This window comes from Diuraphis noxia, unplaced genomic scaffold (assembly GCF_037042655.1).
Source record: "Diuraphis noxia isolate RWA-SAM2 unplaced genomic scaffold, SU_Dnox_SAM2 contig0005, whole genome shotgun sequence".
Lineage (NCBI taxonomy): Eukaryota > Metazoa > Arthropoda > Insecta > Hemiptera > Aphididae > Diuraphis > Diuraphis noxia.
In genome coordinates, this window is record NW_028301715.1 from 29,284,565 (window position 1) to 29,392,297 (window position 107,733).

General features: G+C 30.9%; 4 protein-coding genes across 12 annotated transcripts; 3 read left to right on the plus strand and 1 right to left on the minus strand.

Moving 5' to 3' along the window:
• The first annotated feature begins 16,366 nt into the window (after positions 1-16,366).
• PsGEF (Protostome-specific GEF) lies at positions 16,367-71,354 on the plus strand. 6 transcript variants are annotated; one of them, XM_089229931.1, is made up of 28 exons: positions 16,367-16,759; positions 32,877-33,054; positions 33,985-34,151; positions 35,640-36,616; positions 37,011-37,067; positions 37,168-37,226; positions 37,300-37,457; positions 40,295-40,349; positions 40,856-40,937; positions 41,040-41,132; positions 41,224-41,283; positions 41,627-41,789; positions 41,882-42,007; positions 46,437-46,644; positions 52,873-53,049; positions 53,813-54,073; positions 54,555-54,656; positions 55,274-55,387; positions 55,522-55,732; positions 56,743-56,947; positions 58,252-58,393; positions 65,046-65,396; positions 66,065-66,525; positions 66,881-67,013; positions 67,896-68,036; positions 68,202-68,302; positions 68,377-68,505; positions 69,042-71,354. In XM_089229931.1, exons 2-28 carry the CDS (start codon positions 32,893-32,895, stop codon positions 69,088-69,090), a joined length of 4,944 nt encoding a protein of 1,647 aa, XP_089086057.1. In that variant the 5' UTR covers positions 16,367-16,759; positions 32,877-32,892; the 3' UTR covers positions 69,091-71,354. The 6 variants fall into 6 exon arrangements, 5 of the variants coding, with proteins under 5 accessions (XP_089086057.1, XP_089086058.1, XP_089086056.1 ...); XM_089229932.1 differs by having other exon boundaries at positions 68,380-68,505; XM_089229930.1 differs by having other exon boundaries at positions 68,409-68,505.
• Positions 71,355-72,626: 1,272 nt separating this feature from the next.
• Positions 72,627-74,424, plus strand: mRpL30 (mitochondrial ribosomal protein L30). The gene is made up of 3 exons (XM_015518090.2): positions 72,627-73,006; positions 73,081-73,204; positions 74,057-74,424. The coding sequence occupies exons 1-3, from the start codon at positions 72,876-72,878 to the stop codon at positions 74,354-74,356; spliced, it is 555 nt and encodes a 184-aa protein (XP_015373576.2). The 5' UTR covers positions 72,627-72,875; the 3' UTR covers positions 74,357-74,424.
• Positions 74,425-78,933: 4,509 nt separating this feature from the next.
• On the plus strand, positions 78,934-82,922 carry RfC3 (replication factor C subunit RfC3). Its single transcript, XM_015518089.2, has 9 exons — positions 78,934-79,160; positions 79,339-79,372; positions 79,455-79,519; positions 79,586-79,713; positions 81,196-81,358; positions 81,433-81,592; positions 81,678-81,889; positions 81,955-82,032; positions 82,141-82,922. The coding sequence occupies exons 2-9, from the start codon at positions 79,344-79,346 to the stop codon at positions 82,293-82,295; spliced, it is 990 nt and encodes a 329-aa protein (XP_015373575.1). The 5' UTR covers positions 78,934-79,160; positions 79,339-79,343; the 3' UTR covers positions 82,296-82,922.
• LOC107168618 (carboxypeptidase D-like) lies at positions 82,405-107,140 on the minus strand. Of its 4 annotated transcripts, XM_089228386.1 has the most exons (11): positions 103,718-103,876; positions 93,079-93,846; positions 92,158-92,291; positions 89,919-90,243; positions 89,345-89,374; positions 88,475-88,651; positions 86,931-87,049; positions 86,642-86,818; positions 85,713-85,805; positions 83,115-83,252; positions 82,405-82,922 (listed from the first exon to the last, which is right to left on the minus strand). In XM_089228386.1, exons 2-10 carry the CDS (start codon positions 93,830-93,832, stop codon positions 83,148-83,150), a joined length of 1,914 nt encoding a protein of 637 aa, XP_089084512.1. In that variant the 5' UTR covers positions 93,833-93,846; positions 103,718-103,876; the 3' UTR covers positions 82,405-82,922; positions 83,115-83,147. The 4 variants fall into 4 exon arrangements, with proteins under 4 accessions (XP_089084512.1, XP_089084510.1, XP_089084509.1 ...); XM_089228384.1 differs by lacking the exons at positions 83,115-83,252; positions 103,718-103,876 and adding an exon at positions 107,123-107,140; XM_089228383.1 differs by lacking the exon at positions 83,115-83,252.
• Between the last annotated feature and the right edge of the window lie 593 nt (positions 107,141-107,733).

The window sequence follows — 107,733 nt, forward strand, 5'->3', positions numbered from 1 at the left end:
ACGTTAATTTTTAACCTATTTGATCTGTTCAGCATAAATATTGTTAAATTAATATTGATCCATATACGAAAATCATTAAAATATAAATTATTTTTCATACAATTTATTAACTTTTAAGATCCACGCCTATGTTGTTATTTTGTTCAATTGTGCCTAAAACTATTCCAGAAAATAAGTATGTACTATGTATCCGTTATTGATACTTATGTCTTAAATTAAATGAACATTAATAAGCGTTGAATTCAATTGTGAAAATTGAATATATAGGTACCACCGATATAATTTTCGTTCCACCCAAAACGATTTTGATCTCTCTGGTGGCTTGTCGCTGTTCTTTCCTTTAATAAAACTTCTACTGACAATTTCAGTTCAAATACAAATATTTCGTAACGCTTTTGCAATTTTGTATTTTTTTTTTTAACGAGTAGCTGAATAAACCCTCCCTTAGGCATAATTTTGGTGACCACCCTTGAAATTATGACCCCATGTATATAGCATTTATCGCAGAATGTTTCGTAAAGCGTTTTCCCATTAACTTGCACTTGGGGTTGGACCTTTTTAAAATTACATAAACTGTTATACGTTTTATACTCCATCATTAGGTATAATATCCATTACTGTATATATAATTATAATATACTTAGATGTAGTCTACAAAAAAAAAATACAATATTGATTTTCGTATAAAAATTATAGGTGCATTATAACCATAACATGTTAGCGTGTACCGATTTATTAAAAAAAAAAAATAAGACAAATTAAAATACAATAATTTAATTAGGCATATCTATATTCTGTCAGCTGATTTATTCTGAAGGTCTAATATTGTGTGTTCACCTGGTAAAGCAATACTCGCAGTTCAACTAAAAATGTATTCATACATCGTTGAAATTATTTTATGTTTGTACGGGGTGTAAAAACTGGAATTATATTAAAAAGAAATAATTACTGTTTTGAATATAAATAGCAATATTAAATATGTTTCAATAATTATTTAATATTTAACGTAAGTATACCTATATTTATAACTATTCTGTAATTTTTAGAGAAAGTATAAAAGAAAGACACAAAAACAATGGGATTTTACTAAGAAATGTCAAGTTCGATCTATAAGGAACACATGTTATAAATATAGAACAAGCTCCATTTTGAAGTTAAAAAGCCTTCCATAATTGTAGCAAATGGATCGCATTTAATCGTATTTAATCATAGGTACATAAATCGAATAAAATAATAAATGATTTACAACTCTCAAAAACAATTATTTATTACGGTCTGCCGCATGTGCTCAAACTTCTTTTAATATTATATGCAGACTGTAAATAACATAAGTAAACGGTCATCATTAATTTTGCATTAGTTATATCGTTTTTATTATTATTTTATACTTCGAGTGTATGTTTTCTAATGAAAAATTTACATACATCGCACAAAAATTCGTTAGATATACATAATTTATAATTAATAGTCAGCATTATGCATGTGATAATATACTGCATAATATCTAAAACGTATATAACATGAATCTCATTTCATCAAAGATTTCATTTTATGATCACTTAGCATTTTTATTGAACTATACATAAGTTCTAACGAACTATTTCTATAGAATCCTCGTTTCAAATAGAATAAGATAAACTCGTTATAACACAATATTATTCATTTGTGTATCGTCTCCGTTTCGTCAAAACAATCGATCGTTGTTAAAATACATCATCATTGTCAAACGATATTGCTTTAATCCATATTTTGAACAAATTTCATATACCTAATATAGATTTTGTATATATCATCATAAAAATGTTATGAGACAATAAAACTTTTTTTTTCTAACGGACACCACCCTTTTTTTTTAATTATCAAGCAGATGATTTCTATAATTTTTATACTTCAAAATTAAAACTCTCACACTGGTAGTTTTTAGGGTAAATATATCCTAAATACACCAAGTTTATAATAACTTAAATACTACTCGTTTGAGATTCAACTTGGTGTATTAAGAGGATGTGGTACCTATGTATGTATTGTCTACGTCTTACAGTCTACAGATTTACAACATATCAAAAACTATTTTTGCGCGGAACAACTTTACTCCCTCTGTATTCGTGGTAGAATTACCAAAATTCCACAACGCATGGAAAGAACTTTAAATTGTGATGTTTTTATTATTTGTATACCATAAATACAATTAAAGTTTTCAATTCTCTGAGAACGAGAACAATGAGAACATAAGATTTATTTTGTTTATTTTCTCATTTAATTATTTAAAAAGATTTATAATATATTAGTGTGCTATACAAAAAAAAGCTAAATCACAGATAAAATTTTTCCTTATGCGTTGTGGAATTTTGGTAATTCTACTATAAATACAGAGTGATTAAACATGTTCCACGCAAAAACAGTTTTTGCTATACATATTGTACATATTTTTTAAGACAGAGACAACCCATACGGGCATAGTGGGAACCTCATAATTTTAAGGATAATAGATTTATTGATTATTTTGAAATATAACATATTATTATAGATGAAATTATTAATATAATATAATATTAGTCTGAGATTTATTTTTCACGAATAGTAAAAAAAAAATTATGAAATGTTATCAAAGATTAAAAATTAATTACTAGTAATTTATTAATTATCACAATTACGTATATACCTCAACATAAAAAAAAAAACCATTCACCGAACATTTTATAATAAAATAACGTACCTAAATAGAGTTTTAATTTGAAAGAGAAGTTAGTGTCACCACAGGACATTCGTTAAATAAAAAATACAAGTGGCTTTTCGAAATATGACTTTGAAGTAGGTAAAGGTATACTCAAAAGTTAAAAAAATCAGAATTTGAATAATTGAATAGTAGAAGAAAAAAACGAGGGGTAAGCAACGAATCGCCCTATATACCTAATAATATCATCTATATATTATAATATACCATGGCCACGCAGGGACGGATGACGAATTGCATACAAATCCCCCGAGTCACGCTACAGTCCTGCACAGCGACCTGCTGGAGCGGATACAAAGTATACGCCGCCGCGTCGGTATTATAACATATTATACAGTATACAATATTATTATACTTATTATACTTGTTGAATTCAGTTTTGTCATCGGGAAAAGCACTAGAAGGTAAAGAAAAAAACCGGTAAGTCGAGAGGACTTGTGTGATGGGGGTGACCCACGCCGCCCTACACATGTAAGTATAATATGTATGTATATATATAGGCACCAAACAATAATAATAATATAATAGTCGGCTGCAGTGGACAGAAACAATATAATGTCAACCGGCCTCTTTGCGACGTGTAGGAGCATAATGTTCACAATATAATGCGTATGGCAGCATAGGTACCCATATAAGTAGAGCAAAAGTCACCGCCGAGTCATCGATCAATATATATTGCGGGACGGTGCTCAACGTGCCTCGAGTGGGGTCTGTATATAGTTATATACGTCCTATGCGTATTTATTATACAACCATTCAAGTCTAATTTAGGTATATTATACAATATATACGCGTACATAACATATATATATATATTATATACTCTATATATATATATATATATATATATATTACATAAATCCAGCCGTCGTGTGGCGAAAATAACGGGCGTCGGGGGCACGCGTCTTTAGCCCGTCAGATTTATGGGAAGAAAAAGATGTTTGAAAAAAAAAGAACGTCCGGGATTTTTCTAGATCTTTTGTTGTGTATAGAATTTTTTTTTCGATACAAGACGAAATCGCCCCTAAGCCAATCTCAACATCTGCCTCCTCGCGCACGATGTATATGTATGTATGTATGTATGCATGCCTACCAACAAGCTACCACCTGCGACACCGTTGCGCCACACTCCTCGTCGTCACATCATTGTTTACTGATAAACAATGCTGAGCGATGGAAAATATATAATATATTACGACGAGTGAAGCCGCGAAACGTGTACGAACGGGCAAAGACTTATTTTTTTTCATTTTTCGGTTGTGGTTTTCGAATATAATATAATAATATTTTAAAATCTATTATATTATTATTGCTATCGGCGTCGAACCCGCTCGTGGTGACATAAAAAAAGAGGTAAAACGCGCTCGAGTATTCCCGACAAGACGGGGAAAAAACGGACGATCGCCAAACGGTTTTACGAAATAATATTTTACAATATTATTAGGTATTATTGTAATAATTATATCCCTACCGTTTCCGCGCGAATCGTAGTCATTCAAGCGCACATACCTACCTAATATTGTTGAGGCCTGTTTGTCTGAATGCGGGCCAGTACAATCGTCGCTAATCCTTGTTGCGAATTCGTGTTCGTCGTGACCGTCTTGTGTTAGTTTGCGTTATATTGTCGTGCCCGCCTGTAAAATAGTAATAATAATAATAACAATAATAGTATAAAGCGCACCATACGTATATATGATACGACGAACCGAACGTAATGTTTGTGCGGGGTCTTAGACCAATAGAGAGGGATCTGTGTGTGCCGAGTGTATTGGATTTTAGGATCAAAAATAATGCATGTCAGCTTTACCAGTTCGCCAGTTTGCCACAATACAATATTATCCTCATCCCACGTTTCCACCAGCTATATAACGAATTGTATTATATTTGACATAGTATGTGTAACCATTGTGTGTATAGCCTATATCGGCTATATCGTAGGTATATATAGGATAGGATGGTATATAAGGCCGTGTAGGTACTCATCAGTACAAATTTTGAATAGGGGTGAATGGTTCTGAATGTTATAGTATAAATAAATGATTATAAATTTATAAGTTAACGTAAATCGAGAAAATGCGGGAAAACAAACGGCATTTGTAGAATATAACTATATTACTGTTATTTAAGTTATAACTCTTTCACTTCGGTCCATTTTATACCCTTTATAAAATATTAATCTCTATTTCAGCCGGTTACGCGTATATCCGTCTTTTCCACTTTCTAGTCTTGATTTTTTTGTCGTTATAAGTGAAGCCGTCTTATTATATACCTACTGTATAAAATATATTGATTTGAATGAAATAGCTCCGATTTAAATAAAACTTTGTGAGAGTAATATATATAATATATAAAATTGATCGATAAAAAATTCATTTAAAAAATAGTGCAAAAATGTTGTCACTGGCTGAGGATCGAACCACGTCAAATTATTACCTGTTGATTAAAAGTGACTAGTTTCACGTGGAACGGATTAAATAGACTTTTTTTGAAAACTTACTAAACTATAAAATGTGTAAAAGAGAAGTGGACCTAATCTAACTCTCCAGCGGCACTTAAACCACCAACAACAGTTAGCTTTAGAAGGTTTAGGCTTTCGAAGCTATCTAGTTTTAACACTCTTTAGTCGACGACGTCATCAGACATACAAGTGTTTAAGCTATTTTCTCTAGTATTTAAATGCACGATTTGTTTATTCCCGTAACAAACAAATTGAAGAAAAAAAATTACTTGTAATATGTGTTTATTCGGGATCTCACAGTAAACTCTCGGTTGTCCGCGAAATAGGGTGGCATGGCAACCACATGGATAAGTGAATATCACGGTTAATCGGTGAAATAAAAATTTCTGAAACAAAAATGTTGTTTTTATGTTATTCAATAATTATAATATGTATAAAATAGTATTTAAATGAAATAAATACACGTACTTATTTTTATTCAAGCATTTATATAATATTATCATTGAGTAGTTTCTTCTTTCGTTTCATTAGGTAACTTGTATTGATTTATTTATACGTTTTATACTGTATTTATTCAAGTGAATATTTGAATATTTTTAAGAGCATAGTTGTTTTATTATACTATAATAATACTTATAAGTTATTATTATATTATATTCAATGGTTTTTAGTGTATGTACAAACAAGCTCCGAATTATTATTCTTTAGTGGCATTGCTTAACTAAAAATTCGGTAGGTCACTGAAATTTAGTGTAAACCATTCACCTATATAAACAAATAGGTATTCGAGGGTATATTTTATTAGTTGTTCTAATAAACATTATTATTCAATATAGAAGGATAGAGAAGTTTTTATTACATTATTATAGAATTAACCAACAGTTTATTTATTATTTTAATACAATATATCTTTAATTTTGAAATGAGTTTAAAATATCTGCACGAGTGAATTCGAAGGTTCTAGTTATTTTAACAAATATATTAGTACCTACTTACTAAAATACTCCATTTTTAAAAACGTTGTGTAAGACAACAAGCATATTTCACCCAAACAAATATTTAAGTGAAATATGTGTAACACATTACCTATTATATGAATTTATTTTATAAATCGGCCGTGTAGTTATAAAGAACTAAAATATAATAAAAATTGAAAACATCGCGATGGCTCATGTATAGTGAGTCTGTACAAAACATAATAATAAATAATAATATATCTTATGCGAATGTTGTCATCAGAAACGGCTTTAAACCATTTCGTTCACGCGTGTTATGATTAATAAATTATTTCTTTTTTCTATCTGCGGTCTGTCATCGTGCACATAAAGGATAGGTACCAACATTTTTTTCAGAAAGGGCATTTCTTGTTATTGTTTATCATTTTTAATGGTTGATAGTTTTTTATGTTTCTTTTACGATCGACATAGAGCAAGAGCATTACAATATGATTCTGAGTTTAAGATTCGAGAACCCTTTGTATAATAATAATATATGGTTTAATTGAAAATGCATGCAACAGTTGTAGAATAAAAACCGTAACAACTGTATGATTTATACGAATGAAAAAAAGTATCAATTTCATAAAGGTCACCCTTTAGTTGACAAATTCACTCGGCGAAATTATATGTATTATGTGATACATATATATATCGTGTGTGTGTGTGTGTGTGTGTGTACGCACCATACGTAAATACGTAAACCATAAAACCATACGCACAATATATAATATAATATTATTTTTTGTGAAAGAGTTAAACCGCGACCTGACCCTAGGGGTATACGTTTTTCAACACGAATCACAAACGAGACCATGAGAAACGATGACATTTGGATAACCGTACGTGTGAGAAAAAAAATTAGAGCACCCGAGGGGTGACAGCGAAATTGAATGCTAAAAAAAACCACGGCATTTTGACACATCGAGAGCAAATATTTGTTCAATGGGATGAGAAAAAATAATTTGTGTGGGTTTAAATGTTGGAGGATTATTATTGTAGCAGCGTGCGCAGTGTATACATACACAATATCACCGAGTTTTCAATACGATCATTATATATATAATGTGGGTATAAATATGATATATTTTTCATATTTCAAATAAATCATTGGATTGGAAAGAAATGTATAAAAAGAATAACAACATAATAGCGAATACTATAAAGTATAAGTGCAGCTGCAATTTTGAAAAATAATTGATATCGACAATAATAATAATTAATCTGTCAAAACTGGTTGGTTCCTACACTATAACACCACTCTTAGTATAAATGTATAATGCTTCAATAATTTTCATAACTTAAGACTTTTAAGGTATTTCGACGCATATTATGTCAAATGCGTGGGTATCTAGCTATAGATTGATGATAATACGTATTGTCTAGTTCAATGCTACAATGGTATATTGGGACTGATTATACCTAATATCGAATTGGTTCACGAAATTATATTCCACTTTTCAAATCGGTTCCCATATTGCATCTTCTTTCATATTTTATCCGAGTTCGTTTTCATCTGATTTTAAGTAATTATTCATAATACAAAATATATTAAAATACATATTTAGCTATAATAATGATTATAATCATTATTTTTTTCAATTATAAACCGAAAATTATATTAACACTTACCTTACTTTTTATTTAATTTAAAAGTCTTCCGAAAAAATATACCAATAACTATTTTCCGTTTTTATCATCATAGCCTATTATTTGTATTGTCGGTTCCGGTCTGTCTTTAGGCGGTGGAGTACGATTGCGCGCGTTTTACCTTTTTGGGCATACGATTGCGCGCGGTGCCGGAATAACAAAGAACATGCTTTTGACTATTCAAAAGTGTACGATTGCGCGTGAAATTGGATGCGACGTTGCCGATTTATTATTAAAATTTAAAATAATTATCATTATTAAAAAATTATAAAATAATTTGTTATTTGTCGTATATGTTGTTATTGTATTTATTTCTAATAACATTATAAACGTGGCATCACGTGTCAATTAATCAGTCAAAAATAGTACAAAAAGTTAAAAATAGTACAAATAGTTACAAAAAATAACAGATACTTTATATTCACACTTAATCTACCTAAAAAGTTCGGATATTTACCATGCACCTACAATCTGTATATTTGGCAATAAGCAAAAATAATTTAGCAAGCGCAATCGTACACCTAAAAAGGTACCGTTGATAAGGACCGCGCGCAATCGTATTACAGCCGTCTTTAGGCTACTCCAGAACAAAAGCAGGCCAAATAAAACGCGTCCTTCCTATTATTAAAGTCACTAAATATGTAATGGTTGACATAATGTTTGTTAACTTTGAAACAGCTTAACAAATACAAGTCTCAATTTATGTCAATTATGGTGTAAACATGTCCAACAATTTGGTATCTTCATATAATTCAAAGAAAACAATTCAGATATCGGACACACGATATAGCTATTTTTTGGATAATTGAATCAAGGTGCATCTCGAGGTATATCTTAAAATTAAACATGGATCATTTTAGTTTACCTTTTAAGGCATTTAATTCCTAAATTCTTGTGGTAACCAATTTAGAAACTACCATATTTCTGTAATGGTGAAACGGCCATCAGGATAATATACCTACACGGAAGTATTAGAGTTTGCGACATTATATTTTATTATTGATTTGCAGCGACAAAGTTTAGTAATACATATCCTGTGATTCAAAGTCTAAGTATCAATGCACACAAATATTTCATTCAAGTGGTCCGATATGTATAAAATAAAAATATAAAAATATAAAAATATAAAACTGCAAGTTTGAATATATAACGTTGCAACGTATGAAACGTGGTTTATTCCTTATAATAAATCTATAGTAGGTATATTATATATATAATGTTCATTATATTATTGACGAGGCTTCTCCACTAGAAGTGATAGTTCAAACACTTGTAACATGTTTTGTTTGTATCTATCAAAAATATCTATGTATACCAGTAATACCTTTAAAATATATTTTTATAGATCATTGATTGTCATAATGAAAAATCAGTTGGTCGGGGAGTAGCGCGCTAATTGTAGCGACGCTACTTTATTTGTAGCGATTGACGAAGCATCGCTAAATTACATATTGTACAGCGAAATACTATAGCATCCTAAAAGTGGACGGTTAGCGAATCAAAAATTATAGATGTACTGTATTCGGATCATTGCACGGGAAGCGCGTGCAGTTTTCAACTCGTTACACGGTAGTTGTCAGTTTGTCACGTCGCCCTTCGTCTCGTAAAATCGCGCTATTGCTAGGCTAGACATTGATAGAGAAATCACGCGATGTACTCGAACCGAGTCATCGCGCCAAAGATACACAAAAACACGCGATGTTCAGTACCACACCGAGCGAAGTTGCAGGCGCGCACCTCTCTAAACGGCGCGCGGCGTGCTGTATTCGGATTATTCCGTGTGCGAGTGCTGCGCGCAGTTTTCGACTCGTTACTCGGTAACGTGCCATATACTTAATCTCAACAAATTACTGCATAGCTGCAGGTCGAACATGGATCGAGAAATCATGCGATACAACCGAGCCTGCGAACCGTGCAAACGCGCCAAAGTACACAAACATACGATGTCCAGCATCACACCGAGTGACGCTTCGGTCACATTCACCTTGACTTGATTGGGCCGCTACCACCGTCTAACGGATCAATAGTATCTATACTAACCGTCTTCGATCGATTTACGCACTGGGCAGAGCCGTGACCAATCGAGAATATGTCTGCCCACGTGGTCACGCAGTTCTTAACAACGAACTGGATAGCACGGTTCGGCGTGCCCGACGTCATCACCAAGGCCGTTGGTTCGATTAGGATCTGTTCAAATCACTTTTGATCTGCACCTTCGGCATTCAGCGCATTCGAACATCGCCGTATTCGCCTCAGATCAACGGGATGGTAGAACGTTTTCACCACTCGCGTACAAATCGCCGCAGTGGTCAACCAAAAGCTGCTTATCGTACTACTCGCACTCAAGGCGGCGGTCATCGAACAAGCTTCGGCCAATTTGGTATACGGTACCACGCTCAAACTCCCTAGGCGAGTACTTTTACCTCGCTCGAGTACGAACCGCGATACTCAACGCACCACGTAGTTAAACGCAATACGACTTACGGAAAAGACGTTCAAGGTGCAACGCGACCTGTCTACGGCGTGGATTTCCGTCGATCAACTCGAACTAGCATTCATCGCACGCGGAAGGATCCACTTGTCAACCATTCGTATACGCTGCAGTAGTCCAATGTCCAATCCGTCAACGTCCATCTGAATTTCGCCCCGTCCTCTTTGTTGTTGTGTTTTCGTTGCCGACCGACGACTTACCTGTTCGCGCCAACAGTCGCGCACGGCTTTTATTCTCTTTCGCTACCGACCTCGCGCTGCACGCCTTTTTCGCGCCGCACGCCGTAGCCTTTTCGTGCATAGATTTTGTATTCGCATTTTTGTCAACTAACTCGTTTAGATTTTTATTCTCGAAACGTTCGATCGTCCGAGCAACTTTTGTTAATCCGCTCAAGCACACCTGACAAGCGGCGGCGTTCTCAATCTTTACACACAACATCGAATGTTTTCGTTTGTATAATACAAATTGTTTCTGTCAACACACACGTGCCGATACCCGTAGATTAGCGTAATTGCTTTCATTTTTTTTTTTTTTTTTTTGTAAGTTTTCCCGCCAGCTAGTCCACTACGTGCTGTTATCCTTTTGTTCGGACGTTCGGAGTCGAACGATAAGTCGTGTATAGCAATTGTGTATTAAATCATTTGAATTGCTCATAGTAGCCCCTGCCTTCTACATTTACTAAAGAATTTACGATAATGATCGACGAATGTTATCATCTGATAATTGGAATATAATATAATAATAATACTAATAATATAAATAATTTTAATAATTATTAATAATTATTTTCTTAAAAATCCAAATATTAAAAATTTAAAATAGCGTCTTATAAATTATAATAAACATGTAATATTATCCTTTATAATTGTTACAATAGGTTACAAAAATAAATGATACCTTAACGTAAATAATAATGTGGATGATCTCATTGAGGGAAATGCGGAGATATATTTTAATTATATTATAGATATGCGTAAGACAGAAAAAATTGTTTATGTTAAATTTGCATTTGTTATAACTTATAACCAAAACAATACCTAACTGCAGACGTAACATATAAATAAATAAATACAATATTATCAGAAAAAAACGGACGGGGTGAAAGTTACACCCTATCAGGATAGATTGGTTATACTTGCACACTGAATCATGATCACGATTTAATATATATATATTATATTATTATGCATATTATATACGATAATAATGAAATATAATATATTATTGGTTATTATAAATACTATAATATTACACAACAAATGAAACTGGCTTGATGCCCAGTATGAAAATCATTGTCTAAATATCAAATGAAGTGCAATATAAAAATAACAATAATCCTACTATTGTTATTATTCTCTTTTGTGCAATTGAACATAGGTCAATTTGTCAGATGTTTTGTCATTGTATTCTATTATAATATAATGCGGGATCCGTAATTGAGCCATCAAAAATAATCTAGACTACATTTTATTATTATTGCAATAAGCGGAATGATTAATACATACATTATTTAAGTGCGTTACGTTTATCTATAACAATGTATTATTATATTATAACGCGTATTGTTATTTATTATAATATTATTGGTCAACAATATTATAATAGTTGATCTATTTATTCACTGCATTTTTTTAATGCTATCCTATTCATGACAAATACAAATCGATGTTTAAATGGGCGATATGCGTACATAATAGCATATACATATTGTAGGGTTGTAATACATAACGTATGATATGATTATAAATTGATGTAAATTCTTTCTAATTGAATTGTGCGTGCTTAATAATATAAAATTGCATTATAATTATTAATTATATTATAATGTAGCCCATGGGTAGATAATTTTATACAAATATATAACAGTAATCTAAAATACAAATAATCAACAAGCCGCCTCGCCTTGCCCGCTTTATTTCCAACCATTCGTCCGCAATACAGGCAGGTCGTAATACGTACCTAGGCAGGTCGTATATAGTACTTGTGCTTTTTATCTTTAAACAAATATACAACCGCATACACATTACACATAAGTACATACATATTATTATGCAGTCATGCAGGTTCATGCAATGATTGTCACTTATTTTATTTTTTTATTAATACAATATGCAAACACAAACAATAATATAATGTTATGACAATTTGCTCGCTATGGAAACATATTATGTGCATAAAACGATTACTTTTCATGTTCACTGTTCACTGCAACTATTACTGCACCGGTAATAGCAATAATGACATTTAATTTATACGTATATTACCTATTATTATTATTATCATCTTTATTATTATATGCACACAGTAAACGGGGCCAGAACCGCACCCTCGGTCGCAAATGGGCTACCTACTGGTGGCGGCGGGGTTGACGGGCATTAAAGTCACTGCGAATGACACCAAACTGCGATTCATGGGCCGTTAAACGCCCATCACGTGACCGCTTTCGTGTCCCCCTGCTGTCCGGAGTACGAATCGCCGTTGCATTCACTGCTAAATTTTTACGCTTACATAAAATGTCTTTTTAATTAATTCATAAAATGAATTATTATCTATTGTCTCGATCGTGAGTATACACATTAGTGTTTCGAGTACGTTATAATTAACCGCGTCCCAAGTAATGTATAATAATGTCATTTAAATCGCACGTTGATAGATAGATAGGTACTTCCGAGTTTTTAGTCTAATGCTCGAGTTTGTGCATTGTTTAAACCTGATGTTTTGTTTTACAACGGTGGTAAAGCAAACGAAAAGTTATAATGTTAGCCGCAAATATAAAACCGGTACAAACAAATCGTACTCGTAAGTATCTACAGTTTTTGCCTGTTTCTGTTTATCTTTCATTATATAATAATATTATATCGACATCAGATATAAGCTCAATATAGAAGACAACCCGGAAGAAGCTCTAAGTCCACAACTAATCAACATAGAAAAATTAATTAATTATTTAAAATTAACTAAACTATACCAACTATAATATAATCTAGATATATTTCAATCTCATCATTTTATACTATTATTATTATGTTATATATATATTAATGCTTCATACTTGTGTTAAAAAATATTAATGTTTGTAGCCAATAACCTTTGTTGTGGAGGCTTATTAAATAATAATAATAATAATAATAATATTATAATTTATAAACATATTATATTGTTTATAAAATTGATAGGTTTGTGAACTTATGTTAATAATAATAAGTAGGTAGCTACCTATAAATATACATATGTTTTGTTGTATAAGCATTGTGTTCAACTATTAATTATTATTTATTATTACACGTAAATATACAGTGAGAACAGTATGGTTAAAAAGTTAACGGGCCAGTGGTTATAGATAGTATATGCCCTGCAGTATGGCATTAAAGGGGTTTTATTCTAATATTGTTTCTGCATGATGAAACATTGCAAGCTAACTTATGATTTTGATATTTGATCACCTTTATTAAATAAAACACCGGATGGCTGATTCAAAACATTAATCAATATGTTCATGACTAATACATGCTATATACTAGTATACACGTCTATATGGTTAATTTAGAAAATATGAAAACATATATGTATAATTACTATCACAATATATTTTTTTAACTGAAATTCTGCAGTATCATGTTAAAATAATTTAAAACACATTTATAAATTTAAATTATTCGAAAATACGACTTTCGTTAAAAGACTCAAAGCTAAAGTCATAAAAATTTTATATATACTAGCACTAGCTAATCCAGTGATTTCATGCACTTCATTGGCCATTGCCCATTTAAAATTAAAACTATATATGATTCTAACCTAGTTCAGTTTATTATTTTATACGTATTCGATTTAATGGTGTTCAAAACTTGACAATTTTCATCCCTCATTTTGGTGTTACTCAGTTCAGATTATAATAAGCCAGGATGTAATATCCAAAAAAATCTTTTATTCACTTTAAAATATGACCGATATTAATTTCAATCACAATTTTAGGAAAATGTATAATAAATATTTATATTTCATTATTTGTTTTAATACAGTTATTTATAATAATACTGTAAACTGTAATCAAAATCAACCATTTATAAACCAAAAATTTCAATTTTCCAACCACACACATTAATCATAATCTTATGAAAAATCGATTGATTAGTCATATCGTGGACACGCCCGTCAAACATCGATTTCACATAATACGGTGATACTCGTTTGCGCTCAGTCCACAATTTATTACCTAGAAACTGACAACTCATTGCGTATACATACGAAAATTTGAACACCTAGCTAATACAAATTTTGACCCAAAAATGACGACTCGTTTGCGTAAAATTATTAAATTTGACTTATATTGTAACTTGCAGTGCAAATTTCGATAAGATACACGTAATCTCAAAAGTTTTTATTCAAAACTGTTTCAGACAATTATGTTGTAACAAATCTATAAATTGATTGGAATATTTAAAACAAATAGTCACAAAATATTATAGCGATTAATTAATTTGATTAACGGCAAAGAAGCATTACATTAAAATTAATAAAATAGTAAATACAAACATAGCATTGAAATAATGTGACAAATAAATTTAAATTTAACTTAATTAACAAAAAAATATTGTATAACGCCTGTTGTATACAGACATACTGTCTGTATGACAGCCCTAAACCTGTAAAAGTGAGAAATATAATCTTATACATTATTTTTTTTAGTTCTTTTAGGATTCAGTAGATTTTCGGTTAATCTTCATTAGTCAAAATTGTGAATCATATAAGATAACAATAACTTTAATTTATTCGTTGCTTAAGACAAACATGATAAAAATATCAAAAGCTTATACAAATTGGCCATATTCAAATCTATATAATCTGGTTTAGAATATAATTTTCAAAACTTAAATCCAATGCACCCAGTAAGAAATGTTTCTCTTTCCAAAAATAAAAAAAACAATGGCTATGGAAATCGGATCACTCTACGTATAGTGTAAGAGTTTTTCCTGTAAGCATGTTTTAAGCAAAAAAGATAGGCTTCTTTAAAATGTCGAACTTTAAATCTATGTTCGTTTATTCCGAAACCAAAACTAAACAACAAGTTCATATTCTAGGAGTGTTGATCAAGTCCCATTGCTCTGATCTGTAAAAAACTGCTAGAGCTGAACGCACGTTTGTTCATAATAAGACCATTGTTTATCTTTTGTAATACATTTTAAGTCGCTGTCGTCGTCTCAGTGGTATACAATATAATATATTACATGTATATATATTATATATAATATATATATATATATATATATATATATATATATATATATATAATTGGAGTCGTTGTCTTGGTGTGAAATGATCCTTTTTTAAACAAAACACTGTTAATTAAATGCAATACAATAATAACCTAACCCCACCAATCTGGCCTACACGAGTATCATAATTCATGATATACATAATAATATATGCATATATAATGTAATAACGCATTGCTACATATATAATAATATACTATACCTAGCTACGACGAGCATGCCCCGAAAAAACTATCCGGTGCAGCTTTATATACATATAATGTATATATAAACGCGTGTACGCGAAAAGTAGGCACCTATTGGATCACCGCAAACGATTCTAAATAAAATGCCGTGCGGGGTGGTTTCATATACCTATGTGAGCTGGCGCGCGCACGCTTGCAGGTAATACCGAAAAGGCACAGGTATTACAATGCTATATAAAAAAAAAAAGGAAGAAAAGAAAAGAAAAAAAGGAACGAAATAGTACACAAAAGGTGGCGCGGCGCTGATGTATATATATACATATTATGTACACCATATACATAATAATATATATAACGTGTGTATAATGGGGCAGGGCAAGCAGCTGTAAATCGTCGAAATGGCAATGGAAATAACACGTCGTCGTCGTATGTATATTATGTATATATAATATGTACATATGTATATGTATATAGGTGTATATAGGTGTATATGTTATATAGTTGTACCTCGCTCTACCAACAGCAACTATATATTTACGAAGCGCGCGCTCGAACCAGTCGTCGCCGTTCGACTATACCGGCACTCGGCAGTGTTCAGTTCTCGTTTGACTCTTGGCGGTGCACGTCAGACCCACGCGCGCGCGCACACCGAACACGACATGAAAATAATATTTTTATAATATAAAATTTAAAAGTAACGTCGCTAAGCACCAGCTGTACCTGCATATTACAATTTTTTTTCGTTTAATTACAACTTTATTACAGTATCCGTACACTCGATAGTTTTTCACACGTTTTGCGCTTATTTATATTGCATTTGATATATTTTTTAACATTTATTTTTTTGATTTATCTCTCTCTCACACACACTCACTTGTACAACTATATTATTTTTCGATGTGATGACACCGACTTTTTGGATACGAGACCATCGACCATCAGTGGATCTGACTAATGTACGAGAATATCAAACGTAAGTAATATAATAATGCACAGTATTATAATCTTACAATTAACATGTTTCTTGGCTAACTTGAGATCCTTCCAAAATGTAATGTCTCGGTTGTCGCCGTTGTCGGTTATGCAAACTATCTGTACACAAATCGAACATCAGACATAACGTGCTGTAGTATTTCATGTCATCAGTTTTCCGCTTATCTATTTCGTTTACATCTTGAAGATTTTATTAATTATATCATATTAGTTTACATTGTACCGGTCACCGGACCAATTAAATGTTCATCTAAGCTGATAAATAAAATAAAATAGTCCTTAAACAAATTGACAAAAGTTATCGGTAAACAATTTATTAATTCTTGTATTGACAATTTACAGTTTTTACAGTTTTACAGTACGTTTATATAGATAGTTTATATAGTATTAAGATGGTGGGCTATCACGTGGGTGAAACCTAACCTAACCCAATCAACTGATAAAACCAGACAGCATAATATAGTATATTTAACTAATTTTATTAAATTATAATATTTAAGTGATATTTTAAATTTTGTCCCTGAGTCACTTATATTGCCTTAAGATATTACCGGGAATATTTTCATTTGATTTTCTTATTTCTTGCTATTTTACTGGTGGATTTGGGTGGTATTAAGTTTGTAGGTCATGCGTTTATAATACACTAATAATTGATATTGCATAAGAAATCAGAAGGATGTTGAGGTCGTAATGTATAGGGTAAGGTTAGATATATTGAAGAGAGATTTTATTATTTTTACGACAGTTTTAGACTGAAATAACTTATTAAATGTTAATATTCTATTGTTTTTTCTATGTCCCAATGTAGTGATATATTTATAGTGTAGATCCATCAATGGTTCCAGGAAAAGTCTGTCAAGTGTCATTCTTAAGTAACAAGTAGATACTTTTATGTAGTGGGAGAGGTTGGTTGGTAAATTAAAAAGAGAGGCCATTAGGTATCCGAGTTGTACAATGAAACTACAGTGTATTGACTTGCTTTTGTTTAACTGAATTCAATGTATTGTACCAAAGATAAATTCACTAAGTTAATAAACAATTATATAATTACACACGTCTGTCGACTAACTGTGGTGACTACTTCAAATTATAATCATTTTATAAATGACATTTTACCATATGGTCGGGGAAGCATGTCGCGATGTAGCGATGGTGATATTTATGAACTGCAGGGTAACTTTTTTTTATTCGTATTTTTACTATTATTATTATTATTGTAACTAATAAGACGGTTTCTTGGCGCGTGCTCTGGCAAAGAATGCCATGTACACATTGAATTTGAAATACGTACGATCATCAGATAAGGACGTTTGTGTGTTCCCGCACGTTTAGTCTATTGTATTGTGTATCGTCCCGGCTGACGAAGGGCGGAATAAATTAGCACACGTTGAAAACACACAGCCAAATTACTGTGGTAGCGGTAGTGGCGACCAGTGTACATTGCAGGGAAAATCATCGCAGTCATTTCATTACGACGACGTAGTTATACCGCAACTACCCATACGGAAATGCAATTTGTCAATGCGTATTATCTTATCAAACAGTCATTTCAATATTAAAATATTTATATAAAAGAATAAAAATGCTCATAATATGCAATTTTACCCCAAATTACTTAGATTCAATGTTAAATTAATTTTCTTTATCTTAACGTAAAAAATAGCCGTAAAGGTAAGAGTGGCTCAGGTTAAGGCCTAGGTACATACAAAATCATAACGCCGTTAATTATTTAAATTAAGAGGTCGCTACACCCGCATGTGTTGTCTCCGTCTTTCAAGTACGTAACATTGCAAAAATTGTTTCGCGCGGGAAAGAACCGAGAAGGCTACAGTCATAACTAAGAAACGAAATTCTCACCACAGATAAAAGGGAATTTCGACTGTGCAACGTTGTTTTATTTTTTTGATATTAGAACTGAAAAAAAGTTATTCGATTTTGAAAAACGCAAAAATAATGAATATTGAAACAATAAGAACTTTTTTTCTATTTGTGGTATCGAAAAATTGAAAACAACGTTGCACAGTAAATGTTCTCCTTATTATGTGGTGAAAATTTCGTTTCTTAGTTATAACTGAAACGTTATAACTAACGTTATGACCCGCGCGAAACAGTTCTTGTAATGTTACGCACTTGTAAGACGGGAGACAACACATGCGGGTGTAGCGTCCTATTAACGTGATAAACATTATTGTTTGATAACGATTATTTTCAAATATATACCCACAGTTTATTTACAAGTATATAAATCGTTTTATATGTCGATCTGTGTTCGTAAGTATCTACATTGACGATTTTTGAGAGAAATTTATTTCATTTGAATTTGATAAGCATTTCAAAATTCTTTAATCTTACGCGTATATATATGTATAACTAATGAATTATTATTATATAAACATAATATAGTAATGGCGTATACCTACTCGATATTATTTTTCAAATGACACCGATTGTTTGAATCACATTGATTGTCACGTGGTTTTCGCGAAAAATCGGTATATCACATGAATTGCCATTCGCAAAGATAACAATAATGATTAGATGAACAGCTGGACGTGCACTTATGGAAACGTCGTTTGTTATTATATAGGTACGCAATATTATGTATTTAAGTTGGCATAAAATGGCTAGTAAATAGGTGACCTATATATTCGAAATACTCCTAATAATAATATAATATCATGTATGTTATTATTGTTATTGTAATCAATACCTATGTTTAGGAGTATTATTATACCCGCAGAGTTGGTGTATAATTATTAGGTGTATAATATATATTTATGTATATATTATTATTATGTTATCGGAAACCGATTTAATGACACGAACCGCGGTCGAAATGGATCGTATGCATTTACCTATACGGAAATTTAACCCGCGTTCCGGTTTTTGGTCTTAACCACTCGGTCAACCACCGCTGATTTCCGACTGCAATAATAATAATTACGCACAGCGCCGTGGCTCCATTGTGCTCTGAAAGCTGGACCGCGGCAAGACCCCGTCGTCTGGGCTTCGAAAACCCCATACAACAATGCCGGACTGGTTTCCTCTCTGCCGCTCACCCGCGTTATACGTCTAGACTCCACGTCTCGTGACGCGTATATTATTGCACACGGATCTGGTGACACCGGAGGCAGTGGTGGCGGTAGTGGCGACGGGCTCCGGAACTGCCGTGCCCGGTGTATAATGCAAATGTACTTGTCAATCACGTCTCTCTCCGCGGACGCACAATGAGCGCGGGGGGGCGCTGTCGGGTGAAAAATACGCGTCGTTCTCTCCCCCAAACGCGATTACGGGTCTCTCGCTGGTGTATACTTATATATATACGTTTCTACACACTTTAATGTAATATAAGTCATACGCTTCGTCGTCGTTGTTTGGTAGTTCTAAAAAAGAAAAAAACTGCTCTCGGGCGAGGGACCGACATTAATAAATATTAAATTATATTTTACTCTCATTTTTTCAAATGTATATACCTATCGGTGGGAATTATTCTGTTTATTTTCTTAATATTCATGTTCTCCCCCTTCGATCTCCATTTAATTATGTACTTTTTTCTCGTGACTATAATTCAAAGCGATTCGATAATAAATTGTAAATGTATTCGGACATTCCTATATAAATTATTAATTCTGGTATTATTAGTTATTACCTATGAATCTCAGACATTAACGGTTGTTGTGGGGTTTTAAAATCATTCGCAAGCACACGCGCCAACTATACACGATTACATCATTTTAAAATTGGTGTTATTATACATGTAATATTACATCAAGATTGTTATCAAAATCGTTTCTGACTTTAAAAGTTCGTTGACAGTCGTGATAATCATCGTAGTCCGTACCACGTTATGTTCAAAGTAGACAATTTTTCTTCGCGATGTTGTCGCTAATATTCATTGAATATTGGGTATAGAAAACACCTTTAAAAAAATTCGCGATACCCACATCGTTAGACGACGCTATATATTATATTCTTGACGATTTTTGCACCGCAGGATTTGGATTTCGATAGAAGATTTACGACGCGCAGTATTGTAACGAATAAATGGGCGTCGTCGTCATAACAAACACGACTGCGGCACACTGCACACGTGTGCGTCTTTTGATAAGGTTTATATAAATTATTATTATTTTTTTAAGGTCGCGTGGTGTGCGTGTTTGCGTAAGGAAGATTCGCTCGCGCGCGCGCACCCCGAGACAATCGCCGCCCGACCGGGGCAACAGTTAGTATTATATACGGAACACAATGTCACAATGTGCACGATATTATTATAATATAATACGATGTGTCGCACTGCACAGCTGGACATTCCGCGTGTTGCGATTATTACTATTATTATTATTATTATTATTATTATTATCATCATATTATTCACGCGGCCCGGCCCATGAGAAATTCGGTTTTACGTGACCGGTGTACGAGTATACCTATACAATGCACACATTGTTGCGCGACTCCTCGGACTGCAGAAGATGCACGGCGGTCGCCCAGTCGCGGACAACCGGTTTGCACTTTGTCGGTGCGGTATACGGACCGACTCGGTGGTTCTTCGAGACCGGTCGTCGGTTTGGGTATAGGTAGGTACAATAAAAAAAATTAAATCAAAAACAACAAATCGAGTTAGACGACTGTATAATGTATATATGTGTACCTATTACCCAATATTTAAGAATATAAAGAGATGGGAGTACATAATATACGAATCGAAAAACCGAAATGGAAGGTGAATTCCGCCAAACGGTTGCTGCTGCTGCAGCCTCAGTCTGTATATTATATTCGAAGACATTTTCTAACGCATTACCTATCCCATGAATCGCGATGATTAACGTGATTTTAGATTAGAACAAAATGTTTTATACGCGTAACATAATCATTAACGATTGTTTTGAAATATATTGTGATTATTTTGATGCTGCAGTTTGTGACAAACGATAAAAACAACAAGCTACATCTGCGACTTTGGACGAGACGTAGAAACGACTGTTTAACTGTATATTTTGTTAACATAAGCTACGATGATAAGACATAGTACGAATAATAAGATTAGTAAGATATAATACGAATTAAAAAAAAAAATCATTTCGTACCTTCTGCGCATAACACGATTATTTCATAATATCAGCCCCGATACATAATTCAATTGTTGCGATACAAGAACTCGTAGTTGATTATATTATAATATGCCTATATCGTTGTCAATCGAACAGACTTTTGTCGACATTGATCTAATCAGTTGATAAGAAAGGGTTAAGCCGATTACTGATTATGCAGTTTCGCAGACGTAAACTAAAAGTATAACATTCATCTCGACGACCCTTCCCGATACCAACCAATTACCACGACGTATCAATATTATTATTTAAAATAGATTCGTATCTCGGCGCATATCGGGCACGATTCAAGCAAAAGACCAGACAAAAAAAAAACGAGCGCCGATCAAGCGAGAGTACGAGAGAGATAGAAAAAAGAATGAGTGAGAAGGAGGTAGAAACAAGGAGAACCGGTCCGTTACGATTTTTAAAACGTTATAAATAACGTTTTATGGGAATAAGAAAATCCTTGGGCCAATCGGGGCCAAACAACATAGGTAGTGTGGCGAAAACTGGATCTCTCCCCCCGGGGGCACCCCATCACGGTTGCGCATTAAACACGCAGTCTTTTTTTGTCTTTTCTTCGACCCTCCGTACACGACATATATATATATATATATATATATATATATATATATATGTAAAAGACCTATGTACACATATACGTCATATAGTATATACTGTATAATAATGTTAACCTGCCGCCGCGACGTCGACTGCGAGGGGATGCGACCCCCGAACGTTAGTCGAAGTGAGCGAGGCGCAAAAAAAGGTCAAGTGAAGCGCCTTTCGGCCAGACAGAGGGGCACCACAAAAGATCAGACGTCTGGTTTTTTCGTCTCTTTTGTCCGGGATTTCCGAAATTTTTCCCATCAACCATCCCCCCCTTCCCGCTCTCCAACACTGCACTCGCCGTTGCCGCCGATTTAAATTTATGTATTTCGTTCTATACCGCTGCGACCACTTTCGGTGTATTATTCTACTTATATATATAGGTACCTACTACCTATATACCTATTATTATTTTAATTTAATATTATCGGAAGCGTACCCATAAACCTATATAATATTATACCATACACGCGGGATTCGATCTGGTCGTAAATTTCGAAAGTCCGACTGCGACGACGACGACGACGTCGACGACGAGTCAGGTGACACTACGAATAATAGGTGCATACAGAGATATACATTAAGTGTCACTTCTCATTGAGCGGGGTAGTAGCGGGGTGGTGACCAACAGTCGTAAAACCCAGACAGTTATTGCGGATTAAAACACTTCGCGGTGCGTAACATAATGTATATAATATGTCTGTGTGTGTGTGTGTGCGTACTTGCGTATGGCTGGAGGGATGGAGCGCACCGGCGTCTTTGGGGCTTACGCACCCTTTGGGAAACTAGTCCCGGGCCGACCATGCGCACATATATAGGTATATAGGTTTGGCGATATATTGTGGCTCCTCTGCCTCTGAATTACAATAATATATTCATTCCGATTATATTTTTACATAATAATAATAATAATAATAATAATACTATGCGGATAGGGTTATATACCTACTGCAGTATATATATTGTATATGTATATTGTTGTTGCGTACATTATGTATAGGTAGAGGTACCTATGCGGCGGCGGCAAATTAGTACGATCATTGTATGTTTGCATTATAATATTATTTAGATTTAGCCCTCCCAGATTGCTGTTGTTTTTTTTCTCACATGTAACGTCTATACCGCACAACCGTAAAGTCCACGCGGTCGTTATCAAAAAATACCGACAGATTAATTTATTGTATTTTATATCTATAGCCACAGAGATGCTAATAATATAATTCCGAAGTTTTTTTCCCGTTGGATGGGTCGTCTCGGGGCATTGCACAAGTTAGGGGTTACGTGGCAACGAAGAATAAATCGTCTTAAATTTTAATTTTAACATATATGTCAACTTACACAAACTTTAAGTAGGTATAGGTACCTAACGAATAATTTCGAAGATGTAACAACATATTATTATGACAAAAGTACATGCAGTCTGACTATGACTTTTAAAAAAATAAAATAATATAGGTACACTATATTTGAATAATTTATAACACTGACATAAATCTTCTGATATTGAAACTATGATAACCGATTATTTAGAAACCGATAACCGATTTTTAAGAATAATTTATAATCTTTAAAATAAGTATTTTCATGATCTAAATAAATAAAAACTATATAGTATATTATACATCTTTTCAATATAATATATAGGTATATTTAAATATGATCATCATGATCATTAATAAATTGAATACTAAAAACAATGTTCATACATCGATTGGAAGAAAGTTAATTACTCAAATACTCAGTTGATTACATATGCCAGTTTTCTCTGATACAACCTGCAGTGTAGGTACATATATATATATATAATACCGCCATAATTCTGTATACAATGAATTATACTTTTTTACAACAACTAACAAAATATATGAAAAAACAGAAGCATCATTATAAACATATATCCGTATAGTACATTTATAAAGCTAAATATGTATTGTCTTATGTATAGGTAGTTGAAGCAATTTTTTTTTCATAGCATATGATTTCGTAGAATCTAAGTTATGTAGTTGGCGATAAAATTCCTGAGTCGAAAAAAAAACAATAATTTCAGTTTCTTTAAAATTCGGTTAGACTCTTCGAATGACAAAATTTTCAGCTGCTATGGCGTATTATAATACGAGTCGCATAATAATATACATGGGGTGTTTTTTCCTTAAAAATACGTTCATATATATAATATATACTATATATAGGTACATAATATAGACATATACAGTATATTATATATATATATATATAATAACGTTCATAATTCACGAGATTTCTAGAACATAATGTCGCGCAACGGACGGGCACGCTTCTTCGTTCTTATTTATATATAATATATTGTTGTTACCGCACCGTGCAGCAGATGGTCTATACTTGGATGGATGTGCCAGGTGGTATTTCGCTATCCTCAGATTTGTCCTTTAACCCCGTTCCTCGCGATTTGGCCATCGGCATTCCGCCGAAATGGTTCCGGCAGTATAGGTAAGGTACTTACCTATGTACATTATTGTTATACACGAGCGGGGCGTAATGCGATCCGAAACGGAAACGTACAAATTACATTGCGCGTGATTTATCGTGGCATTGCATTCGTATGTATTATATTATTATAATACGTCTATATGGGCACGTGGGCCGGAAATAAATACGGGATTTTCGGCCACGGCGCATAATATGAGAAATAAAAAAACGGTTATTGACGTTTCTATGGGCTAATTCGGACACCTTCGGCCGCGGAGGTATAAACTACGCGCACTCTCTTGGCGTAACGGATACGTAATTATATTATTAAACGTGTGCAGACCGCGAATTCGGCATTTATATGTGTGCATAACAATATATTATTATGATTGCGAGCGGATACGGTTTGACCTTAGACGATCTCACCCATTTCTTATGGTCGTAATATTTATTATTATTATTATTGTTGTTGTTATTATTATTTGAAAGTGTAAGTAATATTATATACTCAGTTACCCCGTAACCGAAACCACGTGTATGTATCCTGAGCAGGAAAAGGAGAAGGTGGTGGTCGAAATATACGACGAACAATGCGCTAGTATGGCGTTTTATATTATACTATAATGTTTATGTTCGCAAAAAAACAATTCATTCATCGTTTTCAAACCGAGGAAATGAAAATGTGATACGCGTAATCGATACTCACTTAAAGCAAACAATCATATAACGATTATAACTAAGTATAATATAATACACAACATAACATTTGTAGGAGGTCCAAGATATGTTATAGGTACAAATTAATGTATGCCTTCAACACAATACATAATATAATATCGCATAATATCAAAACGTTTTGTTAGTAATTTTTCCTGTATAACACTTTTACTAATGCCTAATAGGCAATAGCAGTAGGTACTTAAACGAACTGTTTGTTTTATAAAATAGGTATAAGTTCGTGAATATTATACAGGGTGTATGTTATATCGTTCAAAATAAAAACAAACAATGCAAAAATACTTGTTTTTTATTCGAACTGTTTGTTTTATAAAATATAATAGGTAGGTATGCTTAAATTATACGATATCTTGTGTCGTTCTTAAATAAAAACAAAAAATACTTGTTTCTTTGTTCGCATATTATACGAAACAATTTAAAATCTTTTAAACGCGCAGTTGCACCAACGAAAGATTCGACAATTTTTCTTACTGAATAAAACTCTGGTATAGAAGTAATTTTTTGAAATTTTTTATTTTCATAGATTACACTTAAAATTGTATGAACTACGACTTTCATAACATTGCTAAAATCATGAATAGTTTTAACTGAATGATTATAATACCAGAATGTATTCAAGGCAATACAGAGCCAAATGTTTTTTTGTTTTATACAGTTTTGTCTTTTTATGAACTCAAATATAATTAAGCACAAAATAAACATTTTATTTATTTTTAGAATAAACGATTTAAGACAAAAATGCAACTTAGATTTTTGTGATTTTTAATAATTTTTTACAAACAATAATATACTAATATTGTATAAGTTATTTATGAAATTTTTTTGAAGTTTTATTATATATTTCCTTCAAGTGTTCAAATACCAAGTAGCTGTTATATACGTTTTAAAGTGAACACAGTGAGAATAGACGAGTTTATTTTGTTGTCGAATCGGCGAATACGTAACCTATAAGTGAATAAGACCCTGCAATGTTATACGCGTTTTGAAAAATTACAACTATATAAAAAAACTACTGAATACATTTACGCTAATACCATTCATGTTCGATTCGAACACAAAATGACTAAAAACGTTTTATATACGCTGAAATGTCGAAATTTGTACACATTCCCCGTAAACTGCGTATCGAAAATCAAACATTTGTAGGAGTAATGACATTTGACATATTGACAACCGTACAAAATTTGTTATTTAAAAATCCATTTCTATTTCTGATAAATACATAACACAAGGGCTCTACGGGCCATAACGGTATGTTGTTATATAAAATATACCTAATAATAAATACAAATGTTTTTATATAAGCACATGTGATGTGTAGTGATCATCTATACATGTGATGCGTCCTTTAGAAATCATTTCGATCGGCATTGTCATCGACCAGTGGGCAAAAACCATTTACAATAAATAATAAAAGCACCAGGATTTTACGTTAACACTTATACATATTATATAGCGATTTTATAAAAGACCAATAAAGTGTAAACATTTGAAAATAAATCCAGAACAGTTTATAAAGACATTTCTTCGTATTGCAGGATACCGTTGTGCGTAGACGTCCCAACACAGTTTCGACAATATTGGCGTCGTTTAAGACAGTCTTTAGAAAAATAATGTTATATGGCTTCTTACAGTATAATAATGTATCTTAAATACGTTTAAACGTCTGCTGCTTTGTACAAGCGAGTTTTACAACTGGACCAAAAACGTCTGCGCCGTATACTGTATACAATTGTCACTATTACATACTCTCCCACCTCACCCCCGAAAACTTTATTTAACCTATCTTCTCTCTGAATTTAAAAAAAAAACAATTATAATAAATAATAATACATTGTCGAAATAAATATTACTGGCCATAATAATACCTATTACCTACAATAAATGACATAACTGCAATGATTATTCATATAACTAATTTTTTATTTAACATTTATATGTAAATTAAATTTTAATAATTAAATGTTTAGGTTGGTAAATCATAGTGAGAAGCTCAGAACGTTTACACGTATAAGATAGGCGATTACGTCTTTTTTCAATTGATCATAATTATGAGTAGAAACCTAAAACCTATACCATTATTTTTAGAAATTAATATTCTTTCAAAAAAACAACTTATTTTTTTCGTTGTAGGCTCCTTTAACTTATTATACTTACCATGATATATTCTATGCGTATATAAGGGATGTTGCAACTTTTATTTTTTGAATCATTTTTTTTTCCAAAATTAAGAACTATTATATCAATATTATTATTACATACTATGTATTATTTGTAAATAAGTATTAAAAGAGCGTCCTTTACGCGCGTTCAATTTATATTCTGTAACTACCCTCAATGTCATTAAAAAAAACATATTTCATTATTCAACTTAACGAGTCGATCATTTTTACGAATATAATTTAAAAATATTGTATACATTTCTAAAGCATGCACTACAATGTGTAGTTTAATTTTTGCATTTTTTCGTTTTCCAAAACGGAAATATGAATTTATTCAACCACAAACCTACACGGGTAGTTATTTTATTTAATAATAATAATATAAAACCATGTACGAAAATATGCGGGACCCCCATATGATTTATAAATTCAAAGCTATTCATGTCTGAGCTAACGATCATTTCAATATTTGAATACAAAACTATTAATACGTTTAATATATTTGCAAGCATTATTGCCTATCATAATATTGTATGCAAGTATAATAAATAATAATATAACATAAATCTAAAACCAAATATCGATAATCGGCTTAAAAAAAAATTGTTACTACTTAAAAATATATTGTTATAAAATAGTTTTTATAGAAATATTACTTCATACATTGTTTGAGTATTTTTTTCGCACGATACGTATATACGTAATATTATAATGACGCATAATTACTATAATTTTGTCGGTGGATGATAGATAGGAAGAATAAAAAAGTACTTTTTAATTTGTCGGCAGACGCGTATTACTACTGCACGAATATACGACGGACCTCCGGTGGTGTGGGGCACTTCCTGGGTGTTTTCTCTGTTGCCGCTCTATATTATATCAATTATTAATAATATATATCGTGTGACAAGTGTCCTAAAAAGACAAAAACCGTCGTCGCCCGGACGTAAGACACCGCGTGGCGTCATCTACTGCGACGGATAACATCTCGGATACGCTGTTCGTTATGTCTCGTTGATGTTTTAATTGAGTTTTCTCACAGTAATTATTTAAAAACTCCCAAGTGGAGGAAAAATAATAACACATAAGCTAAGCCTATTTGAGGGTAGCAAATTATTATTATTTACTAAGCCGTTATCTGTTTCTTTCTTTATCTTATTTTATTCATCGTCATATTTTTATTTATTTAACATGTAAGCTGATATACCTACTATATACTTTTCCTATGTATATATTTATGTACGTATATACTCTTTGAAGTACTATTATGTATTTATTCGCAAAAATATATATTATCATATTATTGTATACTTGACGTTTGCCTCGCGCGTATTACCCCGTTTGTTCAATTAATCATATAACGGCAACGTATACGATGATTATCTGCATTTATAGACTTCCCGTCGAGCGCCTGTTCCTATACGGACAACGAACACAAACAATTGCAAATCCGCAAAACAAGTACGCGAACATCGTCGGGGTGGCATGTGTGTTTATATCATTATGACTATTACTATTATTATATTTACCTCTATACCTCCACTCTTCCACTCGCTGCACGTTCGTAGTGCATGACTGGTAATTTTTCGGATAAATCCCATCGATTGTGAAGCCGATCTCCGATGCACATTGCACTCTATCCCTCTCGAAACAACGTATATTATGATGGGCGCCGCTACCTAATATATTGATACGTTATTCGATATTCGGAAATATTATAACCGTAATACGGGAGTACTACGGTCTATACCAACGTGCGGGGGTATATCTGCAGGCTAAGGGGTGGAAAACGGTAAAATTACCATAGGGGTGTCTATATTGTACCGTCCGCTGCAAGTCTGATGTGGCTTAAATACGTGTCGGTGAGCTTTAATAATATGGCGTTTCCTACCCTGCACATACACAAACCTACGTATATACATTATCGAACAGCCACGGAGTTTCCGGTCCATGTACGCACGCGGCGTGTGTATGATGGATATGCAACGCATTTATATATTATATTATAATATTATAAACGCATACGCGCGATAACGGCCAGCTCGAGCCTGTAGTGTAGTATATACCTTTACTGATGGTGGCATTCAAATTCACAGTGACGGATCTGATGTAAAAAAAAAAAAACATAAAATAAATAAAACCGAAAAAACACGCCCGTAAACCACCTGCGCCCGCGATCGCACACCTGTTTCGGACGTCCGAGACTCAATTTAACACGATGATTTCCAGCGCTATTGTTATATCGGTTTTCACCATTGCCGCCGCCGTCGTCGCCCGTTTTGCTATTAACCAACAACGCCGTCGTATCCGTCCGCGGCCGACGGGGGGCCTCGACTGATGGGACATACGGCGAATGGCCATATATACATAAAAAGCAAAAGTCTTTAACGATAAATAAAACACACACACACGAACCTGTATACATATTATAAATGGTATATGTGTGTCGAAAGCAATTTATCCGGTCTTTATAAGACGCTATATGTGTTCATTGAGCAATTATTATTATTATTATCATGATTGTATATGACCTACACCTAGGTCGCTATAATTTTTAAATTGGTCGTAATAACTTCCGACGACGGTTATATACTAATTTATACACCACTCCCCCCACCCCCCCCCCCCATAAACGCGAGCACCGACAGCTCCACCGGAAAAAACGGATTTCACGATCGTAATTAGTAATTACCGTCGAAACCGTTTTCCATCCCTATCGATTTGGACATTATTTTTTATACATTTAATGTTTTAATAATATTATTAAATAATATATATAATGTATATTACCTATATGCCTAACTAAGTTAAGGAACAAATTTGTTTCATTATTATTACTCGACTGGCGTTTTGTCGAAACGTTTTTTACGATTACGATCCAAATATGTTCGTACTATAGCTCTACTCGACGCAGTATAATGTTATATAATGTTATAATAATGTAAAGTCCTACATTCGAGTACAATAATTTTTTATTACGGTTATTAAGATTATGTATAAAAGTTGAAATTCGTAATCTTTTTATGTATTATTTATTTCGTATAAAATAACCACAGGAATTATTATAAAATATAATTATGGTAATATAAATCATGTTACTAATTTGCTTTATATCTTATATTTTTATAATTGTTATCTACATAAATTCTACATAGTACGACGACAAGGTTTTCAAAAATAAACACACAAATTTGAATATAATAACATGTTATCGATCTTTCAATATTAGGTACATACGTATCATTTTCGTGTAAATGAAGTGATAATTAGCGTCGTAAAAATAACCATGTACACGCATATATACGCATAGGCACATTATCTTAATCTGAATTTTATATTTTATAGGTACAAATGACTAATGAATAATGATATGCATACAATCATTTTAAATGCATTATAATATATGGTTTACGTACGAAAATTATTTATATATCTTAACGTTTTTTTTTTTTTTTTTACTTATTATTGAATTTATTCACCCGTCAATTGTTGTTCTGGTCACTGAGTTCAATGCAATCATATATTTATATTACCACCAATGTATCTACATTTTTAATACGGGTACAGAACGCACTGGAAACAATCCTGGCCCTAATAGATTTATTTAAAACAACTATTGTTGTACATAGGTTCAATTTTTATTATTTGTTAGGTAACATATGATATATTATTATAGTCATGAGTCATTAGATCTATCAAATGACAAATTCTAGATTTCACCCGAGTAAGCTCGGTCAGTTGAGTGCGGATGAGCGATGAACACTATCAAAACATGAACATTATTATCGAATATAACTGGTGTTAGGTTATGTATCGTTTACGTATTTACGATCTTATAATTTAAATATAATACAAAAACGAAATAATAAAATTAATATATATTATACAATGTCGTTTGTGTGACAATGTCTACTGTGAGTTTGTCACGTATCGCGAATATTGTTCTACAGATTGTAATTAGATGCGTCGGGACTAAGCGAGCCGTGAAAATGTCGTATTCAAAGGGTATCTTTTTTCGCTTTTTTTGTATCAGTTTTTATTTCCGCACGAACTGATCGCTGATTTACGACGGTTGATTGCTCACAAAAGACACGGTGATCGCTCACAAAAGAATACGTCTAAGTGGCCCGGTTAGGAATCCATGGGAGAATATGTATCGGTATTATTTTGCGCCGAGGATGGTCGTATACCTGGAAATTTATGAGCTCGACGCAAAGGGGTTGGTGCGACTTTGAAAGGGAGAATCGAAAAAACACCTACTTGTTACCGAGTAAAATGTATATATGCGCGTGATGTACCACGCCGAGGAGATATGTATGATGAAAAACTGCGACAAAGAAATAGAGTGGTGTGTACGGCACCACCTATTGTTCTAGGGTGAAAAAAAAATGGACGAAAGAGTACCTATTTTTTTATTCACATATGTACCTATATAAATGCATTTTATATGTACCTACCCTTGAAATAGAGCGGTTTTTATTCCACCTCTCCCCGCCACCGTCGCCGTCGTTCAGTGGCAGATAATATGCTAATAAGTCACTCATACATGTATATACCGCACGGTTGTCACGACAACGGACTGTGGTATAGATCATTTCTCGTTTCCAAACGACTAAATCGGTTATGGGTCGATACGTCGCTTACATGTACTCATATGCTAAGTAGGCGATAAACAATGCAATTCAATTTCCGGAACCGCCTGTAATAAATAAATAAATAATGACGTTAACCGGAAACCTGGTGCTGTACCTAACTGACGTCGTCAGTTTATTATCTCACCGTATATTTTTTTTAAATTCTTCCAACTATTGCTATTATTATGGTTAATTGTGTGACCGAGAGTTTGCCTAATTGAGTGATTCGTATAGGTATTATAATATAATATTATGCAAGATTGATTGACGTCCGAAAAAAACGAAATAATCTACACCGCGACAACGTGTGAATTGAATACTCGACACGATCCACAATAATCCACAATACCCATAGGCCATAATTCTTTCAGCAGTTTTTATATTCATGCAATTTATTTTGTTTTTCGCACCTACAGATAACCACCATTGGCAATGTTAAAGTGGACCGTAGCCGGACAGAGGGGTGGGGGAACGGCGACGTGGAGACAGACAGCGACGGCCGACGAATCACCGCCGTGTTTTTCAGAAAAGCCACGGCGAAGACGACCGTCCAGGATGTCGGGAAAGCATGACAAGGAAAACGCTGAATGTGTGGTAAGTTAAACAGTTGATAATTTTCTGTATAACAGTTTAGCAGATAGTACCAACATAAAATATAAGAGATATTATATGATGCGCATATATAATAAAATATATATTTATGTCTAAACAGTTTAAGGTTTTGGAATTAAAAGAATTTAATAGGTACTTTTACATTAAATGAAACAATAAAACATGAAGAGATTTTATATTATTTTCGTGAAGTGATATTTTCACGCAGAGATATGGTGAATATGCGTAATAGATAGTAACAAAAAGTTCATTATAATATATAATGTATATAAGTATAACATGGTTGTGTGCAAAACATAAAAAATGTACCTACCTATATACCTATTTATAACTTTAATATTATAAGTGGCATATTTATTCGGATGTCCATCACGCTCTTTCAGCTCATACTGTTCTAAATCCCAAAGGAAATTTCGTTAAGCATTTTAACTATCATCGTTAAATTTATTCTCTGAATATTATACGCAAAATGCGCATAAACATCGTTTAGGACTATATTATACAATCGATAGACCGGATGAAGCTGCACAGTTAATTTATTATAATGTGCGTTAGAGAATTATATAATTTAGTATTGTGCACAATTTATTCGTCCCATAAAACTCATAAGTATTCTGGTGTATATTTTATTAAAATTTTTTACGCTAGTTTCTTTTTTTTTTATAACATGACTTTATACAGCAAAAATTAAATTGTAATTTGTACATAATATATATAAATAGTACCTATGCAGCGTATTTGCGTTTGTATATCATACTATAAAATGCAAATAAACAACTAGATAACTCTAACGATTCAATTGCGCACATTGTTTGGCAAAAAAAATCTTGTACAGTATTTTGTTTTGCGTATACCAACTTGTAACTCCTTTAACATTTGGCGTTATAACCATTTTATTTTTTTCGTACATAGGACGTGATGACACCAACAACGAAGACTTGTCGTCGACGTCGCCGGGAAAGCTTGAGAGACGTGAGCAACCACAACAGTCCGGTGGTGCCGGCGTTGCAGATGTCACCAGGCAGCAGACGAACGAAAAGTCCGTGCACGGAAGTCCATTGGATGCCTGTGCAAAAGAGGTGAGAGACATCGTAACTTTTACGAGGATTGCACGAGTTGGGAATCGATAAATCCTCAAAAATATGTCAAATGTTATGATTTTGTGACTTTTGTGCGAACGGTTATTCGCCAAGTCAATAAATTAATACCTGTCACGCGTATGTAGTCCGGATTTTTAGCATACCAACGTCTATAATCGTTATAAACTTCATTAGACAAATTATTAGTTATTGTAGACAGTAGACTGTACACTTAAAGGAAATTTCACACTTCTCTGTGAACGGTGCGAACCATGTTTTCCGGAAAAAAAATTATCAGTGATATCACAAAGCTATGAAAATTATGGTATATGATGGTAACTGGTTTCTTGTTATCACATTGACACAATCACCAGCTGTCAATTCAATTTTTGATTTGATAATTATATTCTTAATCAGTGACCACATAATTGTAAACATTAATTTGAATAGAATTCGATTCTGAAATATAACATGGTTTAAACTTAAAAACATTGTGGTTAACCGCTATAATAGGTAACCACAAGATTCAACCGATCACAGCGCTGAATTTTTTTTCCGGAAATACCGTACACGAATAAGTGTGAATTAGTTACTTTAACAGTTCCAAATGTGCGTGCATCTAACTGTACGTATCACAGTTTTCAACCATTCGCTATTTCATTATGATCATTTAACACGATAAACGGAATAACATGAACAACATTAGTAAATGGTTTGCCAATTATTAGCCATACAATATTTTTGGCTCCAGGCACCTTATACATAGATTAAAACCGACTTTTCACGTATGTATAATAATATGTATTATTATCTCATTAACTGCTCTAAGGCATAATCACAGAACAATAATAATAATAAAAAATAAAATAATAATTGGCATAATACAATAACGATGATAATTTTATTATATTCTACTTGTGTTAAAGCCAAATCCCGGTAAATGTATCGCAAATAATCGAGCTCGAATAAACCGCACGATTGCCGGAAACACGCGATATTGTTTTGTCATAATAACTTTATTAATTGTATATATAATACCTATATATATATACCTATGACCGCACGCAATTACATAAACCGCGACACGGTAGATTTACCAGTGTAATGAATAATGATATTCGTATACTCGATAAACACGTTATTGTTTGTTTTTTTTTTTTTATAACATCTCCGGGATTATCATTTTTGGATTTAATATATAGCTATGATTTTCATATCGTAAAAAATTAAAATCTTCGCTTTATTGTCATCCTCTAATTCCTATGACCAATTATTATGCATGCATGACAGACTAATCGATAGTTCGTTTAATACACATAAATAACGTTTAATTTTACGTGGTAAACCAGTTGTAAGGACCTTTATTACCAAACAAAAACAATTTTTTTTCTCAGAAAAGTTCTGAACAGAAGTCCTTACGCTGTTCTAAGATTATCATCGTGTATTAAAGTAAATTTTAACCTAATAATATATATTATTCTTCCACAGGCGATCCGGTAACGATATATGTTGGACGGACGACAAGGTGAAGCGGAAAAAGCCGTGTACGGCCGACCACGTGATTTCTACGGCGTACGAGGCTGTCGCGACGTTAGCCTCCACACCAACAGTAGAATTTACCTCCACCGTCACCGTCACCTCCATAGCCGACGAGCAGCTATGCGTGTCCATGTCCCCTGCCGAAGAACCAGTTCAGCTGTCACACAAACAATTGCCCGCGCTACTTATGGGTCAGCCTCGCACTCAGGCTGATCTGCGGGCATCCAGGCTGATCGATCGGTACGTGGATCAGATCAACATGGACGACGTTACGTTCGTCCGTGGAAACAGCGATCGGCTCAGCATCGTTTCGCCCCTGGCCAAACGACTGGCGGAGATCCGGTTACGGCGAACTCCCGGGACAACGACGGCGACGGCGACGACGACGGAGACCTGCAAACGAAAACGATCTTCGACCGACTGCGAAGACGAATGGCCGGAGACGCCGATCGCCGGCAAAAAACGGCCCATCGCCTCGTGGTGGTGGCAGTGTTCGGGCGTCGGTGGCGGTGGTCTCACTCTGCCGGAGGACTTGCCTAGTCCGTTCCACTCAACGCTCAACCGTCACCGCGTCGGCGGCCCACTTCACCAGCGGCGAATCGGGACGCCCAGCCCCATAACACCGCTTCACCGGCAGTCGGCCGCCGACGATTCTGACGACTATTGGAAAACGCCCGTCGGACCCTCATTGGCCACCGGCGTCCGCGCCGACCGGCTGCTGTCCACCACGTCGTCCACAACCGTCGATGACGAGATCATTTGCTGCAGTGATCCTCGCAGTCCGGCCGTAATGGACGAAACTTTCACGCTCAAGTCTCGTAGATGTTTGTCTTTCGTTTCGCCGCCACCGTCTGCGTCTGATTCGTCAGCCAAAAAGCGAAACCGGAAGTCACTAAAAAAACCATCCTCTGCCACCGCCGACAAAGGTACGTCGTACGTATTGTATATAAACACGGCAAATAAATGGCAATTTGCAGTTTCGCATCGAGCCATTTTATGTTTTATTACAAGTGCATAATATAAGCTTTTTATTATATATTATTATAATATATACTAATATTATCCCTATACTATTTATAATAGGTATATCTAACACAAAGATTTGAATACGTAGAAGTAATTTTAATTTACCAATAATAATTAGTGATTTCTAATAGTAGGTGACCTTTTGCATTTTATGACGAAAATCAATTCAAAATATATATTCAATGTGATTTTGAGTGATGATTATTGCAATTATTGCCGGATTCATGTTTCTGACCAGAATATTTGGCTGCGATTGCATATATTAGAGTTTAATCTTAATAATTTTTTGTTTAGCTTCCGGCCTAGAAGTATGTATTGAATTGAAAGACTCGACACATTTAACCGTATTACGTAAGTATATATATATATTCAGCATATTTACTTTTAAACTGTTTTGCCTTTTACCTGCATTGTTTAACAAACAAACTTTTGATTGCTTTTGGTTCTGTAGTCAAAAGAGGCAGAAATCTGGTGTGTGCAGATGGTGAACCGCCAAACACTTATATAAAGGTAAGTTTACTGCCGTGGTGCTATTGTTTGCTTAAATTGAATATTATATTAACTTGAGATTATTATTATACAGGTTTACTTGGTACCCGGCAAAGGAACTTGCCACAAAACCCGAGTGCGTCACAATTCTACCAACCCTCGTTTCGAAGAATCCTTCTCCGTACCACTTTCTGAGGAAGATCTGGACAAGAGAATATTGATATCCGCTTGGCACCGAGACAGATCCAAAAGGTAATACTATATATCAACATACGATATATATTATAATGCCTAATAATATACTGTTTTGAATTTAAATGTTTGAGAAATTTGCCCACGATATTTTACAAAATCCATTGTTTTACTTTATCGTAACATTATTTCAAATAAGCCCTTTTCAATTTTTAATTTATTCCGAAATTCACGATTTTAATAATTAATAATAAATATAGATATACCTACTATTACATTAACTCGAATAATTTACGCGGTCCAACGTTGAGATTACGCACACACATACGTGTTTATATTATTCACGCTATGAACAAAAGTTAAGTAAATTATTTTTAAAAGTTTTATGATTCGAGTTCCTGTTTTATTTGAAGTGTATATCAAAACTCAAGACTTGAAACATACATACAAACATACAAATACACGTGCGCGCACACATACATGTGATATGGCTTTCAGAGTGAATTTAGAAACGTCTTTCGATCGTCTCTTCAGTTTCTATTTGAGGATAATTGATTGTTATTGTTTAGCGAAACAACTATATATATATGCTTATATTAAGGCCGACGCACACTTACAGCCATTGATGTTTTATATATACAACGCAACACACCCGTCCAATCCTATTATGAACTTCTATAATAAACTTTGCAGCAGTACAAGGTATATATATTATATAGTGTACTTCCGAATCCGATACGCTTGCCGACGTTTTATCGAAGATTATCCAATTTTCGTTGTGTATTACACGCACGTTCCAATGGAATATATGTTGGTTGGAACTGTAAATTATAACCACAAGCCGTGCTTCAACTTTCGATCTGAAGTCTCAAATTACCGATACGAAGTGTCGATTGACCGATACGAAACGTGCCCGATGCCCCGATACCTACGAAATCATACTGAAAAACAGTAACCACGATCGTTCACGTATCAGTCGTAGGTTATACATAACTGCAATGTTGACAAAGATGATTAAATATTGCTAATTAGTAATTACTAATTAATATGGTTCAGATATGATAAATGGGTCAATCGAATAAACGTAAGACGAGAGATCACCTTGGAGGAATTGCACTATATAATATTATAATCCCAACCGCTGAAAAATTGTGATACGCTAAAAAGAAATACCCCGAGAAGATTTCTAAGGCAAAACGTTGTCACTCGCGCGTATTAATCTGCTACAGCAGTTATTATTATAATATTATTATAATAGTCGAATCACCATATACATAATAATAATAATAATAATATGTATGACGGTCGCATATATAATATTCGTTTCCACTACGGTGGCGGGTACCGTAGTTTAATATAATCATTTATAAATACAAAATCCTATTCACTTATAAAATTATAATGGTATACCGTTTGAACACCATTTCTATATAACACTGCAGTACCTACATAAGAGACGGCGTAATTGTTTGTGCGAACTTGACTTTACGTGCGTCGATAAAAGAAGGGTCGTGCCGTAATAATAATAATATTATAATATTCATTATTCTTCGGCATACGTGTATGTGTGTGTGTGTGTGTGTGTGCGTATATATATGTGTGCACAACAATAATATTAATAATTAATATAACTACACGGATATTACACATCACAGAGGCGTCGGTTACGTCAGATTATGAAACGGTCCCGGCGGCGGCTGAAGCGCGTCATGTCATATTTTATTATATTAATATACCAATGCTCATTGCTCAGTCGTGTGTATTTGTTGGAAAATTATATTATACCACGGTATAACTATGCATTAAACGCATAATTTTATATTGAATTATATCGATTTGGTTTGGCCACCCGGTAAACTCGATTTTGTGATTGCAGTCGAGAGACCGGAGATCGCGGTATAGATATACTGCATGGTTAAGGGGTAGGTATATAATACATGGTCATTTTCACACACACGGCGATCATTGATCGCGGCCGAAAACGCAATTAAACAATTATACCATCTGCAAGTACAGTTTTCGTGTCATTCCACCAACCTGACCCTAACGTGCTAGATCCCAAGAGACCATTTCAAAGAGCACCACCGTATATCATCATCAATATATTACAATTATATTATCATAATCCTCGCCGATGATAATTTTTTTCTCCTTCTAAATTTCAAACCGACCAGAATTTGTCCGACCATTATTCATTGGACCGCCGACGCCGAGAACGACGACATGTCCTCTGGTACGGCGAAACGTGAATGAAAATATCGACTCAGCTCCGACGAAAACGAAAAAAAAAATTATTCAGTGTTGAGTGTATGATATTAGCACGTTATGACCACCATACGAAAACGACGGCGGCGACTTACCCTCGCGCGTCACGCTGTTTATTATTATTTTTTTCCATCTTCCCCCGCGTTGGCGGTCCGATTTGCATTCACTGTACGACCTATCGTAACCACCGGCGTCGTTTCGAGGGATGCTGCCGCCGTGCCGTGTCCGGGGGTGGGTGATGGGATGGAGGTTGTGAAGTGTAAGACGGGGCTGCTGGGGGAGGTGTGGTGGCCGATCGATCCCGTGCACACCGCGAACGGCAAACGTTCAGCGGACGAAACAAGCCGAGCCAGTCGTTTCTCGTCCGTTCGGAAAGCCGCCGGTTCGTTATCGTTTTTTTAACTTTTTTTATTAGTTTTTTGAACATTTTTCTCGACGTTTCATGAAGTATACAAAATCATAACGATACTCTATTTTTATAACACGCTTACGAAATATTACAACGCATTTGTATTATACAAACTATAATATAATAATATAGACGGCGTCATCTTCCATACTCGCGACGACATCTCGACTTTACACGAACACATTATTTTATTCATATAATACCGTTTATTTGTTTTACACAGGAGAAGCGAATTCCTGGGCTACATGTCGTTTGCAGTGAAAAACGTACTCAAAAAAGTAAGTCATTGCGTGTATACATAATATTAATGTAGTTATTGTGCAATAATATTATATTTTAAACATTGAACGGGATCGTGCAGACAAAAATGCGACGGAACATCGCGACGATATAAAGATCACGTATTAGTGTTTTTATATAATATTAAATTTGTTTGGCGGCGAATCTATCACAAAATTATCGTGTCGCTAATTATTAAATTTTCGATTAAAACGGAACAATAGATACTGCTATATAAATCGCGAGTAAATGCGCTATTTGACGAAGCTCTTCAAGTGTCGAGAGCCCATTGAAATGTATATAGCCCTTCTTTTTATAATGTGACACTTCCAATATGAGATATACATATAAAAATAATAATAATACTAACTACAGTGAACGATGATGAGAGTATTTAAAACGTTTGACCCAATTATAAATATTTTTAGTGATTTATCGTTGCCGCTAGTTATATAAACAAATAATTTAAATAACTTATTCTGATTGACTGTTTTTTCTTCTTCAGGAAATAAACGGTACGTTCAAACTCGTACCACAAAGTCCTGGGCGAATGCCACCGCACTCGACTCCGGCTCATCGACCACAAGGTCAGTATATCATATTTTACAATATATAGCAAATACCTAAATACCTATATGTCTCGAGTTCCTGTTCTACTGAATATTATTTAACCGTATTTTGCTTTTTAGACCTTACCGTGGTTAAGACCGTACACTGCAGTACTGATGACGATGAAGAAGACATCATGATTGATGACGAAACTACACCCAGTAACCATTCAGGTGAGTGGTCTGTTATGTGGACATATGAATGACGTAAAAACGTCAATAATCGTAGTGTGAAAAATTAATCGTTGTTTTTGTTTTTTTTTAGTCTCCGTCAAGGTAAAATCTAGTCAGAAGCCAAAAAAAGACACACTGATCACTAAAACGGGTAAGTTTGCCCTATATAGTAAACTTATTTCACAACTTATTGTTGACCGGTCTGTGTTCTAATTTGCGTAATGCGTTCAATATTATTCACAGCACCTTAAACTGTTTCTCTCACGCGATCGGGTTTATAACAATAACTCGAACGACATGTAATTTGCATGTTCATCTATATAAGTTATGGGGCATTTATTTTAAGTTAACATGTATTTCAATTCATTTGATAATGATAAACATTAATTACATAAAACAGTCGAAGATTTCTCACATTCGTTTTAGACGCGTGCTTCGACTAATCGATTATAAGTAATTATGTATTAGTAATTATATTTTTATACATTTTTCAGGCAATGAAGAAAACAAATTCTTGCAATATCTGGAGTTGGACCCACCGCTGTCGTCCAATAAGGATGGCAAAAGCGGCAGAACTCCTTTCACGATTACCAAACGGTTGTCGAAACCCTCGGGATCCAGTTTTGGATTTTCCATAGCGTGGACACACCCCCCGAGGTAAGAACATGCGCGAACTAATAAGTCATTTTTTCAGTAACAACACCGGATATTTGCCAAAATAAATTACATTTCTTTTTTCTCGTGTGTAGGGTGGAAAGAGTGGAGTGCGGTTTGCCTGCGGACCAAGCGGATCTGAAGCCTGGAGATTATGTAGTGTTTATCAATAAAACTAACGTAGTGATGATGGCTGAAGACGACGTCATGGAATTGATTAAGTAAGTTTATTTTTGTTCATCCGGTGATTTATTTTTACGATAGGTACCTGAACCTAACAGTTCTAGAATGAGAAATGAGGGAAATCAGAGTCAAGGATCTTATTTTTTTTTATTTACATACTTACAATCGTCCTAATATAATAGCATGAGACTTAACTAACAGTTAAACTAAAGCTGCTATAGTTTGTACATTTTATAAAAGTACTTTATTTCTCTTGAATTTAATGCAAATTATAAAACAATTTATATATATTAAAAATTTAAAAATAACGAAATCTCTAGAAGTTTAATATAATAAATATGAAGATCAAATTATTATTATTTTAAGGTTATTTGAAACTGTATTTTTTCTCTGTACATGTCCCGTAACGGTAAGTACCTATACACGCATACAATTCAGAACTTAATTGAATACTAGGTTCTCCTTTTAAAGACAAACGACATAAGTTAATTTTGAAAACCTTTGTTAAAATATACAACTAACAACTAACGTTTAATTAAAATTACAACCTTGTTATAATGCGATTAATTTTAATAACCTAAATTACTTATGGTGGGATAATCTTTCTCTTAAGTCCTGTTAAATTACAACAATAAAACGTCACAGAAATGGGAAAAATCTTGCATCTCTTACGTTTGGAACGAAAAGCGAATTAAGTCACAGTGATTATACACACTATATAAACACTAAAAACAATTTAATATAATATGAATAAAATCAGTAATCATTATAATAAATTAGATAAAAAATTGATTTCTCCGTCAATCTACATAGCCACATAGGTATTTAATGAATAATGATACACATAATATATAATATTATATACGTAGAGTGATGCTTTGAATAACGTTTAACACAAAATGTATTTATTTTTTCCCCACAAGAGATTACTTTAAACGTTTGAAACAATCACTTAAGTTTTTAGCTATCCATCAAACACGATAATGTTAAATTTATTGTCGATGTACTTTGTCTCATATTATTCAATGTGTATAACCTATAGTGCGTGTTTGCCGCGACAGTAATAAATTGTGGCATTATTCGGGATAAAATAAAAAAATGGTGGCATACGTTCTACATTATTTTGGTGTGTAAAGAATTTCTAAAGACTCGTACATGTAGTATGACAGAGATCTTTTGACTTTTCCGCAACAAGTGTATAGAAAACACCATTATTCAACTTTCAGCATATCGCGATGTCTGCTTGTTTCAAAGAATAAAACCGTTTGTTTTCGAGCCCATAAAAAATAAAAATTATACACGTACACCAAAAGAACACGAAAATCGCTCGTACAATAATATCCGACGTCCTGATCAGTGGCGGTTTTTAAACACTAAGTAAAAATATGGAGATATAGATTTTTATACATATACTTATAATAATTGTTGATCGATCTCGTCTGTTGATTTAGGTAGTGAATTCCTACACTGCATGCGTGCTTTAAAATATCTGTAGTTTATTTTTTTTTATAAATTCAGGCAGATTTTATTGAAAATGTAAATAATATAAGTAATGGTTGATATAACTATTATTACGAAAAGTACCTACATATTTTCATCATTGGAGAAATATAGGTCACTCGCCCGAATGAATTGTATCCCCACCGGCATATATAGTGACCTATATATCTACCTTATATACTTTATCTTTAATTCGTATAAGATTATATTACGTTTTATTGATATTATTCGATTAATAAAGTAATCTACTATACTATAAAACCTTTTCGACTTCTTTTGTATAAGGAGACTGAAGAGTGTGTTTCACGCTTTTCAGCGACATTAATTATAAGTTCGAAGTAAAAATATATCGAATTAGATATTTTATCAAAACTTCTATAATATGAAATAAGTTATTTATTGTATTATGTTTTTATTTTGTACTCGTAAATTATTAGCATAGAAACTTGTTGTGATCACCGTGTGTGTGTTTTTCCTTACCTCGTATTATTATTATTGTAAAGTGTGTTTCAAACTATTTTCTCAAAATCGATCTTATAACTAGGTAAATATTATTAAAGAAAATAGATATATACGTGAGCACTTAGAGCGCTTCTAAATTTTATCAACAAACGAATTTAAAAACAATTTATCTGAAAAATTCATTATTATACTCATATTTTAAATTCGTTTTTTATTTGACATCCATGAGTAAAATCTAAATATAAATTGAACACAACGATGTAAATATTATTATATAATTTAAATTTGGCGCTATGAATTTATTTTTATTATATTTTATCACAATCCTCGCACAGCGGTTACATTTCAAACAGATAAACTGGACAGTTGTAGTAGATTTCAATGTTGTACACTAGTATACTAAAAAATATTTATGTTTTTGAAATGAATAATATTATCAATATTGTACGATTGAGAACCGTTTACCTTCTTAGCAACACGATTGAGAACGATTGGCGGCAGATCAAAGAAACAATATTTTGTACCTTAAAATCAAACGATTGAGAACGATTTTTCGAGCGACGTTGTCATTTATTTTAAATTTTAGTAATAATTTTTAGGGCTGGGATTTTGATCCAAGGGCATATTTTTTTTGGTGTTTTGAAATGTTACTGATTAAAACTGATTTTTTTTTTTGCATTTCTTGACAAAATTCACCTTAAATTTGTTTATAAAGTGAACAAACATTTTTGCGATTAACAAAAGACTTTCGGCATGTTTGATTTGGATTTTGGATTTTTTTTAATTTTTAATCTTAAACTGACAAATATAAATATAAATATTAATTTTTTTTAATTTTAATCTTAAAAAATGCCTTAAGCTGACAAATAAGTGATAAATGTATTGATTTTACAATGATGTGTGTGTGTTATATTTTATATTTTTAATTATTGTGGCAACGTCGCATAAAAGTTAGTGGGTAAAAACGTTCTCACTCGTGTTATTAAAAAAGGTACGGCGGATAAGGACCATTCTCAATCGTGTTCTAGCCAATATTATATAGGTGAACAATTTTAGACCAATCGGGAGAGGAAATAATTGGTTAGAAAATATGATATGAGCACCCATATACTTGGATCCTCAAATAAAAATAAACCTCTGTACCTATGTGGAAATTCGTATCGTTTGTGAGCTACAATTTAAACAGATTTGTACTCACCATGTCAATTGATAGTGTATTACTATAATATTATAATTTTATCATAAATATTAAAATATTCATGTTTTCGGGTAAATATTTATCGTGTGTAGGAGCTGGTTTATCTGAGTAAATGAACTATTATTCACATACCGGAATGACGAGGAGTTGTACTAATTATTATTGTACTCTTCGGGTCATGAATACAATTTTAAATTTATTAACATGCGATACCCTGCTAGTCGATGTCGACGATAATTTTATTTGATTAAGTGTAAATGATGTAACGAACCTACAAACCCCTATATTTTCAAAAATCTTAGAGCACCTAAATGACTTATATACTATACGTTTAAAATCGCCCTGTGCCTTTTAAAACAAAATAAGCCAGTATTTATGTACAAGTTATTAATGATCGCAGATAAAAAGTCTTATACAGTTGTAGTAGTTATACGCAAGCCAACTTTTCAATTTAGACACGAATTTACTTGAATTAACTAATTCGTTTTAACAAACGTTTTCTTAATTACCAATGGAAAGTTACATTTCACAAATATTGCATACGATGAAATTTCCAAATACATTTATATATATCACATAGGATATAAAACGTCATAATTTTCCTTTCGTCGTCACTATTCATATAAATTTTCCGGAGTATTTGTTTTTGATCTCTCCATTTTTTCTTCAACTTTATTCAAACAAGACCCGTTTAAATAATAAATGAGTAAATGTACAAATAAGTTAAATATTTATGTAAAATTATTCATGTTTCAGTATTAATCGAATTTGCGCCATGATGTACATGTGCAGGAAAAAGCCCGTTTAAATTAATAATGAAATAAAACAGCCTCGACCGCGTTAAGTTATCTCAAACGCTGTGATAAATTTTTATATATTTTTTCTAGTTTAAATTATGATAAATTTTAGTTTGTGTAGACAGAGCAATACATTTAAAGAAATGAAGTAAAATTGTCAACGAAGAGATGTACTTTGATTACATTTATGCTGGATATTCATCATATTTAAGTACCAATTATGTTTTCTACTGCGTGGATGAAAACAGTTGCTTTGATAAAAAATCGTTTGAAAATTGAGTAAAAATGATAATAAATGTGCATTAGGAAAAAAAAGTAAAAAATAATTAATTCAATGTAGAAATAGTACCTACCTATGCTTTTAAAAACCATTAATTATAACAATAGATATTATTTTATAATATCTCAAAAACCAAGTAAATAAATAATAATAACAACATGTCATGAATCATGATATTAAAAAATATGATAATAATGGTGCGATTATTTTATTTTCTTTTTCAATAACAGATCGTGTGGAAATCAGCTTTCTTTGGAAGTGTACAACAAAACGACGACGACCAACCGGAGGAAGAATCAACCACCTCCGAGATCTGCGTCCACTCCTGGCGTACTCAGCCTGGCAGCTGCGGCGGTCAGCCAAAGCGACACGACAGTTTCTCTGCAAGAGCCGCCCAGAAGACGATTTCACATACCTCAAGTGACGTTCACGTCCGAGGTAGGTTCGGGCGTTGTCGTGTGATTTCGTTTTGCAATATATTATTTATATGTTGTTTTGATGCTTTAAACCGTTTACTATTTTTTATTTTTTGTAAATTATATTTATTTGTTTGTAAATAGCTAGGTTCCTTTTATTATTATTATTTTGTTTTTCGTCTTCAACGTGTTCAAGCGTTTGTTATCGTCATTATCATAATATTATTACAACAACAACTACTACTATTATCATTATTATTTATAATAATTATTTTTTTATGCATACGCGATGCAAAACAATGAAAAATCGACGTGTTTTTTGAACCATCTAAGCCAGTATTATACTATATTATACCTACTTACCTATACGCAGATGCCAGTATACCAAAGTAACAAAAAAAACTGATTGGGAGATCTTTTCTAGTTATAAAAATATTTAATAATTCTTCCCCAATCGGTTTTAGACATAGGGTCTATTTAACTATAATTACAACATTATAATATGATACCGAGTGACCAGTATTTTTGCATTATCATCATTTTTATTTATTTTTGTAGACAACAGTACATACCTGCATAATATTGTTTTATGTTTGTTCTCGTTTATGTTTGTATTATTTTATACATTATTATTTTTATTTGATTGTTGCATGCGGCCGATGCTCGTCGTTATTTGTTCCTCTCGTTCGTTATAAGTGTGTTTTTCTTTTTTTTTTATGAAAAAATATTCACGAACAACTTTTTAGTATTATTATTATTGCTATTATTATTTCTATTATTATTATTATTATTATTATTATTTATTTTGTATTTTTTTTTTGTGTATATAAACGCGTTTAGTTATTTTTTTGTTCCGAAGATGTGTTGTTTTAATTCTATTAATGATTTATACCTAAGAGTATCGGGTAAACATTTTTATCCATGCCATTTCTCCTTGTTGATGTATATCCTTGTTAATGTAGATTTAACTACATACATAGTTAAATAGTTAAATTATTATTTTTATCGCTGACAATAATTGTCTACAGAAAAAGGGTACGTAACATTCGTCCATCTAGGTTCATGAAAAACATATTAAAATTAAACATTTTATCGATAAATATATTGCTCAAAATGAAGAGATAATTTATTTTATCATTTTATTATTCTCTATTACTTGTTTTGAGTTTAAAGCAATTCATATTAAGTATTATATTGAATATTACATTTAGAAAGTGAATATGAATGGATCAAAATTTAATATTTATGCTATCATTAATATTCCTATAGTAAATAATATATAAGCTGGAAAAATAAAATAAAAAGTCCAAAATTAATATTCATTTGGGATTTCTATTATTTCAGGATTTTCAGGTTTTTGAGTATGCATTATTATTATTATTATAAGGCCCGTGTCCCAGCCACTTTACCAACTCGAAACGCTAATAACTTTTTATGTAATGTAGATTTATTTTAAATGGTAGGTTAAAAAGCATTGACCTCGATAACGTAGCACAGCAAAAAATTGTCTAGGATTTTTGTAATGTTGGATTCGAATTCCGAAGTAGGGACACAGTCTTATATTACAATAAATGAATAAAACATTCTTCGATTTTTATAAAAATAAAACAGTTATTAAAAGGCTTCGCCTATTCTAATTAATAATAATTTTCAGATGTTAATGATTTTCAGAAATAATTCGAAATTATATGGACAATAATTATCAAAATAAATAAGCACTCATATTATAGGTTAAATATATAGATTATACACATAGGTATGAGTAATGTAGTATTTTAATATTTTATGATTTATAACTAAATACAACAAGATCTATATCATTATTCTCTGTGTACAAAATAGAGAGCCTGCTCAAACTCTAGAACTACGGTTAGGTTGAATGAATTGTTCTTGTCTTCCTAGAATTTTTGGTGCCATAAAAGTCGATAAAATAAGACAGTTGTATATTGCGTAATGAAATTATAAACTTCTCCGATATATAATATTATAGTCGACGAAACTTTTTATTTTTGAAATATATAAAATGTCGATTTAAAATATGAAGAGATTTCGAGATAGTTTATACTTACTTTAATACTTTATACGATATTTTACCATTCCTAATCATTGGATAGTACGTTTCTTTTTGAAGCATTCTTTTTCAAATTCAGTTAGTATACCTAATATAATATTTACTAAGTTTATATTTGATACTAATGATCTGATTTTTTTTTTACATATTTTAATTTTAACGCATATATAGTGTCAATATTATTACGATGGGTGAACAAAGAAGGGATATTTATATCAAGACTAATATCGGAGTAAAGTTATTTAAGTTGAGTTAGAATGGAAAATTAAATCTAAAGTCAACTGCGTGTGACAAAAATGTATAAACGTGTGATTCAAGACGCAAATGATTATTAGCGAGATGAGGATGCCTACGAAATAGATCTTTAATATAATGTATTAGATAGTAAAAAAAGAGAAGTTTATTATAAAAAAACCCGTCTGATTGATCTACTAGGATGATGTTTATTGTGAGTAGTGGACTTATGGTAGACGTACAGGTTACGGGATAGGCTTGAATGTTTTCCGCTAATCTTGAAACTGAGAGCTCTTTTACGGCTTTATTTAGATTATTTTAAACGTTTTTGAGGTGATTAGTGATTATAATTATCCACAATGTATATTTCTACGTAGCGTAATCACCGCAGTGTAATTTTATTATGTGGCTGTTTATTTAACGTGGACTAAAGAGTTCTGTAAGTGGTGTTTTCAGGAATTTATAATAAATATTTAAATTTTAGTTTGGAAGATGGCATACAATTTTTTTATATTGGATGTGCGTTCTCATTAATAGCCGTCTTCTATATATCATATCAGTAAAACAACATAATATTTTCATCTACAGCATTGAGCTGTGATTTAATAAAGAGTGATTATTAGATTTTCAACTCTGTGTATATTCAAGGTTTGATAAAAACGCGGATTTTCCGGGTCAATTGTTTCGTGTAGCAATTATCGTGTATAGCTTTACCTACGCTTCATTATACACGTGATAAATTATAATTATTGCGAATTCGCCGTTTAAACATAATATTAAATCGTGTACAGCGTTTCCGCGATATAATTAAACCAGCCATTAATTATTTTCAGTAACATAACAAACAAAATAATACTATGCATATATTATTATTATTATTATTATTACTTAATAAAACGTTATCTAGAGAAGTGTCCGTGGAGACCAGAGTTGAAGCGAGATTTCAAAGTTTCAGACCTTACCTCAAACTTCAGCGACTTGCCCCACTCGTAGAAATTAAATATAGATTAGCTGGCCATTATACGGCGCCACACATATGCAAAACACAATACACTGTTTTGAATAAAAATTATTCTCCAGTGGTTTTGGCACTGACGTATTATAATATATTCTAACTTGTATTTTCGTCGATGCTTCTCCTTCAAGAACACGTCCATGAATCTATCATTATAATAAATCGCCTAAATTGTTGTCAAAACTTCGTGATAAAAGCCAACCATTTAGTAATGATAGTAATGTTTTATTTATTTGTAGACACGAACATCATTATACACTATACAGTTATAGAACGATGGGATATATGTAGATAATAATTGCAATTGTTTTAAGCACACACGTAATTTTTTTTTATAATTGTTATTTTGACAAATTTGTACAACAATTAATTACATTTAAAAATGTATGATAAACACGCATATTATTATAATATTGTTATCAGCGAATAACATAAGTAAATAATACTAAATATTGAATCATTACCCCCATTAACGATGTATAAACAAATTTGAAAAAAAAAACTCAATATAATAATCTTATATAGGTATGACCGTTCAGGAACTTTTAATAATACTAAACCATTTACAGCAATATTTTTTCCTAGATTTTGAAATCTTGTAAGCATAATAATTTATAGTTATGGTTAAGAACAATTGAATAATTAAAGAATATATATATATATATTTCAATATCGTTGAATGATTAGTATAATAATGTCTGATAACAAATTTTAAATTTGCCATAAACACAATTTACATAATAGTTAATTTTTGATTAATCAGATAAAATTAATTCGAAACCCGGAAACGCGTTATTCAAATTTTAATTGCTTTTTTTAATCTGTACATAAAAAAACATGTAAACAAGTTACATTACACCATTATTGCAATAATATCATGATCCATAATTCCTTGTCAGATTAGAAACACTACAGTAATTATTATTGTCAATTGCGATAAGATTTTAATGTTCTAAAAATATATGCGACCAAAAACGTTAAAACACGCCATCATACCCGTTATTTATACAAATACAAATTGTAATGCATTTTTTATGTAAATGCAATGACCTACGATCATTTTGTTTTATAAATAAAAAACAAACCCGATTAACAATGTTAACAAAAAAATTAACAAGCATCATCTCGGCAAATGTGACAAATTGCTGTTTGGAAATGTTTTTTTCTGGCACGTGTAACTCTAAATCGTTGTACAAAACAATATTTTCGAGAAAAAAAATTATATTTTTTACTATCCATATTATTTTATCGTTATTAATTTTCGAACAAGAGCGTTCATTTTTTTTATTTCATATTTCCAAGCAAAATGTATTTCCGATAATCTATTTAAAAATGTAATTTCGGACGACTATAGTTTAGTTTTTACATTATTCTATATTTAAAGCTAATATGAACTCGGAGTGAAGTGGTGCAGAGTACGTAAATCCCCCCCCCCCTCATAACAAAATGCAATCGGTCCGACACTATAATACGTAGGCACATTACAGAACGGAACAGCTCCCACTTGACGTTCGCGTAGGACTTTATGACTTATTGTGATGGGATTGTTAAAGTACATTTAATGTATAAACCCCACAGCCGATCTAAAAAGTCTGAACGCGGAACGCCGCGGGGCGTATTGTATAACACTCGTCGTTCAGTCGATCACAAGAATTTTATGACTCTTATTTAAAAATCAACGACTTGACGATCATTCGGAAAGGCCCTACGGCGTAACTACTAAAAAAAGAAAGACGGCGAGGATAAAAAAAAATATATGTATGTATATAATGTAAACTATTTTAACGCTAATCATATTATGTTAAATAATCGTGTTAGGAAATCGTTTTAGCGAGAGGGCGCAAAAATATGTACTTACCCAAGTAAATGAAAGGAAGGCAGAAAAATGGTTAAAATTTAAATAAAAGCAAAAACTGTCCTGGGCCAACATTTTATAATAATATGAATATTTTAATAACTCGGTATAATTGCATACACTTGAAATGTCCACCATTTTTGTGGCCGTGAAATGTTAATACCTTACTTAACCTATTAGACAGTTTTATTTTAAATTTCTCCGTTTGAATTTTAAATATGCAAATGATAAAGATAAACAAGTACTATATAGACAAATTTTACATAATTTTAAATTTTAAATGTCGTAAAAAAAGATTCAGAGTTAAAATTCATCTTGGATCGACTCTCGTAGAGTAGTTCTCGGTCACAGTTTAAAAATCAACAAATTATAATATTTATTTTACATTATGCATATTATATGCAATAGGTCGGTCTTGTCTTTCGTATGACAATTAAATAAACTCATGCCTAGGATGATCGTATTAATGTCTTATATTAGGTGATGTTTTATTCATAAATATTAATTTTTTAAATTTTAATATGAAATAATTATTTTTTTTTAACCTTTGATATCGCTCATTCACTTTTACAACAATATAGAATATACTTAAGAATTTTTCTCGTGTATCGAAATAATCACTAATCAGTATAATAGGTGTATTATGCACTTGGTTGCCACTCATCATTTTACATTATTTGAATTTTGAAACTCGGAAACTGTTGTTTGTTAGACCAAGAAGTTTGGGTATTTGTTTAACTATCATAACTTTAAAATATGATTTACCAGAGGTCGCTAATAAATCTTTCAAGTCCTATCGGTCAAATAGTGACTATATTTATCAGGCTGTCTTTGTTTTATGAAAAAAAATAAATATTTTTACGAATAATTATCTCATTTATAAATTTATGATTTATGTATTTATTTATAAAAAGTCATTTTTTTTTTGCCTGCGAAAATCTTATAAGTTTATGATCATAATAAAAATAGTCTTTGCGGCGTTAGACAATCTAATTGTAATTAATTATGTTATTGTGGTGTAAAAAGAAATTGCGTTGACGTTGATTAAAATATATCGTAACGCTTTTGTTATAAGAACCTATCCGGCGATATGGACTCGCAACTGAGGTGGATTCATCAACTTCTCACGGCCGAGCAACAGTTTGTGTTATGTTTACAATTCGGTATCGGGAGGTATCTGTTGCCGTTGGCCGAACGCAAAGACGTGCTCAAGCCCAAAGAACACGCGGCGCTATTTCAAAACGTTCAAGAGGTATGCTATTAATTATTATAACGTTTTTTATATTTTTTATATTTTTAATTATATGATTACCATGATTTACCCTCGATGATTATATAGAACGGATTCTTAAACATTTTTCGTTATATATATTTTGTATCTGTCACGAACCAAACTATTCAAAATGATAAATCGGTAAAGGGTATAGACTTTCAGGGCTATTTTTTATCTGTTTTTTTCGTTTTATTGAAATTATGATTTTTAAAGACAAATAGGTTTACAAAATATTTTTATACCTATATAAATATTAAATTTTTTTTATCCTAACAATCTCAAAAAAAAAAAAACATTTTCTATTATCATAAATTGTATATGCCAGACATAAAACACAACCAGCCGAATTCTTAAATCTCAATTTGCCTCCACCTATGGATAAAATCTCTCCGAATAAAATACTCGAATCGCCTTACTCTGCTACAGTTGTGTACCTTGCATTCGAACGCATTATAAATATTTCACCGATTAGCCAATATTCATTCGATATGGCAAGGAACGGCACCACAAGTCAACGTTTTATACATTTAAAGTATTTTACGAACATAATATTTATATTACCTATTACATCAAATATGATATATGAAATAACAACAACTATTACAACGATATCGCATCGTTCATTAAAATGGGTATTATTACCGATGACATGAGCTCCCCCGGGAATCCCTGGACACCGCACTTCCGGGAATGCACACGATTATGTTATAATAATTGTCTGTGTTTAATTGTCGTCCCGCAGCTGCTGCGCACCACCGAAGACACCCTGGAGCGTATAATCGATAACGACTGGAAAATGTTGGCGCAGAACACGTGCAAGGCGTACGTGAAGAAAATCGATCAGATCAACGGAGCCTATTACAAATACTGCAAGGGCATCATTCACGCGGATTGCGTGCTCGTGGAAAAAATACGAAATTCCAGTTTTTTGGAACTGATCAAAGACCCGCCCATACCCGACCGTAGACCGGATTTGATCACGTTCATCCACAAGCCACTGGAGGTAAGTATCTGCATACACAAATACATATGTCATGTATCATTGGTCAAAGATGATCTATAATATTTATTGCATCGATTTTTCACAGTGTAACGATTAGCGTTTTTTGTGAAATGTCGTGTTTAAAACGCCAAATTCGTAAATTACGATGTACCTATAAAACTTACATTCATATAAAGCCGGTAGCACAGTTTAAATTTTACTAACATATTGTATAATTTAAAACTAGCTAGTATTATATACAATTATCATACATAATATTATGTATTTTACATTGATTGTTGTATTTTGTCTATGCTTTAGCAAATCTTTTGTCAATAATTATACTTACCTGCCCGTTTATATCGTAATATATAAATTCTTGGCTATCATATACTATAATACATATTAAATACTACATGATGTGAAATAGTTTTAGGCTATACATATATTACTCAACGTCACAATATTACATATTCTTTGTTTTGTGTCATATGGTTTTCAGCATTACAGAAACGTATTGAAATGTATGCAACTCATTCAAATCAATACCGAACACGACGACGAAGGTTTTGAAGCGTTGTCACATATAGTCCACGAAATGCAGGTAATATTCGAATAAATAATTGATAATAATATTATTATTTACCGCTGAAAATATATTTGAAATTCATAAAAAAAAAAATTAATACGAAGTAAACTCACATAACTACGATACCTATATTTAAGAGTGTAGAAGTCGTAAAGACATATTGTCAGACAAACGTATTGGACTAGACTAAGTTAAAAAATATATAAAAATTATTATACTAATATTACGTTTGCCATTAATTTACCAACAGTATCATTGACAAAAATCTGAATTGACAATTGATGAACAACTTATTCTGATTAGTCTGTGTCATCGTTTTGTTTTAATATATAAATAAGAGTCGAGTATGCATAATAAAAATTGAAGAGCTCTATCTTTTTATACCCTTTCCACCAATTTGAACACTGATCATTTAAATGTTAATTAAAAATTGTCTTGAAATTTCTGGTGGAGCTGCAGCCCCCAGTCCTTCTAACTGGCAACGCTACTGGTGTAGGTATTTACATCGAGGTTAAAATATTAAAAAAAAAAACAAATATTAATTACATATATAATATTATGTAATCCGATACCTGCTTTAAACGCCATAACAATAATATTGTACAATGATAATATTGATTTTACCTATCTAGACGACATATCGGTTCATAACTGTGGAATCCGGTCTGATGGAACCGGAAGTGGACGGGAAGCCTTTACTGTCGCTCAACGATTTAGAAGCCCGTTTGGTATTCACTAGGTGCAAGGTCAGTATACCACAGTTATGACGACGACATTAAATTATCGTCACATTGTCGCAATAAATTGTAGTGCGGGGTTTTAATGTAAAATATCGATTTTCCTTATCTATAACAATAACAATTGTTTCGATGTTTGGCAGCCGTTTACGTTGAACACGCCGGACCGCCACTGGATATTTGCTGGTGACCTGAGCCGCGTTGAAGGACGGTCCGTCAGGTCGTACTGGGCGCTGTTGTTCTCCGACATTTTGTTGTTCACCAAAGTCAGCAGGGATCGCGTGTTATTTGTAACCGACGAACCCTTGCCGCTGTCCTCGATTGCTCAAACACAGTTCTCCGTCAAGAAAAAAGGTAAGTACCAAACGTCCTATCATAGTGAATGCGAGCCGCAAGTAAGTAGGTTTTATTCAAAAAAAAAATTTTAAATCAAATTATCAAATAAATACACTCGAACTGTCTATGACCGCAATACAAATAATATGCAACTTAATGCCAGGGAAGGGCCAGATACTAATTAGTATATGGCTTATATATTTTATACTTTCAGATGAAGGAAACATTTAACATTTCCAAAAGATATTTTTTTACACTTTAATTAGAAGTATAATATACCTACACAAATAATAATATAATTTAAATTTAAACTATATAGTACTGCAATCTATGATGTCAGGCGCAGATTGGTTTATTTTTAATGAGATTAAAGGTTATATGAAGACAATTATTTAGGTATGCATTAATAAAGTCTGTATTTATAATTTATATTCTATATCAGCTATTGTAGAGGCTTACTCATCGCCATTATCTGAGTAAAATTGGTTGGATTAGAACTTAGAAACGATATGATTTTTCATCCCACAATTTCATCAGTAATTTACATTGTATACTGCAAACTATATGTATAATAAAAATTAAAAATTATGGTTATTCATTAATTTGTTTATTTAAAAAAATATATTATATGTTTTATAATAATATTATTGTATTAACTATCATAATTTATATACCTATTATCTTAACCCAAAAAAAAAGGTAATTAGATACAAAATCAAAAAATTAACAAAATATGCAGTATAGGTATACAAAAGTATCTATAAGATGCCATTAATATTTGCCTATAGCAAAGCATTTTTAATCAAATGCGTTTATGTTTGTTATAGCCTAGCTATAGAGCTGTAAATTAAACGGTATCGTGTTGTAACGGTTTTTCGCTGCACGGTGAAAGTTTATTTAATTCATGGGATGATGGGGGGAGGAGAATAATACATATTATTATTACTCTAAACTGTTGACGTTTCGCGTGTACGACTGTGTAGGTATAATTATACACATTTTTGAGCTGAGCGTTTTCGCCGTTTCAGATACCGAATTCCGGTTGGTAATTAGCAGTGGGTCGGACACGACGTCGTGTCACAGTAGTCCGGCCATGACCGGATGCAGCCCTTTGTTTGCCGACCTGTCGGGCACTCTTTCGAGACTGCCGAAAAACAAAGGGAGAGTGATCGTGCTCCGAGCGCCCAAGGCCGAACTGAAAGCTGTGTGGCAAAATCTCATCCAAAGACAAATGTAAGCTGTGCGTGTGACGTCTTTCCGTTGGGAACTAATTAAACAATATTGAGAAATTTTACGTCCATGGGTAATTCCCGCCCGGTGCCAACACTAGTTTTTAGACACAGAATCAGGACCACGCTGCACTCGATTTAGGAGTGTTAGGACCGTTCCGTCGATTATTAAGTAGTGCCATTGGTTGTTACCACGATTTAGGATAATACTATATTAAATCGTGACTGTTATTAGACTTACTATACCTGGTATAATCGTGAGTGATTATCTATGGTTAATCAACGGTATAAAATGTGTATTATATAGATTATAATAAAAATAATATATTACAACAAAAATACTATTAAATGTAGGTGTTAGGTACTATTATAAAACGACCAATGATGCTATCAAAATTTAACAGAACCATTTCGTTAAAATATAGAAAATATGCACACGCGATATTGTTAATTCATAATCTATAGTATAATACCATAGAAAAAAAAACATTTTTTTTTTTTTTTTTTATGTTTATGGATTTTTAACAGGTCGGCAATTTCTGACACCTCGTTTGGCGCAATGCGTATTAAATGAATATTATTATTAAAATGAACGAGCTTGAAGTAAGTTGGTGTGGTTCATAGGGTGAGAGAAGGTGCATGGGGCTCGAATAAAACTTTTTTGAACAGCTGCAATTTTAAAACGATGCCCATTATTACCACTTCAACTGTAATGTAATATAAGTATTATATTATTAAAAATACCTACAAGCCAATTGTCAGTTACCACACCACCATAAATCATCAACACTAACACCAGCTCTTATTCAACCAAAATATGCCCTTCACAATAATAGTAGTGTGATAATAATTAAAGCACAAATTTTAATATCCTAAGAAAAAAGAAAAATTCCTTTAAAATTAAATTAAATTAATGGTAAAACAATTAACAATTTTTAATAAATGATTTAAATTCACGTGATTAAGCCTTGTGGTAATTGATTGTGAATAACATACCTACCTATTTGTTTTATATACTCGTATATATAATAATATTTATTATTACGTATCTTCCTGAACGTGTCGAAAATTTAATTTGTTAACCGTTGCGAAGCCACCACCACTTATATATATACGGGATAAATGCAGTCCACTCCCGCCCTAAATTAATATAACATAATATATCACATGGATATATTATTGTATAGGTAATACCTGTTTATAATATATATATATATATATAGGTTTATTATGTTTAATGTACTAATAATGTATATTCTTATCGTGTAAAACGGTAACTGTATATTGTTTGTTTGCGTCTGTTTATAGACTGACGATGGACAAAAACTCATTTGCGCCGGACGGTAAGTGTAGGGGACCGTCGTCGTTGGGACCACCGGACTCACCGGACGATCTGTTGGCCAACTCGCTGGCCACGCTGGACGACGACGTGTACGCGGACAGGCTAAAGGTACAGTGTAAGCTCTCGCTAAGCAATCCGACCACGCCCACAGGCACCGAACCCGACTGTTATCCCGTCCGTCCGCCGTCCTGAGATTCGGTTTCCCGGCCGAATAGATGCTGCAGCCCCACGAGGTTCTAAAAAGCATACTATTGCTGCCGTTCGGGTCCGGGAACGACGGAAGGCACCCCGTAAATGTGCGAATTATGTGCTCGCATATACATCATAATATATAGTATAATTCTTATACGAGCCTTCGTACGATGTATATATAACAATAATACCTTCCTATATAAAAATTACCCACTCGCAATCAACGCAATAATAATAATTATTATTATTTAGGCTGTTGTAGAATATAAAATTTAAAATATTACCAATCTATTATGTATAATAATATGGAATGTCTATGTTTATTCTTATTTTATTTAAAAAAGTTAGTATGAAGGAGCCAAGATCACTTAAAATCTTAAAATTAGGAACCTAAATTACTATAGAAAACTTACTAAAAAGGAAAAAAATTTCAACTATTATGCATAATAAATATTACTACCAGTGGTCCGATTAGACATTGTTAAAATATTTTTATTGATTGACCTTTTAACTATGTAGGTTGAGAAGGAAAAATACTTAATGTTTACAACCCAATATAGATTCAAGGAATAGAAAATATTTTCAATTTTTGAATGATTTTGGTTTTAAAGCCTGATAAATTAGAAAAATCAAAAGACCTGCCTATAACAAACTAGTATTTTCATACCTTTACTAACTTTCTAGTTTTACATTTCTCGATCTAAAACTAAATAAGGTGCTCCAACAGTCTAATTAACTTTTAATGACGTTTTAATTTCCGATCGTCTAATCGTATAGAATATATTATTATAACGCATACATGGGTGTCGATTACACGAACAAGATATTGCCAAGAAATTTGATTGTTCAATATACGATTTTTTTTCGAAATTTACACAATTAAGTATCAAACATGAATTTTTTTTTCATAGCGATAATTGAAATTAGATCGTCATCGTTTCAGATGAACTATTTTTATAATAGACTATATTAACTACTAAAAGTAAATTGATGATACATCATTAACAATCAATAATATAATACGTTATGCTATTAAATTAATCGATTAAAATTAGCATCTACGACTGATTATCGATATGATCGTAAACCTCTATTCGTCGGGTGCATTATGATTTACAAATAATAATATTATACATTCTCAATGCAGTAGGTATATATAATAGGTACTCCTGCGATGAGATCGTGGCCATTTTCTGTTTTAATGTCGAGTGTGGACGGATATACGTAATACATTATAATATTATATACAGTTGAGGTACGCCTCAACAGATTATTTTTTATTTAGAAATGAATGCTATATTATGATATTATATTGTTCATTAATATATATAAACGTATTATATCCATATAGCTTCTATCCGTGCGACGAACGACTTGCATTACAATTATTATTATGACATATTATAGTTATCATCTTCCTAAATAGCTGCACAGTTATAATAATATTATGTACTAAGTATATAAGTACATAAACTATTTCGATTGTATATTAATGCATGTTGTACTAATTGTATGTTTTTCAGTGACGTATCTGAAGCTTTGACAAAAAAGGGTGATTTTTTTTAACCATAAATCTTTCGCACGAAATGTTTCTATTCTACTCTCCACTGCCATTCGTCGACTTTTTAAATTTAACAATATTATTTTCATTATTTTTTTTTTTTTTATAGGCAATTAATAATAAATTTTATGCAATCAAATTCTATGATAGATCACGCTTTTGTAAAATTGGTAGATTTGCACCTGGTGTTACACAAATGTCCTTTTTTTGATTATATTTATTAATATATTATATAAGCTGATAATTTCATCATCGTATTATGCCATAGATACAATAATTATCAAACATTCCGCGTAAAAGGCCACCCCATCTATAGCTCAAATACGTCACTGTATAAATATTATACCTACAAAAAATAATTTCATACATATTAGGTATATATAGAACGGCAGCAGTAATAATAATATTAATATTGTATACGTATAGTTGTTGGCACTGCAATGTGTATTTTAAATACCTGTAATCAATAATTTTGATATTCAACGTAGAAATAATATTATTATTTGAATACCGTAGTGGCTTTGCCAGTTTATCTAGTCGCCGTTTAGAGTAAACATTTATTAATATAGCACAGGGCGCCAGCATCTATTTGACGCCGGGAATAGGCGGATCTGAACATGATAAAATCACTCACATACATAATAATATTTGTATACATGCATTATAATTATTATTATTGTATTTGTAAGTCGAATTACTGAGTAGTTGTAAACCGATAATGCTATTGAAACATCGAAATCGATAAATCCATTAACGTATAACAATTATTATTTTGTTTATAAATCACATCCTCATGATATAAAATTGTACAGCTTAAATTATAATAATTATCATACTAAATTAGCGTGTAGCGCTCTACACTTTCGTTTTTAGAGTAATATTAATTATAGACTCATTATTACGATATAATGCCTCTTATAGTCTCTGGAACTGCCTGTCTATTTTTTTTTTTTTTTTGTAAAACTTAATACTAGCCAATAGAATTTCGTTTTGGCGCGTTTCATAAACTATTTCTTCCTTAATGATATTTAAGTTGCTTAGTGTACATAATCATTAAAGATATTTACCATAAAGGTATATATTTATTTTAAATAAATTTTTTTTATAAAATTAAAACATAGATATATTAATAATTATATATATTACGTTTTAAGTAGTTCACTGTTCTTAAATGTCATATATTATGATATATACGTGTTAAACTAAAATGTTTTGTTAAGTGTAAATGTTTCCGTCCCGAAAGTTTTGAACAACTTGTCTACGTGATGGATTTGTATTTGTGAACATATCGTTTTTGATAGTAAATTATCTTTGTAGTTGAATTAAAATTTGAAATATTTGTACTCAATTTTAATGAATAAAAATGTTTTCAAACAATGAATACGGTCAAATTTTTTTTCAAATATTGTTCAGAACTATTTAAACGGTAAAAACTTTTCACATAACTACTTTACGCATTAAACAAAGTGAATATTTTAATGGTATACTCACTATCCTGATAAGTATCAACGTTTTCGGAACTATTTTTCTCGCATAGTTTTAAGTCATTAAAAAAAAAAAAACAAATTTATGTCAGGAAAAATTCTTCTACATTTCTCAGAAACATATTCTGCTTCAGAATATTTAAAGAGTATGCAGACATTCAACACTTTTAAAAACTAAAAAAGAATATAATTATTTTATAAATAAGAACAGTGAAAACATAATTTTATTCTTCAAAAACATTAGTTTAAAACTACTTAAAACTGTGTAAAGAAAATATTTCCAAACACTTGAGTGCTTTTTGAGCTATACCAAGAATCGCGTTGTAAGTAATAACAATAATACATTGTTTTATTTAATCGCACAGCTAAAGCAGATCATAATGCGTATTGCGCATTATACAATTTCTAAAATCACTTTATCAATATTATTGTTACCGTTTGGATAGTAGTTGGATCATTTTTCTTGTTTACAGTTATTACTACAGTATACCCTCGCCGAAGAATGAGTGGAACGATGAACGACGGTTTTATGTTAAGAGAAAAATAATGTACAATGCATGTATACAAAAAAAAAAAAATCGTATTTTTATAACGATTACTTGAGTGTGCGAGAATGTGCAGATGTGTGTTTTTTACCTGTAATATTATTTTTTAAGCATGCACAACACATTCGTGCTTGATTATTTGATGCATTGAGTTAAAAAACTTTTGTTGATATAACATAAAGTGCGTGATGTTACACGACAAGCTATGCAAATGTAATATTCTGTATCATGTTACAAGAGCATATATTGTGACTGAAAAAGATTTTTCAATCCAAAACACTGCTGCGCGACTGTTTAAAGTTAATATAACACCTGCAGTTGATATGGCTTTGATTTTGCACCCTTTGACTTTTATTTTCCAATGTCGACACAAAATCTCTCATAACTCGCACAGTTTACATATAAGTTGGACTGTGTGCAACAAAAGTATATTAACCATGCAAGCATGATATGTACAAGTTGAATGCGTTTCCGGTTACCTACAGATTCACGAGACGAATAACCTTTTTTTAAATTGTCTATATAGTTTTTAAACACAGATTTCTCAAAAGGTAACTCGTTCTTATCCACTATAAGTGAATCCGATTAAAAAATGTTCAAATAAAATTAATGAATGAAGTTTAACGCAATCACTAGGTATTTTGGGGTTTTTATTTCGATTTGTATGATAGTAATTGGGCTTATTTGTAAGTGCTAGTTAAACTAATGTTTTTTAAATATATCGAGTCACACTGTAATGATTGATTTCTAAATCGATTCGGAAAAGGGTCCTTTATAATATTTAGCTTACCAGCAATCCAAAAATGTCTATTTAGTTTCGCTTGTGAATGTCAGCAGTAGGTATAAATCATAATGTGTGCAGAAAATGGATGACACGCGCATCAGTTCGAGCTATTTTATTCACAGTACCTACGCCTCGCAACATATCACGCAACTTGAGTTATTTTTTTAAGAAAAAACTATCAATCGATCAATGTACAACGCTATAATAATGTAAAACCTCAAGAACTCGAGAGCATGTCGTACCGCTAAACGCTTATTATTGTACTTATATCGACACGACCAAGTCCTATAATAATTTTATATTGTTATTGCTGTTTATACAAAAACATAATATATCATAACAGTTAATTTATAATAATAGGTACAAATGGTATAATGTAAGTTGACCAAATCATTTATTGTCAACATGCATGCATGTCTTGTAAAGTATTCGAATAAAAGTATCTCAATACTTCTTTTATACTCGAATATATCATCCCCGATGACCTTAAAAAATAACATATTCAAATAAAATACGTAGTCATATTAAAATTTTTCTTCTATAAATTTTCAATACATTTTTGATTGGTCAAAAAACTTAAAAATTTAACACAAAGCTCCTCATAAGTTACAATTATAGCTGCCGTTTAAAAATATCAATGATTCATTTGTTAAATGTTTATGCAATTTTCAATTTGTATACCTAGCTTAGGCTTGAACATTTAATAGAAGGTTCCTAATAAGTAGTTCATACAATTACCAAAAACTCTAAAGAAATATGACAAATTAGAAATTTAAACGAAGATTAATGACTTTTTGTTAGATACCTATGCCATATCTTGTACAGAAATATTTTTCGTGAGTAGGTATATGATTCTTTCACTTACATTAAATTCTTTCATTCTCGTTTTAATCGTTTCATACACACAATGACTTTTTCAAAACACTTAGATTAATATTTTGCTATTTTCTATTTATTCCACAAACCTATTCATACCGATCTGTTGCAAGTCAGTATATTGACTTGAAAGTTTATAGCAATAATTTATGATATAAATATGTAGACACATTTACAACAATTAAATATTGATAATAAATGAAATGTTTTTAATAAAATTAATTCAACCTATCATATTATTATAATAATATTAAATAAATTATTATAATATCAAAATAAATATAACATAAAATATACTTATTAGTAATGTAGACTGATACACAGTCTTCACTTGTAATCGTTTTTCTTTTACAATAATTTATCATTGAACTCGAATTTATAACAAATACATTACACTGATTATAAGTAACTACTCAAAGTACACTCGATACTTATACTTAGTAGCAGGAAAGTTAACTAATTTCCTACTTTTTATACTCTCGAGTACTTTTTTTTTTGAAAAAAAATTAATAATGTACAAAATATTTGTATTTTTAAATTTAAATTAACTAATCGCCTTCAAGATCACATTAAGTAAGAAATCGAAAAACCTCGGTTATACGAGTAGATCATCGTGTAACCATTGTAATGTTTCAACCAATTATTTTGGTTATTTAAAAAACAAAAAATTTGCATTAGAAATTAGAATGCCATTTCACCCACGTGTAAACGTATTTCAAATACAAAATAAATGTGTACTTTACAAGACCGAATGCATATTGCATATCTACTTTTTACACGCAAATTCAAGAGATTGTTAACTCAGTGTAATGTTCTACTAAACATACTTGACATGAAGGTTTTATTTTTTTTTTTGTTTCGTACCTAATGACACGCTAGCTATCATTTACGCACTCAACTTTTGTGTTTTAAACGATTTTAACTGAAATATCATAAAGTCATTAAAAATATTTATCTTCCAAAACAAATTCTCATTTGTCCAGTCTTGCGGTAATGTATATTATGCACATGTTATTTAATGTCAACTAAATTTTAAATCCTTAGAGAGAATTGTCTGTTCAAAAAATACAGACACTGTTTTTGTACGCGATTTAAACCACTCGCGTTAAATATAATATTATATCATACTATAAGACAGTACCTACACACATTTAGGTATATTATTAATATATATTATTTCGTCGTACATGATGTCTGGATAAGGTCTGTATACGTTCAACCGATACCGACGACCTCCTCCGACACGCATAACTTGCATGATATAAACAAAAACCCACCAAAAATCCAACTGCATCGTATGCCGTCTGTGGATTTCTAGACGTTTGCCGCGTCGTTAGTGGACGAGAGGTGTCAGCGGATGACCAAGAGCAGCGCGTGCAACAAGGGCAAGGCGCTGCACATATCGCAGTGGATAAAAGGTGAACTCGGAGGCGGATTGTTTGGCGGAGGCAGTTGTGCGGGTGTTGGAGGTGGCAGCAGCAGCGGAGGCGGTGGTTGCGATGACGATGACTTGGAACTGTGGACCGAAGAACAGATGAACGCCAAACGGGCGGAAATCGAACGTCGGTTGTCGTCAGCTGCAGCGGCCAGAGACGGTGTTGAGGCTATAATCGAGTATGCAACTGCGGCGGAAACCGTGTCGGTAGTCAGCAGTCCGGATGACAGTCAAGTACGTTACATATTATAAGATAGTAAAATAATAATAATCTCAAACTTATTCGAGATGCCTGGTCGGTGAGCATTCGTTTATTATTTTTATTTTTTTTTATTAGAAATAAGCCTCGACAGCGGTGGCCATTGGCTGACATTGTTTACATTATTTTTTACATAAAATTGGTTTTTGTATAGTTTTTACAAAGTTTAATTTTTACATATTATACAATATACTTGTTTACAATAAATTTTAAATTTCAAGTTCTTTTATGAGGTTTAGTATCTGTCTGATGGCAGATACGTTTAGACCTAGTGATTGATATAGAAACTCTAGTATATTGTGTTTGGTCCTTGGAGCCTCTGTTTATATGCATTCGACGAGTATATGTTTGATAGTCAAATGGACTCCACATGTTGCACACTTGGGTTGTTCTTCTCTGCTTATTAGGCAACCGTATGTGAAACGAGTGTGTCTTGAGCATTCGTTTAAATAATAAATATACTGTTCGGACAGAAAAATCAAAAAATTAAGCTCAATTATTTTTTTAAAACCTGCATGACTTGTATTTGTTCTTCGGATGTGTTCTCTCTGGCGTGATCTTATCTACCCTAAGCTAACGCGATGTGACGACCAAATGAATATTTACTGACTCGCTTGTTTCATTACACGTTTGTGCTGTTTAGAGAACCGTCGTGCCGGAAAACGTATGTGACAAGTGTCAGAGAACATGCGACATCAACGGCAACCAGCAGACGGACGCTTTCCTCGACATGAATCCCGAAAACAAATGGAAACCGTCCACAGTGTCCGTGTCCACAGACCTCAGTCCTTGTGAACCTTTCGGAAACATTAATAACAATAACAATTACGTCAATAATAATTCCGGAAATGATAATGATAATGTATACGACGATGACGATGACGACGACGACGGACTCGAACCAGATCGACCGTACGCTTTGCTCGCTTCCTCTCCACCACTACAACGTAGTAGTCATCAACATTATCAACAACAACACCAACAACAAATTCGACCACAACCCCGGTTTTCGTCAACGTGCAGCCTGGACAGAACTGGCACGAATCGTGACCATTCAACGGATAGTCTAGACAGAGTGGAGTATTGTTCAACCACCGACTACAGGTAATATTATTATTGCACACTATAATCGTCTGTAAAAATTAATCGTGGAGAATTTAATTAACTAAACTAACAATTATAGCAATATTAATGGTTAAATTAACTTTTAATGTATTTTTGTCAAGTCATACGATTTAAGATTCACATTCACATGTATCATCTTACAACCGCACAACATGACAAATTTCCACAAAAGTCCAGCTGAATTCATTTTTTGTTGTTAGCTTTAATATGAGGAAATTATTCTGATAATAAACATTATTTGTGATTTTACATTGGCTTTTTACGATGATATAGTGATGCGTTTTTTTATTATAGGTACTCCCGTGATTTTCATTCATTTTATTTTTTGCTACAGGTGGCCAGAAGACTTTTGTCCCGTTACAGCCAGCTGTTGTCTACCAACGGACGAAGACTATAACTACGATGCATCGAGTGAAGAATTCTGGGGAACGCCTAACAGCAGTACCACATCGCCGCTGTCTGTCGAAGTAAGCGAAACGTTATAAGCATGTTTGAACCTCTAAGCAAATACTTTTATGCCTGATTAAACCATTAAACAGCAGATAATTGAAAAGCAAAACGATTAATTCCTGGTCAAATGTTGTGTAGGTAGTATACTCAGCACTTGATGCAATATTAAAATGTGACTGTTATGTTTTATTTTTTTCATTGGACTCAATTTCCCGGTAAATCATAAACCATAATAATAATATTATATAGTTATACGTTATTTATTTTACAAAATTTAGATCACACGGCGCCTTGGATAGGCAATTCAGCTACATTCGGTCGTTTATTCATTATTGTTTTTGCGTCTCATATACACTTATTATTTGACATTCGATAAATTCACCATTACTTATAAAACTCTAGAACGTGGTTCAGTCTAAAAGTAAAACGATAGATCTCCTTTATAGCAACAGGTGAGTATATTATATTTGCCAGTATAAAATGTAGACATAATGGGGTACATCCAATAATGTAGTTTAATATCGCATTCGACTTGACGAATTTATGGGGAACGACCTGGGAGAGAGGGGATAAAATCCGGCTTAACTGCTACAGATGGACGGCCGGTAACCGAAAGGTGGCTCAGTTGGCGAAAGCCGAGAAGACGTTATCAGTTGCAATAGTGAATGTGCATTTGAAGGTCGACCAAATATCAATTCCCTTTAATTCGAACACAACGGTTTATATGCGAATTCATCATGCTTAATAATTCGTTTTTCTTAAAATCTCACTTACGCAATTGATTATTAAATTCAAATTCAATAGCTGCAAGTATTAGTTGGAAAATTAGAAAAACAATAAGGTCAGATTTGATTTTTACAACTAATATTATGAACATTATTTGATCATACCTATTAAAGGTGAATTTTAACGAAGAATGGCAAATCGAAACGCCTTCAGTTGGAACGTCATCTACGCCTAAAAAAAGACCGGCCCGATTAGAACCACTGATCGAAGAAATCGAATCGTCGGACAACACTCCGTCGTACGAATATAAAGAAGTGTGTATACTGTATATTATAATATGTATATATACAACGGATATTATTTGTCATCATTTTTTCTTCCAAATTCGCTACTTAGACATATTATCACATTATATAAACGATATGGTCATAGTTTTAAGTTTTAATTAGTATGTATGTCTGTATATGTAATGAGCACAGAACGTTTATGGAGAAGGTCAGACTCTGTTGAACTTTAAGACCGGGCACGTGACTGGGTCCAAAGACAAACACACTGTGGACAAATCTATCACCAAAAACTTGTAAGCAAACAGTTATTACGTACAAACCGCATGAAAAATAATCTAGTTTGTTGTCCACTTTGTGTGTTGAAAAGAAGTAGTAATTATGGTTTTGCGAATGCGACAGATTTAACATGTTATGGCGGACGTCCGGAAGAAATCGTCCGAAGAGGACTTGCAGCACCGAATCCAAAATGGGAGCAAATTTTATCCGGAGACGACGCGTGAGTATCTATAATATACTGCAGTTCCTAATTTAAACAGCGTGATCTTATAAACAGTAAATTAATGACATCATATCAAAATAAAATTATTATTTTTGAAATTATCTTTGTTTTTTTATATGATTTGAACTTTGAAGTCATCATTATAAAACAGCGAATCAAAATTTTGTAGTGTAACCCTACAGTGCAACTTCAGTTCGAATTCTAAACTTGAAATACTTATAAGTTAACTTATTATCATATTTTCAATTAAAAAAATAAAACCATCAAAAAACTTTAACGATTCAAATTGTAATATATACATATATATATATATATGTATATTCATACACCTATTTTGTAATACTCATTAATAAATATTTGAAAAATATTAAACCATGTCGAAAAAATAAGTTTCTGACGTTAAAAAAATCATAGATAACCATTTAAAATTATATACTAAACCACATAGATATGCATATCTATGTAAATTTAAGTTCCTAATAACATACTTTTAAATTATTCACAATCTTAATATTTTACATATTTTGTTCCAGGTTAAGTCTGAAAAGTCAAAACAAAACAAAGAAATCAAACTTAATCTAATCGAAAGCGTATATTTGTTACTCTTTGGTTAACTATAAGTTTACATAATTATTGGTATTTTACTATTTCATTATTACTGTTTTCGTGAAATTTTTATATGATATCGATTTGATTCTGTAAATCAAAATTTAATATTCTGAATTTTGATTTTAAATACCTATCGATTTATATACATGTGGGTATGTGGGTATAGTTAATTAATATAAATTATATTAAATTATTCTGTTTGTATCGATCGATCGGTATTTAAAACTTATTTAAAGGCCAGTGGCCAAAACCTCGCAGTTAACTAATTTCAATATATGTGAATACGATACATTCATAAATTAAATTTAGGTTTTATCACATTTTTTAAAAATCAGATTAAAACAAAAATTATACGTGGTTGTGCTATGCTAATAGACTGATTTAATATTCAACTTTAGCACGTTTCACTAAATCCTCACTGGTTTTACTTCAAAAAACTATCTTATTTTTATGTATAACGAACTTACCTCAAGTCCTTGACTCATTAAAACTTTGTTAGAATCTATCACCAACCTATTATAATTAATCGTTGCGTTACAATCAATATATACACTTGTTGGCTGTTGTTTGGCTGTTCAAAATAATGTTATATTATAAATACATAAGAAGAATAAGAAATCATATTTTAAAGCAACAAAAAGTAAATAATTCTTTAAAATAATATATTATACATAAATTATTTGAATATATTGAAGTACATTAAAATACAAATCGTACGTGGGATTTATACATAGGTATCAAGTTATAAGCTTAACATTTGTTGTTATTATAATTATTATAATTATTATTATTATTATTATTACTATCATTATTGCTTTACAGATATATTATATTAAACTATTATTATTATTATTATTATTATTGAAATATAATTAAACGTTCATACTTATGGATAGGCGATGTTATGAGGGAAATCTATATACTTGTTTTGTGATTAACTATTTAAACTCGATGGTGAGTACTGAGTAGGTATTGAATTACAATAGTTACCTAATTATTTCACTGTCTCTTTGGGAGCAGGAATATTGATCAAAATGACATAGCCTATAACTTATAATTGAATGCAACGTATGGTGCGCAAATAAATAAAAATATTCGTGCTGAAAATTTCAAAGCTTCAAAATTGAAAATGACTCAGTATGATTTTTGTCATCGTCTGATTTTTATATTTTACCACACACAACAAAATACAGAGCACCGAAATTTAATGCAGTTACAAATAATTACGATCAGTTAAAGTATCTATAGTATATATAGATATTTTATTGAAAAGTAATGATTTTTTCAAAGACTGTTATTTATTTAATAACAACACCAAGCTTAAAAAACTAACTATGTATGTATTTCAAACAAACAATAGTGCATTTTTTTTAAACATTTTGTTTATAAACGTTATCTATGGCTTAGAAAGAAGTCTAAACAAACAAAATATTATTTTAATAAAGCCTTAGTTAGGTAAATTTATTTCAAATGCTCAGCTGTTATTTAAAATTATATTGAAATAATTTGGCATTTCCATTTTTTAGCGTACTTACTTATTTCTTTTAGTTTTTTATTCATTGATTTGTAAAATATGAATAACTTTAATAAGCTACCTACCTACAGCTATAAAAGCGGACAAACTATTGCATTTATATTTTTATTCTATGTGGAAAAAATCAATTACAACATATTTTTAATGAATAAAAATTTAAAATAAAAATTATTTTTAAGGCATGTATTCACATTTCTGGATATGTAGTCTATTGTAAACCTATTTAGGATAATAATTGTCAAAATATTTTCAGTAAAATAAAAACCTTACAAACTGATATGAATATTTGAGTTGTATAACTAAGTATGTATTACACAGTAGGTAATAGAACAATAAACAAACATCAATGTAATTAAATCTATTGATTCCTAAAATCCAAACAAATACAGCAGTACCAACTAAGTTAATAACTGATAATTATTTTGAGAGAACAATTTTACGAACCATTTTTCCATCTATTAAATACATTTATTTTTTAATGTTTAAGTGTTTTTTAATTGTAAAATTCTAATTTTCTAAGGGTACATATTTGAAAACCCCTTATATAATGAATAGAAAAATGTACTTATTCCATACCTAAGAATTTGCCTGATATATGAAAAAATTTAATAATAGAGAAATAGTTTTTATAAAGAATTATTATTAATTTTTTTTAAATATTTATGTATGTATAGTTAAATAAACAACAATTATTTACTAACAATTTTATATTATTATGAAAATGATTTGTTTTTTCCAGGTCCTTAAAATCCTCACTAGATTCTAGTCTAGTCTAGACTTCTTTGTCTTCTGACTCCTATACCAAAATTTTTTGAATTCCTTAACAAGCTGACCACCATGAATACCAATTAACACCAAACGGCAATCATAAGCTAACAAAATACATATATTATGAGATTTTCATACTATAATCAACAATGAATATTATCTGTGAACACGTATGAAGATGTAGACTTTAATAGAATAAAATACAATTTCAACTACTATAGAACACCGAACGATGACAATAATTCCAGTAATTTTATTTACACCATAATAATAGTATAATAGTGTCAATATAGGTGATGATTATAATTAAATATTTTATGAAACAACATAAAAACGTTTAGTTCATAAGATTATTATACAAACAAATAAGTACCAAGTATTCAAAGTAATGCGTATAGTATATGCTTTTTTTCAACAACATAATCACGGGTTCAATTGTTTAATAGTTATAATAGTTATATTTAGTTGTGTCTAGATTTTTTGTTAAACTTGAAAATTCTAAAATCCCAAATGTATAGTCCATTGCATTTGTAAAACTGAGTAGGGAAACAAACCTAATGGCATTCGGAATGCCGCATTCCTAACAATCTGCACAAGGATATTAAAACCCATCCCCTTAAATGATACTATTATAACACTAACGCAATTGTTAGAGTACACATTATGACAATTAAAATTGCCTACAGTTGAATTAAAGTTAAAAAAAAAAAAAAATTATTACATAAGTATTATTCTACAGGAAACAACTTCACTGAAAAAAAATTTATAAAGTTTAGATTAAGGCTTTATCATACGGTACATTTTATTTATTCATTTTAATCACAAATAAGCCCAAAATCGAAAAAAATGGAGTTATGACGTATACGAGTTTGGCCTACAAATTGTATTTTACGATCTAAAACCTAACCTAACTATAGTTCGATAAACTTGGCTGTGAATTATTTTTCACACACATAAACATTAGATGTTATTGATAAAGATAAATAAAATATAAATTTATATGTTAGAGTAAGTTAATAGGGCTTCCTAAATATTTTTAAAAAAAACCTCCAAGTGTCACAATTTTCAAATTGACCGCCGTTGATAAGAAGAGTCTTTATACCACGGTTACAACTTAATAATTTACTCACATGATTAATGATAATATGATAAAAGATATGAATTTTTATTCGTAGGTTTTCACTCTTCAGCTTACTATCAGATCTGGTTTGCATAATTTCAGTTTTCAGTTTTTCACATTGTTGAACAGTTCAATTTTGAGAGTCAAGAATTAACTACCTATTAGTTTTTTTTATAATTTTAACTAATTATTAGATGTCTAGGTATTTCAGTTAATAAATACTGAACATTTTTTTGTACATCATCTTTGATCGAATGAATAGATTATTAATAGTGTGTTAATAGGTACCAAGCATAATTCTTCATTTATAGGAATAACAAATACATTTGTGTAAAGATGTTTAGTTTAGTTAAACACTCTGCAAATAATTTAAACAAATGGTGTGTTTGTACAAAAATTATGGCCGTGCGGGGTTTAAAGTCCTGGACTGGTGGTATAAAATACCCTGGCTTTACATATTATCCTAGGTAAATTTTTTAATTTGTGTTATATTAAAAATATTAAAATGTTTAATTTTTATTTTTTGTATAAATGGTTTCAGAGAAGGTGAAGTGGACCCACCATATACAGCAACAAAATTATTCATGGTTCAGAGAGTTAAACGTTATTTATATAATCCGTATTGGCAAAAAAAAATATTAACAGACATGGGCTTAGATCATAAAGTAATATACTCTAATTAAATCAGTTTTATACAATTTAAAAACGATCATTGGTATTGTGATTGTATAATATAGAATCATCCAAAATTTACTCATTACTACATTATCAAGAGGACAACATACTCGCATGTGTTGTTTTCGTCTTAGAAGTGCATTACATGGCAAATGTACGTTCAGCAAATCACATTTAGCTCCTTTAGTTTAAAAATTATAGCGAATTTGACCTCTTATAAAATTTAAGTACAAGAGCATTATCTATGTTTGTATGTTGGGTTTTTACGATAGTTCATTTTTTTAGCAAGTTTTGTGTTTTGTTTATTATATAGCGTAAATTATAAATGCTCAAAACACACTTAAAAACTTAACCATCATAAAAAAAAAAAGAAACAAACCCAGATAACCTTTACATTTTATAAGAGGTCAATTCAGTTTATTTTTAAACTAAAGGACCAAAACATGATCTGTAGAACGTAAATTTGCTATGTTACGCACTTGTAAGACTGAGATAACACATGTAGATATGGTATTCTCTTAAGCAATTTAAAAAAACAATGAATTGTTTTGTTTTATTGTGGTTAATAATTTTCATAAAAATCATGGTGATATCCAAATTCAGTTATATAGGTAGTTAATAAGACATTATTGATTTGGTGATGAAAAATTAAATTAATATAATTCATTAATTCTAATCATTTTTAGTATTCAGATTGAAATTAAGTATTATTGTGATCAGCCTGATTTTAGTAAAAATTGAATTTAAAAAAATCTTTAATTCATTTTATTTCACTACAGAATTATTTTTAGCTATATTTTATTGAAATGCATAAATAAATAATAATACTTCTTTTGTTTTAGGGTAGTGATATAGCTATTGTAAAAAATACACCAGAAATGAATGCACGATTATGGAAAGTTAAACATTTAATAAAAATTACACCAATACAAACACCTGACGGATTACCAGAAAAGGGAGATTATTGGGGTACACATTTAGATACTGAAGGTGTATTTAGAATTTCCAAGAAATTTTTACCCGATACTAAGCGATTAGAAGCAACTGAAGACTTTGAAAAATTGGCCAAGCGAGTAGATAAAGATACAGTGGAACAAAATTGTCGAAACAAGTGGTTGAATCCATGGTCAACTATTGTATAATGTACAATTATTGTTTTTTTTTTTTTTGTAGTATATGAAATACTTAAATATAATTTGTTTTCAATTGATTTTTTTTTTTAAGTTTATTTAATTCAATAAATTGAAAAGCATATTGTAATGCTAATGAATAAAATAAACATAATTTTATCAATATTATTTCTAATTAACTTTGGTTGTAGTTGCTAATACTATTAGCATAGAACAACATGCTATAATTTAAACATCACAAACTTTGTTTTTATTTTTTTTTTAGATATGGATAGAGTCTAGATAGGTAATGAAATTTCTAAGAATTATTTTAGTAGGTGATATAATAATTTCTTTTCTGAACATCAGTCAATTTTTCGGGCTGCAGGTTGGAGACCCTGCATTAGAGTATAGCTAATTATTTATGGCTACCTCACATTTTTTTTTAATCTCAGCTAATAATTCTTGTAAAGATTTTGAGTTAAGAGTACGTCGCACCCGCATGTGTTGTCTTCGTCTTACACACGTACGACATAGGAAATGTTCGTTCGCTAGTTTCAATAGGGTATTATCAGTTTTGATATTAGAGTGAATCCACCTATTATCAAACGTTTAGGTAGCAACATTATCTGTGTTCTCTCGTTGGTTTCTTACGATATTTTAATTTTTAAGTGAGTTATGGGTATGTAAATTATGAAATTTTAAAATGTTCATAACTCATTAAAAATTAAAATATTGTAAAAAATCAACGAGAGAACACAGATAATATTGCTACCTAAAAGTTTGATAATAGGTGGATTCACTCTAATATCAAAACTGACAATACCCTATTGAAACTAGCGAACAAACATTTCCCATGTAGTACGTGTGTAAGACGAAGACAACACATGCGGGTGCGACGTCCTCTTAACTTTTCAAATCATAATCAAAATTATTTTCATGATTTTGATGAAATCAGTAAACATTTGTAACTTAAAATAAAAATTGTCATTGTTTTTTTTTTTTTACTAATACGCCTCAACTACCGGTGTTATTGGCATTTCAAAATACATATTAAAGTTTACTTAATTTTTACAAAATAATAAATTCTATATAGGTGAAAAATTGATACAATAAGTTTTAAGAGAAATATGTTTACATTTTGTGTGATATTCTAAGTTTTGCTAATGCTATATATTTTATGCAGAAGGTTTGTCTCTTTGAGAAATTCTAAAAGTGATGATGTTCTCTCTTCGTTTGAAGCAAGAATTTTACACAGATTGTTGGGGAGCATCAGTTTGTGTCTGGCGTCTTTTGTGAGGAGGCATTCAGTTAAAAGGCATTTTACTGTGATCGCGGTGTTACATGAGGTCCATATCCGTTTTTCCTTTTTGTTCATTAAATGCTCATGAGTGTATAATGTGTGGCCAATTCGTAGTCTGTAGATGATTTGATGTTTGCATGGGAGTGACATATCGTACATCCAAGGGAGTGTGGTGAATTTAATTAGCGTTTATTTGATTTTTGTTTCGAAATGGGTTGTAATATTCCAGAATTCGATTTGTTCTTTAGTTGCTCTTTTGGCTATTTCGTCTGCGGTTTCATTACCTGGTATACTGTTGTGTCCAACATAGAATGTTCAATATTTGGGTGCAAATAGGGTTGTCTTTTTTGGGATTTACTAAGTTTTTGAGAGCACTGAGAGAGTCAGTGTATATGATTGACTATCTGAGGTGGTGACTAATTCTGTGTATTTTAAAAAAGCTAGATATTCTGCTGTGTAAATGGAGTTGTAAGCTGGGATCTGAAGCGCTGTTTGAGAGTTTGGCTGAATTAAATTGTCATTGTATTTTCAATACTTTAGTCACTTTAAAAAAAAATTTAATGAGTTATGAAGAACCATGTATTAAAATTTTCAAGCTATTTTTCTCGTTAACACATTTTAGATTCTGAGCGGAGCGATGAATGTGATTTTACCATGATGTGTGTTTTTATTTTTATTTTTTTTTGTGTCTTTCATCACGTTTTGGGGCAGTAAAAATGCTTCGATTTTTGACTTCAGTACCTCGTTCGATCAGAAAGTCAATCTAGTTGGTACTTTGGGGGGTCAAAAGTAAAAAATTCTTAATACTTTTCTAAATAATCGAGAAAAACAAACTAAAAATTAAGGGAAAAACGGGAAATTTTACGCACACTCATTTTTCGACAAAATCGATTTTGATTTTTGATGTAACTTTAAAACAAATGACGATTGATACATGACATTATCACCAAATGTTTATATAAGTATATTCTATCTACCATGGAATTTTCAAAAATGTTTGAATTAAGTTGAACTATTCATAGGTATATGCAATTTTCGATCATTATTAGTTTTTTTTAAATTAATATCGATAAAAATGTATTTGTTTGGTAGAAAAGCTTGAAAATTTAATACAAGGCTCTTAACATATTGTTACAATAGCAGTTGAAAAATAAAAGAAATTCATGGTCACAATTTTTTTTATAAGCATTCAAAGTTTGAATTTTGACAAAATACGTAAAAATTCACAAAATATTTTAAGCTAGAAATTCATAAAAAACTTTCTTTTTAAATCTAAGATTTGAATATTTAATACAAGATTCCTTAAAAGTTTTTCAATCACAAATAAAAAGTCCACCGGAAATTCAAATTTAATTTTTATGAGCATTTGAAATTTAAATGTTTACAACATTGGATTTTCACTTTTAGCGATTTCCTTATTTTGGTGTAACTCTAAAACAAATGACCGCAGATACTTGAAATTTTCACTGAATGTTTATATAGACATTTTCTATATTTGATAAAATTTTCAAACTATTTAAATTTGTTTTGAGCTGTTTACTGACATTTTAATTTTTCAACTTTTTAGTTTTTTTTCTATAAATATCGATAAAAATGTATGTGTTCGGTAGAAAAGCTTGAAAATTTAATACAAGGCTTCTAACACATTGTAACAATAGCAGTTAAAAAATATTAAAAATACATAGTCACGATTTTTTTTCATAAGCATTTGAAGTTCAAATTTTGACTAAATATGTAAAAAATACGGCAATGTTCAAATTATCTTAGATAGAAATTCATAAAAGTTTTTCTTTTTAATTCTAAGATTTGAAAGTTTAATACAAGGCTCCTAACATATTTTTACAATAGCAGTTGAAAAATAAAAGAAATACATAGTCACAATTTTTTTTGATAAGCATTCAAAGTTTGAGTTTTGACAACATATATAAAAATCACGAAAATTCACAAATTATTTTAAGCTAGAAATTCATAAAAAATTTTCTTTTTAAATCTAAGATTTGAAAATTTTTAATAATCTATAATATTATATTCTAGACAGATAAACCGTCTTCGCTAAGAATCGTTTTTTGTATACAATGATATAATATCATTGGATTCAAATTTAATTCCATCCATTACAGTAACCCACTTGTAACCTACTGTACAGCAGAGCGACATCCACGACTTACCCGCCTTTTTTATCATACATTTATACTAAAAAAAACTATTAATAATTTAAATGACAGAAAGAGAGCCAACATTTTTTGAAATATATACCATGTCTTTTTTTTCTTTAATGAGATTTTAACATATCATCATTGTACCTTGACAATTAACATACACATATATATCTAAAAAATACTTAAATGAATAATTTTTAATCTTTGGACATTGATTTTATCAGACTGGTTTTGCATGAAAATTAAATTAATTTTATAAAATTTCAACCCAAATACTCAAAACCCAAGATGTAAATACTTCAAAATACATAGAATTAAAGCTTGGATTTATACATTTTTAAAAGTCAGTCAATTTGTGTGCTATGATATAATATAACACAAAGTATATTTCATAAAAGTATGAATAAAACACAAATTTATTTAATTTTACAACACATTTGTACATATTTCAACATTTAAATTTTTTTAGATAATATATATATAATATATATTGAATACCTATGTTGGACATACCACAGAATACATTTTTAATCCCTTATGGTCATACATTCACCTTTTTGCATATTGTTGCAATATTTTGTAACTTAAGTAAAAACTCTATAAACAATTTTGGTGAAAATAAATAAAGATTTTAATAAGCACTGTCAATTTTGATAAAATTATTTTAATTTCGTACTCTATTTTATTTTTTATATTATTATTTGGAAAATCTTAACTAATAACTAACATAATGCCTACTTACTATATAATTAATTACAAATGAATAAATATTGCTGTAACTTCTTTTGTCTTATTTTGAAATCGGAATTATTCTTTTGATTTTTAGTAGAACGCGGTTTTTACGATTATAATCAATAAAAAAGTTATTTACCAAATTTTGGTGTATAAAAGCATATTTAAAGGTTATTTTTTGATTTTCAGTGCATAATATAATAATTCGATTTAAGACTATTATTAGCCAATATTATAGCCATATAATATTATTTTGAATTTTCCTTTCGATCCTTTCGCACATTTAAGTCTGCAGTACCAACCTGACATTATATTATTCATAAATCTAAAATACTCAGTAAATTATTATTTTTTTTTTAAGGTCTGTGATAAAGACATTGGCGGCTTGGCGCCAAAACTAAAAACATTATCATTTTACCATTTTAACCTATAACCGTAAATTTAACAAATTAATTATAAATTATGAATTTTTAAAAAGATAAATAATATAAATGCCTAATGTAATTGTACAACAACATTTTTAAAATATAGAATTTCAGACTTCAGTATTCAGTATTTGGACACATTTGGTACAACTATTGAACAAATACATCTTCACAAGTGATACAAATTACATAGTGTCAAGTATACAGCAGATAAACAAGTAACAATAAATAAATTAAATTATAATTATTAATTACTAATTTGTAGAAAGATAATATGTATCTAATCGTTCCAATCTATATTCATAAATTCATAAAAATTTAAAGATCGTAAAATACTTTTAAAATACTAAGATAACTGAGATTATAATTTTCATATTAACATTTAACATATTATAGGTACAATGATGAAAGCAAAACCAAATCTTCCTTGGTAAGACATAATCTATCTTAAGACTTATATTACCAATTTAAATTTTGTACTTTTTGTTCACTATAATATTATATGATCGTAGGGTAGAGAAGTATCGACCAAATACTTTAGATGATTTGATCTCGCACGAAGACATTATTCAAACAAGTAAAGCGTGAAAATATTAATTTTTTTCATAAACAAATTAATTTAATATTTTGTTAATGTATGTAGTTGGTAAATTCATTAAAGAAGATACATTACCTCATTTATTATTTTATGGACCTCCTGGAACTGGAAAAACTAGTACAATATTAGCATGTGCCAAGCAATTGTATACTCCAGCACAGTTCCGTTCAATGGTTAGTAAATTTTACATGTATTGATAATATTATTATGTGTATGATTACTTTTTGATCTTAAAACTTAACTAACCATGTACATTAGTTCTTTTATGAGAAGTCACTCATCCAAGAGTCAGCAATATCTAAAAGTTACTTGACAACAGCATATATTGATATAAATTATTTTATGTTACACCATTATTTATGACATAAATTTTATGTTATAGTTATTGTTTATTGATTTAATTACATTTTTACAAATTTAACAATCAAACCATTTTAGTTTAGGTTTTGATTTTTATTAGTAAACTATTTAGTATTTACTTATGAGGGTTAATGAATAAATAATGTTTTTACTCTATATGATTGCCCTAAAATTGCCATGTTTTAAACTGTCATTTAATAGTTTTTCAAACAATCAAAATAGGAATCATACAAATATAGTAAAATATTCCTATGGAATACCTCATATAGTAATGCTATTAGGTACTCATACTAATTGTATATCATTATTTTAAATTTTAGTTTTGGTCGGAAAAAGAATCGACCTATTCTAAATTTGGTTTAAAAGTGAATTGGCCGAAAAGGGAAGGGTACGATTTTGGTTGAAAAGCGAATCAACCTATTTAAAATATGTCGAAAAGTAAATCGGCTAAAACAGGAAGGGTACAGTTTTGGTCGAAAACAGGCGCCCCTATTAATAAGCTAAAAACGAGAATTATGATAAATTCAATAAACCTGTCGACTGACCTGCCGAATATGAGTTTTCACGTTCAGATACACTAATTATAGTTCGGATAATAGAGGGTTTGTATAACGGAGATTTGGACAATCGAGGTTCCTACTGTATTAACAATCTGCAACATGAGTACAATAAGCAAATGGGATTTTTTTTTTTTTACAAAATATTATACAGATATATTATGAGGAGAAAGGCTGTCCAAAATCCTCATGCGGCATTGGTGTTAGGGGTTTAGTAAATCCTTACACCAACACCTTTTTAACCGACGGGTGGAATTTTTGGGTAGGTTTGCAATTTTAAGGTCGTTGTGGAGTGAATTGTTGGTAACATACCAGGGTGCAGAAGTTAGTAAACGTAGAGAAATTGATTGAAATGCTTGTATTGTTTTTGTTTGGGATGGTTTAGCCCAGCCCTTAAAAATTCTTATCCAGATTTCCTGAATTATGCGGATTTATGGATTTACTTTTTATGTGACTTAAGACTTACAATTATTCTTAAAGTGTGGTAAAATAAATTATCAAAATTTGGTATACCTATAGCCGAAAATTAAGTTATTGAATTAAAATATTATGAGCTTATAAAAATGCGTCATTGAACAGCAAAATTGAGTCTATAATCCGTGAAATCCAGATTTGACAAATGCGAATAATTTGGATTTTCGAAATCCGGATATGCCCTCCACTACTAACCACATCATAAAAGAAAATATTAATTTTTTCTTCTACTTAAGTATTCAATATATATTTTTGCATGTTTAGGTTCTTGAGTTGAATGCTTCTGACGACAGAGGAATTAATGTTGTTAGAGGACAAATTATGAACTTTGCATCAACCAGAACAATTTTTAAATCGGGTTTCAAATTAATTATTTTGGATGAAGCTGATGCTATGACTAATGATGCCCAAAATGCTTTAAGAAGAAGTATAAGAACTTTATAATTATAATAATGTTAATTATTCAATACACATTTTATAACTAATAGATTTACTTTTTAGTTATTGAAAAGTTTACTGACAACGTTCGTTTTTGCTTAATTTGCAATTACTTAAGCAAAATAATTCCGGCATTACAGTCCCGATGTACACGCTTTCGATTTGGTCCACTTGATTTTAAACAGATCATGCCTAGACTTGAATATGTTATTGAACAAGAAAAGTATGGTATTCTCAATTTTTTAATATATGTTTTTTTGTTTATTCAACATTTTTTTTTATAAAACTTATTGTGATTTGATTCTCAGAGTAAAAGTAACTGAAGATGGTAAAAAAGCACTGATAGATTTGGCACAAGGTGATATGCGAAAAGTTCTTAACATATTACAAAGTGCTGCTACTGCTTTTCCAGAAGTAAACGAAGATTCTGTTTATACGTGTGTTGGTCATCCACTTAAAAGTGATATTATGAATATTTTAAAATGGTTATTAAATGATGAGTTTTCTACTACCTTCACAAGTAAATTTTCATAACTGCTCAATTGCCTCAATAGATGTGTAAAATTAGTTATATTTTTCTCATAGAAATTCAAGAAATAAAAATTCAAAAAGGTTTGGCTCTACAAGACATATTGACAGAGTTGCACACTTTATTATATAGATGTAAGTATTATGTATTTATTGGTCATCTGAAAAATTGTAATATTTATTTAGTGTTTACAGTGTGTTTTATGATAATAATTGTCTAATAACAGTTCTTATATATTTTAGTGGATTTACCACCAGAATCTCTCATTGAAATACTAACCGAAATGGCTGATATTGAAATTCGACTCAATGGTGGAACAAGTGAAAAAATACATCTTGGTAGTTTAATAAGTGCTTTCCACATGATAAGATCAAAATTAAAACCTGCTGATGACTGAAGACTGCACAATTAAGTATTTTATTTTTAAGTGGCCTCATTTGTTTTTTATGTGTAATTTTTTTCATGATTTTAATATGTGAAAATATCAACAACAAAAAACACATAAATTATAATTTATTATTATAATTTTTGTTCTTAATATGTACACAAAATAAAAATAAAATATATCCATAAAAAAATTACTGAATTATATAACTATACTTTAGTTTGTATAATATTTATATAATAAAAATAATATAATATAGTATTTAACGTAATAATTTATAATAATTTCAATAAATAAGTAGTATTGTGTAGGAGGTAAAATATTAAAATTGTTACAATGGTTTAATTAAGTATTTATTTGTTGGAGGGAAAAACTTAACCTAAAAACTGAGTGTCTTATAGCTTAGAGATCGTGTATTGGCTATAATAATTCATTATTTATTACTTGGGAATTAGGGGCTCTTGGATAGAAATTAGGTTATCCAAACATATTGCTGACAAAGTTATTGAATCCAGATGTAATACTTGAGAGTATTCCAGTGTCTTGAACTGGTTGTTTAGGTGCCAATGCTATACCTTGTGGATGATGATGATGATAGAAATGAGGAACTGGCTGTCTGTAAGGTGTGTTATCCTGTCTCTGAAAGTACATTTATAACAAAATCATTAAACAGGTAATAAATAAATATATATTTTTATATAATTTAAATTGTATATTTAATATATTATCAAGTATTAATATGAAAATGACAGATTTATGATTACATTAAATGTTTGTACACATTACCATTGATGAACAATACCAGTAATTATAATCAATGGTATTACTTACGAAACATTGAAGCCAAGAATAGAAACTTCAAATTCAAAATCTGTTAGAATTAGGGAATATTATTCTTGAATCTGTGGTAGTAGTAGTAGTAGTAGTAGTAATAGAAGATAGTGCAGAAGTTTTATTTTCCCTTAGAACCTGTAACCACTTGAGTTTTGTACATGTATGCAAAAAATAATAGTTGTAGAAAATAAATTTGAAATATTCACCAGTTATCCATAAAGTAGGAAGCTGTTAATTCAGAAATCAATCTGTGTGAGTGTTATTAAAAGCAAGATAGCATAGAGTTAATCAATTAATGTTAGCCACTGTTAAGTGTTAAGCAATATAATATGTAAATGTTAAATGAAAATTATATTTTACTGAAGTATCAAATATTTTAATAACATTCATTATTTTTAGATTAACAAATTTGATGTAACTATATTTATAATACTAATATGATGCATTTGATTAAGTATTTTTTGTGGAGTACATTATACGACATTTAATTACAAACGGCAAGCTACTTACAAAATATATTCACACTTGTTTAATATTTTATAACCATGATACATAAAATATATTATTTTAACAACACAAAACAATTATATTAATATTTTAACTATGATAATGATAATATTATACATTGAGGTAAAAACATTAGGATTATATTTTGTACCATTTAAAATTGTTTTAATAGGTACTCAAAACACTTCAAATGTAATTTATCAATACCTATGAAATTTTTAACACTTTATATTTTCCTTATATGTATATTTTTTTTTATATATATAGCCTTAAATTTAATTTTCTAATTAAATTACATAGGTAACCCTAATTTTTAACTGCCTTTAATGTTAAGCACTTATAAATTAATAAAACGCATTTTAAATAATACTAAAAAGTACATATTAACACAATAATGGTATTATTTTTAGATATGCACAGACTTAGACTCATTAATAACTTTTAAAATTAGTGACAATGATAACATAATAAATACTAAATAATACCATTGATTTTAGAATATACTATTTTAGTATATTATAAAATCAATGATAATACTATGTAATAAAAAAAGTGATTAGATTTTAGTGCATACATATACCATAAAAGATAAATATACTATACACAAGTTTTAGCTATAAAAATAAAATACATTGAAAGAGGATTGGTAGGTTTTATAATTATTAATTTATCTCTGTAAATTAATAAGATTTAAGTCAGCCAAAATGTTGGTAGTCTTCCTACTTAGTTAATAGATAATTTAAATAAAATTAATGTAATATTTTTATACCTTTACTTTGTGTTATATAAACAAAATCAGTTTTCAGTGCAGTTGTTGGTGTGTTTTGTTAGCACCAGTGGTTCTTCAACGTAAGACACCGATAATCGTTCAAAAAACTATTAACTTTTTTGAGAATTTTTGTAATGATTGATGTGTCTTACGTTAATAAAAACGCCGGAATAATAATACATTGTAGTGTTAGGTAATGAATTGTGCGAAAGAAGTAAGTGCGAGAAGGGCCGATCGTAAGAAAATTGTAATAAAACGTAAAAGTTTGGTCATTTTTCGAAATGTTCAGATTCGATGCGTACACTATAATATTAGTCCGTTATTCTGTTTGAATCCCCCGGGACGATGGTAATGAACAAACACTAGGTACCTACTATTAAACATAAACTCCTCCAAACCTAATATAGTATGGCTATAAACCCCGTAGTAGACGGCCCCAAATCAAGAGTCTACAGCAGTCCAGTGACGAGCTCACTATTTTTTAAAACTGTAAAGGGTGGGATGTGCAATTTTGATAATTCTTATACCACTACATTATACACCGTTAAATATACTTTCACAGCTTTAAGATATATTCGATATGCAAAAATTAGAAAAAAAAGTGGATATTTGTGTTAGTATTGATATTCAAGTAAATTTACCTTTTATGAAGTTTTAAGGTAGGCAAGACTATTATGTTATCTGTACTATCTTTATTTTTACGATATTTTCGGTTTTAGTCGTGATTAATGAACATTTTTAGATAAGTAGGTAGGTATCAATATTTTACATAGCCTATCATCATCTCGTAACACTGTAACAGTCGTAACTCGTCTAAAAACCTAAGTATCGTAAAACCCCAAAGGAAGAGCACAGATATGTATAATATTTATTCAGAAGTTCTTAACTTTGAATTCCATAACAGATTATAATTATATGGACTCTAATAAGTTATTAAAGCTAACGACTCAAAATCACACGTATGTACACGTTATTCTCGGCGATAGGTATATTGTTATGCGTTAGTAAGGTGGATACAACAGGTAGGTACTATAAACGTCCGCTCAATATATTAATATATCAATATGTTAAATCGCGAAAAGCGGTTATTTGCGATGACCGGAGAAAAGCATGACCGCCACCACGGCCGCGGCTCTCGCGTGCCAGCTGTGCGACGTCGAACGCGCGTCGCTGCAGCAGTAAGTCCGCAACCCGTCCCGCCAGTTCCTGCTGGAATTAAGGGATGCACCCCGGACGGAAATTGTCTCGTCTCGGTTACCGGTCATCCAGGGAGGTTGCCATGGTTTTCGACGCGGCTTTTTCGCCGGTGGACCACTTACCTTAGACGTGTGCAGCGTAACGTTCAACAGCGTGGGATGTTGTTCCACGACCATGAAGTCCATTTCCTTGGGTATGTACCCGTCTCCGTAGATCTGAAATACCGCAACACATTTCATATATATTATTTTGTGATGAAAACGAGGGCGTGTTGGGGTGACTTATACGAGAGTGTGGTCAGTCATCTCAGCCCCTCGGTCGCCATTTTATATTTTTTATGTAATTTGGGTAAATCTTTGCCATTCGTCGTCTACTCGTCTATAATAAAGAGCGTTGAAGCCCCCTCCCGGAGGTGGCAAAGGTAAATCTTTGCAGCTGCCACTCATGACCCATCATGGAGTATTATTATTTCCGAAAGAAAATTACTTATATAGGAATAGGTAGGTACACTTTTTATTATTTCGAATTAGAGTCTGGAATTATACCGAGTGATCGGTTTTACGTAATAATAACACTCAAATATATATAATGTGTATTACATTAAATCGATCTCTAAAATGCATTATTTTAAATATTGCATAATTTTTATTAAAAATCAATTACGTTACTTAATTTGTAGATTCTATAATTTTTATAGGAACTTTAATTTTAATTATAAATATTTTCATACTTTGGCATATTTGAAATAAATGTATAAAACCTGCTGTAAATTGTAATAGTTGCATATTTTATAAAATAAGTATCTGCATCTACATTTTTTTTAACAATAATAATGCAATTGTTTTGATAAGACTTGTGAGTGTATAAATAAAATCTTTGTGGTACCTACTAAAAATGAATGCATTTTTAACTGATTCAATAGAACGAAATATTTTACTAGTAAACAAATAATTTTTACTAGGTTTGAAATACGGATATAATACCTTTATAATATTATAGATAAGTCGTTTGATATAAAAAATATGATAATTTGTAATTATGTTATACTAACCTCGAGCTTGTAAACACCGGGTAACAATATCCTCCAGAATTCACCGTACTTGGTTGTTTGGAATCCTACGTCACGGCCCTTAATCTTGAGCGACGCCTTTTCAATCGGGTTACCGTGTTCGTCCATCACAAACCCGTGGACTCCCCTGTGAGCTTCGGCCAAGAATTTAACGAGTGACTAAAAGGAAAAAAAATTGGAAATAAATATTTGCACGCTGAACACGGTGGCCAAAACTATCATATACATTTATATATAACAGTATAACACAATATTGAATGTATTATCATACCAATCGATTTTCTTCCCAGAGTTTGGGCAGCTCAGAAGTGGGCGGGTATTTACAACAAGATAATTCCAATGTAACTTCCATGCAACCGTACCAAACGTAATTGAAATCTTGCATACCACCTATGGGATTAAAGCATATACATATATTTTTATAATCTACTAATACACAAAATAATATATTTGAAAAATGTGACTAAATGTTTATGTAACTTCGTAACGATTTAATTAAAATATTATACACTAGTCAAAACCTAGCAGTGCCGTTCCCAAATTTTGCGAGGCACTGGACTTCATTAGAATTTGAGGCCCTTAACTTACAATATTATATGCAAAAATGTTTAAAAATATTTTAATTACACGATATATTATATTATTGTATATACGCGAGGCCCTGGGTGTGTGCCCTTTTTAAATTTAAATTAAAAATTTGAATTATATAATATATACGGTTAAAAAGATATTCTTTTTTTAAATTTTAGTACAAGTAAGTTCATCTTTAAATTTTAACTATTGAGAAAAATTCGTCACCTATTGTTTAAATATAATTACGACAGTACAAAAATGTTAGTTTTTAAAATGAAATAAATAAGTATTATTTACTTTATACACTACAGTTACTGTGCAGGGTTAAAAGGAATACTATTTAAATTTAACACAAAAATGTTTTTAAAATAGGAGATATTTTGTAAATCATTACAGGCTTTAGTCGTGTCTTTTATATTATAATGTTATACCAGAGAATATAAAAACGAATACACACATGAGCTATGAGCATAATATGATGCACATCATAGTTCTTGGGTGTAACAATAATAATAATAATACAATCCAATATAATATTACGTAGAATATATGTCTAATACATTTATACATAATATTATTATGTATACAGTATAATTAGTAACAACTACACTACGCAAAACACGGCGTTACCTAAGTGTATCTATTTAGTATTTAAAACGAAAACAACGTTTTTACTGCGCTCACGAGTTTAGTGACTAATTAGTTAATAGATATCTGGTATGCATGGTATAACACAGACTGCAGTATGAGTGGTATGTATAAATACCACGATCGTAACTGACGTTTAACAACCTATATAAGGTCATTGTTCTAAAGGTGGCCGCTCATTTATTTAAATGTTTTTGAAAATATTTATTTATACATTTTTTGAAGTCATTTTAAAAGAATTTTTTTCTCGCACACGTTCTTACGTGCGTTAACTATTTCAAGCTATATAAAAAAAATATTTTTCAAAATATTCACACTTATTTTTTGAGATAACGAGAATGCTATTGCTGTTCGAATGTTAAAATAATCATTCTGCATCGATATTATAATAAAATAAATAATGTTGCTGTGCGTATAGGAATCATTGAATAATATTAATATCACTCAAAAATAGCCGGTATAGTGATACTCTAAAGTCTAAGGTACGTGTAACATTATCGGTTCAAAAATAATATTTTCTTATCGTCGTGAAAAAATAATAACACAACATTTGGGACTGCAGCGTGTGCCTACGATCGTTTGACCGGTTTTTACCTGTGAGTGGATACCACGCGGCTCCGTTGGTGATGCCGTTATTGAATGTTGGCGTTCCCGATTTGCATGCCACTCCTTGGTTCATCGTCGGGTGGTTTCTGGAGTAGGTCAGAGCCAAATGTTTGAACACGTCGTCATCGGGCGTTAGAGACGGCGTAGAGGTGTAGCTCTGGAACACTGTACAAGACATATTAATATATTATAACACATAATTGATGATGGTAATATAATATACAGATATAGGAAGGTACACCAGGACGTCCGGTTAATGACGATGCATGATAAATCATCATTGATATGTTGGATATATAATAATATAATATGTACATTCTTATAATAACATCTCGTAAGTCCTCGCGTTTGATAATAATAAATATCAATTATCTCTTAATATTACGCGTATATTATGTATATTTAGTATTATAATATTATGATTACGGTGTTTAACGTGCTGTATAGTAGTGGATAGGTACCCAATGTTATTATATTTATACCTACATTCAAAAAAGTATACCTGTAGGTTATACCAATAACAATCATAATTTAACTGATCGTTTGGAAGTTCTATCAAAAAAAAAGTAGTAACACAACATATTTTCACTGTCATGGTCACTATGTGAAGGGGAACATCACAATAAACATAGATATAGATAACGTCATCCCAAGTCAATGCGTACTAAAACCACTACGCATCGAGTCGTCAGTTTTACTCATATATTATGTTCATTTTATACAAAATAATATACCTAGTATACCTATAATATGTAGTATATAATAGTATTAACTGTAAATGTACAATACATTTTTTCGGTACCTATATCATTATTTACTATATAATTATAATTTATATGAATAAATGTATTTACTTACCGGAACACAGTGGTAATGAAATACAGAATCCTTCGTAATCATTAGAATTTCGTTAGACATACAAAATACACATATTGTTGAAATCCGTTTTTTTTTTTTTATAAAATATTATATCATTATTCATTAGTTATTAAAATATAACACGTATAGATCGATTTCTAACCTATGTTAGTCACATAAATAATAGACATGACTAGTAAGCCTAAACTTGGGGATCAAATTAAAAAGTAAAATAAATTATTAGTTGAAATTATTTTATACATGAGACATAAATTATATCAACATGACAACATAACATTATTTTCACATTCAAATTAGATCAAAATAATACAATTTTTTTTATTAAATGCTCGATGTGAACAAAAGTTATTTAAGCTAGCTTTAATTAATTTGTATAGTAATAATAATATTATTTTAAAATAAGCAAGTTAAATTAAATGTTGTATATTTTGATACTAAAAGGGACCTATATAGTATATATATGTATATTTATCCGACTAATTGATATGAATATTTCGAATTTGTATTATTATTTTTTGTGATAAGTATATTATTAAATATTTATTCGACTCACTTGAGTTTGGAGTGTTGTCAAACGGATAGCTAGCCACTAAGGCGCCCCCATGAAGTCCACCAGACAACACAAACTGTATCTTTGACGTCCATTCCTTGACAGCATCAGTTTCAGGTTGACCTCTCTTGTTGTTTTGCTTGAAGTAGTCCGGGAAATTGCGGTTCAAGTCGAAGCCACGTGCGTTGTACCGGCCCTGACCACCGTCGCATTGACCTTCACGTGCCACCTCGAAACCGTCTGGGTTCATCGACGGCAATATGTGGATGCGCGTGTTGTCCAGAAGCCACCGAATGTATGGGTCCACCGAATAGCTGTTCACCAAATACTAGTGAACACAAATCGAATTCTTAATTTCAATTTTTTAATAACACTTATTTTTATTGTTTCATAACATATAATAAGCTCTCAAATGTATTATTTTTTATTTTGACAGAGAGCTGAGATGAAGTAAAAAATGGAAAAAAGTATCATATAAGTGATTTTTAACCTAGGACTAATGATTATACAATAGACTCCAAGTATAACTGTATACGCATTTTTGGGGGAAATTATGGAAATACTTAATTCTTCTCATCCTACCATGTGTGTTTCAGTTAAACTTTATCATTTAAAAGTAATAGAAAATATTGGATGGATTTTATCACGAGCTATATACCCGAATTCGATTACTGTTATCACGCTGTAGGTATAATTCAAAACATATTTCTTAAAATGTCAGCTGGCTTATTATTAGTATACGGGAGTTGGGAGTATAAGGCAATACCCCTGCAAACGAGTGAAAACAGTGAAGTGTGTACGTATTATTCTTACTTAAAATACTACGGACGACCACAACGTGAAAATATTCATCGAAAACCGGAATCACACAAAACCAATCTCATATGTGCAAATGTACAAACCATGTACTTACGTCGAGAAACTAGTAGAAATATACGACGGTCTAAAATTGATTTTTGTAAAATGTACCGTTAACACGAAACATTCGTTGTACGCCTCTTATACGGTCGTCAAATCAATAATTATACACCATTTTATGGATTAATATACCTACGTTTATTCTAACAGGAAATAATTTCTTTAAATTGAATTAGTAGTTATATACGTAATTCAGTTTGTATACATTATACAACGTACATATTTTATACGTCACGACTCGCATATTTGAAATCTTGTACCTAAACAATTTTTTACAATGATTGTTTTTATATTTATCCTATTGCATCATAATGCTTAAAATAATTCCTTTATATATAATTTCTGATGAAAGTAAAAATAAAAAGGCAGTAGTGCGTTTCAAGAATAAACTTTAATAATGGACCTGTATGTTATTAAAACGGTTATTATGTAAAAAAATTCCAAAAATTGTAATTATAATTTATTATAATTTTTCAATTTTTTTCAAGAACAAGTTTAAGGATCATCAGTCATCACTCAGAGTCATGAATATATTATAATACACTGTTAGGTAAACGTATCATATAATATGTATGCATTTTCATAATATACTAGGTAGGTATCTATATTAATTGTGTATCTACTACCTATCTAACAAGTATAACAGTGTTAGCGAATGCACTGCGATCGACGTCTCTAACAGTTGTTAGTTTGTTAAATACAGAAGAATGATATATCATAATACATAAGTATAAAATATGTATAATTAATATATTTTATTTTCTATTACTACTGTGAGCATAATATGTTTTTGAATATTTTTGAATATCATTGTAATACACAATAAATTATAGCTAATGAATGCACTTCAATTAGCTATTTACTCATACGATCTTGAGGGGTAGAGGGGGAAAGTATAACTAGTAAAGCTTAAGGTAGGTACGTTAAAATGTCTCGCTGTAGCGTTCCTCTCCGTGAACTCGCCAGTAATTAATACAGTGTAGGTAATAGTCAGTATAAGCACATTAATTGTTTTGTATATGATATAAACATAATGTCGTTATAAATCAATAACGATGGAATGTCATTAAAATATGTTATAAAAATTTAAAAAATTTAGATGCATTATAATAATGATATAATATATAAATATATCCTGTTTCCTGGTAAACTTTTAAACACAATCAATTTTATCCGCCCATACCTATTTCTAACGGTCTTTCTTAAGGCTATGTCGTACTATTATTGTATTATTATAAATACTATTATTGTAAATGAAGTTGATTTTCATAATAAAAATTGTAATTATTATAATTATTATACAGCAACTATATAGATATGTTACCTGAATAAGATGCAACATGAGCTCTCTGCCAACCGCTTCATTTCCGTGCATATTGGCCACGTATTTGACATCTGGTTTGCCAATCATGTGTTCGTACGGACTGGAAGACACTACCATAACCCATAAATCGCGACCTATATGATATTTAAGTTTTTTTTTAAATTTTTAGTGTACATATTAAATTAACATAATAATTCGAGACAGAAAACACCCATATTATGTATGATTAAAAATTTAACATTTAACAATATAATATTAAATATGATTCGACAAATTATTTCTGCATTCTTATATTAGCTATACTCGAGTAGATGACATATTTAGGTAAGCGTTTTATAATCATAACTTATATGTAATACACTATATAATATATTTATAAATATTTATAACATATTATAAACATAGAAGATATATACACAGATATTATTATTTTAACTTAAATATTTATTATTTACCATTCAGCAGTATACAGTGATATTTTTTTTTATGGTCTAACAATATTATATATATATAATTTTTTTTATTGATCTTTAGCCTGGGGACTAAGGCTAAGACATTAGCTGTTGTAGGGGTAAGGTTTTGGTACGGTAGGTTGTTTTTACAGTTGTTACGGTAGGTAGCAAAACGTGTATGTGTGGCAAGGTTTTTAACTACTATGAACCCGCATGGTCACCCATACGAGAGCTAGTAATTACCCAAGTCTGAAACCAGCTAAAACAATAGTAGACAAATTTTACAAAAAGCAAAAAAACAGGACATAATTACATTGGAATCCGGGAAAACAGACCTACAATATTTGTTGGTTCCCAACACTAGGGCTAGGGTCTTAGACAATTTCACATGTGGAGCAATAACCTCGTATAATATAGGTGTTATTGTATTAATATATTGATATATATAATGTTACTCATGTGAACGTACCTTGAACGGATTTTCCGATGGAGTAGAGGGCTGTGAGGTTGGGGTACCGAGATGACGTTGTTCTCAGAAACTTAGTCATCTTGTCGTAGTCGTGATACTTGAACTCGAGCTGATAGTTTTGGTCCTGGACCAGATCCTGGGGATTATAGTGAGAGCCGTACGCCGAATCAACGGCGTAACCACCAGTAGCCGGTGACGGGTTACCAGGGTGGTGGTAGTTGTTGCTGACAGCCCGGTTGCCCACATTCTTTCCCTCGACCACATCAGCGGGTACAGGAGATCCGCCGCGCGTATACTGTGGTATCCTGTGGTTGTTTATCGAACCCGAGTTGATTGACTCCTGGGCCTCTTCATCCAACAGTGGATGGTCCTGCTGCATCAGAACGCCTCCATCCCCGTATTGTTCGCCGTATACGGTTGAAGCCGAGCTAACCGCGTCCGACTGTTTGCCATGTTGCAAGTGCTTTTCGTACTGTTGCGCAGACGAAGGATCTTGAGAATACGTGTCCGGTCGAATTTTGCTCTTGATCACTTCGCCGCCACCGCCGCTGGTCAGCTCTTCCGAATCGTAGTACTGATGTTGTTGCTGTTGCTGTTGGACTGACGACAGCCGTTTTTCGGATTGACAATGAACCGGCAGTGCGAAAAACGCGACCGCGGTTGTGAACGCAACCAACGTCCGAACCGACAGCAGCAAATGCGAGCGACGACCGTTAGCTTTCGCCCGGCACGTCGTCGCGGTGGAAAGCGCCATCGTTCGCGATTAGTCTGTAAACACATAACAAGTCCGATTAATATAACATCTAATAACTATGTAAATGTTTCATTTCGATGTCATATCAATAAATATTATTATAGCTTTAATCGTAATATGGCGCATAGAAATACCCAGAATCCGGATTAAGCCCAGAAACATTGAATCCTGCACCTCCACGTGTTACGTGATATATAACGATTAATGAACTATTTATACCATCGGCACTCTGTTATGTAGCTTACTGCCGTAATATCAAGTAAATCCCATTCATTCAATTAGATAAAGGTCTCTAGTTATTATCCCCAATAATGTATTCAACTGTATTAACTATGTTAATTTATTACGTACATAAATTTAAAAAAAATTTTTAAATGTTCAATTTTTTCCAGATAAATAAAATATCTAAAATGTAAATCATATTTTATTTTTATTTTTTTGAGCACTTTAACGCGATGGTATATTTACGACAAAATACGTAAAAGGGTGAAACTGAGCTGTAAACTAAAATTTATTGACGTGCTTGATTAGCAAAAATATTATAATACGATGCGATATAATATATACTATACCGCATTAAAAATTGTTCGTCTGTATTAAATACGTTTTTATTGCGGCACTACTAATAAAATATATTTTTAGTAGCTTTTAAACGGTTTGTGATACGTGATGCATTAAAATAATATACAAATATTATAATCCATACATTTAACCGGTCTTGTTTATACATATTTATATATTCCACGAGTATTCATTGAGCACATCAATCCCAGAACCGTATACTTATAATTTATAGAATATACACATACGTACTCTTTACGCCTATACATACGTGTATGTATAATCTTTTATCCATGTTACACACTATATAGGTAATCATTACGTTAAATATATAAATATAATTATTATATGAATTCCGTGGTGATTTGTTTAACGACGGTTTGGTAACAGTAAAACGTGTTCGTTAAAAAATTACTGGTAGGTAGATATTATTGTAATGTATATGTTATAATACGTACATTATACAAAGTAGTTTTCCAGTGGTCGGGAGTACAGGGAGGAAACGGGTTTATAACTGTTATTATTATACACGCGACTGTATTATAATTTACTATAATATACGATGAGAGACCGCTCGCCGAACGGTTTTTTTTAAAAGTTACTCCGTGGTGGATATTTAGATAAGTATCTATATGATTGTAACTGAATGACTACAGCGACGTCAAGATCGCCTAACGGACATGACATTTAATAATATATTCGAAAAACAGAATATTCAATTACTAAATCTAAAGTTCTTCTGTGATACCTTTATAGCTCATTGACTCGTTGTCAAAGAAAAATCCCCAAAACAGTGAATTTTCTCTTTTTATCGAATATTCCTATACAAACATGTTCTTCAATCGATTCACGTCTAAATTCGTGTGACACGACTGCATGGATTTTGAACACGCGTACGAAAAATTGTTTAAGTAAGGTTCCAAATTGCATAAATATATTCGTGGTAAAAATAGGGTTAAACATGATGTATACATCTTATAACATTATAATATTGGTAGATATTATATAATATATAGGTATATGAAATAGTATTCGTATTTATGTATAGTTGTATACAAGTCGTGTAATAAGTGTGCCTCATTCATTCAGATTCATATAAGTGAAAATATTATATACGATATATCTTTATATGTAAATGTAGAGAGCCATATAGGATATTCTTCTCATGAATGAGGGCGTAACATCGAAATATAAATAATATCATAATATATGGAATATTGCGTATAGACACTTTAAACAATGACAATAATGTTAAAATAATATATTACAACTATTATAGTATTAATAATAATAACAATCATGAAAATATGAAGGTTTTTTCACTTTAGGTTGAAGTGCTTTGATTGAGTTTTTGAATAGCCTGGAATAGCCCTATATCAGCAAAATGAGACCCACAGTTTTCAATAAACGGGATGCCATGTTTACGACTATTAGAATTAGATACTATTTGTAAATTTTAGGTATATAAATATAACTTATTGTTATGATTCAAAGCAAAAACACGGTTATTTTTTCCCGAAAGTAATTCATTGTTTGTGTCACTTTCGGATCTCATCGGCATAATAATTATTTGCGCTCTATTTCCACTGGGCCAGAGCGTCCATGTCACGTATACATACACTATTATAATAATATATACCTACACACGCATGTGTATGGATCATGTATATATGGTATTTTATTATATTATACCGACTATGTTGTCACGTCCGGTTTTAAACATGCGTGATAGTTTTATATATCTATATGCAGTATACAAAACATATTATTAATTATTATGTACATATGAATATATAATAGATCTTATATATCGCAATACTTATACACATTGTACCTAGGTACATATATATAAAAATGTGCCAGCCACCAGATTTCAAAAATCTTGAGCAACGCTTAACATTGTTGTTTCATGAGCAACTTTCAACACGCCCGGCAAAAAAACAAAAATATTTAGAAACATTAAAGAAGGAGATACCTACACAACTTACTATTCAGACTGAAAGAATGCGCCAGGAAAATAATACATACTAGAAATATATATTTTCGGAATTCTCTCAGACGAGTCAGACCTCAGACGAAGTCTAACGCAGCCGACTCAAGGTTCGATTTAAATATTATACTCGTATTATACGCAACTGTATAGCTGGTATAGGCGAAAACCGGAACACGCTATTATATATTATGCGAATTCATGTGAGAGACGATCGATGAATCTACATTAATATGAATAATATAATATAATATCTGCTATTACCTGCTGTACATATTACGCGTGGTAAACGACTCAGAATGTTAATGTATTCGTCAAATAAAACTCCCCAACCCCAAAGTGCAAAAATGCTGACAATCTGACATCCATACTGTTAATATAGATATAGAATATTATAAACTGTATTGTACCTATAATTATTATTAGAGCATATCATAATACAACGTTAGGACATATTTTAGGTAGGCATGTGTAGTGTATCAAAAAAGTGTAACATACAAAAACATTATTCATTATTTTGGACTTAGGTGTTGAAATAAATATGCTATATAAAGTAGGTACAATTGAGTATAGGCAATAGTATAATAGATCATCGTGGGGTAAATATTATTAAAAGTCAAACAATTTACATTAAATAACGTATACCAAGTCTTATAAAATAAAATAGTATTACGTTATTGTTATTTGTTTAAGTACGTATGTCGGTGATTTTACTTTCAAACGGTGCGCCGTGCGCATCCGCCGAACAAAATACACCACGACTTTTCATCCGTTTTGACATTTTTGCCGTCATAATATCCTGCACATACTATATGCATATTGCATATGTTTTATGTATATTATAGATAAGCGTTAGTACGTGATCAATACATATTGGGGCGTATTTGATCTATAAAACATATAAAATTATAATATTAAATAGGTATTCAAATATTACTGAGGATATATGCAAAAAGTTTTTATGCGTACCACGATGGAGCTTAATAATATTATTTATTGTTGACGGTTTTATACGGTAAATATTGTACCGTTACGGGTACAATATTTTGATTAATATTGAGGGTTAGGTGGTATATAATGGCCATTGAGTATTTACATTAGATATTCATATTTATAAATATATATGATTTAGTTAGATATAATATTATGTTGTTTGTAAGCCATAGCTTATAAATAGGGCTCGAATGTTGTTGCACTAAAAATGTTATAAAATTGATTGCATTATTGCTGTGAAAAATACCCAAAATTGCAATAAAAAAATATTTTGTACCAAAAAAATAAAAATACAATATATTAACAAATTATTTTATGAAATGGATTAAGTCATTTTATTAAGTAATATTATAAAGTTTTATTAGATAGGTTTTAAACGAGTAGATAATAAAAAAGATTCAAATTCAAATTCTCGTCAGTTGTCATTAAAAATCTGGTAAATTGTGCGGTCTTCTTATTTTTTCAGAAATCTACAAATAATTTTATCAAAATTTAAAACTTTTTATTTAAACTATTTTTTATTTGTTTTTTTTTTGAAAAACCTTACCTTACCTTACCTTAAAAGTTATTGCTCTGTATAATCTAACAAAAAAAAGTGAAAACATAAAAAAATATATAAAATTGTATTGAAAATGACGACAATCAACAAAATTGCCATAAGATTGAAAAAAGGTTAAAAAGTTGTACTTAAAATTTTTATATATTAATTGGTACTCGTTTGAAATAAATTTATAAATTACTGTTTACAACAAATCCGAACAATAGAAAAAAAATTGCAAAAGCAACAACATCCGAGCCCTACTAATAACTATATTATTATACATACTACCAAAATAGACGTTCGACTTAGGACGCCAAACGTGCCAATATACTTGTAAAATGACGTGTACATTAAGAAATCTCGATTTTGGCTTTAAATGACGCGAGTCTAAAGATAATAACGAAAAAACCTTGAAGTATTAACAATTGTTATACTAATAATAAGTAATAAATAATAATCATTCATAAAATCATAACTAATAATAAAGTTGTTGTAACTTGTAGGTTTACGTTATTGAGTATAATTAAAATACAGAAACATTACGCATTGTTTACAAATCATCATGATATATCATTGTACGTACTTAAAAATATAAAACGTGTGACAACAATAATCGGTAAAACACAATTACCGGATGCAACTTTTCGAAATCAGATGATTAAATTACAATTTATTATATAGCGCACCGGAACCGTGGCGTCGTGTTATTATTGACCGTTGCGCGGTGATGACTGAATTCCATCAATATTTGAACATAAACAACAGAGATCATGTATTCGTGTACCATTAAAATATAGTTTGGAGTGTTTGAATATTACATAATATTATTTAAATCATCAAAATACCCATGTTGAACATATTATAAATCGTGTTTTGCACGTATCTAAATTAATATCAGTATTAGTATTAATCTATGTTAATATTATTTTTAGGTAAATAACAATATATATATATATATATATATATATATATATATATATATATATTATATAAGCCCTACGGCCTACAAGCTATATCAATTTATTATTTATTTAATAACCAATAGGTATCATAATGAGTATAATATAGTAGCCCAGAATTAGTGAATTTTAATAAAAATGCAATCTACCAAAGAATCTTGGTGCACAATTTGTTTTCTTTCTCTCTAACTTGTTCGTTGTAACGAATTATGGCAAATTGTGTTCATCAGAACTTCAGAACCAATTTATTATATTATATGTTGCTATAATTAATATCAGAGAAAATTGTGAATTATAAATAGATGATATGCTATGTGCAAAATATTAGGTACAATGCTTATACATAATTTACAAACATTGAAAAATCGTAAAAATAAAAATTAAGTGAACGCAAGATATTATTGAGATAATAAATAGTGTGATGGCATCGTATTATGACTAAAATTATTTGAAATTTGAATTAAATTGTACATGATATACTGAGTTATTAGTTTACTACAACTATTTGCTTTTTGAACCCACTTCATACTTGCAAATTTTGGTTTTTTTTATGAATTAAACTTTTACGTTTAAGTCGAAGTAAAATTGTTGGTTGTATAGTTTTGTTGGATTATAGTCCCAAATTTCGTTCGTGTTTAGGTTTCACTACCTAATTATTTCGATTAAGATGTAAGGTTAAATTGATATGACTACTATTGACCATACAGTATGCGGTCATATGGTTACATTTTATTATTTTTATAAGCCCTAGAGACTATGCAGCATGCACACTACAGTTATCATAGCTTTTGAGAAACGCTTGTGGACAAATCCAATATAATAATATTAAATGATCAATAATAATAATTATTATTACTGCAGTCGTAATGACTGAGTCATTCCTCAAATGTCTACCGTACAACTGCAGTTAAGTATACATACGTAATGTTCATAATGTTCCTAAATAGTTTATTTATGAGCAGAGAGCACCTTCCGTACGTTTTTATATAAATTGTCGCATATATACTTTCCCCGGAACAAAAGACATTAAAAAATAGCATTTTCTCTTTTTACTTGCTATTAATTGATAATTATTTGATGATGATAGTAATATTAATAATAATATACAATCAAAATTTTTTTGTAATACCACTTTAATAAATTTATATTTTAATATACTGCATAGTGCATATATGTACTGAAACCTACATAATATATATTGTAATTTAATAACCACGGCGCAATAAAGAACATTATTACATGAAAATGTAAATAATAATATATTCCCTTATGTTTAATGTATATACTGTATATATATATATATATATATATATATATATATCTGTAACGAGTTTAGTCATATGTAAAATGTTTATAACTTAGGATGCGGAATGTTTTAATATTCTATTTGATTACTTTTATCGATTTTTTATAGGATTATGTATTTAAAATATTATTTAAATATTACTCAAAATAATACGAATACTTCATATAGTTACAATAATAAACAGTCACCGTTTTATAGTGGTTATCCATAATAATATATAATTAAAGAAATTATATCAAAGCAAAAAAAGCACATAAAATTTCGTATTTTATTGTATTTCAAATATTTATACCAAAAAAAATCAGTAACATATTTTTCAAAAAATAAAAAAAATAGAGATATAATATGCTGATGTACTTATTCGGAATTTAGCTAGGTATGATAAGATATATTATATTACTATTACAGTGTATCTATAAACTAGATACGGGTAAATAATACGTAAATACTAAATATTATGATGCACTTGAAAGCGAAGAATGTGTGTAGTGTGCCTTCGCGGTCAATTAACTTCACCGCATATTACATGTAATGCTTTTCGGGATATGCAAATCATACATAAATCGACGCGAGTAAATATAGAATGTTGTACCTACACAATGGATTTCCGGATAAATGGACCAGCCAAATTTTCTTTGGCCTACTGATATAATACAATACCGTATAAAATAACGAGAGTGTAGATAATGATCGTGTGTATTATATATCAGTAGGCAGGTACACAAAAAAATAAAAATCTAAATAGGATATTATTCAGTTATTATGATAAAGAAGCCGCACATTTGATGGAACCGAGTAAAAGTGTAATCCTTTTATCGTTAAATCATATATCAATACCAACCGACAAAAAACGATTATAGGTTATTTATTTTTTTATTTTTTTTAATTGACTAGTGTATACACTCTTTATAACACGATATTTCAGTATTAGCCCAAAGCTAGATTCACGCAACTTCGGCAGCGCAAAGTGCAAACGTATAAAGGTATAACTTATAACTCAATAACTGTACGTCTGTATAATATTACTTACGCGTACTGGAACTTTCGTAGCAAATTTTACGTTTCACAACTTATATCACCTAAGTAGAACATTAATTTTATTCGCATTTTATCCATACTTTTACAGATACACACGAGACATGCGAAAATATCGAATAGACAATAGTCGAAATAGGTTATCGATGGAGACTATAATATAGGTTTTAAACAAAACAATTTACAGCAATATAATAGTATAATGATGCTTATATTAAAATGAATTTTATATAATTCATACACGTCGTATAGGTTAGGACGTTATATTTTCACCCGTATACGTTTATGTAGTGGACAATGGACATAATTTATCAAACACGGTACACGCAATACGTAATGGCGCAAACTTGATAAAGAACAATACTCACGATGAGTAACTCACCTACATCCTAAAATATATGCAATATGCACACTAAAATAATACGAGTATACCATACTATTTTGTGTTCTGTAAGTGTTATCGATTCGGTATGATATGAAAAACCAGTTAATAATGTCAATAGGTAGGTATATTATTATAAGAAATATTATTAGAAATTCGTGTTACAAAATGGAGTGAATTATATTTTAGATACATAAATGTATGATGAACATCTACATATTATCTTAAAATATTTATTATAGTATCGTACACCTAACACATGTTCCATACATATAGTTGTGCTTATGTACACGCATTATTCAGCGCCGGATAGAGACTTTTCGGCCCACCGAGATTTTAAATTTCTACCGGCCCTCAACAAAGTATCGGCCCATTCGAAAAACATTTTTTATGATCACTCTTTTTACTTTTAGTATATGTGTTTTAAATAATAATTGTTTCTCTAAAGCACATTTACAAATTACCTATTCATACATTATATTAAGTTACTTAGTATACTTCAGTTATATTTTTAAAAAAAAACGCAAAATATAAGATAGATAATATAAATTTTTACGCGGCCCACAGAAATTTTTTCGGTAGCTCGTCGGTTCAATCCGGGCCTGGCATTATTATGACAATACAAGACTTATATGCGGCCTAAATAAAATAACACGACAATGCAGCAAAAGTGATTCGTCTTATAATGATAATAACATATAATATGTGGGTCATCGGGGCAACAGTTCGTGGTGCGAGTGGGCATTGTCTGCGCCGAGCTCGTACTGTATACCATAGTGGTTTAGCCGAAGAGAAAGAGATACTAATAATATAAGGTGATGACACAGTATCGAGGTGTATACTGTATATATCTACGACCTACCCAAGGTTCATCGCGTTGAAGGCGCTTCTCCGGGCACGATGTCGTCGTTAAACTAAGACAGATACCGGACATCTAAGGAAATTCCGATGATGGCGCGAAGACTACGCGGAAGGCACGCGACGGTTCTTAACCCGGTTATCGATTTGTTGGTCGTCGTTTATCATATAAGGATTAGGGAGTCGTATCTTATAGTTTTTGTCTCAAGAAATAACTATCTTCCTCATTCTTTATGATCTGTTTTTTTTTCAATTACCTATCGATGAATTAAAATTATTATTTTTGATTTTCATTATTTAAATCATTAAATATTATTTTAATAAATTTGATCAGTTTTTTTTATTACATTGAGATTATCTATACAGATATAAGAAATATCACATTTTTTTTCACTTTTTAATGTTATTTAGTTAGGAGTTAGTCATTATACAAATTTTAAATAAAAACATATTACTCATGTTTTCATATTAAAAATACATGATTTTATAATACTAAATCTAATGAATTAATGAATAATTGAACGTTTATAATTAAACATACGAAAAAAAAATTAGATGCGTATGCTTGAACAAACACGCAGATCGCAGGTAAGGCAAACATCGTAAATACTTAATTGTTATAATAATATTTTAGTTATTTTTAATAGCTTCTTTGAGAACCATATTTTTGTTATAATAATCTTATTGGTAATATTTTAATAATAAAAAAGATGATATTGTAGTAAAGATAATCGATTTTTGTTAAATGCGTGAAATTAATAAATAATAATCAACTAAATACTAATTAACTAATATAAATTTTTATCAATGATTTGCATATTTTCATACGATTTCCCTAAACATACGACCTTCGTATAGTCTCGTATATAGGTAATTCATATGGCTTTAAAAGTAAATAAAGCATATAATATAATTATTTATAAAGAAATATTAATAATTGGTGGATCGATATCATTGATTATTGTTATTATTATTATTAATAAATTTAATAAATCATTAATTAATTGATACATTTTGAATTTTCCATTACAATCGAATATAGTTTTCTGTAAAGAAATTATATTTATTTTTAATGTACTCTACAAAAATATTATTTTAATAACGATGTGAAGTGAAAAATAACTAATACAATTTGAAGCAATTTATAAAAATAAAGGGAGTTATGTACCTAGGCAATGTTTAAAAAATGAAAAGTATGTTCAAGAAAATAAAAATATTTTAAATATTTATGTTATTATAATAATGAATTGTTTATAATACCTTCAAATTTTTCTTTGGTTAGTCGTTTCTTGATTTTGCATAGGCAACTCTACCCGATATTCTCTTATAATGCAGTTTTTTCAAGGTACAACAATATGACATAAAACGACGACTCATTCGAGTCTGATTCGAGACTGATTCCAAAAACTCAGTTTTGTCGTATCTGAACTGGTTTCCCACCACTGCGTTACCTATCATTCGTGGTAATAGTAATGTGCATGCGCCTGTCCACTTTCTTCTTCAATTAACCATTATGCTATTATAAATTATAATATACTTTATGAAAGATTGAAAGAGCCTATTGACTATGCTGATAACTAATTTAATACAAAATACTTTATAATTATGTCACGCAAATTTTGAATTGGTAATAATTAGTAAAATTCTTTCTCTATTTACTATGATATATATTCTATCTTTCTGATCCTTTGAACAATTTTCTCTTAAAATTACATCACGTTATTTCTATGTCTTCCGTATTCCGTAGGTATTTACATACACTTTATATTACATACAAACTGTATTAAACTATGAAAATATGCAATCACTTCATTGTTTTCTATATGGTATCTATAATAGATATATACTTAAGATAATTGCCTGTAGGTATAACATCATATATTATCATAAATAGACCTAAGCTTATTATTTTTCGTTTGCTTTGTCACCTTTCATTATATAATTTACCAATTCGATTTAATTTACAAATTATAATGTACGATTAGACGTAGGTACAAAAGGTAGTTATATAATATATAACTTTAACTTTTTTTAGATTCTAGAAGTCAATTTTGCATTTATTATATAAATTATACAATTACAACTAAAATTTTTATCAATTTATCAACAAATTACGTTAGATTATAAATGCATTTCTAGTCTTAACTCTAGGTGCCGTGTTGTTAACAACTTACAGAAATATAATTAATAATTAGGTAGGTATATATTTATATTATTATTATAGGTATGATACTAATCCTGAGTGATAACCTGACAATTGCCAATTATATGTTTAATACATTATTATCATTAATATTATGTAGACATACACGAATATAGTCAGTATCTGTATATTTAAATAAATTATTACGAATAAGAATAGAAACAATCAATGATATAAAATCTTTAAATATTTAGTAACTTAAACAATCAAAAGTGTTGTTGACAGACACGCGATAAAATCATGGATCATGAAATCAGATTCTTCATAAGCTATGTAATATTCAATATTTTTTTCTTACAATGTGAATCTAATATAAATAATAAGTAGACAGTAGTCATACAAACAACTATTATACTTTTAGCCACGTTTATTACTATTTAGTATTTATCAGTACATTTTTTCAACTTTTTAAAAATTTTATATTATATTACATTTAATGCATTGTATGCTGGTAAAAATATAATATGATTTTTACTTATTATTGATTAGAAAAAATAAACTAATTTTAAACCTAAACCAATTTTTCCTTTTAGTACCTATAAAATATTGTAAATTAACCCATTTCCTTTGTTGGCAATATGGCATATGCTAAATAAAATGTATATCAACTATACAGTATTATTTTATTATACGTTTTCGTACAGCATCAAAAATATTGAAAAATGGATTGATTTTAGCCACAATAATCAATTAAAACTCAACAATATACAAGTAACGACCAATATAATATTATGTTAACAACGCGCGCGCGCCGATGTGTTTAAATTTATCGGGTCAACGATATTTTATCGTGGCGTGAAGCCTGGCGGAGGTTGATTTTACCGTTACGCGGTGTAACGAATACTGCAATGAACTATTCAAAATGGAGTTCACAGAATATCCTGAATATCCTTGTACATCGTATACCACTCAGTATTAACATTATTAAAACGGTATTATGAAAATATTGTATTTATTCTATACCACGCTACCAACTCAAATATTATAATTTATTATATTATTATATATATTTGTATAACTGATATATATATTATATATATGTATCCGTAAATCACATTAATGCTGACCGATCAGATCTGGATGTAGTAGAGTAAATTTTGTTAGTTCTCGAAAAAAAAAGTTTTAATATCGGTTAAAGATTTTAGTATATATTATATACAGTGACATTTGTAAGTAGCCTATAGTAAAGACTAATATATAAAAAATAAATACTTATATAAAGAGAAATGAAGAGAAATCACTTTTCAAAATTATAATAATTCACTAAAAAAATAATTAATAAATGTCTTACTTTAAAAATAATTTTAAATATTACATAGAGTGTTTTATTCAATATTATATATAATATATAGCGTACTAAGAATTTCAACAGCAAATACCTTATTATCTTAATCCCTATTGTTATAAATTTATAATATTAAAAGTACAAATAAAAATGTACTACCTAACTTAATAGTTAGAGCTAATTGAAATTCGATTATAGTAAAGTAATAGAGCTGGTCAAATAATAACCGTACAGGAAAATGTATATTTAATACAAATTAGAGCGCAAGCTATGCTTGTAGGTATAAAAATACGTAAAATATGTGTAATACAGCTGAAAAAATTTAAATTTTATTTCAAATCAATCAATCACAGACAGACGAAAGCTAACACTTTACCTACTCTAACAAGGATATTAATTAAGTATCTATCAGTGTAGTAGCGCATACTAGCATACTCAGTGGTTCTGAACCCTATGGTCGGGTCATGGGCTGACTTATTTTGAAAATTTAAAATAGGACTGCAGGGCTGCTTCATATTGACCACTTTCCTCTCCAAAGTACGCCATTTTTGCCGATATCAGAACTCTTGAAATATTTTTCATCCTACTAAATGTTAAGGACTTTGGCGCCACTGACCATCCTAGCCTATATAGTATACCACCTAAGCTTGGATATTCTAATACCTACTCTATAAGTATTGGCTTAAGAGTTAAGTTAAATCAAGTTCTTGTAAATTTGTAAATTTGTAACTTTATACTGTATAATAATGAATGTTAAAAAACTACAAAGTACCTAAGTCTTGAGAATACTTTCGATACAGCAATATAATTCACTTAAGCCAATTATGATGAGAAAATAAAAAAATAGCCTATTTTAATTATCGATCAGCTAAGTATAAATTTAAGGTAGATATCTATTATTTTGATCAACATTTATCATTAAATAAACATAATACAGCAATTTGTATCATGCAGTAGGTATTAGGTACTACTGGTACTAGGTAGTAGGTACCTATTAATATATTATACCTAATTTTTTATACAAAAAGTAATTAACGTTAATAACTATACATTATACGTATTATAAGCAGATAATATAAAATTGTATAAGTCAAATTATTTACTAATTACCATATATGCTAACAAACTAACAAGTAACAAATGAATATAGTGATCAAAAAATGTATATTATATTTACCAGCTGATATGAAAATGATTACCGCTCATATTGATAACATAACGTCTGAAATATCTACTGCAAACAGCGTAACACGCGTCCCGCTTCTGTTTTACTCGCATCCGCACTGACATCCCTGTACCCTTATTCAGCGGAGTAAGAGGGTTCATCTCGGAAGCGTTTGCGCAAACTCGGGCACATTATATTGGTATTTTACCTTCTAAAACCTATTCGCGAGGAATTGTTCTCGCTGTGCATCGCTTAAACGTCAATTATTATTTATTATGAAATTATGAACCATGATGAAAAAAACTACTATAATAAATACGTATCGAACTGTATACATATCATTATTTATGAATATATGTGTCATGTGTAATTTATACTATTATTATTACCTACCATTAGCATGTATTAAGGTGTACAGCTAGATGCCTTTTTTTTAAATTTCGATATTATTGTATAAATTCTACACAGAAAGTCAAGTGAAAATGTTTTGAGTTTTTAAATTAATATAATAAGGAGTACCTAAAGATAATTTATCCACGATAAATGAAGTCAAATGATATTATAAGGGGTATAATGATTTAAGGATGTTAATAAATTTATTAATATTTATCTAAGAACATTTT

Bases quoted from the DNA above. Each gene is read 5' to 3' on its own strand.
- RfC3 (XM_015518089.2), top strand. From the start codon at position 79,344: ATGATGAAAGCAAAACCAAATCTTCCTTG. The intron at 79,373-79,454 runs GTAAGACATAAT...ATATGATCGTAG, and splicing joins GCAAAACCAAATCTTCCTTG to GGTAGAGAAGTATCGACCAA. The intron at 81,593-81,677 runs GTATGGTATTCT...TTTGATTCTCAG, and splicing joins TATGTTATTGAACAAGAAAA to AGTAAAAGTAACTGAAGATG.
- PsGEF (XM_089229931.1), top strand. From the start codon at position 32,893: ATGTTAAAGTGGACCGTAGCCGGACAGAGGGGTGGGGGAACGGCGACG. The intron at 41,284-41,626 runs GTAAGTTTGCCC...TACATTTTTCAG, and splicing joins CACACTGATCACTAAAACGG to GCAATGAAGAAAACAAATTC. The intron at 53,050-53,812 runs GTATGCTATTAA...GTCGTCCCGCAG, and splicing joins TATTTCAAAACGTTCAAGAG to CTGCTGCGCACCACCGAAGA.
- LOC107168618 (XM_089228384.1), bottom strand. From the start codon at position 93,832: ATGGCGCTTTCCACCGCGACGACGTGCCGGGCGAAAGCTAACGGTCGT. The intron at 88,652-89,344 runs GTAAGTAAATAC...TGTCTTGTACAG, and splicing joins TTCATTACCACTGTGTTCCG to TGTTCCAGAGCTACACCTCT. The intron at 85,806-86,641 runs GTTAGTATAACA...GCGGTATTTCAG, and splicing joins CCGGTGTTTACAAGCTCGAG to ATCTACGGAGACGGGTACAT.
- mRpL30 (XM_015518090.2), top strand. From the start codon at position 72,876: ATGTTTAGTTTAGTTAAACACTCTGCAAATAATTTAAACAAATGGTGT. The intron at 73,007-73,080 runs GTAAATTTTTTA...AAATGGTTTCAG, and splicing joins GGCTTTACATATTATCCTAG to AGAAGGTGAAGTGGACCCAC. The intron at 73,205-74,056 runs GTAATATACTCT...CTTTTGTTTTAG, and splicing joins ACATGGGCTTAGATCATAAA to GGTAGTGATATAGCTATTGT.